Source organism: Ictidomys tridecemlineatus, chromosome X (assembly GCF_052094955.1).
Source record: "Ictidomys tridecemlineatus isolate mIctTri1 chromosome X, mIctTri1.hap1, whole genome shotgun sequence".
Taxonomy (NCBI): Eukaryota; Metazoa; Chordata; class Mammalia; order Rodentia; family Sciuridae; genus Ictidomys; species Ictidomys tridecemlineatus.
The window spans coordinates 21613971-21758149 of NC_135493.1; the positions used below are offsets into that span (position 1 = coordinate 21613971).

The following is a 144179-nucleotide window of genomic DNA, read 5'->3' on the forward strand; positions in this document are numbered from 1 at the left end:
TCTATGTAAAAATTAAATAGCACCAGAGGATGTATTTACAATGAAAAGCAACTACATCCTGCTTCATCTCTCTTTACCTGTAGTTCCATTCTTTAAGGGTTACTACTTTTGTCTTTCTGGTTTGGACTTTCCTAATGGTCCTTCCATAGCCATTCACCTGTGCTATGGTTTGAATGTGATTTTTCTTCCAAAGGTTCATGTGCTGGAAGCTTTGTTCCCATTTTGGTGGTATTGAGGTAGTGGAAACTTTAAAATGTAGGGCTTATTGGGAGATGATTAGGTCTCTGGGAATATCAACTTGGAATAGATTAATATAGTTCTCACAGGGCCCTACTTAGTTCCTCTGAGATCAGGTTATTGTGAAAAGAGTGAGCCTGGCACCTGAATTTCTTTGGATTCCTGTCTTGCCATGTGATCTTGCCCTCTCACTTGTGTTCCCACTATGATCCCATCTACCATGTTGTGATGAAACCAGAAGGCCCTTAGCAGAGCCAAGAAGATGCTGGTATGTGCTTTAGAAAATCCAGAAATGTAAGCTGAATTAACCTATTTTATTTATTTTTTAAGTATATTTTTAAATTGTAGATGTATACCATACCTTTATTTTTATTTATTTATTTTTATGTGGGGCTGAGGATCGAACTCAATGCCTCACCCTTGCTAGGCAGGCAGTCTACCACTGAGCTACAACCCCAGCCCAACCACTTTTTTTTTTAAATAAAAGCAACCAGCCTCACATTTTTTGTTATAGCAATAGAAAACTGACTCATACAACTTGTTTCTTCATTCATTTAAATGAACTGTTTATTGAGCACTGTATTCATTTGCTAGGGCTGCCACAATAAAATACTGCAGACTAGGTGGCTTAAATAATACAAATTTATTTTTTCACATTTCTGGAGGTTGAAGGTCAAAGATCAAGGTGTCAGAAATGGTGATTTCCTCTAAGGGACATAGGGAAGAAAATGTCCAGGTCTATCTCCTTGCTTTGAAGATGGCTGCTGTCTTGCTGTCTCTTCATATGCATCTTTGGTATCTCTTTCTCATTTTCTAAAGACAACAGTTATATCAGACTATGAATTTACCTCAATGGCCTTATTTTAATTTAATCAGATTAGTGAAGACATCTCCAAGTACGGTTATGTTCTGAGGTACTAAGGGTTGGAACTTCAATATATGAATTTTGGGAGGATACAATTTAGCCCATTAACAAATACCTACTGTGTGCCAGTCACTGTTCTAAGCACTGGGAACAGGGCAGCCAAACAGATGACTATCCCTGCTCTTACTGAGTTTACATTCTAGCCAGGAAGAGCAGCAATGAACAAGATAAATAACTGAAATATGTAGTACTTTGAAATATGGTAAATGCTATGGAGAAAGACAGAGCTAGGAAAGGAGATAGGGAGTTCTTGGGCAGGGGCTGCAATTTCAAATAGGGTAGCCAGGGAAAACCTGTCTGAGAAGTAGACATCTTGAGTAAGGACCTGAGGAGATAATAGAACAAGTCATGCAAATATCTGGAGAAAGATAATTCTAGGCAGAAAGAATAGCTTGTGGCAAGGTGGGTACATATCTAGTTTGTTCAAGGGATGGCAAAGAAGTCACTGGGGCTGGTGTGGAATGGTCAAGGGGAGTAGCAGGAGATGCACAGGGGATGGTGAGGCAGATGAATGTGTAAGGCTTAGTGAACCATTGCAATGACTTTAGCTTTTGTTCTGAGTGAAATGGGAAACTATTGGACAAACCATGGGTTACAAAGTCAGAATTAAGTTTTAAAAAATCTCTGGCTGCTGTGATAATAATAGACTGAAAGGGGGAAGGGTGAAAGCAGGGAGACCAATAAGGGGAATATTGAAATAATTCTTTCTTTGTACATCCTTCCTTGGTTTACCAGATCTAGACATCATTTATTGACTTCCTTCTCTGATAGTTGGAGATTTAACTCACTTAGACTATAGCACTACCTCTCTTCCTAATACATCACTATTTTTAGTTCCTCTGTTTAGCTCCTTTCCACACAAACATCCATTTTAATCTGCAGATTTATTTTTTTGTTACATCTTATTGGTTGTCTTTGTGCCTTTAAATAAGATACCAAAAAACCCTCTAATTTTTGTTCATCTATAGAAAGTATCTTTAAGATTCTATATTTACTAAAATTAGAATATTAGTGCTTCTATATATCCCTCCACCTCCTCTAATTCTATTTTCTAACTTCTGCAAGCTATGTTTTTACATTGTGTGTTAACATTTACTTTATACTTGTAATTAAGTTTCCTGTGATTTTTTCTCTAGGTTGGATCCCAAAAGTTGTAAATTAATAAATGTAGAGTTTACATTATTATGATTGTAGAAATATTTTTCAGTATAAAGATTGTGCCCCAATTACATTTTTTTCTTCTTTATAGTTCCAATGTCATAACCTCCAATCATTGCTCTATATCATTTATTATTGTCATTATTGGAAAATAACATTTGGGGACAATTTTGGATATTCTTTAAATCCCTGCTTTTTTTGTTTTTGTTTCTGCTGTAGACAGGCGAAATATATAGTTTCTTTATTATATCTCTGCTATCTTCCAGCTTTTTAAAATATTATTTATTGCTCAGAATAAATTTTATTCTCCTTAAAGCCCACTTCCCTATGTTAATTTTGTTGTTGGTAGAGGTGATTGAACCCAGCACCTTGCACATGGTAGGCAAGTGCTCTAACACTGAGTTACATCCCCAACCCTTTTTATTATTTATTGTGAGATGGTCTTGCTAAGTTTCCTAGGCTGGCCTTAAACTTGTGATCTTCTTGTCTCATTCTCTTGAGTAGTTACGATTGTAGGTATGTGCCTAGCTTATGATGTTAATTTGAACTGATTTCTTCACATTTGATCCATGAACTTCTTGTATAACTTTTGTTTTTCCTGGCATTTCTTTATTGTCTTCCTTTTTGTTTGTTTCTTGTGTTCTGTGTCTTTATTATATCCCCGATATCCCTGGCTCTTAATCATACCATTTCTTTTGCAGACTTCCATGGAGTCTTCCTTTTATGTTCTCTAAAGTCTCTTCTTAGACTGGTTAGCTTCATAATTGGCATTAATTCTTGTGTGTTCAGTTAATACCCTTACTTCCTATTTCTATCTTCCAGAAGTTTGTGGAATATATTATCATATGATGTCCCTCTTTTCTTTGTGATGGTCTTATAGCTTTTCAATCTCTATCTCATAATTCTAATGGTATCTCAGGAAGGAGAGGAGATAAATGCATATAGTTATTTTACCATATTGAGTGAGAGGTGTACAGCTTTATAATAACCCTTAAGTCTTAAAATTAACACATGCCCCTTGCAACTAATTCAGACATAAAGATGTGTATAATGAAAAACTTGAAGGTTTTCTCATCACTTCCATTCCTCAGAGGTAACCTTTTTTTCTATACATACTTCCAGACTCTTAAAGTAAGCATACATATATAAAATCACACACACACACACACACACACACACACACACACACACAGAGTTTTTTTCTATTTTAGAGAAGTTGGATTTTTAGATACCACTAGATGTTTAGATACTCATTTTTCAAATATAATGTATATTTGGGACACCTGGCATCTTACCACATAGATATTCAATTTTTAAGAAAATAGTTTTAATATAAAGTTGTTATTGAAAACTGGGCATGGTAGTACATGCCTGTAATCCCACTGACTGGGGAGACTGAGGCAGGAAGATCACAAGTTCAAAGCCAGCCTCAGCAACTTAGCAGAAACTTGTCTTGTAATAAAATAAAAATGGCTGAGGATGTGGCTCAGTAATAGATGGTCACTGGATTTAATCCCCAGTACCACAAAGAAGTTTTTTTTTTTAAATTAGAATATACACACAGACATAAAAGTGATGATCTACTCTTTTTATATTATTATTATTATTAATTTTTAATCATGTTCTCTTTCTATGTTGCCAGGCTGGCCTTGAACTCAGAATCCTCCTGCCTCAGTCTTCTGAGTAGCTGGGTAATATTATTTATAACAGCTACATAGTACTCCACAATGAATGTGTAATAGTTAATGGACTTTTTGTTTGCTGATTTTTACAATGACAAACAATGCTATAGTGACCAAATTTGAGTATACATTTTTGAACATTTGTGCCAGTATTTTTAAGGGATATAAAATTCTTAGGTCAACAGTTATATAATGTAAAAACATTAAGAGGTACTGCCAAATAGCCTTACTGAAATTTTTTTTATTAATTTACTCTTCTACCAACAGAGAAGAGTAAATTAATAAAAAGAGAGTGCAACCACTTTAAAAAAAATGCAGTTCTGGAGACTGAACCCAAGGCCTTGCACATGCAAGGTAAGTGCTCTATCACTGAACTACACTCCCAGCCCAAAAAGGTACAATCTTTTGAGGCAAGCTCTCCTTAAGAAGATAGAGACTCTGCTATGCATAGTTAAGAATTTTACTCTGAACTGTTTTGTATTTATCTTTATTGATAGCACATGTTCTTTTTTCCCTTAGAGTATTTTAATTTCCTCGGAGGCTAGGATCATGTCATATACTCCTTTGGTATTTCCCATAGTGCCTAGTACAGGCTGGGCAACTGTGGGTGCTCAATACGTACTTGATGATTGACTGATAAACCGGTTTATATTTTTGGACTACACAATGTTTTGAGGTCAGCTTCTGGAATGAGAGGGCTAGGCAGAGTCAGACGAGGGATGTGCCAAGAAAGTATCAAATGCTCTCACTTGGCCATCATGTTTACACCATAATCTGGGAACCTTATCTGTACCAACGAAGCACTTAGCACAATCCCTGGTTCAGAGAAGGTCCTGAATAAATGGCCTCTATTGCTGTTATGATTTTTGTTTAGTGGGAGGATTGTCTTAGGGCTAGTATTGAGGGTTTAAGCATAACACCTAAAACTCTTCTGAGTGGAGTTAGAAATCCACAGATAAATCCAAATTGGGCACAAGCAGGAGAAACCAGGAGTCAGAGAGAGAGAAACAGGGGCTTGGTTTCTGACACCTGAAACAGAGTCTCAGTTGGATTGTGATGGACATGTTCCCTGCCACCCCAGATAGTTTTTATTGGCTTTTTTTCTACATTTGGCTTTCATGTCCTGGCATCTTAAAGATACTACTTAGCCTCAGAGAAGAGCCAACAATCCCAGAATGGTGCTATGAACACAGGAAGTGCTTAATGAGAGCTGTTCTATTTATCTCTCACCTGTTGATACAGATAGTGTGGCAGCAGTGTGGAGGGTTCACTTGAGAAGATGGTGCTAAAGAACAGCCATTGCCTAGAAGTAGTTTAACTGCCCAAGCTTTTTCCAATCACAGGGTGAGGTGAGGGACTGGGAAACCAAGCAGTCAGTCAGAACATTTGATACTTTCTTGGCACATCTCTCGTCTGACTCTGCCCTCTAAATTCAGCGATGAATTTAAAGGCTTTGAAAACATGGTGGAATATGGACAGTACAGGTTCTATGAAATAAGTAATGGGTCTCATTCTTCTTACTTCTTTATCTCCATTTGGCAGTGTGGCTAAAGGAGGGAAATGAGAGATGGCCATTGCATAGATGCCATTATAATATTCATTGATTGTGTTTCTCCTACATGCCAGACATTTATCCCCTTTATAACTCTAACTCTATGTGGTAGGTACAATTGTCTCTTGGTATCTGCATGGGGTTGGTTCCAGGACCCCTATGAATTAAAAAATCCACCAATGCTCAAGTCTCTCATATAAAATGATGTAGTATTTTTATATAACCTACATACATCTTCCCATATACTTTAAATAATCTCCAGATTATGTATAATACCAAATACAATGCAAATGCTGTGTAAATAGGTGCTATGATGCATCATTTAAGGAATAATGATAAGAAAAGAAAGTCTGTACATGTCTAGTATAGGTGTAATTTTCTTCAAAATATTTTTGATCTGCAGTTGATTGATACAAAGGGCCATCTGTATTAGCTTTGTTTGACAGATGGAGAAATAGGCTCAGAATGGATAAATTGTTTGCTGAAGGTTACACAAGGTATTAAGTTGCAACTTAATCTAGGATTTGAAGCTAGGTCTGTATGGCCATAAGACTTGTGTTCTTCCTATGCTACATACCATCCTGCCTATTCTATGCCATCAATAATAGCTCAGGTCTCACAGAAAGAGATGTCGCTTAAGAATACTGGGCTGGTCATATATGGGCAGGGCATACTGTGGGTCTCTCTTTTGCTCATCAATTCATTCTACAAACATACTTTTTGTCTAGTTAGAAAGTAGGAAGAAGAGTATAATGCAGGTAGGTGGGATGGGAAGGGGCACGTGTGTGGAGATGAAGGCAAGGAGACATAGGAAATTTGGAGCTAAAGAAAATAGAGGAAAAGTCGCCATCAAGAACTCAAAATCAGGGTGGAGAATGATTTTGTGTGTCTCTCCAGGGCTGTAGCACTGAATGGTCTCTGGAGCAACACTTACAGGCAAGCTTCAGCCCATTAGTGGCACTCAGGATCTGAGGCCTTCAACAGCATTTTATACACACACACACACACACACACACACACACACACACACACACACAAATGAACCATAAATATGGAGCCAGATTTTTAAACAAGCACTCCAGAATATATACCGCCATACCATGAACAATCTTATAAAATGGAGGGTTATACCTTGATTTTAGAGGTGTTTCTAGTGCTCATTGTATGATTATAACTCCCCTTCAAAAGAACCAACACTGATTTGGATGTATATAATGGGAAGTTTGTTGAAAAGAGAAAAGAAACGAAAAAAAGAAATAAAAATCTCAGTTTATAGACGCAATTTAGTTATGTATATCTATTAAGACTTTAAGGATTACATAAAATGATGTAATTATATAGAAGGAAGTGCTATGGAATGTTTTCCACATAAAATTTCCTTAATTTTCTTTTAGTCGTGTGCATGATTAAAAATATTGTAATAAACCAAGCCTGATTTACATAGCCATTTAATCCCAGAGGGAATGTGACCTAGAGCAGGGAGGGGCAGAGCTCAGGAATGCGTTGCTGTGACACATAGATTCCAAGACTTCCCAGGCTTTGCTTGCACCTGAGCTATGGGCAAAGTATGTTTGGGTAGCTGCAGAGGCTTAGTTTTAACTGTTCCACAGTCAGAAGGATGGCAGCTGGGATGACCATGTTATTTCTAAGGGCATCTGATATACAGAGGCTTGGGAATCCAGAGAGCTGATGGGGCTGAGGGAAGTTCCTCTCTCTCCCATACCAAGTGTGTACAATCCCAGAACCCTCCAGAATTCAAAGGGGTGGAATGGGAAGCAATAATACTGATCATATGCTTCATAAGGATAAACCAATGATTATAATCAGCATGAGTACTCAGGAACAATAGAAGCTTTATAACGAAATAATTTCCTCTATAAATTAATTATAGCACATCTCTCATAAGAGAATTACCTAGTGATTTTTTGATCCTTTAAATTTTTTTATTGAAAGGTGTCACAAAAGTGTCAAATATAATTATTGTCATGTAGCTTTTTGCTTCATACTGTATGGGATCCAAATACTGTAAAGGAGAAATAGTTCTTGACCATGTATGTGGTCTTTCATTAAAATCAACAAAAAAAAAACAACTTCAATGGGAACAAGAGATTTGGCAGTATTTTCTGTACTAATTCCAAGTACTATCACTCTATAGAAACTTTTGTAAAGCTCAGGAAAACCTAGGCTGGTGATATAGGCACTCTCAACAGTGTGGCAGATAAGGAGAGGCCACCCTGGCTCTTATATTGCCTCTTACATTTGGAAGGCAAGAACCATCCTTGTGGAAAGAGACCTGATGTTTTGTAAAGTCTACACTATAAATATTGTGGTTCTTAACTCTTTTCCCCACTCCAATCTCAAACTTCTAAAGGATGTGACTCACTAGGATTGGTAGCAGTCACTCATGGTGGCAGTAACTGCAGATGGGGGTGGCAGAAGGAAAGGATCAATCTGGTTGGTTGGGTAGAAATTCTGCCTTGGATTCCACCTTAATTATCATAAGTTCTTCAAGTCTAATAGAAATTTACTACATTTTTGGCAACCTTCATTATTCACCTGGAAGAATTTGTCATCTTAGTGGAATTTCTCTTAAGTCCCTTAATGTCAGTGAATTGTTTTTTGGTATTTTCAAAATGATTCTGTGGTCTTGAGGACAGTTATCCCTTTCAACTTCATTTTTATATTTATTTGTTTTGTTCTGAAAGCCTTAGAAATGCAGGCCACGGTGCCTGAGACAGAGGTGGGGTCACTGACTACTGAATGGGACTTGGGAGGAAGAAGACTCATCTTTATGCTGAGGAAGAGTAAAACCCGGAGTTATGGTTGATTTTAATGTGAATAGAACTGGAGAGGCCCAGGGCGGACCTAGTTTGGGGTGAGCATCCGGATCTGTGAGCTAGTGTTGGCTTCAGTATCTCACCATGCGTATAAGTAGGGGGAGATTGGTACCCGCCTCTCTGTCCCATCAGCACTACCCTTCCCCTACGTCTTTGCGTAACTATATTAATAGAAGTCAACACTTCACGTACTGGCGCTCGGACCCCAAAGAAGCAGGCAGCGACTTGGCAGGTGGGCAAGTAGCAGGGAGATGGGTGGGGGAGTGGGCGGAGACACTGTCGAGTGGCGTCAGGAGTAGCCAATGGCAGTTCTGAGAAGGGGCGCCAGGGGCGGAGGCGCTGAGGCTGTTTAGCCAATGGAGAGCGAGCAACTACTGGAGCGACCTGGTGACGTGAGGAGCGTTCCATTCGGCCAGCGGTGGGCGGTTGCCACAGCTGGTTTAGGGCCCCGACTATTGGGGCCCCTTGTCAGGAGGAGGCAGCCTCCAGTCCGGGGAGAAAAACTCACTGCCACCTTTGGCGGCCGACGAGGTCCCTTGGGACAGTGCACTTCCTGCCCTCAGTAGCTGGCCGAGTTCGGTCTCTCTCGTTCAGGTAACAAGGGGTGGGGGTGGGGGTCTCTTGGACTCGGCTTGCGTGGTGGGCTGCCTCCCTTTCAGATGCACCCAGGAGCGGGGACATTGGCACCGCCCTTCTCAACTCGACAGCCACCAAGCCCCTAGCCCTGGTGACTACACGTGGCGGGGCGTGTGTGAGTGTGTACGAGTGTGTGGACGCGTGTGCGTGTGGATGTGGCGCGCGTCCCAACCTGCCTGGGGCGGTGGTCCGCTGCGTGGCAGAGGCAGGGCGGGCCTCTCGAGGCCGCGCCCGCGGCCCGGCCCAGGACTCGGGCCTCAGACGCTCGGCTAGTGGGTTGGTCGCTGCTTCCCGACGGATTTTGATCTTTGTTCTCCCAGGCCGGGTTCCCCTTCCTGGTCTCTCTCCTCCTGCTGGGCCAGTTTATCAGGAGGAGATTGTTTTCCAGGTTAGTTTTACACAAAGGAAGTGTTCTGTGCACCTCTGGTGCCCCCTCCCCTTTCTCAAGCCTTCACCTTCTCATTTCCTGGCTCAGCTCCTGGTCCCTCTTGGACCTTTGCCCTCTCCTGTCCGGGAATGATCTGGAGTTGGTTGTTTCTTTCAGTCAGTCAGACTGCAGGCTTCCACCTCATTCTTGCATGTTGTGTCAGTAAATAGAGGCCACAGCCCCACACCTGAGAGGGGGAGGATGGCAGTGGCTGAGCAAGGGTAGGCCTGGGAATTCAGGATGCTGAGCAGAGATTGTACTTAAGAAATGTCCCAGAAAGTGTCCTTATGACTTGTCTCAGCTGCCTGCCCCCACAACCACCCATCTCAGTTGCCAACCATTCTAGAATCTCTTCTGCTTAAGTCAGGCTTTCACCTATAGGTCTGTAATGTGGTTTCATTAAGATTCCCACAAATGTTAGGCTAGACCAGCAAGATTATTTCATTTCCCGGACTCAGGAAGTTGTAGAGGGTTTGATGAGGGGAAATCTGTTTTGTGTAAATACAATATGTTGTATGTGTACAGAGTGTCCAGAACCTCCTACCCCTGCCAGAGGGCGAGTTATTCCCTGGTGTGATTCATATTTGAGTGGCTAACTGAAGAAGGTGAAGAAGTGGAGGAGGGAAGGGAACAGCTCCTTAAGGACAGAAACTCTACTATCATTTTTAGAGTCCTCTTAATGAATATTAAAGAACACTGTGGTATGGTAGAAAGTGTCCTGGACTGGAAGTCATCGCCTTTTTTCTTTTTTGAGCTTTGCTTCTGTGATCCTGGATAAGTTGTTCCCTCTTTATGGTCTTCAGTTTACTCATTTACAAATAATGAGGATTATCACCTATAAAATCCATTTTGTTCCAAAGTTCTGTGATTGTCAATTCATCAATATTAGTTTGGAAGCATACAGTTTAAGAAATGGTGGCCCACTTCTTTTTTGGAGAACTTTTAGTTGTTTCTCCTTTTAGAGGACAAACAGACTGGAAATTAACTTCCCCCATTTCCCCATTCCCATTCCTTTGGGCAGTGATCTTTTCTGCCTCTGGGACAGGAAAGTTGATCTGCATTTTCTTATTCTTACCTCATTTTTTTTCCTTTTTGTGCTTTTCCTTAGGGCTAGAAATTGGACTTTTGATGATGTTTGACCCAGCAGCATCAATAGCAGGCAACGTGATTTTGAAGCTGGTCTCAGCCTCTGTTTCTTCTCTCGTGTAATCACAAAGCCCACTTTGGACCTGGAATTCCAATCATGTCTGTGATGGTGGTGAGAAAGAAGGTGACACGGAAATGGGAGAAACTCCCTGGCAGGAACACCTTTTGCTGTGATGGCCGTGTCATGATGGCCCGGCAAAAGGGGATCTTCTATTTGACTCTCTTCCTCATCCTGGGGACCTGCACACTCTTCTTTGCCTTCGAGTAAGTTTCCATTGAGTTGCCTAATTATGATTGCTTTGATCCAGGGGGAAGAGCCTTCTTTCTGGGGAGTTTGCTGCTAGTTCTCGGATGACTTAAACAATGTCTGTAGTTGATACTAACTGAATTCATTGCTTTGTGGTTATAGCAGAGTATGTGCTTCCTACAAAGACTAAGACCTTTGATACCAATTTTATAGCACTGATTTGGGGCTACCCCTGACAAATTTGGGAATAAGGGAGATTCCTCCCCCTTTCAGTGGCAAGAGATTAGGGACAAACGGCCTCCTTTCCACCCTTCCCAAGTCTAGGGGTACTCTTGTTATTATAATACCACCCAACAATACTTAATCTGTTATTCTAGTCCTATTTCCTAGTCTCTAGCTCTCAGATAGCTGGTAAATTGAAAAGCCAATGGAATTGGTATCTCCAATTCACTGCATATTGGTTTCAGGCTCAGTAGTACCACAAACAAGCAGAGGGCATGGCACATAGGTGCTTCTTAAAAGTGAGTTACTCTTTCTTTCCCTCAAAATCACTCAATGTGCACTCTCTATTCTTTGTATGCCTGACACCAGCCTTGGAGTTATTTTTTTTTCTGTGTTGTAATAGCTAGTACTAGAGCTACTGTTTGAAGTCTGTGTAGGTCACTTCTCTAGGGAGGTGGCCAGTTGGATTCTAGGGCACTGTGGCATGACTAGTGGGTGTGCTGAGAATGCTCTACACTCTAGGGATGAGAGCAGTGTTAATTGTTTTGGGATTACTGTAAGGAAGGCCTTGAGGAACTGGAGGTGTATGTATAGGCTGAGAGCCATACCTGATGGAAGCCTGCTGTGGTTCATTGTACATGGGTGACCTGGAAATGGAGCTCCCATGTTGGGGTGTGGTCAGGGTATATAGGAAGGGGGCTCCTTGGCCAGGCTTTGTGGGTAATTAAAATGAGTTCTGGTCCCTTGGGGCTCATTTTGTCCCTCTCTATGGGCTATAGGCTTTCCCAGTGCATGCAGAGTATTTGGGGACTGTTTTTCCAGACTTTTTAATGATTATATCTGGCTTGAGTAGTAGCAGGAGGGAGAGAGGCCCCAGTTTACACAGGGCTAGCAAAGTAAGGTCACAGGAGTTCTTTGTTAAAGGTCCTTCTGCTGTTGCTGCTGCTGGTATTGCTGCCGACTTTGTGGAGTATTTGGTGAAATCAGGCAGGTTGCTGAGGGCTTTTAGCTGCTTTCCAGTCTGAGTTTCATGGCTGAGTGTGTGTGCCCGTGTGCATGCACCATGTGCTTGTGTATGGTATAAGTGAGCATGTGCAGCTGGGCAGGCATATGCATGACACGAAACAATTTGTTTTCATTCTTCTCGTCATTCTCTCAAGTTTCTTTTGCTTATTCCTGCCTTGCTTCTTGTTGGAAGGGCAAAACTGAACTCTGTGGTCATTCTCTCTCTTTTTGTCCCCCCTACCTTTGTAGCTACATTTTTATGAGTGAAATCATTCATGAAATTGATGAGACCTGCTTCCAGGCTCTGAATGAATTGGTAGCCCTAGGTTTAGGAAAGCTCTGGTTTGACTGGCCAGGGGAACTTGGAATTTGAAGCCATTGCTCTTTGGCCCATTTTGTATCTTGGAGCCAGTGAGAGACTCTGACTTGCATCTCTTCCACTTAGGCCCCTGCAGGCCTCTGAAGAAAACTGCTGTGGGATGAAGCTTATAATTAGCCAAGTTACTGTTTGACAGAGGCTGGTTGAATTTTCTTCCAAAACAACTTTCATCTGCAAATTATTTCTTTCATTTTTTTGGGTACTGGGGATTGAACTCAAAAGTGCTTTACCACTGGGGCTGGGGCTGTTGCTCAGTGACAGAGTGCTTGCCTAGTATGTGAGAGTCACTGGGTTTGATCCTTAGCATCACAAAAAAATAAAAATAAACAAAAATAAAGGCATGCTGTCTACCTGCAACTTTAATTTTTTTTAAAAAGTACTTTACCACTGAATTAGATCCCCAGCCCTTTTTATTTTTTATTTTCAGTCAGGGTCTCACTAAGTTGCTGAGGATGGTTTTGAACTTATGATCCTCCTGTCAGCTACTTGAGTTGCTGGGGTTATAGACATGCACCACTGCACCTGACTGCTTGCAAGTTATTTCTTGTGTTTTTCCTATACATGTGAAGGGTGTGGTTTTTTGTAAGACTGTCCTGAGTTCCAGCTGTCTACATGAAAGAGTAAATATTTTGAAGGTAGGGCTGGGTGAGGGAGGAGAGAAGGAAGTTAATATGTTAGCTGAGAAGGGGAATGGGGAAGTATAAATATGACCAAATTTGAGAGGATCCTGATGATAAATTCTTTTAACTGAGAATGTAGAATCTGTGTGTGTGTGTGTGTGTGTGTGTGTGTGTTGTATCCTGACAAACAGATGTTTTAGTGACAGTGTACAGTGACAGGCTGTACAGGCACACTAGCATGCTTCTGAGAAATGAAGTGTCTCTTTCTGGTTGACCTTTTCCTTTGAGTTTATAATTTACTATTAACCACTTAGTAGAAGGTAGGGTTTTGGGGATAGAATATGGATTTCATTGTCAGTATTAGAACTCAGTGAGATCCCAGAAAATCAGCTGAATTAGTCTCCTGCTTTCAGGCAGGTGAGGGCATTTGAATAGATGAATGGCTGTCTGTTTTCATTCTTAAATTGTCCAGGAGCATAGACTCCATATCCTCTAGCTGCTGCATTCTTGCCTTGTGGGAAGATAGTCCAAGTCTTGAAACATATCTGAATGTGCATTTTAGTTACATGGTCCTGCTTATAGCAGGTGCTTAGGAAAAAGTGTGAGTTGATTTATGGCTGCCTGAGGTACAACTCTGGATCAGCCAGATGGCTTGAGAAGTCTGGTTATGCACCTAGGTGCCCTTCAATGAAAAAAGTACAGTATTGGTTAGTAGTTCCAGTAAATAGCCTCTAAGTTTTAGTTTAAAAAAATTTAGTTGTAAATGGACACATACTTTAATTTATTTATTTTTATGTGGTGCTGAGGATTGAACCCAGTGCCTCACATGTGGGAGCAAGTGCTCTACCATTGAGCTACAACCCCAGCCCTGTATTTTTAGGTTTTGCTTGTATGAATGTTGACTTTTCAAAGGAGAGAGCTGTAATATTCAATGGAAAGACAGAAGGTTGAATACATAAAACAAAACAAAACAAGAAAAAAAGGCTGGTCACCTGGGAGCCAGTGAGCTCTGTATTGTTAGAAGTATTTCTGAAGAAACTAGATGGCCATTCCTCAGGGAAATTGGGCTGCATAATCACTAACCCTCTTGCAACTCTGAGAACCTGAAATTGTGTATAACTTGGAGATTAGAAGATTCAAATACACACAAAGTAGAGTGTAGATTACCAGTAGGTAGCTGTATTTAAATGTAGTTGTATTCCTGGTAAATGTATTTAAATTTAAAAGCAGAGTGAAAATTGTACAATGCTTGAAGAAGATGGATTTGCTAATTAATTCTCAAGGGGTGAGGTATTGAGGAATTGTGAGTGTGTATTCCAGTTTCAGCTTTAAGCACAGGAACCATTTTTAGTTCTTTCTCTTCAAACCTTGTCTAACTTGTGTGGTGAACACATAGCCATTAATTTGGCCTAGAGTATCAGGACACTGTAGTGGAATGATACCAACAACTTGTGAGCTGTTCAGCTACTGAAAAATTATTGTAGTATTTGGTCATACTTTACTTTCTGATAAAGTATGATCCTTGGGCCAGGCATGGTGGTGCATGCCTGTAATCCTAGACTCCGGAGGCTGAGGTAGGAGGATCACAAGTTCAAGGCCAGCTCAGCAACTTAGTGAGGCCCTAAGCAACTTAGCAAGATCAGTCTCAAAAAAAAAAAAAAAAGAAAGAAATAAACAAGGACTGGAGATATAGCTCAGAGGTTAAGTGCCCCTGGGTTCAATCCCTGGTATTTAAAAAAAAAAAAAAGAAGTGTAATCCTAGGGAAAGTACCAAGCACAGTCTTCCAGAATTAGCTGCCTGGCTTTCTCTTTGAACTTTGTAACCTGACATCTAATATAGCCAGGGTCCCCAGAATTTTTTTATGGCAAGAATGACTATATGATTCTTGACCCCAGAACTAGAAGCAGTTGGCTGCTATGATCAGTGTTGATGCTCTCATATATGGAGGAAATCATAATAAGGTGCCATCAGACCAGTTTCTGTTGTACTGGTCCCCATTAATGCTTATGATGTGTACTTATTGGCAGAGGAGTCAATCACTGAGTTGGATGAACCGAAAAAAGCTTTGTAACACTGCTTAGTAATCATCCCACTTCTTCTAGCCCATTCAAATTCTACTCCTTTTTCAAACTCTTTTAATTATAACAAATAATCACATGGCATTTCTTATATTTCTGAATTCTGTGATGATTATACTTTTTCCTTGTCCCCCAGAGCTAGAGGGGATTTTTTTCAGGGTCAGGAACTATCTCCTATGTCTGTGTATCTCCCACAGTGTCCTCCACTAGGCTTTCCATAGAGTAGATGGTCAGTAAATGTTGCTGAATGTATACATTCTGGATGCACTTAGAATTTAACAAAATTAACAGAATTTAACAGAATTACAGGATGGTAGAGTTGGAAAGGGCTTTGGAGAGACTCTGCATTCTTTTGTGAGTGAGGAAACCAGGCCCACAAAAGTGAGGTTGCTTCATTAGGATCAGTTGACCAACCAGTGTCTCTGTAGGGTACCATCTTTCAACTTATGGCCCCCCTTTGGCTATGGGATGCTAAAGGTATTCACATTACTAAAGCTGTTCATGGTAGCAAATGTTAGATCAGCATATTCTGGGTTCTTGCTAGCTAGTGTGTGTGTTACCTAGGTTATTTGGGCCTCCCAAGCTTATGCTCCTAGAAAATGGAAGCATCTTTGTGGAAAACTGACAGCATTCCAGCATGGCCTTCTGGTAGTCTTGCAGGAGCCAGTGGCCCATCTCTAAATGGGAACTTAGAATATAAGGAGCTTTGTGAGTTAATGAAAGATCATCACCTCTGTGGCTGTTTCTAGGTCCTGCTGCTCCCTGAGGAAGGATTGGTTTAGATCTCCTGAGCAGTTTGCTTTCCTTTAACAATTCTTTATGGTTCCTTCATTCAAGAGTTCCTGTGTTAAAAAAAAAAAGAGTTCCTGTGTATATTTTCAGCCTCTTCTACCTTTGTGGTAATAAGTTTCATACTGTCAATCTCCATTGAATGCCTCTCTCATCTTTTGAGAATGAGTCTTAATTGAGTATAGTGAATCTCTATTTTGGGAAAAGGAAGCACAAAGAACAGGGATGTCCCCGAGCATGCTAACATCAGTTGAGATGTTTATTGAAGGAAGGAAGAGACATCCTAAATCTTCCTCCTCAGATATGCCAGAGCCAGCATTCTATTTAAGAACAAATGAGGCACCTCATGCCTCTTGCAATAGCAAGAAGCTAGCTGATTCAGGGTAATTAGTGGGATGTTTTTGGAATGGAGCAATGAGAAGATAGAGGTCTTATGATAATGATTAGAGAAGGCCAGTTAATAGATGACCTTAGAATACTGGCCTGTGGAGTTTGGGGCTTAATATTGTTGGCAGCAAGGAAGAAATTATTCTTAGTTCTTAAGCAGGGGTATAATATAATTAAAAATTGAAATTTGTTATTATAACTGAAATTTGGCAACTACTGAGTAGATTTGTTTGGATACAGATTTAAAACTTCCTCTGTGAAGAACATAGCTTGTCACCTCAAAAGTAAAAATGCCTGTTTGGTTAATTTTCTCCATTGCTACCAGAGCAAAAGAGGGTTATGCCTTTTCCTCTGGCCTTCACATAGCATTACATAATAAGGCTGATTTCAAGTTTTGTTTTTAGTGCTAAAGTAAACTTTTTCTTCTTAGTAGACTCTGTCATAAGAAGAACTTTGAAACTGTCTTCTAGGGGTTCTACATGTTTATTATGCTCTCGAGGTAGAGTCTTAATTTGTGTTGGGCCATTGTCACAAACTACCATAGATTGAATGGTTTGTAAGCAACAGAAAATTATGTCTCATAGTTCTGGAGGTTGCAGAGTTCTAAATCAAAATGCTGGTAGATTTGGTGTCTGGTGAGGGTCCGATTCCTGGTTCATAGATGGCTCTCCTCTTGTTGTATCCTCACATTGCAGAAAGGATAGAAGGGTCCTCCAGGGTCTCTTTATTTTTATAAAGGACACTGATCCCAGTTGTAAGGGTGGAGCCTTAGGTGACTGAATCATGTACCAAAGGCCCACCCCACCTCCAAATACTGTTACATTGGGAGTTAAGATTTCAACAGGAAATTTGTGGGGATATGAACATTCAGTCTAGAGCAGGTACATTGTAAGTAAGAAAACAGCCCTCTATTCATATCAGGGAGGACTTAAGCAAAGGCTTATCCCTATCTTGTTGGACCAAAGGGCATCATGGGGCTCTGATCTTGGGTCTTTCCTGATGTTCCAAACACAGCTCTTCTTTAAAGCAATCCTTAATAACAGCTATTGAAGCAGTTGTAGGCAGCCCCCAGCTCTCCAAGACAGCTCTTTTCTGACCACTTATAGTCCTTTGAGTTTGAATCAGTATTCTATCATTTGATTATTGGTCTTATTTTTTAGCTGTTTCATGTGTTTATGTTTTTCCCAACAAAATTAACTCCTATTTTACTTGTTCTTCATTTGTTGGACCAATAGATACTTGCTGGCTGATTGATTGCACTGATAAAAAAACAAACAAAACATAAAAATCATAGCAAGAAAGCTATTAGGGAGACTTAGAAGCAGAATATTTTATAGAACACCAATTCAGACTGCCAGTCTGTGAGGCATAGCCCTGCCATAGAATCTGTTTGGTCTCTTTACAAGCTCCACTCATGAATCTCTTTTGAGTTTTTTCATGTGAATTGAAGTCTGTGTCATTATCATCATCACTTCAATGAATTAGCATGCTAGGAGTGGGGGATGGGACAAGACGTACCAGCCCAGCCTGGCACTGCTGGTTACTGCTGATCAGTACCACCATGTAGCCCATAGGGACATATGGGAATCCAGTTGTCTAGCCCAGCTATGGAAGCTTGAGGCCAGTCAAGAAGTTGGTAGATGATGACTTAAAATGATGTTTTCTCTTTAGGTGGCAGAAATGAAGACTTAGTGGGAACGTGATTGCATTTATAAAATTCACAAGGGATAACTGGAACTTCTAATCCCCTGGAGGGAGAAAGGCCTCTTGGTACTTGGAAAACAAAGAAAATTTTGTTCCCAGAAGTATATGGATATCATTATCCCAAGAAGTGATATAGAAAGAAAGTACTAGGGGGTTTCAAAACCAATTAACTTAAATTCATTGGTGACAAATCTGGTCATTCTCTAAGACAAATTAGTGATGTTTGAAGATATACAAACATTACTTATTTTTGGGAATTACCACCAAATCTTCACATAGTTTATTCCTGCTGGAGGCTAACCTCCAGTTTACTGCAATCATGGGATTAACCTAGGGGGGGCATTGATTGACAAATACAAATTATGTATGTTCTTGGTGGATAACACAATGTTTTGATGTGCATGACTAACTCAAGCTATTTAACATATGCATTATTTCACGTACTTGTCTTTTTGTGATGAGAACATTTCAAATCTCTCTTAGCAATTTTAAAATATATAATAATTTTATTAACTATAGTTACTATGATGTGCATTGGATCTCTTAAACTTATTCTCCCTTACTGAAATTCTGTGTTTTTTGACCAACATGTCCCCTCAATCCTTTCACCATAGGTTTTTTTTTGTACCAAGAGTTGAACCCAAAGGAGCTTATCACTAAGCCACATCCCCAGCCCTTTTTATTTTTTATTTTGAGACAAGAGCTCTCCAAGTATAGGATCTCGCTAATTTGTTGAGGTTGACTTTGAACTTGTGATTCTTCTGCCTCAGCTTCCTGAGTCATTGGGATTATAGGTATGCACCACTACCCCTGGCCAGGCTGGTCTTGAACTCATGAGCTCAAGTGATCCTCCCACCTCAGCTTCCCAAATACCTGGGACTTCAGGTGCATGCTACCATGCCTGGCTTAGGGACTTAGGGAGGTGTTTTTTTTTTTTTTTTGTACCAGGGATTGAATTTGGGCACTTGACCACCAGCCACATCCCTAGCCCTATTTTGTATTTTTTATTTAGAGTCATAGTTTTACTGAGTTGCTTAGTCCTCGTGCTTGCTGAAGCTGGCTGTGAACTTGCAATCCTCCTGCCTCAGCCTCCTGAGCCACTGATTACAGTTGTGTATCACTGCATCCAGCTAGGGAAGAGTTTTTAAATAATAAATTTTTGAAAGCCAACACTATCGGTTGTAATTCACAATCACTGCTGATTTTCGAAGTTTCCTCTTACTTGGAAGTAGAAAGGCCTACTGGTCCCACATCTGCTTTCCCAGTCACACCCACTCACTAGAGACAACTGTCTGCCAGTAGCCTCATCTCTGGAGGAGAACAATACAATGAGCCTGTTGTATACTTGTTGACATACAGAGTGGATTGTTTTAGCAGGTGCAGAAGATAGTCTGTGTGGAGATTACAGAGACCTTTATCCTTGATAGCATAGCATAATTCAAAATCTAAGTTGTCCTTTGTCTGGTTTACAAGCAGGTGTTGGAACTGTACTTGGTTAAGCTTGGATCCTTCTGTGCAAGGGAGCAGCATTAATTTTGAAATTTTTTTGGTGGCTGTTCCACTTGTTCTATACCATTTTCCTTTAATAAAAAGAAATAAACTCCCTTTGGTAGCTGATCAGATAGCTCTGCTGTGTGTGTGTGTGTGTGTGTGTGTGTGTGTGTGTGTGAGAGAGAGAGAGAGAGAGAGAGAGAGAGAGATACTGGGGATTGAACCCAGGGGTGCTCTACCTCTGAGCTATATCCCTAGTACTTTTTATTTTTTATTTTGAGACAGGATCTCATTAAGTTGCTGAGTCTGGCCTCCATCTTAAAATCCTCCTGCCTTAGCCTCCTAAATTGCTGGGATTACAGCACCATGCCTGGTTTATAACAATACTTTTTTTTTTTTTTTTTACTGGATAGTAAGCCCAGGGGTGCTGAATCACTCAGCTAGATACCCAGCACTTTTTAGTTTTGATTTTGAGATAGGGTCTCACTAAGTTGTTGAGGCTGGTCTTGAACTTGCAATCCTCCTGCCTCAGTTTTTCAAGTTACTGGAATTACAGGTATGCACTAATGCTCCCAGCTTCTGCTTTTTTTTTTTTTTAAAGATTTTGATTGGAGACTATATACTCAGGGTAGTTTGAGTCCTGGAAATATTACTTCTTTGCTTTTTTGAAGTTTTCTTAGGGATGGGAAGTGACTAGGAAGATGGCTATTTTCTGTTAGTGTAGTGATTTCACTTGTCTTGTTCATGAAACAAAGCCTTATGCTTCTCCTGTATCCTTTGGTCTTGAATAAGTGGCAGTGATCTTCATTTCTGAATTCACTTTTTGACTATGTGTTTCTGTGAAGGGGAACAATAGAAAAGAGAGTAACCCACAAGCTAGTGATATGTATGAATTTAGTTACCCTGAATTCAGCTGCTAGATCCTTCAGTTCTCAATTTTCCCCCTACTCTTGGCTTTTAGGAGAAGGATATAAATGATTAAAAAGCAAGCTAAGGCTGGGCATGGTGGCACACGCCTGTAATCCCATGACTCAGGAGGCTGAGGCAGGAGGATCACAAGTTCAAGGCCAGCCTCAGCAACTAATCAAGGCCCTAAGACACTGTCTCAAAATAAAAAAGGTCTGAGGATGTAGCTCAATGGTAAAGTGCCCCTGGGTTCAATCCTTGGTACCAAGAAAAAAAAAAAAAGCAAGATAAGAGCAAGGATTGTGTTAAAAACAAACAAGCAAGCAAACAAACAAAAAAGCCACTAAAATCATCTTCCAGGTTCAATTTTCATTCACCTTCATCACAAACTGCCTCGCCTAATATAATAGTTGGTTTGCTCCCCCCCATGCAGTTGTGTGTGACAAGGAGGCAGGAGAAGGATCTCACGGGAGTTGTTCAGCAACTGCAGCAAATGTACAACCTGGGGTTAAATGTTTGCCTTGAATGGACTGCAGCTTGCTTACTCCCCATGCTGATGAGCTAAGCTTTTTCCTTAGCTTACTTTCTCTGCTCTCCTTCTGCTCCTTGCTCATCCACTTATAGTCTGCCTCTAGTCAAGATCTCTTTTTTTCAAGGAGAAATGTGCCTCAGGAGGAGGATAAAAATAGGCCAGTGATAACTCTCATTGGATATTCCCATTCATTTGGTTTGAAATTCTGTTCAGATCAACAAGTATTTATTGATAGCTTCTTTTTCCCTTACATTTATTGGAATGTGAGAAATATAGAATCACGATGATAATGTTAATGGCTGACATTTATTTAGCATTTACTATATGTCAAGTGCAGCTCTAAGCACTTTATGTGAGTACATTTGATCCACATGGTGACCCAGTAAAGTACTATTATTATCCTCCTTTTATTGAAAAGGAGACTGAAGTTAACTCACCCAAGTAGGAGCTGGTAGAGCCAGGATTCAAACCCAAGAGTTTCTGGTCCAGTAAGACCAGTTTCTTGCTCTTATGAAGTCTAGTTGGGAGAGATGTAATCAACATGCTGAGAAACAGCTAGGAAATAATACAGTGCTCTGGCAGTGAGGGTACAGGGAGTAGAGAAGGGAGAGATGAACTTAGCATAGGCCTTTTGGAGGAGGGAAGACTTCTCTAAGTTCCAAATTCTTCATCTATCACATAGGTTGTAAGGGAATCTACCTCATAGATTTAGGGTGAGAATTGGATGAGATATGTATTTTAAGAGCTTAATGGTAGTGCCTAGCATAGGTGAATACTCCATAAATTGTGATTGTGATGATGACAGGAATGTCTCTAGGACCTGAAAGGTTGAAATAGCCAGAGAGGAAGAGGTGTATTATGAGGAAAGAGAGGAATGAATATGTCTTTGTGAAGAGTTTCTAAGGACATATAGTTTTCTTTTTCACTTGCTGATGGTCATTAATCACCTACTAGTTGAGATAGTTGAGGGAATGAATATTTTCAGCTCATCAGCAGCCTTGAGTCATTTTTTAAAATGTGGTGCTGGGGATTGAACCCTTCACCCATGCTAGGCAAGCGCTCTACCACTGAGCCACAACCCCGGCTCCACCCTGAATCTTTTCACTGGTCTTGAAGCATGCTAAGATACCCTCTGACGCTGTGAACTTACTTCCTGATTGATCCTTTTCTCTCCCTCCTCATCAAGCTTAACCCTAATGCCAGATGAGTGGGCATTAAAAGCCCTGGACATTCCCAGAGTGGGATCAACTTTGGTGCTTTCAAATCCAGGCTCAGTTGTTTGCCTGTCCTTAGTGGTTGTGATCCTTTGCTGAGGCAGAGGAATTGTGGCTCTCAGTAGGTTGATAGAAGGCAGAGGTTAGCTTGGGGATAAGGGAGGTCCTTTGAGACCATAGGTAGCATCAATCAATTGAGTATTTGTTGAACTCATACTATGTGTTAGGTGCTTAGAGTAATTCAAGAGAAGTAAATAGCATGGTCCCTGCCCATGAGGTACTGCTGATTTTGTTGTGGATACCAGATTGACATACTTGTTACAATTGGAAATCACCTTAAGATAGGTATAATTAAATGTTGAATTGCTTGCTTTCTTCAGGTGTCGCTACCTGGCTGTCCAGCTGTCTCCTGCCATCCCTGTGTTTGCTGCTATGCTCTTCCTTTTCTCCATGGCCACACTGTTGAGGACCAGTTTCAGTGACCCTGGAGTGATTCCTCGGGCCCTACCAGATGAAGCAGCTTTCATAGAAATGGAGATAGGTGAGTCTCCCAACCAGCTGGCAAACTGCTATGCAGTGGGTGGCCCTATTCAGTAAGGGGTGGAATCATAATAGTGGTTGCAGATTCAGTCTGCTATTCTAGCCTTTTCTTTCTGAGATCCTGACCACCCTGAGAATTTGGTAAGGCAGGTATAGAAAGATTCTAAAGTCACATGCTTTGTCTTCCCTATGTTGGGTTGCATTGCAGGAAGGATTTATTAACAAAGTCTGGCTGCATTGTGCTGACGAGGATCATTTTTTACTTTTCTTTTTTTAATATTTATTTTTTAGTTGTACACAATACCTTTATTTTGTTTATTTATTTTTATGGGATGCTGAGGATCGAACCCAGGGCCTCACACGTGCTAGGTGAGCACTCTACTGCTGAGCCACAACCCCAGCCCTCATTTTTTACTTTTCTTGGGGAGGTCACCAGCATTATTTTTTTTTTAACAAATGCTGTAAACCGTCCTCCATTAGCTATTATTTTTTTTATGTTACTGAGTATTGTACCAGGGGTGCTTTACCACTGAGCCACATTCCCAGTCCTTTTTACTTTTTTATTTTGAGACAGGGTCTCACTAAGTTGCTTAGGACCTCACTGAGTTGCTGAAGCTGGCTTTGAACTCTTGATTCTTCTGCCTCAATCTCCTGAGTTGCTGGGATTACATGCAAACTATTTTTTATATGTGTGCACATACATATAATTTTGGATGTAATTTCGGGGATTCGTAGATCTTCCAAAGCATCCTGGATCAAGAATTCCTGTTTTAGGAATTCTTACAGAGACTTTAGGAATTCTTGCAGAGGTGAAAAGGGGCAGCTGTACTACCAGGAACCACTGAGAATTCCAGGGGAGGTAAGGGAAGCGATTGCAGGCTCAGTAGTGTGCAGTCTGCTGCTTAGATGAAGAATCTTTGGGAAAGAGATTAAAATGCTACACCATGAGGAGCCAGAATGGTTTTGTGAATTGAAGCAGAACATCCCAGGATTAGAGAGAGGATATCCTGGGAGCTCACAGTGGGAAAGGAGTCTGCAATACAAGTACTGGGAAGGTAATGGGAGTCCACGCAACCAGCAGCGATGACTATCTAAATGGTTCTCAAGTTTGGCACCTCAGTAGCTTGAGTCAGCATCTCAGCCAGATAGAGTAGAAGAAAGGGACCCATGATTTTAAGCCTAAGAAGCTATGCCATGCCAGTAGAGTGCCTACTTGTGGCTAGTCTTTAGTTCTTTGAGGCTGCTTTCCAGGCTTCCATTCTTTTGTGTAATGCAAAAGAATTTTATTTGTTTTATCTGTGTTTCCCCCCCAGCTTCTTAGTGGATTCCTTTTTGAAAAATCAAGTCTGCTTTTGTTGAGCTAAGGAGAAATTGATTTGTGTGCATGTGAGCTAGAACTACCTCGGGTTGGGATGAGGGTGGGAATAGTGGAAAGAAAGCAGAGATGAGGTGAGTTGGCATGGCTGCAGTTCTGGGGAGACCAGAGGGTAGAACTGGGATTAGTTAAGAGTAAGACAGTGAGGAGGAGTTATTAGTGCTGTCCCCACCCCCCCATCTTGTCATTCTTCTATATTTCCCCTTTCCATTTACATATGGAGAAACTTGTCTCTTAACATCTCACAGCAGGTCAGCAACAAGGATAGCTCTTTTCTGCCCCATCACTGGGCCTAGGGCCCAGATTCAAGCTGTCATGTTGTGACCTCTGTATTTAGCATGTTTCTCCAGATAGAAGAGTGCATTCTTTAGTTAATGTGTATGTTTATATTAGCAACTATTTGTCAGTTTACATTCAGCCCTGTACTGGGTATGCTGTGTGTGTGTGTGTGTGTGGGGGGGGAGAATTCATGTGACTCCTTTTCCTCATAGCGCCTCTTGGGGAGAGTGAACCATGAACTCTGTTTCCCAGGTGCCCTCATGTAAAGCATATGCAAGGGAATATTAAGGTGGCATGGTGGCACTTGTATCATCCCCTAATGAATAGCAGTCCCCATCCTTTTAAGACTTGTGACACACTGTTATTGTTTGATTTTACAGCACCTACCCCACTCTGCAGAAAAAGGAAAAATGTTCCATATGGTAGATATTTTTAAAATCAAAGTGAATTGAAAAATATTCTGTTTTTAGAATGATACTGCATGGCAAGGGCACAACGAGACAGGGACTCTCATATGCTGCGGAAGGACAGCATGAAAATTCATAAATCTGTCTGGGAAGCAGTTTGTCAATAAGTAACACAGGCTTTAAGAGTTTATACTCTTTGACCTGGTAATTAAGGGTTTGCTAAAGGTTTAGCTAGAAGAAATAATCAAATATTTTAAACAAATCACCTTAGAAGCACTTTTAGTGTATCGTTTTTCTTTTTAATATGAATATAGCTATTTTAATGCTAGAAACTTCATATGTTATTGCTCAGACATCTACATGCCTTTATGCTTTAGAAATTAATTTTTTTTAAAATTTTTAAATATTTATTTATTTTTAGTATTTGGCGGACACAACATCTTTGTTGGTATGTGGTGCTGAGGATCGAACCTGGGCCGCACGCATGCCAGGCGAGCGCGCTACCGCTTGAGCCACATCCCCAGCCCAGAAATTAATTTTAACACATGAATATATTCTTGGGGAAGGAAGAAGGGGACTAGGATTGAGTGATCAAAGAAAATTGAAGCTTTTATCTACAACGTTCTATGTTTTTGCCTGCAGTATCATTTAAATAGTAAAAACTCAGAGACAAATGCCTAACAATATGAAATTGGTAAATAAATCATAGTATATGCATATCATGGACTATTGTTAATAATGCTGTTTTAGAAAAAATTAACAACCCTGGGTAAGTGCTCCCAGTTTAATGTTAAGTAAGTAATTCATAGTACAAGATTGCATTTATATGATCTCAAATTGTTAAAAGTCATGAATGTTTATTTATCTGTTAAGAGAAGAAGATATGCCAAAAGGTGTGACTATTTCTGAGTTGAGAGACTGTCAGTAATTTTTATTTTTCCTTATATATATTTTTTTCAAAAACATATATTATTCTTATTTTACTAATTATTTTTTCTATTACCTATCTTTTTATGCATGTATTTTATTTTTGTAAGACAGTGTCTTTTTTGTAAGATAGTGTCTTAATCCTATAGATTTTTAGAATTTTGCAATATACTATATTTTCTTGTGCTACCATTCATCTACATTGTTTTAATTGGCTGCATAATGTACCATTCTGTGCATTTATTTATTTATTTAATCTACTTTCTTTTTTTTTTTTTAAAGATAGAGTGAGGGGGGGAGGGAGAGAGAGAGAGAGAGAGAGAGAGAGAGAGAGAGAGAGAGAGAGAGAATTTTTTAATATTTATTTTTTAGTTCTCGGTGGACACAACATCTTTGTTTGTATATGGTGCTGAGGATCGAACCCGGGCCGCACGCATGCCAGGCGAGCGCGCTACCGCTTGAGCCACATCCCCAGCCCCTAACCTACTTTCTATTAGGACACTGATGTTACTTAGTTTCTCACTATCAAAAAGGACTCAGAAAAATCTTTTTTTTTTTTTTTTTTTTTGTATCAGGGATTGAACCCAGGGGCACTTTACCACTGAACCACATACCCAGTCCTTTTTATTTTAAATTTTGAGATAGGGTCTTGCTAAGCTGCTTAGAGCCTTGCTGAGTTGCTGAGGCAAGCCTCAAACTTGTGAGCCTCCTGTCTCAACCTCCTGAGTTGCCAGAATTACAGGTGTGTGCCATCATGCCTGGCAAATCTTGTATGAACATCTTTTGCATTTGTCTTTGTAATTTTGACAAGCTCCTTGTAGTGGAATTGCTAGGTCAAAGATTATACATATTTAAAATTTGGTAGCTGCTTCTATGTTGCTCAATGGTAAGGTATGAAAATGACTTTTTCCCACTTTTGCCTATGTTAGGTATTTTTATTATTTTTGATATTTGTTAATATTACAGGTGGAAATGTTATCTTTGTGTTTTGATTTTTATTTATCTGATTATTAGTGAAGTTGGATGTTTTTGTATATTTTTTCATTTCCTTCCATGAATGTTTTTCTTTGTAATCAAACACACAAACAACAACAACAACAACAATAAAACTTGAGGAAATTCTTTTTTCACAAGTACATAACAAAATTTCATGGTGCTCAGTGAAGTTTGGTGGAGGGGGACACTGTGTGATGTTGAAATTCTGTCTAGAAATGGTCACCTGGAGAAGGTAGTAGACCTAGGGAACTTCTGATGATCCTCACTGTTTTTGGAGGGATGGTAAGATTTTGGTGCTTACGTAATGGCTAGTAGTAAAACTGTCTTTACTGATTTACAGAAGCTACCAATGGTGCAGTGCCCCAGGGCCAGCGACCACCCCCTCGTATCAAGAATTTTCAGATAAACAACCAGATTGTAAAACTGAAATACTGTTATACATGTAAGATCTTCCGGCCTCCTCGGGCCTCCCATTGCAGCATTTGTGACAACTGTGTGGGTGAGTAAAATGAACAGGATATTGCCTGGGGGGAAAACTGAATTGGATCAGGGGGTCAGGGTGATCACCAGTTCTTGGGAAAAGGCAGTGGAGGGCTGGGTTAATGGCTCAGTGTTAGAGCGCTTGCCTAGCATGTGTGAGGCCCTGAGATTGATTCTCAGAACCACATACCAATAAATAAATAAAATTTAAAAATTCATCAACAATTAATAAAAATATTTTTTAAAAAAAGTCAAAGGAGGTCAGAAGATAGATTTAGCTGGGAAACAAGGTAGATTTAGATAGGAAAGAAGCTACTGCACAATGGTAAATCGATTATACCCGTGTAGACCAAATCATAATTTAAAATCCTCTAGTCTAAAATGGAAACAATCGAAGAAAACCTCAAACTCTTTGGTAAATAGGAAAATAAGCTTTACCTGTTTCTGAAATCTAGATTTCCTCCACTGGATCCAGGTCATGTGGGGCCCTCCTTACATAGAGGGAGGAGCATCCTTGTCCACTGGAGGGCAGTATTGAGGAAGGGAGGCCTATGTCACAGTAGTATTCCCAAGAAGAAAGGTGGTAGCATTTATATAGTTCCTACTATGCACTAGGTACTGTACTTATAATACCCCCACCCCAAAGTTGGTATTATCCCCATTTAACAGATGAGGAAATAGTGAAGTACCTTTGTATAAGCTCATGTGATTAGTATGAGATGAAGCTGGAATAGATATTAAAAAAAGCCCTCATTTTTCTCTCTGTTTCTGCTGTAGTGCGGCCAGTGTAGGTGTACGTGATTCACCTATGCTTCCATCCATATGTATGTAGCTTCCTTGTAAACACTGCCTACTATGTGGTAAACCCTGGGAAGGATCAGAAACAAGCAATGTGCTAATAGATAGGCACATGTGTAACATTGCTTATATTATTATTATTATTGGGCATAATTCCAACATTCTACATGCCATGCAGCATGTCCATGGTCCTTGCTTTCTTCTGACTAGCCAAATTCATTAGCCAAAGTGTGGAGAAATGTATCTTGCTTTATTTGGTGGAAATCTATATATAGGATAGGATTCTATAAATCAAAACTCATTTTTTTATTTTTTTGGTACCAGGTATTGAACTCAGAGACATTAAACCACTGAGCCACATACCCAGCCCATTTTATTTTTTTTAAATTTTTGAGGCAGGAATTTTTGAGGCAGGGTCTCACTGAATTGCTTTAGGACCTCGCTAACTTGCTGAGGCTGGCTTTGAGCTCATGATATTCTTGCTTTATTCTCCTGAGGTGCTGGGATTACAGGCATGCACCACCATGTCTGGCTTTAATACATATTTTATTTTATTTATTTTTAAAAATATTTATTTTAAAGTTTTAGATGGATACAATATGTTTATTTTACATTTAGGTGGTGCTGAGGATCGAACCCAGCGCCCCACACATGCTAGGCAAGCACGTTACCGCTTGAGCCACCTCCCCAGCCCAGTAATGCAGTATTTATTACACAGTAAATCCCTTTAAAAATAATTTATTAATTTTAATTAGGTATATATGACAGCAGAATGCATTTTGATTCACTGTACACAATTGCAGCACAACTTTTCATTTCAGTGATTGCACACGATGTAGCATCCCATCATACGTGCAGTCATACATGTACCTAGGGTAATGATGTCCTTCTCATTCCACAGTCTTTCCTGCCCCCATGCACCCTCCCCACCCTCCCTCCCCTTAGACCAATCATAGTTTTTCCATTTTCCCCATGCCTCCCCCACATGGTAAATTCTTACAGGTTCTAGAATCTGTTTCTGGGCTTTTCCTATTCCACTGAGCTATGCCACACTATTTTAAGTATACTATAATTTTATATGTTTAATAAATGAAGATCAAGAAAAACTACACTACTAATTTTTCAAAATTTCCTTTAATATTTTCAACTATTTATTCTTCCTGAACTTAGGAGGCCCACCTGTTAAGGTTTTTAATTGGAAAAGCAATGTCTCAGCTCTTAACTGGCAGAGTGAGAGAGATCACTTATCCACTTAGAGCCCTAGTTTCTTCATCTGTAAAATGGGAACAGGAGTGTTCTTTTAACTTCCCATGTGATTATGGGGATCAAATGCAGTGACTGTGAAAATATTTTGAAAAAGTAAAGGCTGAAAATACATGTTTTTCACAATTGAAGGCAATGACTAGAGTCTTTGAATTAGGTGAACGGTGGGGTTGCTTTTGTTCTGGAGGCTTTGGTATTGGACTCTGTCTTTTTCCCACAGAGCGATTTGACCATCACTGCCCCTGGGTGGGGAACTGTGTTGGAAAGAGGAACTACCGTTACTTCTACCTCTTCATCCTTTCTCTCTCCCTCCTCACAATTTATGTCTTCGCCTTCAACATCGTCTATGTGGCCCTCAGTGAGTATGCAGGGCAGTTACTGGAGTGGGGGTGGGGAGGGAGAAGAGGTGAAGACAGCTTTGGGGGGTGGTTGGGTTTCTGGTGGGACTTTTGCCATTATGAAGCACCTCAGGTCTGATTAGAAATGAGCACTACTGTTTGCCCTGGAGTCAGGCTGCTGAATTCAGCGCACATCAATAATTATTTACCAAGTGTTTCAGCCTTCTCTCTGACCCTGTGTTGAAGACCAGGGCCATAATTACTGGTCTATATCCAGAGTACTGGACATTTCGGGAGTGATCTCAAAGTTTGGGGACGTATTTTGGCTCACTGCATCCTTTTTCCCCCTTGTGCTAGGCAGCAGAATGGATTCTACCCAAGAAATGTCTTTTAGTAACTTGGGTTTCACTTTGGAGATAGAAAATACACACCCACATCATATACACACACCAACAATCTAAGGGCAAGTGGGATGTGGAGTTAAGGGAGTAAACTTGATCAAAACAACTTTTTGGAAAGATAGGAGCTTTGAGATGGATTTTGCACAAGGGAGGGACCCTGATAGGTGAGGAGAGAGGATTTTTCTTTTTTAAAAAAATTTTTTTAGTTGCCAATGGACCTTTATGTTGGTGTTGAGGATCGAACCTGGTGCCTCATACATGCTGGGCAAGTGCTCTGTCACTGAGCCACCACCCCAGCCCGAGAGAGGATTTTTCTTGACTATTTCTGGTTTCTTTTATCTGTTAATATCTCCATACATGTCCATATTTGGGGGCTGGGAAAAGGGATGAAGCCTGATGGTTGGCTTCTGCCCAACTTTAGTCTGTGTCTGGCCCTGCATTGGAAATGTGAACTCCTCAGTCAAAAGAGTGCCAGCTTGGAAAGGAGACTCTTCACCCTTGCTTGAGTGTGAGCCACTCTTTTGCCAATGTGGAACATGGGATATGGAGGGAAGGAAATGAGTGGACACTAGGATACTTTGTCAGAATACTAAAGTCTCTAATTTTTCTGTCTACTCCTCCTCCCAATTTCACAGAATCCCTGAAAATTGGCTTCTTGGAGACGCTGAAAGAAACTCCTGGAACATATCCTCCCCTGGCAGTATGTCCCTGCGAAACCTTCTTAAACTACTTTCCAGCATGTCGTCTCCTGTCAGTTCTCCTACCATCTAGTTTTCAGACATTAGAGAGTGCCAAAGCCTAATTTTTTTTAAAATAGTGTAGTCTTAGTGGTAGCAACCAGAATGGAATATGGCCAGGGCTCAAAGGGAGGTCTTTCCCTTATCCCCTTGCCATCTGCCTCTTTCCCAACTCCTTTTCCCAGACATGACCTCTTTCCTTTAGTGGGTTGTACTTGCCTCAATATCTTATTGTAATTGCCTCAATATCTTACTGGAAGTCCCATCTTCCTGTTGTAATCAAAACTTCTTTTGTACAGTAACTATGTTTCTGAAAAGGAGATGTAGATTTCTATAAATCACATGTTGTTTCTTTCCCATTAATGTTTCACTTAAAAAGCTTATATTTTGATGAGATTTGCACTACCAGCGATGGCCAATATTGTTTTTTTTTTTTTAAAGAGAGAGTGAGAGAGGAGAGAGAGAGAGAGAGAGAGAGAGAGAGAGAGAGAGAGAATTTTTAATATTTACTTTTTTTTAGTTCTCGGTGGACACAACATCTTTGTTGGTATGTGGTGCTGAGGATCGAACCCGGGCCGCACGCATGCCAGGCGAGCGCGCTACCGCTTGAGCCACATCCCCAGCCCCGGCCAATATTGTTTAGCCTTGGCCCTCTCCAAAGAGTGAAAGACAAAAAAAACAGGCAAACACTTAAATACACTAGTGATGGTAGAGATTTGTTCAGTAGGGAATGAAGGGAAATCTTTTACCTTATAGAATTCATCTGGATATTTGGCTTTTTGTGACATTTGTTCTAAGAGGTAAAGATGGTGTGACTGGTACCATAAATATGACCTGGGATATCAACTTCCCTGGTGTGACTTCTTCAACATTCCTTAACCTAACATCACTGTTCTAGAAGTCCTCATTTGCTTCTTCACACTCTGGTCCGTCGTGGGACTGACTGGATTTCACACTTTCCTCGTGGCTCTCAATCAGACAACCAATGAAGACGTGAGTCAATTTTTTTTTTCTCCTCATCAGATATTCTCATTCTCCCAAAAGCCTATTCTCATTTTACTTGCTAGAGAACCAGTCTCTAGGGCCTAGAAGATTGAGGTGAGCGGAAATCTGGTGTAGAAGATCCTTAAATCAGATATGTGGAAGGCAGACTGCTTTCTTTGGCGCTGAATGCCTGTAGGGCATTAGGAAGAAGAGGTCAAAGAGTTGGGTGGGTGTAAGGTCTTTAACTATTCATAGGTCCTTAAAAGTTAGCCAGATGCCTCTGGATTTGGAGTGGAAAGGGGCAATACCACTGAATAAATTCTTGCTTTAAAAAAGGTGCCAGTTAGTCCACATTCATTGTAGAAAATCAGAAAATACAGATGAGCAGAAAGGAGAAAATGAATCCCTGTAATTTTACCTTCTGTCATTTTCCTAATGTCATGATTTATAGTCTTCCAAACTTGTCTGGACTTATTCTCATGTTTGTTTATGCATACATTATGTATTTTTCAATAAAATAATTTATCTGCTTTTTTCCTCTTTTATGAACATTTTCATGTCTCTATACAGTGTATTTCTTTTTTATTGTGATAAAATATACTCAAGATATGCCATCTTCACCATTTAAAAAATTTTTTTTAGTTGTAGATGGACATAATACCTTTATTTATTTTTATGTGGCACTGAGGATCAAACCCAGTGCCTTCCAAATTTGAGGTGAGTGCTCAACCACTGAACTACAACCCCAGCCCCATCTTCACCATTTTTAAATGTACAGTTCAGGGGCATTGAGTATATTCACATCCTTGTACAACTGCTGCCTCCATCCACCTCTTGAACTTTCTCATCATACCATGCCACATGTATTTCTTCAGCATAGTTTTTAATGAAAGCCTTGGCTTTTATTTTGTAGATCAAAGGATCATGGACAGGGAAGAATCGTGTCCAGAATCCCTACAGCCATGGCAACATTGTGAAGAACTGCTGTGAAGTCCTGTGTGGCCCCTTGCCTCCCAGGTACTCGAGACTAAAATGTCCTGAGATTCTTGGGATGAGCAATGTAACCTTATTCTGTTACCTGGTCCAGTGCATTCTTCTGCATGTGAACTCTCAGTGTCAAATAGGTCTGGTGCCATATCTACATGGAACATAGACCATGGGCTGGCTATTTTGAAGAGATCATATTTTATTGTCATTTCATTTGTTTGTTCCTTATTTATTATGGCATTCACTGGTTTGTGAAAAAAAAAAAACAAATGAATGGGAGATAGCAGGTGTGTTCTTGGATCAGGCTAAATTGCCAAAGGACAGATTTATATTTCCTATATACACAATGGGGTTCAGTGGCCTGGGTGGGTGGAGGAGAGAATGCCAAGTCCTTGATTAACTCTCGTCTCCTTCAGTGTGCTGGATCGAAGGGGTATTTTGCCACTGGAGGAAAGTGGAAGTCGACCTCCCAGTACTCAAGAGACCAATAGCAGCCTCTTGCCACAGAGCCCAGTAAGTGTTCCTGATTTATGGTTGAGTCTGTGATAGAAAGCATGTAGACTAACTTTATAGCTTAGAGATACAATTAGGCAATTTCATATCCGTATCTCTCCAGCAACCCTGTCTCTGCTTCTGCTTGACATTGCCTCTAGCTCTTTGTGCCCTTGAGGAAGATTAAGGTTTATTCATTTCTTTGACATATATTGAGCAACTAATGTGTGCCAGCTACTATGCTAGGTACTGGGGACACACCAGTAAACAAGGCAAATTATGTCCCTACTTTCAAGGAGCTCATTGTCTGTGGGGGCCAAGGGATAACAAAAAAGGTCATTGCTCAATGTTGTGAAACATACCTTAATGAAGGAAGCATAAAATGTTACAGAAGCAAAGGTGGGGTCAGGGGGCTATGTTAGAGTTGGTGATGTGCTTACCTTGGTAGGAGGGCACTTCATTGCTGGAATATGTAGATGTGGAAAGTGTCCCAGCAGTCCTGCTCAGTATATATTTCATAAAATATCCTAAAAAGTTATTATTTGAACTTTGTTTTTAATGTTTTATTAGTGCATTATAGTTATACAGTGGTGGGGCTCATTGTAACGTATTCATATATGCACATAACATAATTTGCTCCAATACATTCTCAGGTACTTCACTTTTCCCTCCCTTCTTCCTTCCTCCTGTTCCCTTTTTTTCCACTCTTCTGGTCTTCCTTCCATTTATTTATGTAATGTTTATATATATTTAAGAGCTTTATTGAGATATGATTGACCTACCATATAATCTCTATTTAAAATGTACAGTTCCCTGGTATTATATAATCAGAGTTGTGTGATCCTTGAAACAATTAATTTAAAAGCATTTTATTAAACTACCTGTCAAAAAACTTTGTATTATTAGCTGCCACTCTCTCTTTCCTCCCGACTCCTTTAGCCCCCTCCCAAGACAGCCACTGAAATCTACTTTCTTTTGCTTTAGATTTACCTATTCTGTACATTTTGCATAATTGGAATTCCACAATATATGGTACTTTGTGACTGGATTCTTTTACTTAATGCAGTATTTTTAAGATTCACTCATATTGCAGCAGAAAGCAGTACTTCATTCCTTTATATAGCTTAATAATATTTCATTATTTAGCTGTACCATATTTTATTTGTCCATTCATTAGTTGATGTACTTTTGGGCTGTTTCTACCATTTGTTTATTGTAAGTAATGCTGTTGTGAACATTTGTACAATTTTATACAATATTTTTGTATGAATGCAAACTTTCATTTCTTTTGATGGGGAATGAAATTACTGGTGAATATAGTAATTCTGTGTTTAACCTTTTGAGAAATTGCTGCATTGTTTTCCAAAGTGGGTATGCCATTTTACATCCCCACTAGCAGTGTATAAGTATTTCAGTTTTTCTATATCCTTGGTAACCTTTATTATCTGACGTTTGGATTTTAGTCATCTTAGTGGGTGTGGAGAGGTATCTCATTGTGGTTTTCATTTGTGTTTCCATAATGACTAATGATGTTGTGTGTCTTTCCATTGTAGGTATTGGCTATTTGTATATCTTTGGAGAAGAGTCTATTTTTAAGCTTTGTCCATTTTTAAAATTGAATTATTTGTGGTTTTTTTTATTGCGTTATAAGAGTTCTTTATATGATCTGTATACAAGTCCCTTTGAGATATATGATTTGCAAATATCTCCCATTCTGTGGGTTGTCTTTTCACTTGCTTGATGATGTGTCACCTTTAAAGCACAAAAGTTTTAACTTTTGATATAGTCCAGTTTATCTTTTCTGTTGTTGTTGCTTGTGTTTTTGGTGACATATCTAAGAAACCTTCGCCTAATCCAAGGTCATGAAGATTTATGCCTGATTTCCTGTAAGAGTTTTATAGTTTTTGGCTCTTAGCATTTTAGCTCTTTGATCCATTTTGAGTTAATTTTTATATATGGTGTGAGGTAGGGGTCTGCATTCTTTCTTTTGCCTATGGATATTCAGTTATCTTTGTATCAGTTGTTGGAAAGACTATTCTTTTTTCTATAGACTTATCGTTACCCTTGTTGAAAAGCATTTAACTTTAAATGTTAGAGTTTGTTTCTGAACTTTCAATTCTATTCTGTTGATCAATATGTCTTTTCTTATGCCTAAACCACACTGTCTTGGTTACTCTAGCATTGTAGTATGTTTTGAGATTAGGAAATATGAGTCCTTCAACTATATTATTCTTTTTCATGATGGCTTTGACTATTCTAGGTCCTTTGAATTTCCATATGAGTCATAGGATCAGCTTATCAATTTCTGCAAAGAAGTCAGTTGACATTTTAATAGGGATTGCATTGAATCTATAGGTCAATTTGGGGAATATTGCCATCTTAACAAGATTAAGTTTTCTGAGTTACTAACATGAGTTATCTTTTTGTTTGTTTAGGTTTTTTATTTCTTTCAATAATATTTCATAGTTTTCAGAGTTGAAAACTTATTCTTTTTTATATATATTTTTAGTTGTCAATAGACCTTTATTTTATTTACTTATATGTGGCACTGAGAATCAAACCCAGGGCCTCACACGTGCTAGGCAAGCACTGTACCACTGAGTCACAACTGCAGCCCCGAACACTTATTTTTTTTAAGATTTTTATTTTATTCTTTATTTTAATAATACTGGGGATTAAATAAAGGGGAACTATACTACTGAGCTACATCCCCAGTCCTTTTAATTATTTCTTTAAAATTTTCAGATAGAGCCTTCCTAAATTGTTGAGGCTAGCCTTGAAGTTATGATCTTCTTGCCTCAGCCTCCCTAGTTGCTGAGATTACAGGCTTATGCCACCATATTTGGCTAAATTTTACACTTCTTTTGCTACATTTGTTTATAAGTATTTTATTCCTTTTGATGTTACTATAAATTAAATTGTTTTCCTAATTTTCTTCCTGGAATTTTTCATTGGGAGTATATTGGGAGTACACAAATTGATCTTTGTATATTATTATTGTATCCTGAAATCTTGCTGAAATTATTTATTAGTTCTAATAGATTTCTAGTCAATTTAGACTTTATTTTAAAATAGCATCCTATTTTAATTTGAATAGATTTTGTAAAGTAAGTCATTGTTCTCTACTTTGTCTTTCATTTTAATGTACAGCATACTGATATTTATGTATTAGTGTCATCATTTTGAATATCATTTTTCTGATGAGTGTGGTCCCAAACCATAGCAATTTAAGTTGGTGACTTTCAGTTGAATGTGGGTGAAATGTAGTATTTTAGAATAATTAGGGGACATTTTTAAACCATATGTGATCATCTGAAACCCCACCTTCTTTGATTTGGAGTCAGTATTCTAGTGAGTTCTGTGTAAGGGCAGAAACAGGGTTGAGAACCATTGGGTCAGCACTTTTTGGTCAAGTACATTATAACGTTCTGTTGTGAAAGGGGCCATCTAATTATTTGTGGTCCTTATCATTATTATTATCACAAATATTAATGGAAGCATCTGTCCACAATAGCCAGTTGAGGAGAGAACTTAAGTAAGCTTCAGTTGAATCTGCTGAAAATGTGTAGCCTGTTCTTGGGCTGAGTTTAGTGATGGTGGCTGCATATCTGTAGCATCAGTGTGGTGGAGAGCTTTTGAGGAAGAGATCAGGGTCTGGATTATCTGCATTTGGATTTTGAGAGAGAGCCTTGTGTTGAATCTGATATCTTTTCCCTTTCAGGCCCCAACAGAACACCTGAACTCCAATGAGATGCCGGAGGACAACAGCACTCCGGAAGAGATGCCACCTCCAGAGCCCCCAGAGCCACCACAGGATGCAACTGAAGCTGAGAAGTAGCCTATCTGTGGAAGAGACTTTTGTTTGTGTTTAATTAGGGCTATGAGAGATTTCAGGGGAGAAGATATACCCGAGACAGAGAGCAAGTAAGCTGTCCCTTTTACTGTTTTCCTTTGGTCTTTAGATACCCAATTGCACACTGGCATTTTCTTGCTGCAAGCTTTTTTTTTTTTTTTATTTCTGGACTCAAGGCAGTGGCAGAAGATGTCAGTCACCTCTGGCAACTGGACAAATGGGTCTTTTGGACCTTGGCACTTATTTCCCATGGCCCTAGCCATGGGGTCTCCTTGGACTCCTCTCCCCACCAGATCCCAGCTCTCCTGCTTGGGGTCATTGGTCTCATTATGGGGCTAACGATTCTTGAGACTGGCTCAAGTCCTCAAGCTGCTGCATGTCCTGAGTCCAGAAGCAGACACAGAAACCTCTGGCCAGGGAATCCTAACTGGGTTCTTCTCCTTCAGAATTGATAAGGATGAAGAGTGAGGTTGGAGGATTCTCCTGGCTACAAAGTGCCAGCATTGCCAGCCAATCCTTTTAGGAATGGGGCAGGTACCTTCCTCTTGTATTTATTCATGTAGCTTTTCTCCTTTGTCCCCCATCCACTCTCTAACACCCATGTCCCACTCTTTCCCCATTAGATATATGTAAGTAGTTTTAGTAGAGCTAACAATTTACATTTCTCGTAGATTCTCCAGGAACTTTTAATACCTGTGCTATTCTCAATAAGAATTGACAAGATGCCAATGGCATAGCCCCTCACACTCTCTGCCTCATCTCTCCTCCTTTCTCATTAGCCCATTTAAATTTTTTTTTCTTTTTACTCTTGCTCCCAATAGGAGCAGGAACAGCAGTAATAAAAGTCTACACTTTGGTGATTCCTTTTCCTCAGAGGAAACCCAAGTGCTCACTTAAACACTACCCCCTCAGATTCCCTGTGTGAGGCCTACAGAGGCCCTGAATGCACAAATGGGGAAATCAAGGCACAGAGAGGCTCTCCTCTCCTCTCCTCTCCCTCTATGTCCCCTTAAAAAAAAAAGAAAAAAAAAAGGAAAAAGAAAAAAAAAAGAGAAAAAAAAAAGGCTAACCAGTACTTCCATTAAGCCTTGGCTGAGTGAGGGAAAGCCCAGAACTGCTGCCCTCCCGGGTAACCCACTCCAAGGCCTCAGCCCACCTTGGGCAATGGTAACCACACCAGGGGCTTCCTCCAAGCCCCACTCTTCCAGCACTTCCACTGGCAGAGTCCCAGAGCCACTTCACCCTGGGGGTGGGCTGTGGCCCCCAGTAAGCTCTGCTCAGGACCTGCACTATTTCAGGGAAGAAGATTTATGTATTATATGTGGCTATATTTCCTAAAGCACCTGTGTTTTTCTCTTTCTAAGCCAGGGTCCTGTCTGGATGATTTATGGGGATGGGGGGAGTGTAAACCAGAACTTTTAATCTATTTGAAGGCGATTAAACTGTGTCTAATGCAAACTGCCTGCCTCTTCCTTCCCCTTCCATTTCAAGAACCACCATGGGGATGTGAATGTGTTTGTGTGTTGGGTGGGGGGTGGGGGTTGGAAGGGTTGCTTGTTACTACCCATACTTCCATTTTCCAGGGTACCCTTGGGTTGGAGAGATAGCTCCCAAACTCAAACTCTCCATTGATCTCTACTACCTTCTGGGCCGAAGTTTATCTCACTCTGGACTATGACAAAAGGACTTCTAAGCAATATACAGTGTGAACAAGATTAGGATGGTTGAGAAATTATCCTTAAGAGAAAAAGTTCTTCATTAGGATATTGTTTGCAAGCATATGGGCACTATTTATTGCAAATGAGTCTTGGTTATTAAAACAGGCTCACCAGGGCCTTCCCTTGGAAATATTTCATTTTAGTGGTCTTTTACAAGTGATGGTATATATTTTTTTTCAAATAGTCTGTAATCAAGACTCCTTACTGATTTCTAGCTCACTCTTCCCAGTTAATCGGAATTAGTGAAATTTGGCTGCTCCCAGATTTTTCTCTGTGTCTCCCTATTTTCCTTGTAGCAAGATTTGAATTTAGCATGAGAGAGAGATGGGAGAGAGATTAATTCATATCCCTCTCCTATTTGCTTCTATTTTACCATTCTTTTTCTGGCTCTCTCAATTTTATTTTTTTCAGTTAGGTTTTAGTTATTTCAAAATAAGGCCAAGCTTGGAGAGTTTGGAAATTATCATTTTTTTTCCAGTCAAGCTGTCATTCATGTGAACTCTTTCTAGTCAGTACTCAGCCCATCCTGTCTCAGCCTGTCTCCTCTCTTGGGCCAGGATGGATCTCTCTCCTCCCTCAACTTACCTCAGCCACTTTCCTGCTGACCCTTAGGTCACTCAGAGAAGTTTTTCTTTCTGATGTGAAGGGTCAAGTGGAAATGTCTTATCTGTAGTGTGAAATGATTTTTAAAAATGTTTCTGTTTTTTCATATGCCCAGCTCACTTTCTTTTCCTTTATAAATCTATATTTAAGACCTTGGCCTCAAGATCTTTCCCATTTATACCATGCACCAGCCAAGACTGTCCCTAGTCTGAGCTCTGATCAGAGGAGAGATTGAAGGATTGATCTTACCCTGGAGAAAGGGGCCTTATATTATTTGATCTTTTCGATGGTTGACACTCTCTCCAACTCCCCCTTTCCTTCCCATTCCTCATGCTTCCTATGCACCCTACTTCCCCAGGCCAGGAGGGTTGGCACTGATCCAAAAACCTCTGGGGGTGGGGTGGAACTTATGTCCATTTGACTCTGGAGCCCTCCTGGCCCTGGCTGAGATCATCATCTCCCCGTTCACATTTTTCCCCAGGAGTGGGGTTGGGTTAGAGGTGGGTTCTAATTCTATAGCAGCTAGATTCCATTCTTCCCATCCTGACCATCCTGCCTTTACTCCTAATACCCCTTTCCTACTGACCAAATCTCTTTACTTTGTTGGGGAAAAGAAGTATTTTGTTTTTAAATCTATTTTCTAACTTAAATGCAATTTAATATGTAAATCTCTGCACTTTTGTGTGAGCCTACAAATGTGTATGTGTTGGGGGTTTTTCACTCTCTGGTATTTCTTAATAAAGAAATCTTTCTTTTGGGGGGAAGCCAATTAATGAAGGAGACTTGAATGGTCTTAGAAATACAGGGCTGTCTGTTTCTTTGTGCTTTTGCCTCATTTCTTTACTTGTGTCTAGTGTGAGTGATCGGGACCCTCTCCCCCACTTTTTGACCCCCTTCCTTTGAGAGGGCCCTCAACTTAGTGGGCCAGAGAGGAACCTGGCCTGTGTCTGATACCCCTCTGGGACCACTTGGATTGGTTCAAGTGGTAACCTAGCAACTGAGATCCCCCACTCCCCATGTTCTGGCCCTGTTAGTCCTTTTCTTCCAGCTCAGTTCATTTTATACTCCTGAGGCTGAGGCCAGCCTAGGGAAAATCACTCAGGGATCACAGTAAGTGGTTTTTAAAAAGTGATAATTTGTTCTCATGACTTGGTACTACTAAAGGAAAGTCTTATTCTCAATAATTCAAAAGGCATTTGTGTCACTTTTGAGAATACATTCTAGGAACTTCTTGCTGTTGTTAGGTGACAGGTTTTAGAAATAGTCTCAAAGGCTCAAACTTTGAATATCATTAGTTTTAAAGGATGCGAGCCCAACTCAGAGAGAGAGCGTATTTGACTCTTTGTGGGTTTCTTGTTTTGGATAAATATGAAAGGGGAATGGGAGATATAAATCTGCATCTGTAAAACTTTCAAATGTCCTACAAAGCATATAGGTGGAAAAAACTGGAATGACTACCTGAGCTTAATTATTTCACAAATAAACACAAAATTCATATATATAAGAATTTCCAGGAATGCAAACTTATAAATTGGGGGAAGATGGTATTTTACTTTGTTCAAAACTTTACTATGAGTTATTCATGACTTTCAAAAACCATGCCACTATAAGTAGTGCCATTCATGGGTATTTAAGTTGCCAGCACAGCCTATCTGAATGATCCTACATTTCTAGCACCTGTGTTCAACAGGGATTCTACAGATAGATGGGAGAATTTCACACTTTATTGTATGTTTTAGTGTAGTCTTGCCTAGGTATTTATATATTAAAATACATATAATCTTACTATAAATTACTTTCTTAGTACAGTCAACCCTGTATATCTGTGGGTTCTACATCCATAGATTAAATTAACTAACCTTGGATGGAAAATATTCAAACATTTTTTTTCATATCATTAGTCCCTAAACAATACAACAATGATTTGTGTAGCATTTACATTGTATTAGGTAACAGAAGTAATCTAGCTATGATTTAAAGCATACCAGGAGTATGTGGATAATTAATTCCTATACAAATACTATTCCATATGCCAGCATCTATAGATTTTGGTATTCTTGGGATGTGGAAGGAACAATGGGGCCAATTGTCCTAACTATACATTACATTGGTATTTTTTAAATTATAAGTATAATCAGATTATATTAACAATGAAGTTCATTTTGGGCTGGGGTAAAAGGTGCTTTAAAATACTATTAACTAGCAAGGAAGCATTGGACTGCTAGGATTGAGAACCATTGGACCAGATTATCTTTTTTTTTTTTAAGTGGTGCTGGAAATCAAACCCAGGGCATGGTGCATGCTAGGCAAGCAATCTACCAGTGACTTATGCTGCCAGCCCTCAGAGATTCCTTTCTCACTCAAAATATTTATAAAGACCAAGCAGAAAATAAATGAACATGTCTCTCACCTCACACCTTTAATATGCTTTAAAAATTTTTAAAGTAATATATGCTCATTGTTGAACATTGGAAAAGTACAGGAAAAGTAAGAATATATTTTTTAAAAATCATCTATAAACTTATCACCAAGATATAGTAATCACTGTTATGCTTTGGTTGTTTCTTTCTAGTCTTTTTGGCATGTAATCATTTAAACATAACTGGAATTCAACTATAAAATATAGTTTTATAAATCTGCTTTTTTTGCTTAGTATTTTCCATATCATTATTTGAAAATATTTCTTAATGACTCCACAAAACAGTCATAACCTTCCCCCTGGAATCTGATATTAAGGAGTTTCCAGTTTTTCATTATTATAAGTAATATTGTGAGAACTTCCTTAGATGTGGACATATCTGTGATTATTTCCTTAGGATAGATTACTAGAAGTGGAATTATTGTGTCAAAGAGAATGCTATTTTAAATAAATAAAAATGCTATTTTAATGCTCTTGGTAAATATGGTCAAATTGCTTTACAGAAAGGCTGTCGCAGTTTGTTCTGCCTGCAGTGTATCAGAGAACCTGCTTCAGTCCATCTCATGCAAATATTTGGTACAGTAATTTGATAGCTGTAAACATATCTTAGTGCCATGTAGTTTATATATCTTTGATTAATCATGAAATTACACATTTTCTGCCCCTCTTCTCTGCCCTATATTACAATTTTTATTTCTTCTATGAATTGTCTGTCCAAGACCTTTGAATATTTTTCTTCTGATATTAGGTGGTTTTTAATCCATTAATAAATTAGAACTTAGAGCTCACATTCCACCATGGGCCAGGAAATGAGGGGACCCTTAATTTAGAAGTGGTTTTACAACTTTATAACATGGAGTGGAATCATCTTCTTCACATTCCATTCCCCTTTGCTTTCTTTAAACCCTCATTTTCTACCGTCTTTTCAGCCAGTTATTGCCTATCTCTTTGGCTATATATCTACAGCTATTTGGCTGTTGTAACTTGGCTGAAAGAATTAGAGTTTTGTGTCCAAATAAGAGACATGATGGTTATTTGTCATAAAATATAGGTTATGTTGAACAACAAAGCTGAAGGGAATGTATCAATCATATAATCCATATAGCTCATTTGTGCTCACATGTCTGTGTTCTTTCCAAATTAAGTACAATGACTTATCCAAGGTCACATAAAGAATTACTGGTACAGCCAAGACCAAAATGAAGATGCACTTACTTCCAGTTTAGAGAGCTCTCCAGTATTACCCATTGCCCCTCTTCCAAGCAGGTATAGACAAAGGAAGGAGTTTGAATAACTGCAAATGTCATTTTTCATCTTAATGGAAGGATCCTTTTCTTTATTTCATATTCAATAAATACTTGTTGAATGTTGACCATGTGCTAGTATTAACTTTAGGAGAAATTGCATTGCTGACCATGCTATCTTGTAAGTAAGTTGAGGAACGACAATGATTTTAGGATTGTTTGCCATTTTAGATTAATATATCTGTTGATGTCCATTTTAGGCATGCAGAAGGCTGACTATATATAGTAGGGCTGACATGGGGGTGGTTGTTGGGTTTTTGTTTTAAATGTAAATCTCTTTCCAGAACCCTGCACTTGTATTGAACTGATGGTGGGATTTCTTTAGCACAGAAAGTCAGGAAGTTGCTTTGCCAGGTTCCCACAGTCAAGTTGGCTGTCCCTTTGTGAGGGCCATTGCCCTGGGCTCTTTTTAACTTTCTGACGCTATCCCAGGCAGGTCCCAGAGGCAATGGTATACAAATGCTATATTGGTCACTGTGAAGTTATAGGAAAAGGTGAAGCCTACATATCAAGTACTATAGAATTCCATTTATTTAGGTCCTTCCTGGAGGAGGAGTCTTGGCTGGGACTAGAGGGGAGGCAGTTCCTTCCCACTTGATTGTGTTGTTGGCTGAATAATATGTAAGGTGGCCACTGTTGTGTGAGAAGCAAAGGGAGCTTCTATTGTGAAGGAAGGAGGGCTGGGAGAGCCCTTCTTTTCCCAGCTGGGAAACCTCATACTTCATCCTGAATTTCCTGACTTGGAAGGGGGAAGGTGTTGGGCCCTTTTGGGACTATGAGGGTCAGTGTGGGTTTTTTTCCCCCTGACAAACAACAGTCGTTAGCTTTTGTTTTAATGCCTTTGGTCACCGATAGCCCAACTGTAGCCTCCACTTCTGTGAGAAGCCTGAGTAGGAAGCTCCATGAGTGAGAAGTTGGATGGCCACAGGCAGGGGCTGGAGCCTCAGTGCCATGTATCAGATCACATAGCCATGGCAGTGGGGGTATAAGGAGAGGGAAGGGGTGGAAGGAGAGGGAATGCGTGGAGGGAACCTGCCTGGGATGGTCTATGGTAATGTTATGGGAGGGGAGCGAGTTTGGCTGGGATACTCCAAGCTGCTTTCCCTGATGGGAAGGAGGGGGTGAAAATGGCTCTCACTCTGAACTGGGGATGAGCCGGTTGAATCCTAATTCTTCTTGAATCGAGCCTGTTTCCTCTTCCTTCTAGCAGAAAGAAGTCCAAGGGGAGTTGCCTAATGGGAGTCTAATGCCCATCCTACTAGGAACTGGGTAGAGCCAGGGCTGTCCCAGGTCTTTAGGTCAGCTTTCTCTCCATCACTAGCCTCTCTGAGCACCAGAGGTGGCACTCTCTATCAGCCCTTCAACAATTCCCACACCATCTAGGGGCTTGGATATTGGTTTGTCTTTGGGCTATGTCAGGTCCTAATGTCAGTCAGTATGCAGACAAGCACATATTGAGACCACCTGTGTGCCCAGCATTGAGCACAGTAGCCTGGAGGTTACAGAAAGGTCAAATAGCAGCTGCTTATTGCCACTGTATGCTAGAAACTTAATATACACTATCTCATTTATTTCTCTAACAACCCCAAGAGGTAGATATTGTTAGATCACAGTAGTTTACAGAAAAGAAATGTGTATGCATGTAACCTAGCCTGAAGTCATGTGATTAGTAAGTGGTGGAGCCAGAATTTGAAAACATTTCAACTCCAAAGCCTTTGTTCTTGGTCACTGTACTAACTAGTGATCAGAAGTGAGATGTTTTGAAGGGAGTGAAATGGAGGGTGGTGCAAATTGAAGTATAAGACATTGCCATTCATTGGGAATTTGTGCTGGACACTGTGCTAAGTATAGGCGTTAGTAATTCTTCATAATATCTCTGGGGACCAGTACTATTATCCCCTTTTAATTGATGTGGAAATTGAGATTTAAGGAGTTCAGTGACTTGTCCAAGGTGACTCAGCTAGAGGTGTTACAGTGAGGACTTGAACTCAGATTGTCCTGAGCTCCTGAATGCTATGCCTCACCTGCCCTAGAGGAGATTCTACTCACTAGAAGAAGAGTTTCAGGCTGATCTGTAGCCCTGCTCAGCAGTGCCTTTCTTGCCCCTGAGGTTCTGGCCTGGTGCCTGCATTTCCTTGAAGCCCCTCCTCACCTGCCCCTCTCAAACTCCTGTGAGCACTGGAGCCCTTGTATTGCTAACTACCTGAAGCCTGTAATTACCCTCTAGGCCAAATTGAGCCCTATAGCTAGAGACATCCTCCTACTTCCCAACCCCCTCCCTAGGACTTGGGAGGAGTTCAAAACACCATTTTCTCAGGCATTTCTCTTTTCCTAATATTTTACTTTCCTCAGTTTAGATAGACATTACCCACATATTTTTTTCCAGTGGTGTTGGGGACCAAATCCAGGGCCTTGTGCATGCTAGGCAAGTACTTTACTACCGAGTATACCCCTAGCCCTACTCAGGAGTTTTAAAAGGTCAAAGAATCTTCTCTAATAGGTGCCCTTTGAGGTGTATGGATTTTAAAGCACTTGGGCATTATTAAATCCTACTTCCCCATCTTTCCAGAATCCCTTGCTACAACCGTAGATTAGAGACCAGAGGTTTTGGCCCTATTTGTTTGTTAGCTTTAGTTTTTCAAAGATTGTTCCGTTTTTTCTGAACTGGGGATAGATAACAAAAGTAACAGATATTTTTGAATCAGATATTGTTTCATCCTAATGAAACATGAATGTAGAAAGTGAACACTTCTAGCTCTCACTGCCAAAGTCCTACCTACTCCCCTCAAAACACCACCACCTGGGGCTGGGGATGTGGCTCAAGTGGTAGTGCACTCGCCTGGCATGCGTGCAGACTGGGTTTGATCCTCAGCACTACATACAAACAAAGATGTTGTGTCTGCTGAAAACTAAAAAATAAATATTAAAAAAATTCTCTCTCTTAAAAAAAAAAACACCACCACCTATAACCATTTGGTGTGCATCTTTCCACTGTATTCTCCATGTACATTTTCCTTTTCTTGGATAGAAACAGAATCACCCTATAAAAATGCCTAAGTACTTGCTTTTCCTCTTGATATTATATGAACTTCTTTTATAACAAAATGTTTGTACATTATTTATATAATTTTAAAATTTAAGAGTAAAAATATCATGAAGACTTGTCCCCATCATTAGTTTTCCACAATATTGTGTTTAATGGTTGCCTCGTATTCCCGTGCACCATAATGTATCTACCTAATTCACCATTTATGTTGTTTCCAATTTCCTACTGTTACAGAGAGAGCTGTCATTAACATCTCTGTCCATATATCTTTGTAAACTTGTGTGGCTCTTGCTAACAGACAAATCTTGGAAGGGAAAAGGCTGTCAAAGGGTCAAATTGCCTTGAGAAGTGCCCACAGATTTTGAAAAGCTCATTGGATAAGGTCTTTCAGAAGCCATGTAGTATAGGGGTTAAGATTATGGGCTCTGGGGCTGAGGTTGTGGCTCAGCAGTAGAGCATTTGCCTAGCATGTGCAGGGCCCTGGGTTCGATCCTCAGCACTACATAAAAATAAATGAACAAAATAAAGGTATTTGTCCATCTACAACTAAAAAAAAAATAAAATAATATGGGCTGGGAAGTCAGGCAGACTCCTCGCTCTCATCACTTCCTAGTCTACCTCTTCAACTTCTCAGAGCCTCAGTTTCCTCCTATGTAAATTGGAATGAGGATGGTATCTAACTCAGAGGGACACTGAGGATTATATGAGATAATATATGTAAAGTGCTCAGTGCCAGCACTCACAAAAGTCAGCAATTATTCAGTCCCCTTGGGACTTTGAAGCAATTATCCAGTCCCCTTAGGGCTCTTGTTTCTTGAGTGAAAATAATGCTTGCAGTTTCCTGATGCTCACAGTCACTATCCACAGTGGGATGAGTGCTGCTGAGAACAGTCTGGAAGCAGCATGATCTTGTTCTAACTCTGGTGATGGTTTTCATTCTAGTGTATTCTTCCTAATGCAGTTAATGCTGCAGAAGCAGAGAGGAAGCCAGAGGTCTCTGATTCCATCCCACCTCCCAGGAGATGGTGTAGTGTAGTGGGCCCAGGTTAGGTCCCAGGAAGAGTGCTTCAAGAGGAAAGGTCCTGCTGATGTTACTCTCCCTAACTTGTACCCTGGACAGCCCCCCAATGTAGGCCCTTCTTCGCAGGGGTGAAGATCTTTAAGGGCTTTGTTTAAATGAGCTGTTATATGAAGAAGGAAATAATTTCCTCTCTGACTACTCTCAGACCCCAGTAAGGCCTGTGGCCATAGGATCCTGAGCCCTGTTCTGAGGAGGGAAGTACAGAGCCAGCTAGGCTTTGGATGGAGCTTTAGGTTAGCAGAGTCAAGGGCACTGGGCATCCTCATGGAGGGGAAAGATGACCCTGAAAGGACCACAGAGGTACACTTTGTTGAGACTAGCTTTGAAAGAGACTGGTCTACCCTCCCAACAATCCTCTCTCCATAAGAAAGACAAGAGGAGACAGTAATTTAGTTTGACCGACATTTATTGCTACCAAATTGCTTCTGTCTATCCCCTCAAATCTATACATAACCCCTTCCCCAAAGCTAACTTTTGCCAAAGTTCCTGGAAGTAGGTCAAGAAATGCGTCCACCAAGCAGGCAGTCCTAGATGTAATGGGCACCGTTTGACTTGCACCAGGAATGGGCTATTCTGTGAGACTCAAGGCATAGACTTGCTACTGGGGACAAGGGAGGTCCCCAACAACATACTTTTATCACTTTCTGGGGCTCAGAGAACACCAAAATCATTAGTGAAGCACTGTAGGGACAGTGGACTTCCTGGTGTCAAGCTTAGTGCTTTCTTTGCTTGGAAGGACCTATACAAGTGGCCAAGTCTGGACCCAGACCTGCACTGGCTGCTGCTTCTTTTTCTTTTTCTTTCTTTTTTTCTTGGTGCTGGAAAGTGAGCCCATGGGCTCTCTACCACTGAGCTACATTCTCAGCCCTTTTTATTTTTTATTTTGAGACAGGGTCTAGCTAAGTTTCCTAGACTGACCTCAAATTTGTGATCCTCCTGCCTCAGCCTCTTGAGTTGCTGGGACTACAGGTGTGTACACCCAGTTTTGCATCTGGCTTCTGAGGGGCAGTTTTGCCCTTGGAAGTCAGGTATGACCACCTGCCATCAGCCTTGTGGGAAATCTATTTGAGGAGGTCAGGAACAGAAGGGGGACACATACTGTATGAGGTATGGACTAAGCTGGAGGAAGTTGAAGCTTAGCCTGAGTCCCATGGGAAGGTATAAAGTGGATGAGTAGGAGATTTCATTTGAAAGCCCCAGGACCCCTCCAACCCCCTTGGTAAGCTCCACTGTGTCCTGGGCCACAGGTAGCAGGAGAGCAGATATTTAAAGTCACTGAATGTCAGAGTTTTTAAGGCCCTCAGTGACTACTCATTCTAACCCTGATCAATTCTAAGCTTGGAGAGAGGAGGCACTTGGTTCAAGACTCATAGTGATTTGGGTCTGCTTTTTCTTCTATAAGGCTCAGGGTCTCTGTTCTAATGTCTAAGTCCTTGATACACTTTTAGTTGAGTTTTGTGCAGGGTGAGAGATAGGGATTTAATTTCATTTTGCTACATATGGATTTCTAGTTTTCCCAGAACCATTGTTGAAGAGGCTATCTTTCCTCCAGTGTATGTTTGTGGTGCCTTTGTCTAGTAAGTGAAATAAGCCAATCCCCCCCCCAAAACAAAGGCCAAGTGTTTTCTCTGATATGTGATGCTAATTCACAATAAGGGGGTGGGGTGGGGAGGGGAAGAATACAAGTTCATTGGACTAGACAAAGGGGAAAGAAGGGAAAGGAGGGGAATGAGAATAGGAAAGACAGTGGAATGAACTGGACATTTCTATCCTATGTGCATATATGATTACACAATCAATGTAATTCTTCATCATGTACAACCAGAAGAATGAGAAGTTATACTCCATATATGTCCAAATACATTCTACTATCATGTAGATAGTAGAACAAATAAAAAAGACTCATACTGATTTAGCCGCCAAACCTCTATGAAGGTTAGGGAGAAGGGAAGTAGAAATGATACTTGCAGCTTTCTTGAAAACTTATTTAGGAACCTCTGGATTCATCTGTGATCAACTAGAATCCTTTGAAACAGTCAACTTCTCTAGGAGTTTGAGACTTCTGAAACTCTGACTTGGTGCCCTTTTTAGGAGCAGCGTAACAAAGATGGATGGTGTGCAGATGAGGCGGGTTTAGGGGCCTTGGTGGTTAGGGACATTGGCAGGTCCCTTAGTGCCCTGTTTGCTGTTGATGGTGGGTGGTACCAGGAGGGGCTGTGCTGTCAGTCGCTGGCGGAGGGAGGGAGGCTGGCAGAAGGGATTTGCCTCTAGGCAGCTCCATATCCACTCCAATTTATCCTGTAGCGTCCTGGCCAGGCCTTTGACTGGGGAAGCAGGTCCAGGCTGGGCACCAGTCCTCTGGGCCCAGGCCATATAGGAGGCTGGGTCCATCTCTGTGGCCTTTGCAGCTCAGGCCCAGCCTTGGCCTGTGCCACCTCCACTTCAAGGTGCCCCAGTGAGGGAGAGGCTGTGCAGCTGTTCCTCAGTGCCTGCCAGCTCTGCCTCATCGCGCCCACTCTCTGAGCCCTCAAAGCAGCCAGAGTCCCGTGGGATATCCACCTTGGGTTCTGACACTGTATGCACCCCTGGTTCCTGGCTGCTCTCAGCGCCCTCTTCTGCCTCCTCGCTGCCAGCTGCCAAGGATAAGGGAGGAAAACAGAATATGGGGGGGGGGGTTAGTCCTAAGGTGGGGAATCAGAGGCTGCAAGGAGACCCCCCCCATGGGGGTAGGGACCATGAGAACTCTCCTGTAGGCACTTAGTTCCTCTGCCCCCTCAACTACTCCTGCCCCTCTTCTCACCATTTCCAGTTTTTTTTTTTTTCAGGTCTGCTCTGCCCAGGAGATCAAGATCAAATGAGTCTTTTGCACTGAACTAGAGCCAGGCAACTTGGGCTTCAATCCTGGCTGTATTATTCAGCTTTAAGTCTTTGTATAAGTGCCCTACCTTCTCTGGCCTTAAGTCTTTCCTTTGATCCAAAAGGGAGCTGGGTCCAATCACTCCTAAAACCCCTTTCCCCACAAACTTTCCCTGAAACTCAAATTCAAGTGGGGAAAGTTTCTAGTGCAGGGAGCTCCAGGGCAGAGTATAGTCAGGGGCAGAACTAAGGCAAACATTTGCTCTCCGGAATGCCAACTGGCAACTGTGCCTATCACCCCATTCCTAAAGCCACTCACTGTCATAGTCCAACAGCAACTCTGCAGCTGTGAGCAGCTTGGCCCGGTGCTGTGGGTCCATGATGTTCAGCTCATTGAGGTGTGTCTCCCGCAGCTCCTTGAAGTCCTCCAGTGTCTGGTAGCCATTGAGCAGCAGGGTGGATGTGTGCTCCTGGGGGCAGAGGTAGGTCAGTGACATTGCTGCTTATAAGCCATCCCAGCCTAGAACCTCCCCTTTACACATGGCTGTCGATCTCCATCCCAGGGGCAACTGTGCCTCTCTTGCTCCTAGATACTAATGTAGGTCCAAGCTCAAACCTCCAGGCCAATGCGCTCCAGCAGCTCGTGCAGAGTCTTAGGCTTGGGCCTCTTGCCCTTGCTCTGTCGGCGGCTGGGGCGGGCAGGCCCCACAGCCTCCTCTGGCAGTACATCCACGTAGATGAATTTGAAAGAGCCCAGCTTGCCATTGAGCAGGCCCAGCCATGTGCCCACAGGTGGTTTTTCAATGATCTGGATCACATCTCCTTTCTGTGGGGGGAGAGGAGAAAGGAGGACAGGAGAGAGGAGTGCAGGAAAGAGGAGAGGGAGTCTTTTGGCCTCTGCTGATACTGTCCTGCCATGACTCAGTCCAGCCTCCTTTATGGCTGCAGTCTGTTAGGCTCTGAAGGGGCCCGGATGCCAACCTTACCTGCAGTTTCAGTGAGTCGTGGTCATAGGGGCTGGGAGTGAAGTCGGTGTGGACTCGTGCCCGACCACAGAAGGGCCCTGTGTACTGGGAAGCAGATGGTTCCTCCCCGAAGCTGCCAGAGCCAGGGCTGGGGCTGTAGAGCTCACTGCCTGTAGGAGATGGGGTAGGGAGGAGGCTCACCTTTGTCCCAGGAGAGCTGGGGCAGTGCCCAGCAGGTACCTCCCAGAGATCCTGCCTAGAAATCTCAAGGGTACATGCTGAGCAATCCTCAAACTGTAGGAGTAATTTGGAACTCATCACCTTGGCCACTCTGGAAAAGCACAGCTTTACCTCTGGGGCCTCAGATAATGAAGAGTTGACAATAGGAATAGAAATGACTCACAGACCAAAGAATGGGTAAATTGGGAGGGCCTCTGAAGCCCAATTGGGCCAACACCTCAAGGAATAGATGAAGAAACCAGAGGCCAGATGGGCTAAGCGACCTGCCCAATGCCTCTCACCTTATACTTGATAGCACTGGGTCTATTATACACCAGATCTCACTCCATTCCATCGCTTCTTACACCCAGGAAGCCACACCTTATGTTAATAATTTACTTTCTTTATTTAATAAGATTAAATATTTAGTTACAATATCCCATGGAAACTCAGATGGGCACTTTCTTCCTGGAAGAGTAAAATGATGGGCATTTTAGATGGCTTTCAATTGGAGGGGGTGACAGGGAGGTGTCTGTGGAGGCACAGAAAGAATAGAAAACTTGGAATGGGACTAAGGGGCAAAAAAAGGAGTCTCTTGAGAGCTGCAGTCCAGAACTCATAGCCCTCCTCCAGGCAGGGCATCTTCTCTGGGTCAGATCCAAATTCGGTACTGGGTTACCTTGAGTGAGTCACTTAACCTCCCTGAGCCTCAGTTTCCACATCAATAAAGTGGCAGATAATAGTAGTGATCCTATGAGGTTGTGAAGATTTAATATGAAGAGTGCTGAGGAAGTTCCCAACAGGCAGACAGTAAATATTCATCTCTCTTACCTCCCCTTCCCAGAGACCCATCTGCCTGGCCCTAACCCAGTTTTCTTCCAAGTTGGGCAGGTGTCCTCCCTCCTCCCCTACTCACTCGTTGATGTCTGGCGGCTGAGCACTGGGAGTTCACGTTCTTCCTGCTCAGAAAAGGCCAGAGCCATCTTCTCAGGGCCAGGACTGTCCAGGATGCAGTCTGGAGATGTAGGGGAGGCTGAGCCCTCTTCCAGCGTGTCTCCCTGCAGGGATGTTAGGCAGAAAGCCCTCAGTGACCTGGCTGTGGTGCACACAGGTCCGACCTAAGTGCAGAGGAACTGGACCTGGGCTTGGCTCAAACTCCAGCTATGTTACCTATAGGCTCAGTGACACTCTCCAGCCCTAGTTTCCTCTTTGGTAAAAATGGGAATGACAATCTTTATCCTGCCTACCTCACAGGACGAGGCTCACAGGTGTGCCCAGTGAACATGCTTTATCAGCTTCAAGTGCTCATGTAATGCTGAAAAGGCCAAGGGTGAACAAACTTGGACTCAGGACTATTGTTATGGCCCAGTCAAGCAAACAGTGGTGCTGGAGAGCAAACCTTTTGCCTGTGCTTCTAAGAGCCAGGCCTGCCTGCCATTTCATTTTATCCTCACAGTGCCTCTAGAAGATAATTGATATAGTTGGCTTGAGTTCACAGATGAAGAGTGACCTTGCCAAGATCCATGGGAACCCACAAGTATGTTGGCCTGACTCCAGAGCTCCTCCCATCTCACCACATCTCTGTGGTGCTGTTTAACAGCTGGCTCTCTGGGAATAAAAGCCCCAAGATTTGTCTATTCCCATACTGTAAATTCTCCCTACCATGGCCAACATCAAGCCACCATTGTGATGCCACTGGATGTGTTGCTTGAAGAAATAGTTACGTTACTTCCACTACACAGATAACCATAGACACAAATATGAATAACACTGAGAGAGTAACAGGTAGTGTTACGATTAGGAAGTGCTGAATTTTGAAGATTTATGGTATTGTTCTTGCTTTTTAAAATTTTTTTTTTAGTTGTTGATGGACCTTTATTTTATTTATTTCTATGTGGTGCTGAGAATCGAACCCTGTGCCTCACACATGTGAGGCAAGCACTCTACCACTGAGCCACGACCCCAGCCCTTGTTCTTGCCTTTAATATAATTTATTTAATTGTAAATTTATATAATATTATTTTTCATAATGATCTAATTTAACAACTGGCTTGCAAAATTCCTCACAATTTGAACAACTGCTCTCACAAGCCAATCTGAGCCAACTCTAGCACACCACTGCTTGGTGCCTTTGGTAATAGCCACAAGCTTTTACAAGTTCCTTGGACTGTGCTGCCCCACCATTGTGTCACCTTCCTCCCTGGGCTGAATCCAACCTTCTCAATTTTCTCTATGAATGGTCTCAAACTTCATGATTGTTTGACTTACAATCTTTTGACTTTACAATGGCACCAATGCACTATGCATTCAGTGGAAACTGCACTTTGAATCTTGAATTTGGATCTTTTCCCAGGCTGGCACTATGCAGTATGAGCCTCTCTGGTGATGCGAAGCAGTGGCAGTGAGCCACAGTTCCCGGTCAGCCATGAGATCATGAAGGGAAACAACTGACACTTGACTGTGTACTGTGTCGCTAAGCTCTGATTTTTTTTTTTAATTCCAGGGATTGAACTCAGGGGTATTCGACCACTGATCCACATCCCCAAACCTTTTTAATATATTCTATTTAGAGACACGGCCTCATTGAGTTGCTTAGCACCTTGCCATTGTGAGGCTGGCTTTGAACTCGTGATCCTCCTGCCTCATTCTCCCAAGCCACTGAGATTACAGATGTGCACCACGGACCTAGTTTTCAATGCATTTTTGACTTAATGATATTTTCAACTCACGGTTTATTAGGATGTAACTCCATCAAAAATTAAGTAGATCTGTATTTTTCTCTATATCCTCCTATAATCAGGTCTTTCCAATCCCAGGGACTAATTCCAAGCAAAGCTTTGAGGTAGATGGATTTGCCTCCAGTCATCTCATGCCCCTTTCAGCTGCCCCTCCCCACAGGCCTACCTTTGCAGGAAGCTTCTATGCCTAGCCTAGCCTTTCATCCCTCCACAAACCTCAGCCCTTTCCTAGCCAGCCTCTTAGCCCCGAGGACTGCATTGCTACACTGTTCATGGCTGATTGTGAGATCTCCCTCCCATGTGCCCTTCCACCAGGCCTGAATAGTTGCTGTCACCCCCTGCCAGAGCCAGCCTCTTTGGCTCCCCTCTCTTGGATCCCCAGGGCTCACCATCTCCTCTGACAAGGCCTTCACCATCATCTTGCCCATCTTCCTGTTCATGGTTCGGGAAATCACTGCCCTCCACTTCTTCCCCAGCTTTTTGCCACTCTTCCCAGCATCCTCTGGGATGGGGACACCGGAGTCATCTTCTGGAATCTGTGACAATAAAAGAGGAGGTGACCTCTTTGGGTCCTAGTCTTGGAGTACAAAGAGATACTTTGGGTCACTGTAAAGGTGGGAAGGAGATAGGGTTCTCCCATCTTTTTCCCCCTTAGCCCCAGCCCTGTCCTCAGTCCTACTAATTTGCAATTAATTTGCTACTTAATTTCTTATAGAAAAGAATACAGGCAGGTACTTGGAGCTCATAAGTTTGGTGTTGGGCAGGTAGGTCTTCTGTGTCAAAGGATGTTTTGCAGGGCTGGGGTTGTAGCTCAGTGGTAGAGCACTTGCCTAGCATGTGTGAGGCATTGGGTTTGATCCTCAGCACCACATAAAAAGATAAATAAAATAAAGGCATTGTGTCCATCTTCAACTAAACTTTTTTTTTAAAGGAGGCTTTGCCTGGACAATCCTATTATCTCCTTTTCCCTCTCCTCCCTCTCACCCCTATTTCTCCACCCAGGGGTTTTAGACAGATCCCACAAGGAAGTTCTGAAACTCACATTATCTTCCAGATTAAATTCCTTCTCGCTCACCACAGGGGAGCTGGGCTTGGATTTGGCAAAATCCTTGAAGCTGCTGGAGCGCTGAAGGGAAAGCTGGAAAAAACAGACATTTTGCAATCATTGGCACTAAAATGGCTGCCCCAGGACTGATGTCTTCTCTCTCTCTCTCTCTCTCTCTCTCTCTCTCTCTCTCTCTCTCTCTCTCTCTCTCTCTCTCTCTCGATTGGTCAGAGCCACCTGTGCCCTAAAAGCCCAGGGCTAATGAGGTGAAGGGCCAAGCTTCCTTTGAGCTATGTGACTTCATCCTATTCTTCACCTTATCCCTGGCCACTGATCAAGTTCCTGACTCAGAAGCCTCAGATCTCAGTAAAGCCCCAGACTAAGCTCAACTTTCCACCAATAACTGAGTGAAAGAATGAATGGGTTTGAGTAAATGTGTACCTCAGCACATATGAAAACCTTACCACAAGTTAACTGAGAGCAAATTCCTCCCACACTCATTGGCTCTGGCCTTCATGCCCTGGGCCCACGCTGAGCCAGCTCTGCAACCCTAGTGATTGGGGTAAACATATTGGCCTCCTGCTCGATGAACTTGTCTCAGACCATCCCACTAGAAGCCAGAAAGACCTATTATTAGACTTTCTGGAAAAACTACAGTAGAAGCTCACTCATAGAAGGTGCCTATAAATTTAGAACACAAATGATTGGGGCTAATTTAGTTAAAGCAAGCTGCCATTTTTCTCTTTATTCATTTCAGCTTTTAAACTTAGCCACTCATGTGATGAGCTGGCAACTCTTGACTTTTGCCAAACACTTTTGTATTTGGAATTTAAGGCATGCCCTATTGTGTTGATGAGACTATTTTCAGGAAATGAGCTTTCTTCACTGTATGTACATGAATATGCTAAGATAGCAGCCAGAAACCAAGGCAATACAGGTAAGGGGGGGCAGGCCATAGACACAAGAAGTTGAGGCTGAGTCTGTATCAAGATAAACAGTCAAGACCAGAAGATATACACAGGAACCGGGGTTCACAGATGGCCAGACAGATAGCGCGGGATAGACTGCAGACAACCAAGATAAGGACTTGAGGAACCAAAGCCCCAAACCCACACAAAACTAAAGGTTTCACATCCTCTTTCCTAGTAAATGAGGGTATATGTGTCCAGTGGTAAGCCCCTAGGGCAGAGGCAATATCACCTGCCCCCCAACACATCCACAATTTGTCCCAACTCCTGGGGACAAGAATATAGCTGTCTAGTATTTTGCTAGTCTTGACCAAAGCTGCCAACAATCCAGCATCAGGAACCAGACATTCCTAGAGGTAACTGACCAGAAACTAGGTCAATGGTCAGGTCAAGCAGACTCTAGAAGGATCAGGACCTCATGGGTAGGGCATCTGCAGCCTCAGTCAGAAAGCCTCCTCTGTACTACCTTGGGGACCCAGAAAAGGGGACTGTGAGTAGATATAGAGAGGGGGAAACATGACCATGGGGTGACTGCTGTGGTTCTCATACATTAACTCCATTCTCCTTCCTAGGTTTTCCCCTGCCATTATTCATTCCTCCTTTTCTCCCTTTCTTTCCCCTCTCTCCTCCACCTTCCATTTATTTCCTCCTCTTGTATGGTAGGATGCAGCTGCCTGGATAACTTCCTCCTCTTAGTGCATGGAAAAGAGGGAACAGAGAGAGGGGTGGGCACTAGACTGGCCTGGGCCCAAGGAGGGCAGGCTGGCCTGCTATTTATAGGCAGATGGGGCCTATTGTGACCTTCCCTTCACCACCCTTTAGCCTGATCTGCAGATCAGGAGGCTGAGAGTCGCCCCTTAAGCCCCAGGGACTGGTGAGGCTGGAAAGCAAGCAGGAGGGCAGGCCTGGGGCCAGAAGTAGGCTTTGTTAGGGAAGAGTAAACTCATGGCTCGGCTGCCCTCTAATCGCAGCTCTTTCCCCAGGCCTTTTCCTGTCATTAATCTGCGGTCTGGGGGCTGGGAGAAGGTACCTTTGGCTCATGGGCTCCTCTGTCCCAGATTTAGCCCAAAGCAGGAGGAGATAATCCAAAAGGGCCATGAAGTTGTTGCTGGTGCTTGGGCCCAGCTGGCCACTTTTCAGTCTGGTGAGATGGAAAGGACTAGCACATGTTCTTTGGGTGATCAAAAGTGAGGACCAATCAGGGTAGCCTTTTTCTAGGACTACTTCTAACCTCAAGGGCAGCTCCGATATCCCGACTACCTTTCAGTGACCCCAGGGTGTATCTCACCCCACCCTGGGATGACTTGAAATCCCTGAGCCCATTTGAGTTTTCTGCCTGGCCTTCCTTTGGGGCAAGACTTGCTGGGAGTCATGGATATAGGAGAGGTGGTACCACCTTTTCAAGTCCAAGGGGAGCATGTTGGGACTCTTGGAAAGAGCTATATTTCTGGCATCAGATATTGATGAGTTCAATTTTGGGATGTGTGACCTTAGGCAACTTCTTTAACCTTTCAGAACCTCAGTTTCTTCATTTGGTGTCAGATGGCAAGGCTTCACATCTGACCAGCTGTGTAAAGCTGGATAAGTTACTTAACTTCTCTAGGCTGCTGTTTCCTCATCAGTTATATGAAGCCCAAAGCATCTACCTTAGCTTAGCCTTTTGTGTGAGTCACCTCTAGACTCTTACCCTGGGCATTTCTTCACCTGGAATACTCAGCCTTTCTTTCTGCCAACCATAGTTTCTCTCCTCCTTCAAATTCCAGTTTAACTGGAAACAATCCAGATGCCCATCAAATGCTGATAAGATAGATTGATTGCAGCAGACTCACTGAAGAGAATAGCACCCAGCAATGAGACAATACAACTATCCCCAACACAGGGATGAGTCTCACCAATACACTCTTGAACAAAAGAGGCCACCCCCCAAAGAGTATATATGCAAATATTTCAGTGGCTACACAAAGTTCAAAACCCAGGAGAACATACTTATGCTGTTGGAAGTCAGGGAAATAGTTACCCTTGGGGAAAGGGGTCATTTAGCAACAGGCAGAGCATGGGAGAAGTTTCTGGACTTTTGGAAATGTTTTGTTTCTTGATCTGGGTGCTGACTACATGGGAATGATCACTTTATGGACAATCATTGAGTGATGCATTTATGATTTATGCACTTCTCTGTATGGCAGAGAAGTGTTTTAAAAAAAGGATTTTCCACTCCACTTTATTTTTATTTATTTGTTTTGCAGTGATGGGGATGAAATCCAGGGCCTTGAATATGCTAGGCAAGAGTTCTACCACTGAGTTACATCCCCATCACACAATCACTGTCTTGGGATCACTCCAACCCAAAGACAGAAGCGACTGAGTGCAATGCTGACAGTAGGTGGTATTTGAACAGAGTCACCAGGGGAGCCAATAGCAGCATGGCAGTGGAAAGGCTCAGGATGGCTTCATGGAGGAGTTGTATTTGAGCTGGGCCAGTGGGGGTAGGATGTCTCTAGGTGGAGCTAGGAAGGGTTTGAACAAGAGTCAGAGACAGAGGGACATTCCAAGCATGGTGATGGAAAGGTGGGTATGCCAGTGTCTGTGGTGGGAGGTGGAACAGAAAGGTTTACAGAAGGCCTTTGCAGCCATGCCCAGGAACTTGGGGTGTTAGTTATCCTGTGGGCAATGAGAAGCTATTGCTTGAATATCCTTTATTGAAAATGTTTGGGATCAGAAGTATTTCATTTTTTTTCATATCTTGTAATATTCACATGTACATAATATATCTTTGGGATGGGACATAATATACAAAGTTCATTTATGTTTCACATACAACTTATACATTTAGCCTGAAGGTAATTTTAGACAATCCTTTTAGTGTGCTTGCGTTTTGACTGTAACCTATCACATGAAGTCGGGTGTGGAATTTTCCATTTGTGGTATCATGTAAGCATTCAAAAAGTTTCAGATTTTGGAACATTTCAGATTTCCCGATTAGGGATGCTCAACTTGTACTGAAAATATGAAGCACATGCTGGTGTGGATGTCATGTTAAGGGTGTGCTGTGGCAAGGGAGCCACTGTGGAATAGTATGCTGAGGTTGGGGGATATGGGGGCAGAAAGAGACTGGAAGGAAGAACCAGCTAAATACTCAAACAGGAGTCCAAATTCCTCTCCATTTTCCTGGTGGTAAGTCTGGGAGTTGGTGAAAATTGAAGGTATGTTGCGGACGGGCCATTCTTAGGGGAAGCTAGTCCAGGATAAATCCCTTTCTGCTTCCTATACCCTAATACTGGCCTTTGAATGAAGTTAGATCAAAGAACCAGAAAGAAGTGAAAGTCTCCTAAGGGCAGCTAAATGATATGTCCTTTGACCCTTGGGCCTCCCCAGTCCTTCATAATTAATAGTGGGTGCCATGTCCTTGCCCTCACATCCAGGAGGGCCTATTCTTGCCTCTGCTCTGTAGGTTGGAAGGCCACTCCTACTGGTGTTCTGGAACTTTTATGTCCCTCAGACTCCCTTAGTGCTTTTGAGATCAGTAGGTGGGAAAAAGCATGGAGAGAGAAAAGGGCTCAGACTCTGGAGTCAGACAAATTTTGACTTAAATCCCTGATCTACCATTTACTGGTAGTGTAGCCTTCAGCAAGTTCTTCCATCTCTTTGAGTTTTGGTATGAAATAAGGATAATGACAATATCTGCCCCTCCTCACAAAGTTGTAGTGAGGAGTCAGCACAGTTCTTTGCATCTATGGAACCTTCCCCCAGTGGTGGCTCTTTGTGTTATTAAGTCTTGTTTCTACCACTTCAGAGTTGGGACCACGGCCTGTTCTTTGCAGTGTGCTTCCTACCTCTGCCCATGCCAAAACATGCACCCCCTCCTGGGCATTGAACACATGTGACAGAGTATTCTCACAGCTATTGTTCTAGCTGACTTATTCCACCTCGTGAGGTAGGCAGACCAGAAGTTATCCTCCTTTTCAAAGATGAGAAACTGAAGCCCCAAAGAAATCAATGAACTGTCCAAGGTCCTCCAGCTAAAGAGTGGCAAGATTCTAACTCTACTTTCTTGTCCCCTGCTGGGCACAATCTCCATTTTGTAGGCCCAAGAAACAGGAGAGGGGTAGGGAGAAAGGGGGAATGGAGGTGGGGAGGGAGGAAGGGAGGGAGGTGGAGAGGGAGGTAGAGAGACCTTCCTTGCCTTTAAGTCTTCCCTCTACCATATCACCTCAGTCTCCAGAGAGAAGAGGCTTGACTACAGTCATCATGCATGCATGATGGAACCAGTTCACTGCTTCCAGGCCTGTGGAAGATGCTGTATCTTCATTCTGGAAGTTTGGCTTTTCTAAGGCCATTTTCACAGTATGGGCTTGGAGCATGTGCAGGCAAGCTCATCTTGTCTCTGGAAGCTGGCACAGGATATGGCAGGGTTAGGGTAGGGTTTGCCTATACTCCCCTAAAGGATATCAACCACAGAGTGCCACATGGGCCTTACTTCCCCTGGAAGTGGCCTGTGAGCAATTTCAGAGGCTCACCTGTCAAACACAGAAAATTGATAATTAAAGCTGAAAAAAAGGGGGGATTTCTAGTTTCCGTGTGTCACTAGGTACCTTTGCCTGATGTGGCACAGGGTCCCAGTGTTAAAGTGTCAGCTCTTTCTCAGACTCTTTCCTCCAGTTCACTGTGGTTTGGGGCCTAGCAGTGTCTATAGTGCAGTCTTTGCTTCCCATCCCCATCAGCCAGAGAACAAGGGGAAGTGGCCCCGCTTGCTAAGGAGTGGCAGCCAATGGCAGGCCTGCTGGGACTAGCACTGTGTGAGGTTGGGGGGGGTGACAGGTCCCGTGTGAAAATTCAAGAATCTCCCCTCCCCCGCCTACCACCACTGCAACCTTAGAGAAGCAGCTGGGGTGGGGAGAATACAGCCGGAAGTGGCAGCCACCCAGGACCTGAGAGATGGAACAGGATGCACACCCCAGTGCCCTGAGGCTCAGTCTCAGCTGTCTCAGCCTCTGACTGGGAACTGTTTCCCTGAAAAAGGGGCTCCCCCATAGTGCACCTGGGCTGAGCTCCAGGGAAAATTGGCAGGGTACAATGAGGACATGCAGGACTCACACCTGGGCCTGGAAGCCTCTTGGACCTGATTCAGACCTACTTTGGAAGGGTCCAACAGTCCCATTGGAATGTACAGTATGTACTTTCTGATTGCCTGGGAGAATCCTACAATCAAATCCATTCTCAGATCCAACCAGAGAAACCTAGATCTGGCAGAGCCTTCAAGGAATCTTCCAGTTGGGCATCTGCCCCAGAAGACCATGAACACTCAGTCATCCATGAAACTGCTTTCCTTCCTAGCCTTTGAAACCCTCCCCCCACCTAATTTTTCTTCTTCAACTATCACCATCTCACTAGCTCCATTTCTCATTCCTCACATTTTTCCCCATGTGGGAAGAACCTGTTTAGTGCCCCATATCCCATTTGCAGTTTGGGAGGCCCTTTTCCTGAGTCCGGGTCATCTCAGGCCCCTCTCCAGTGGCCTGGGGAGCTGCAACAAAGCTGAGTCCAGTGGTCAGGTTCTGGGCCTTGGCCAAATGGAGGGACCCTGGGGGCATTTTGGCTGTGTGGCCCAGTGGGGTCCATCTTGGCTTTGAGATGGCTCCTGAAAGGCCACACTTGGGCGGAAGAGGTAGCAGGACCAGTACAGGGGATCGACAATTAAGTACAATCTTAGGAATCAACTTGAGCATTGTACTTTGTAATTCTTGAATTCTAGTCTAGGATTCTGGTCTCCAATATTAATTCATTATCCATCTTGCTAGGGTTGAATTCTATCTCTATTCTAAGAGTCTATCCTGTGGCTTTGTCTCTCTAGGATTTTGAAAATCTCTCTTGTACTTCTGTTACTCCAGTAACTTTTGGGCCCCTAGGAGAATGGGCCTCACCTATGAGCTCAACATATGGCCTTTTTGGCTCTTCTCACTTCTACAAGTCTTGGAAGGGACAGGAGAGAGCAGAGGAGGGAAGGAAAAAGTGAGTTTCCAAAGATGTTCCTTACCTTTTTCTTCTGAGTGGGTTCCTTCTCGCTGGCATTAGAGGGCTTGCGGCGCAACATGGTCCTCCCCGAGGTGAGACTCCTTCCCTGATCTCCTAGGTGTCAAGATGCAGAGGTCTCTTGCTCTGCCTCACCAACACTGTCCAGAAGGCACTGCATGGACCGAGCCTCCGGCTGCCACTCCGACTGCAGCAGTGGCAGCTTGGGGGTGCGGGCCATGGACACCCAGCAGCACAGCATACAGGAAGCCCTGCCACGTGACCTGCTCTTACAGCAATCGCAGCCCCTGCTGGCCCCTAGGGAGGAAGGAAGTCCCAACTTCAGTCTCCAGAGATTCTGATGCAGACAGCTCTTGGGCCGAACAATTGGAAAAAAGCCCCTACTCTGTTGTCTCATGTCAATCATTACCAGTCCTTCTGCTCTATCTCCCAAGAAGTGACAATCAACTTGAGATATGCGGCCTACTCAAGCCCTATACTCACTGATCAGAATCCAGCAAGTGGAAGGTGGACTCACTCTCTGCTTGTTGGGTCAATGATCCTGGTCAATTGCATCTCCTAGGCCATCACTATTACTACCACCACAGTCACCCCAATGGCTATGATCACTGCTATCTACTCCTATCAACATCCATCACCAGAGTCATCAACCCAACAACCATCACCCTCACAACCATGATCCCTGCAGTCATCCCCACTGCCATCAGCACACCTACGGCCATCATCACTACAGCAATCATCTCCACAAGTCAACATCCCTCAGCTTTCATCTCTACAGTCATCGCTGTTGCCTCTATCACATTTACAGCTGTCACCCTTACAGATATTATAGTCAGTCAACCCCATGATGCTCTCACCCCTACAACCATCATCACCTCCCTCAGCCATCACCCCCACAGTCATCATCACTAGAGCAGTTGTGCCTACAGTCAACACCCCTCACATTACATGCATGTTTATCACTACCACAGCTAAAAGGCATTTGTAAATACCACCACACCACCAGCAAATGTCCCATTTAACAGATATTTATTGGATGCCTATGCATGATGCTTATGTTTTGGATTATCTGTGGCACATATTTTAATAATCTCAATGACATTATTAATATTATTGGTACTGGGGATTAAACTCAGGAGTTTCTACCACTATAGAAACTATAGATGTAACTATACATCCCTAGTTCTTTTTATTTTTTATTCTGAGACAGGGTTATATTTGAGATAACAACACTAAATTGCTGAGGATGTCTTTGAACTTGCAATCCTCTTGCGTTAGCCTCCCAAGTTGCTGGAATTACACACATACACCGCTGTGCCCTGTGACTTATTCTTACTACAAAAGCAATTGGTATTCATCACATACAATGTAGCAAACAGAAAAAAAAAGTAATTTCAAAAAATTCTTCATAATTGTTTTCTACACTGTTTGGGTGAATATCCTTTTCTGTTTTAAGCATTTACTTCTTTGCTGATTAATCTTTTTTTTCTTCTTACAAAAATCATACTGCACAGAAAAGAAGATCATTGCTTTCATTACATGGGGAGGGGAGGGAAAGGAGAGAGTACAAGGGACACTGGGAATCTTTTGCAGGTGATGGATATGTTCACCATCTTGATCATGATAATGGTTTTATGGGTGTGTATATATGTCAAAACTTATCAAATTATACACTTTAATAATATACAGCTTAGCCTGGCATGGTGTGATTACAGAACATGCCTGTAATCCCAGCGACTCAGGGGGCTGAGGCAGGAGGATTATAAGTTGAAGGCTATCTTCAGCTACTTAGTGAGACCCAAAGCAACTAAGCAAGACGCTGTTTCAAATTTAAAAATAAAAAGATCTGGGAATGTGGCTCAGTTGTAAAGCACCTCTGGGTTCAACCATACCAAAAAAAAGTACAGTTTATTGAAAGTCAATTATACCTCTATAAAGCTGTTTTTAAATAAAAAAGACTACAAAAACTGTGTTGATAATTGCTTTTCATGTGGAACATAATATTTTCTCATGCTATGAAATGTTCTTCAACTATGTGATTTATAATAGCTGCTGAGCATCATATTGTGTGGCTATACCATGATTATTTTACCAGGCTCCTACTGATGAACTTGGGTTGGTTTAACTTTTTAAAAACTTTTCGTTGATCATCCTTAAGGTAAATATTCATTCACATCCACAATTTTATTTATAGGATAAATGTCCAGAAGGAGAATTGCTGGAGCACAGGTATGCACTTTTTAAGATTAAAAAAAACTGTAGGACAGAATGCCTTTATTTTTATATGGTGCTAAGAATTGAATCCAGCTCTTCACATGTGCTAAGGCAAGTACTCTACCACTGAGCTACAACACCAGCTCTTTTAATTTTTTTAACATTCAAAGAAAACAATTCAACTTAGAAGATAACAAAAGGGAAATAAACTCATGGAGTAACATGAAGTCGAATATTCATCTTCAATGAGGAGTATAGTAATACAGGGACATCTTCCTCCCTGGTTCAAGACCTGTTTCCAAGTGACATGCATCATCTTTGATCCCTAACCTCTTGGAACATCATAAAGAATTCAAAGGATGAACCTTTTTAAGGCTTTTGATTCTGTGGCACTTGTGAATTCCTGGCTGGCCTGCCTCTGTTGTTCCCAAGATGTTCTTCTAACTTCCTCCCCCAATCCTGCCCCGTGCCCTTGGACCTTCCCTCCGTTGGGGGTGAGCTCAGGGAAACCGAGGTCCTTCTTCACCAGGCTGAAACCCTGTTTCCTTTAGCTCTGACCTATTCGGCTTGCTAAACAGATTCATAAAAAAGGTTTTGTGCCCCAGGTCGCTTCTGAAAGACCCTCCCAGGTCACCCAGGAAGCGCCTGGAAACCACACAGGGACCGACTCATAGGAACCGGCTCATAGGGCCTTTGGGGGCTCTGCATGATCAGGAACGGGAGAGTAGCCCCATCACGGTCTAGGATACAGGACAGGATTACATGGGTTCAGGGCACCTGGTGCTCCGAAGGCCGGGGAATGCAAGGGAGGAAGCAGCTCACAGAACCTTCCCGGCCTGCACGGCCTGCGCAGCGGTGGCGCGTCCTTGGCTGGCGCGCAGGATGTGCCCGCTTCCTGTTTGCTCAGCCCCGGTAGCCAGCCTAGCTCGCACACTAACCGCAGAGCCTTCAAAGGCAGCCAGCAAACCGGGGAGCTGGACTGCCCACCGAGGCCTGGGGGGAAGAGAAGGTACCTGGGAGAGGTACAGAAAGGTGACAGGCTCTAGGACAGAGGGAGCAAACCTTTTCTTTCCCACCCTTCTTTCCCCTCAGATCTGCACCCTCTGGACAACTCTAGAATTCTAGAGTCTGCCCCATGTAGACTTGCCTTCCCCTGGGCATTCTCTTCCAACAGAAGACCCTGGCTGGAATCCCAGGGGGTCAAGTCCCAGCAGGCTAATGGGCCCTAAGCACTTATTTAATAGACATTCCCTCTTCTGGGAAATATATTTGCATTTAATAAGCTCCATTTGAAGTATACAGAGCCTTCAGTTAAAGAAGTGATCTGTGTCAGTAGTTCAGTGAACAAGGCCACATTCAACTTGATCATGGGTTGGCAAGCAAGATCTAGGAGTCTGTGCTAGGCACAGCCTTGTGCTAGGCACCTTGAGGGACAAAATAAATAGCTGCCAAGGTTGCATGCATCAGGAGCTGACATCCTAGGTAGGAGGCAAGCTTACTTTTGCCTAACACTTGTTCTTTGCCATTAGATTTCAGAAACATTCTTTAATCCTGCTACAACCCTCTGTGGTAGGTAGTTTAAGCTGGGATAAAGATGGTAAAGATGTGCCCAAAAGTATAAGTGTTGGGCAGGAGAACCTTGATTTAGCAGTAGCATTGCAGGGTGTGTGTGTGTGTGTGTGTGTGTGTGTGTGTGTGTGTGTGTGGAAGGGGGTTTCCCACTGATAGCCAGATCACTGTGAACCCTCAGAGGGCAGAGATGGGCTGCCATAGATAGTCATGAGTGAGATATCTGGGGCAGGTGGGATCCAGGCTTGTATAAGCATCCCTCACACCTGGAATGAGTACATCCCTGCTTTGAAATAGTGAGTTTGAATATTGAGGTCTACCTATATTTGGAAAGACTTCCTAAAAAATTCTTACTCTCACTTCCTCTCCACAAACTCTCCATATATTCCAGCTGAAAATTCTAATAGTGCATGGCAGGCCATGGGCTTTACAACAACTTGCTAAGGCAGGTACTATTGTTATCCCCATTTCCCAGGGAAGAAACAGAGACACAAAAGGGTTAATTGAATCGCCCAAGACTGCACAGCTAGTAAGTTCTGGGAGCTGAGTTTTAAATACAGGTCAGGTCTTGGTCCAGGGACCATGCTATTAACCACTAGGCTAAAGTGGATCTGATGCAGAGTTCCTGAATAAGGAGATAAGAGAATTGTAACAAGACCCCCTGTCACAGCCCTAAGAATGGTGCCCTGTTTTGGATTGGGTGTTGCACTAGGTGCCACAGGACCACTTTAAAGCAGAGGGGAGAGAACAGGATGGCAGGCTTCTGGAAGTCGCATCATGTGCACAACAGTTGCAGTAGGTAGGGCTGATTAAGTGGAGACGAGGTATGGAAAGGTCCTTGTCAACATGTGAAGTACTAAACACCTGTCATATTTAGCCTAGAGAGTTGGGTGGGGAATTTGAAGCAAGCTGATTTCCAACAGCTGTCACGTAGAGAAGGGAGACTTATCTACGGAGCTAGGAATGAAGAGGAACAGATAACTGGAAGGCCTGGGTTCATTCTCAAGGAAGAAATTTTGGCTATTTAGATGGTCTTATTCAGCCCTGGTAAGTGATAGTCTTCCTGTCTCTAGAAATATCCAAGCAGAGACCACATAGTTCCTTGAAACTATTTCCAAGGCAAAGCCCACCTTGACAGCCCAGCTCATTAGCAAATTTCATGGTGGTCATCTCAGGCAAAGAGGGTGGAAAGGGAAAATTACAGGGGGAGGAGGGCAGAGGACGGCAATAAGACAAGGGATAGGAGACTCATCCATTCTTCAGGCACCGGCACAATGCACACAGAGCTTTCAGCTTGGAAACGCTGGAGAGCCCCTGGGAAGGAAAGAGTCATCTCTGGAGCTCTGAACTCTGGTTTTGTTTAAAAACAAAAAACACCTGCAGGCAGCTGTGGTAATTACCCTCAGAAGAGGGGGCTGGACTTTGTTGCTCAGAGCAAAACAGGCTCATGACTCACTGGAGGGCCTTTCTATGGGGAAGCAGGCAGGGCTGGGTTGGGTGGCTTGCCTAGGACTCTGTCTTAAGGTTATGAGGAGAAAAGTCTCTAAGCAGTGGGCCCATGACCCCATGTGGACAGTTGGGGACAGTGGAGCTTTAGAGAAGAGCAGAAGCAGAAGAATACTTCCCAGAAATGGAGGCTGGTAGACATAGATTCAACTGTCCTATGATCTCCTATTGGCTACATGACCTGGAGTAAGTGACATCACCTATGATGAGCCTTAATGAAAACAGTAACAGTGATAATGTGTTCCTCATTTATGGGTGTGTGTGTGTGTGTGTGTGTGTGTGTGTGTGTGACACCAGGGTTACTACTCAGATGATATATGCATAGTCCAGAGCCCAGTTCATGTAAACTGCTGGATGCTCCAGGCTCCCACCATGAGTTTCCTGTCTTTCCAGAGCCAGGAAGCCCTTGGTGACCATTTGTAGCTGCCTTCTCTCTGCAGCATCCCCTTGATGACTTCCATGTTTTCTGGGTCTCATCTGAATCTCTGCCACATGACCCTGTGGCCCATATCCTGTGTGTCTCTACCTTGTCAAGGGCAAGGTCCCTTAGCCCAAACTAGAACACAGGAGGCGTGGCAAGCAGGAGAGTCTAAAGCTGCCTGAGACCTGCTAGGAGGGAAAGTAGATTTTCAGCTTCAAGGCCTTGCCATGGTCCACTGGGGCTTTCTCAACCCACCCCCCCATCCTACCTCACTTGAGCTGCTTGCCAAGTTCCTGTTTCACAAAGAAACAAGGAAGTAAAGAGGCCGGCCTCAGTCAAGGGCTTGCGGGGTGGGGGTTTGGGGAGCACCTCCCACTCCCAGCTGTGATGAGCCTTGAGGGGGGGGGCAGGAATGGACAGGGAAGAAACAGTTGCTACTGAATCTTTCACATTTCTATTTTTTCTGGCACCAAGAGTGCCCAACTATTGATTTGAGGAAGTTGGTGAGTTGGTAAAATTCACTGCTGACGTGGGTTCTGGGTTCTCTGGGTGAAGAGGAGCCAGCCCAGCCCCTTCTGAGGCTCCACCTTATGAACAGTTGGAGCCAGCTGGGTGGCAAAGAAGCGGGATCCAATTTAGTTATCATTTAAAAAATGAACTATTTGTGGGCTGGGGCTGTGGCTCAGTGGTAGAGCACTTGCCTAGCATGTGTGAGGCACTGGGTTTGATTCTCAGCACTACATATAAACAAATAAAGGTCCATCAGTAACTAATAAAAAATACTTTAAAAAATGAACTATTTAAACTATTTTTATGTGTATGCATGAATCATCTTACTCATGCCCTTTTCTTTCCAAAAAGGACTCAAAGCATCAAGAAATGTTGCTCTATACCACCATCACCATTGTCACAGATACATAACTTCAAACGGATCTTCTTGAGCCTTAGTTTGTTCATTAGAGGCTATATGGGGCTGACAGAGTTGCACACTGAAATCGAGAGAGGAGCCATCACAGAGCTGAATCAGTATGTTTAGGATTTAACCCTTGCCTTAGCCCAACAGGCTGTGTGACCCTAGGCAAGTCCCTTCCTCTTTCTGGGTTGCTGTAGAGGATTTCTCGTCTGTACACTGAAGGGGTTGAACCAGATGTTTGTTTGGTCATGTAGCTCCTATTCAGGACTGGATATGGACTTTGAAGGCCCTGGTGCAAAATGAAATCATCGGGTTCTTTAAGAAAAAAGTATTAAGAATTAGAAGACAGGTGACATGAGAGAGCATTAAATCCAGTTTAGAGGCTCTCTAACTACAAGTCCCTGAGTGACTGCATAGGTTACATGCCCATGAAATTGGCCCTGCAACCACCTCCAGCACAATTTTGTTGGAAGCCTAATTCTTTTTAAAAATATTTTTATTTGTCAATGGACCTTTATTTTATTTATATTCAGTGCTGAGGATCGAACCCAGTGCCTCACACATGCTAGGCAAGTGCTCTACCACTGAGCCACAACCCCAGCCCCACCTAATTCTTTTTTTCTGGAGCTCTGCTTTCTTTGACAACCCTTGTGAAGTTTCTCAGGAACCAGTAGACTTCAGGGAACATAGTTGAAAAAACAGAAATTAGATGCTTGCTTCCAGGCTTTTTCAGTTCAGTTTTGGCTATGTATTTTTAAATTGGAGTTCCAAACCTTTTTCTTATCTACTTTCAAAGGTGAAGCAAAAATTGACCTCATGCTTGGAAAATAACAGCATTATCATCTCTTGTCTGTGTAGTTTCCTGGTTTACAGAATGCTGCCACATCCGGGTTTTATGGGTCTCTATAACCTCATCAGGAAGGCAGTATGGGTAGTTTATGGAAGGAATAACTGAAGACCAGAGAGGTGAAGGGTCTTGCCCAAGGTCACACAGTTGATAGAACTGGTACTAGATGGAGTTCTATCTCCTAGGAAAGGGGGCTTTCTACATGGCCTGCTTCATAGCTACAGGCAGCAGGTGAGGAGAGGTTTTGGTAAGCTCCATCCCCGAGCATAAATACAAAAGACCAGAGCCCAAGAGGCAGTTACTTATCTTCAATTCCTTATGATGTCACAAGAGGCCCCATGTATGTCAGACCTGCTGTGTATGCCCTGAATCTCTCCCTGCCTAACCCAGAAGGAAGCTTTTAAAGCATGAACACTCAGTGCTGGTCATTTGGGTCCCAGGGAAGGGAGGAGGTAAACTGGCTGTGGGCCCTTCCACTGCTATGCTTCCGGGGCCAGGGTTCTCAGTTTCAAGACAGTGGGCTGGAGGGGCCATAAGTGTGAGAAGGAGATGAGCTAAAATCCTGGCTGAAGAGAGTCTCAGGCTGAAGAGAGGGAACCAGAGCACAGGGCTGCCTTGAGTATGAAAGGCCCACAAATGGATCTTGGCCAGTAACCATGACCTGAAAGAACCCTAGGAGCAAATGGCAGGGCACAGGTGCAGGTCTGGGCAGGCAGGCCCTGAGGAAGCTGTACGGTATAGACTCTGCTTCTCAGCTGTGTTCCTGGTCGAGCTCATTTTCTCTTCTGGAAAATGGTAAGCAAGAGCCATACCTCTTGACAATTTCTGAGATAGTAGGTACTGGAGACAGTTGACTAGTTTGAATCCTGCCTTACCAAACCGCCCACCATTTACTTAGCAAAAAAAAAAAAAAAAGTAAACTTGAGAAAGTGGGTTAATCTCTTAAGGGCCTCACTCAGTTCCCTTACTTATAAAATGCAAATAATCCAAGCACCTCTTCACAGGTTGTGAGGATAAAGTGAGAAATTGCCCATAAAACTTTCTGTATGTAACATAACACTTTCTGTACATTGCACTCAGTAGTGGTAACAGTGATGCTGCTGCTGCTGCTGATGGAAATGACTTTAATTTTATTAATAGTAGCTGTCTGTGTGGTGAGCAGGCAAGAGAGCAAAGGACCCAGCAAACAGAGGCCCACCACTGGGTGCTACAGGTTCTCAGTGAGGGTGGTCTGAGCTCTGACATTAGGATGCAAGATTTGGTGATGACTGTCATAGTCATCCTCATGTTCAGCAAACTAGGCCTTGTGCTGCCAGGCTGGGCAACTTCTTAGCCTGGTTCCTTTGCCTAGCACCCTGTCCCCAGAGCCTTGGTTCTCACCTCCCCACCACCCCAGAACACAGTGTCTGTTCTGGCCCCAAATTTCTGGCCCACATTTGGCAAGTTCCCAGCATGAGGCTTCTCTCTGTCCCCTCCACACCTCTAGCACAGGCTGGAGGCAGCTGGCTAGGCAGAGAGAGCATGCGCATACATGTTCAGGAGCACACTCACACACAGGCTCATGTGCACATTCTCAAGCCCATGTGCTCCCCCACTGAGCTTCTGGAGCCTCAAGTCCCCACCCCCACCTCAACCTCTCCTCTTCCTCCTCCACCACAAAAGCCACAGGTAACAGCAGCCTCCAGCAACAGAGCAGACACAATACAAAACCAGAGGCAGGCATCTTTGCAAGGCTGTTTTAAGCATCTAGCAGGATGTGAGCCCAGGTGGCTAACGGCTGACTGAGGCCCGAGAAAGCTGGGCTCAACCAATGAGGAGGGGGCTGGGAGGTGGGTTAAGAGTTGCTGCATGGTGCTGAAGGGCAACAGAGCTGGATTGCAGGCCATCTCCCCATGCGTGTTGCGTGTCCTCAGGCAGGGACCACCTTCTTCCTGAAGCTCAGTTTTACTGTCCGTGAAATGTGGAACCTAGACTCTACCCACCTGAGGTTAAGGGTCATCCAAGGATGTGGGAGGATTTAATAGTATTGCCAATGTGGCTGCATTTTAGAAAGTTAAAAGGGCTCCTTGAATGCCAGGGAAACCTGGGATAGTGACATCATTCTCTAACCTCTGGTAGCACCATATTCTAGAGTACCTTGCCACAGTCCCTCCTACTCCATAGCCAAAGTCCTACACTTTCACCTTCCCTGCTGTCATTGGAACAGAGTGCACTTGGGGTTTGGGAGCAGTGGGCTTCCATGTGTGTGGATGGCGCTGGCGTGTGCTCCTGGCTGGCCTCTGGCTCCAGGCTTACCCTGCCCCCCCACTAGATTTGTTGTTCTCCTCAATCCTAAGTAGCTCTCTCCAAACAGATGACACAGTCACCCTTCCTTTGTCTTCCTCTAAGGTACAGCAATTAGCCTGGGGGAGTCCTGCTCCTTCAGCTCTATGGGCTGTAGCCAGGAGGCCAAAGTGGAGCTGGGGACAGGTGGGTGGCCAAAGGCAGCCTTAAGGGTTGGAAAGGCCACAAATTCAGGAGCCAGTGTGGGTGGAAGCAGCTCTGACAATCTCCACTAGGTGGTAATAGGGCGGAGTTCTCCCCAGGACATGGAGCCCTAGGAGTAGGGGCACTGCCTGATTGGTTTTTTATTTGGGGGGAGAGGAAGTAGCTCTAGCAGTCTGGGCTCACAGAAGGGAAGGCATAATTGGCTCTGTTTTCCCAAACTAGGGGCTCAGGGTGAGGTGCACAGGCCTGGGGAGGGGTGTGTGAGCTGCCTGTGCTGCCTGGGATCTGCCTGGAATCTGCCTGGGATCTGTCCTTCCAGAGGGGGCCAAGGGCAACAGTTTCTAGGTAATGGGCCAGCAAGTGCTCTTGGGGCTTGTGTGGTACAGGGGGAGGGGAACTCAGCAAGTCTCACATCTAGGTGGAGGTCAGCAGGGGAGTCAGGAGCCTCTAGCTATTCTGGATGAGGAAGGCAAGAGTGGTGGCTAGCAAAGCAGAGGCCAAGGAGGTGGAGTGGGGGGCACTGGCAGACAGGGGCTCTGTGTGCTTCTGCAGCCAGGCCAACTCTTCCAATAGCTGGCGATTCTGTAGCTCTGGGGCCACCTTCTCCCGGATGGTCTGGTAGTAGCGATTCAGGTACTGGAGCTACAAAAGATAGGTTTGATCTGAGCTACCAAGAAGTGAGGTCTTGACGCCACCCAAACCCTGCTGTGGTATTCCAGATATCCACCTTGGTCCAGGAACCCAGCGACTATCAGGCCTTAGGTATTCTCTGGGGTGTTCCACAGGCAGTTCCCCATGGTGGCTGCTTAATGCCATAGTAATGTTCATGAGGAATGAGGTGGATGAATTTCAGGCCCAAGAATGAGAATAAACAGGGCTGGCATCCCCATTTTACAAAAGAAGAGATTGAGGCCCAGAGAGGGGGTAGGGAATGCTTATTTTTCCAGACCTTGTAGTAAGAGAACTCACGAGTCCCAGTCTCAGCCTTTCCAAGAGTTAACTACCTAAGATTGGGCAGGCTGGCCTGATTGGAAAATTCTAGAAGTTTGGGGGTCTCTGGTGAGCTGGGAAGGTATGCCCCAGTGTCTGTCTACAGTGCTACCAGTGTGGACTCTCCTGGGGAGGGGCAGGGACAGAGTGTCTTGGAGTTAGAGGCATGAAAGTCCCAGAGTGGGGAAGAAGGCAGTCATTCACAGGCTGAAGGCCTGGCAGTGCTGACGGATACTCACCTGCTCAGGGGACAGCAGGCTGACATCAATGAGGTTTCGGTCATAGGGCACGAAGGACACCACTTCAAAGGTCAGGTAGCTCCCTGGGTACTGAGAGCCCACAGAAAAGGTGGAAAAGCAGGAAAATGAAGGAGGAGGAGTAACTATGTTTAAGGGAACATGGGAGCACTCCACACAGAAGCTGCAGGCACAGGAAACTGATCCTTGTCAACCCAAAACAGTGGTTAGATCTGAGCTTTCCAGAATCTCTTCCCTTGGCCAACCATCATCTTCTCTAACACTTAGCCCCTAGGTGCTTTCCTCTTTATTCCTGAAATTTAAACTTAGATCTGTGTTTCTCAAAATGTGGGTATCAACAGCACCTGAGGAGTACATTAAATGTGTAGATTCCAGGATCCACCCCCTAGGCCTACTGGGGCACAATCTCTAGGGCAGGGTCTGGGAGCTTACATGCAAATCAAATGATTTACAAATAAGTTATTAGGGGAGAATCAAAGCCTCTGGGACAGGAGTCCCCTGTGTTTCTCCCTTGCTAGCAAAGTAATAAAACTTCATTTTCCTTTTTCTCAAAAATAGTTATTAGGGTTTTCTACCCATCCATTCATCCATCCATCTATATATCTACTTATTGATTCATCTATCTATAAAGACAAGTAAAAAGAAAGGGGTAAAAGCCTATAATTTCCATCTCTCAGAGAGCTTATGTGCTTAGGAAACTCAAACTACACAGATACATAATAAAAATAGAAAGTCTCTTCTCTGGCCAGTTTCCTTTCTGAAAACATTTCTGGCATATGCAATATATATATTTGAAAAAAATATATGTATATATTTGAAAAGCCATTCAACATGGATCCTACCATACATGCTTCTCTTTACCTTTATTCCCACCTTACTTCATGGTAAACCCAGGAAAGTGCTCTGAATTAGCACAAGGAGATCTACCTCATTCTTTTAAGGGTCGCAGAAGATGTACCATGATTTATTTCAGCAGTTATAGATTTTTAGGCTGTTTCCATTTTTTTTTTACTATGACTGTCAATGTTATAAACCAACAGCACTGTATAAACATCTTGATGAACTTTGGGACTATATCCAGAAGGTATATATTTGGTGAAGGAATTGCAGAGACAAAAGGTACAGGGATTTTTAATAGGCACTTCTATAGATATTGTCAAACTGCCCTACAGAAGTTTGCACCAATTTGTACTTCTCTTAATAGTGAACTGAGAGTGTCTATTTCACCACATACCCATCAACACTGAGTATCATTGAAGCCTCTAATTTTTGCCAATCTGATAGATGAAACATGATATTCTGTTGTTGTTTTGATTTGCATTCCTTTAAGGATGGAGTTGAGCATCTTTTTACATGTGTGAACCATCTGTGTTCATTTTAGTGAATTATCTCTTCATGTCCTTTGCCCACTTTTTTCTTTTTTGCTTTTCCTATTTTTATCCTATTTCTTTGTAAAAGCTATGGTAAAATTAAGGAAATTCACACTTTATTTGTGATGTAACACATTGTCACAGATCTCTCTCCCTCCCTCCCTCCATTCTTGCCTTCCTTCCTTCATTCCTTTGCTGTGCTGGGGCTGGGACCCAGGTCCTTGTGCATGCTAGGCAATTGCTCTACAACATAGCTACATCCCCAGACCACAGACTGCATCCCAAGTCCACTTTGTCATAGTATCTTTTGATATTTTTGGTATTATTTCCATATACACATTTTCTATATAATTTAGTCAGAGTTTCAATATTTTCCTTCATGACTCTGGGTTCTATACAGAAAGGCCCTTTTACACCCTGAGATTATAAATTAATTCATATAAGTTTTCTTCTAGATCTTTTGTGGTTCCATTGTTCACCTTAAAACTTTGGTCCATCTGGAATTTTATTTTGATATAACAGTGATGTTATTCATTTTATTCCCACCAATGATTGGTCATTGGTTCCCCCCACCCATTAGTTGAACAATTTCTTTCCTCTTTACTGTTTTCAAACATCAGCTTTACTGAAAACTAAATTCCCTGAGACTGGGGTTGTGGCTCAGTGGTAGAGTGTTTGCCTAATATGTGTGAGGCACTGGGTTCAATCCTTAGCACCACATAAAAATAAATAAATAAACAAAACAAAAGTATTGTGTCCATCTACAACTAAAAAAAAAAAAAAGAAAAAAAAAAAAAAGAAAACTAAATTCCCCATGTTGTTTATGGGAATTAGAAGGTTTACTTTGGGAATTATTGTTTTGTTGTTCCCAATGTCTGTTTCATCTCCAGTTTCATTCTCTTTTATTTTGTGTTAATTTTTTTAAATATTTTTTTTAGTTAGACACAATACTTTTAGTTATTTTTTATGTGATGCTGAGGATTGAGCCCAGGGCCCTGCACGTGCTAGGCAAGCACACTACTGCTGAAACACAACTCTAGCCCTTGTGTTAAATTTTGACAGGGCTAGTTTTCTTTATTGCTCTTCTTTTTCAGAATTTCCTACTTACCTAGCTATCTTTCCATGTTTATTTTTACAAACAAACTTTACTGTCATTTTGTGAAGTTACAAAAGTATCTAGTTAACATTGAAATTGTGATTGTCTTGAATTTATAGATTAATTTAGGGAGAAATGACATCTTCATAATATGGCGGCTTCTTTTCAGAGAGCACCATTTACTTAAATCTTTTTTATGTTCCTTTAGCAGAGAGTTTTCTCTGTAAGTCTTTTAAAGTTTATATCTAGGTATTTCATCTTGTTGGTTGTTAAAATATCAAATCCTTATCTAATGAGCTCCCTTGGTGATTATTAATGTGCACTGAGAACCAATGATTTAGAGCAGGGATACTGATTCTCTTGTCCTGAAGTGGGACCTGGCATTGGCATTTATGAAACAAACAAGCTTTACAGATGATTCTAACTTGCAGCTTGAGAAACTGATTTATGGAATTCCTACAGAGTCATGGAAGATTCCAAATAAATTCATGCTCACACATTAAATGCCCTTCTCCTTCAGCTTCCATCACCTCCCATGAAGCCCAAAGTCACTACCATTCTGTCCACACTTCCAGCCCATTTCAGTGGTACGTTACCTTGGTCTTTGCTTCCACTACGAGGGCTACATCTTCAAGACGGATCCCAAATTCTCCTTCCTGATAGTAACCAGGTTCTGGGAGACACAGAAAATGCTGATAGCATTAAGCCAGGGTGGGTGGGGACACCCAAACTCAGGCTTTATGTGCCAATCAAGTGGCTGGAGTGCCCCACTGCCTGTCTGGCTCCTCCCTGGCTGTTGGCTCTGGTGGCCCAACAAATTGGCTAAGCAGAGGCAACATGTTAGGCCTCAGATTCCTTCTAAGCCAAACTCTGACTCACCATCCCTCCCTTCTCCCTGTGTGCCACTGTCCTGTTACCCCAGCATTTGGTTGGAAACTCCATAATCTGGACGTACAGCTGAAAATCAGCTCCCAAGAATAATAAGGATGATAAGGGCCGAGAGGGCTGGGTAAGAGTGGGCCAAAACATTTGGGATACAGGAATGAGAGTGGGGAGGTAAGGGAGGGGAGCAGTGGATCCAGGGCTGTGCCCATGCCTGGCTGCTTCCTGAAGGTGAGTGCCTGATTCCCCAGCTAGCCCTGCTCTGGGATTGGACGGTGCGGTGGAGAGGTCTGAGAGCTGTACCTATGGAAGTGAACATGCCCTTGGCCATCTTAATGTTGTTGGACTGGAATCCCACTGGCCCTAGAAAGAAAGATACAGGCAGGTATCAGCTCTCCTATCCTTACCAGCTTGGAGGTGAGCAGGTTCTGGAGAAGAGCAGGTAATTGGGGTCCCTGGGCATCTGTAGCAGTACTTATCTGTCACATCATTGTCTACCTGGAGCTGGCACATACCAGAATAGCCCTGGTGTTTATTTCTCTGGGGTCTATGCCAATTACCACTAGGCTGTGGTCCTCTCTCTGGTGCTCTCTTAGATGCCAAGAAGGCTGTGGGATTGGCCAGCTGCCAGCATGCCTCACTTATCCTGTGGTGCATCACCTCCCCCTAGCAGGGTGACCATGGGTGGGTCATGGCATCTCTGTGGGTCTTGGCAATTTCCATACATGTGAAATACTTTCTTTCATAGGGGGTGTCACACAAGGGGGGATGCTGGAGCAGGGGTTGAGAAGGTACCTACATTCATGCACACACAGGAAGTTGCCAATGCCATGGCCTGTCCCATGACCATAATTGAGGCCAATGTCCCACAAGGCCTTACGGGCAAAGGCTTCCACCATTCGCCCTAGAAGGGAAAAGAGAGTGCCCTCGGTCAGTTGGCTGGATCCCAGACTGTCCACCTTGCCCCTTCCTGATCAACTACCAGGGTAGTGCCTGAGGAGAGGGGCTCCTGAGAAGCAGGAAAGCAAGAAATGACATGGTGACATTGGGCAGGAATGGAGAGAGGCTAATGAATGAAGCCAGTGACATCATGGCTAGCCCAGACCCTCACTGTTTTCAGCACAATGTACATTGTACCTGTTACCTGGGCAGACAATTTTACCACAATTTCTCCCCACCCATTAAGCCTTAGCACTTTGACATCTATTTCCTCTAGGAGTCTTCCAATGACTGCTGCAGCCCACAATGATTTTCCCTACCTCTGAGCAACAGCATTGAATTAGGAGGCAGCAGACCCGGATTTGAGGCCTGGCAATCCTACCAACCCTCTGTATGAACTTGGGAAAGTCTTTCTTAAAAAAAAATTATTTTTTCAGTTGTAGTTGGACACAATACCTTTATTTCATTTATTTATTTTTGAGAGAGAGAGAGAATATTTTAATATTTATTTTTTAGTTCTCGGTGGACACAACATCTTTGTTTGTATGTGGTGCTGAGGATTGAACCCGGGCCGCACGCATGCCAGGCGAGCGCGCTACCGCTTGAGCCACATCCCCAGCCCCTCATTCATTTATTTTTATGTGGTGCTGAGGATCGAACCCAGGGCCCTGGCACATGCTAGGTGAGCGCTCTACCACTGAGCCACAATCACAGCCCCACGAAAGTCTTTCTCTCTCTCTCTCTCTCTCTCTCTCTAGGCTAGATTTTCTCATCTATACAAGGGATAGGATGATGATATAATCCCTGACCCACTAGCTTCCCAGGGTGGCAGTCTAAATTCCATGAAATCAGGGCCTGAGGCTCTGTGTCCAGCCTGGTCTCCAAAACCTACCTGATGTAGCAGCAGGAAAGATAAGTCTGGACAGATCAATGTTTCCCATCAACACACGGGTATATGCCTCCTGATAGGGAGAGGAAAAGGCGATGGGACAGGCAGTAGGAGGAGCCAAGGGAGCTTCCAATGGCTTGGCCTAGGGATGTGTGGGGGTGGGGCCCAGGCCTATGTGTGTTAGCAGAGTGGGGGCGACATCCTCATATATGGGTCACCCAGGTGATAGAAGATGGCCTAAGGAGGCTGAGGAGGACATTTCTGAATCTGGGGCTCAGTTCATGTAACTCTCTTTGGCTGGCCCACAGAGGTCATTATAATGTGTTGAGGACATGCTTATTTTTTAAAAAAAGAATTTAACCTTATTTTTTAAATGTATGTATTTATATGTGATGCTGAGGATTGAACCCAGTGCCTCACCCATGCCAGGCAAGCACTCTACCACTGAGCCACAACCCCAGCCATAGGACATGGTTATGGAAGGTGGTTATAGTGGGGGTGGGGGCAGGAAGACTGTGGGCTGGAATCCTGGATTGGCCATTCAAACTCTGAGGTCTTAGGTCAGTGAATTTCACTTTTCTGTGCCTCAATTTCCTCATCTGTAATGGGATGACAGTGGTATCTAGTTCCTAAGCTTGTTGGGAAGAGGATGTGGACCAATGATGAATGTAACACAGTAAATAAATGCTCAACTCAGCGCTGGCACACTCCTTGAGGGCTTGTAATCATTCTTTAAGTTTTCCTAAGGCCAAGATTGGGTTGGGCCTGATCATTTGGCAGATCAGCCTTCCTGTCAGGGGAGTGGGGGTGGGCTGACCGTGGCATGGCCTCTTCTGGTCACTGCAGTGGTGATGTGGGCTATCCTCTTCACTACCCACCCACATAGGCTTGTCGTCTCGTGCAAGGCAGCCAGAGGCGACAGACCCAACTGGCTAAATTGTGAGCTCTTGGAGTTCTGCAGAGCACTTCCCCTCTCTGTTTTAAGCACAATGTCTGACTTGTGATCTGTTTGCTGAATGCATGAATACAGCTCCCTGTCCCAACCTCTGCCCTAGTTGACCAGACCTCACTGTCCTGAACACCTCCAGCTCCTTTCTGCCTCTGAGGTTTCACTTGTGCCATTTTCCTCTATTTAGAATGCCTTTCTTCCCCCTTTCAGTTGAGTGCAGGGTCAGACACGCAGACAGCACTAAAGAAGTAATTGTGCATTGATATACTGAAATGGAACAAGGTGACCTTGGACCAAAGCCTTGGTGGCCTGCAATCTCTGTGAGGGAGCACTGTGTTTTCTGGCATTAACTTGCTACATGAACTTGGGCAAACTACTTAACCTCTCTGGGCCTCAGTTTTGTTCTCCCAGGCAAAAGGACTCTTGGTGGAGTCTTTTCCCAGGAGGGGAATCCTGGTCCCAACACTTACCTTTTGGAAGGCAGAGGGGGTGCCCCAGTGGACTGTTCTGGTGATATCTGTGGTCCCATCCCTGTGGAGAAGGGAAAACCAATATGATCAGCTCCACTGAGTGCTTATGGGTAGGGGCTGGGCCCTGTGCTTTTCCCACTGGTGTGTGAGCAACAGGGCTGGGATAAGGCCAAATAATGAAGCAAAAGGAAGATAGCCACCATCATCAAAATCCTGCCTTCAGGACTGCGAATTGGTGCAACCACTCTGGAAAGCAATATGGAGATTCCTCAGAAAATATAGAATGGAACCACCATTTAACCCAGCCATCCCACTCCTTGGCATTTACCAAAAGGACTTAAAGTCAGCATATTACAGTGACATAAATGTTTATGGCAGTTCAATTCACAATAGCTAAACTATGTAGCCAACCTAGGTGCCCTTCAACAGGTGAATGAATGAAGAAAATGTGGTACATATACACAGTGGAATATTATTTAGCGAAAAAGAAGAATAAAATAATGGCATTTGTCTGTAAATGGTTGGAGCCAGAGAGTATCATAGTATGTGAAATAAGCCAATACCAAAGAACCAAAGCTGAATGTGTTTTCTGATATGTGGATGCTAATTCACAATAAGGGGGTGGGGAAGAATTGAGGTATTTTGGACTAGACAGAGGGGAATGAAAGGAGGGGAGGGAGTATGGAGGCAGGAATGATAGTAGAGTGAATCGGACATTATTAACCTATGTGCATATATGATTATAGGACTGGCATGATTCTATATCATGTACAACCAGACAAATGAGAAGTTGTACTCCATTTATATATAATGTGTCAAAATGCATTCTGCCAGGTGCCATGGTGCACGCCTGTAATCCTAGAAGTTTGGGAGGCTGAGGCAGGAGGATTGCTAGTTCAAAGCCAGCCTCAGCAACAGTGAGGTACTAAGCAACTTAGTGAGACCTTGTCTCTAAATAAAATACAAAATAGGGCCAGGGATGTGGCTCAGTGGCCGAGAGCCCCTGAGTTCAATTCCTGGTACCCACCCGAATGCACTATACTGTCATGTATAACTAATTACAACAACTAAAAATATTTTTAAAATTTCTTTTATATTTTTAAATACATGACAGTGGAATGCATCACAATTCTTATTACACATATAGAACACAATTTTTTTGTTCACACCAACTCATGTCTTCATACATATATTTTGGATAATGATGCCCATCACATTCAACTATCATTTATTACCCCATGTCCCCTCCCTTTCTCTGCTACCCCTCTGCCCTATCTAGAGTTCATCTATTCCTCCCATTCTCCCTCTCCATAACCCACCATGAGTCAGTCACCTTATATCAGAGAAAACATTCAGCATTAGAACAACTAAAAATATTATTAAAAAAAGATCTATAACACAAATTTCCACTTTAGCATGTATGCATGAAGGGGCTCTGCATAGCTCTCAAGGTGAAATTCACTATATTCTCTGAAAATCACAATGCCCCATATATACTCCTTCCCGATACTACCCATTTGGGCTGGTTTACAACTCTCTGGGTGTCAGGTTAGTTCTAAATGCAAGGCTTCTTCTGGGCTTCCTGGGAGGTAGCCCAGGGTTGTTTCCTTTTTATAGATAGGGAAACTGAAGTTTGGAGAGATGACATTACCATAACATTCCCAGGTTCAGATGTTTCCCATTTATAGGACACTTTTTCAGCTCCTTGAGAAGGATGGCAGAGTCGGCCTTATTATCCTCATTTCACAGGTGGAATGGAAAAGGCAATTGAAGCCTTGAGGCTGTGAGGTGGTCTCACTCCCCAAGCCTCAGCAAAGCCAGGACCAGGGCAAGCACTAACTTTCCACGAAGTTCTCTTCATTATGAATATGAATCTGACTCAGTGATCCAGCGAAGTGAAGCCAGAGCCAGAAGATCTGACTCCCAACCACCAGCTGCAGCATTTCCCCAAGGACAGTCCCTGGGCCAGCACACCCGCCCACCTTGGGAAAGGGGAGGGGAGAAACCATCCCAGGGCCCCAAGGGTTCCTCCTGGGGAGTAGGTCATGGGGCGTGGTAAACTACTTCTTCAGAAGGAGAGAAGAGGAAGTGAGGTGACCATTTCCTCAACCTCACCCTCCTCTGAGCATGCCCCAATCCAAAAAACACCCCCACAAATTTACTTCCCCTTTGCAAGTCGGCCATCTCAAGTATGCACAGCATGGAATTGGGGATTAGCAAACGCTGCTAAACTGAGCCCCTGCCCCACTGCCTGTGAAAGCTATGCTAAGAGCCAGTGAAGGAGTTTTTAACATTAGCACATTCACCATTTCCACCCAAGACAGGTTGGGGGACCCTTAGAAACTACTCTGTGCTCCTACTTCAGTTCAGCACACGCTTTCTTTTGCCTCACCCAATCTTTCCACAGCCCACTTGCTCTCTAGATGAAAAGGGAAAATCTTTGAGGTCAGGTCAGCTCAGATCAGCTCCAGTACATATAATTGGCCACATATTTGGAAGGAATATGCTTAGCCTATTCTTCATGGCTGTCATGTCTTATTCCAGTTGTGCACTGGACAAAAAAAAATACATCTAAAGAGTTGCTTCTTACTTGCCCCTACTTCCAGCCTGACCTGGTCACCTTACCTGTTCCATAGGAGGAGGGGGAGCTTAGGAATATGCATAGTGGTCTTTGGTATGTGGGCTGTGGCCAGAGTCTGCACAAGTGGGTTAGAATATGGGTATGTGTGTGCAATCGGGCAAGGATGTATAATAATGTGCAGACTTAAAAAAACATTTTGCTTGAGAGGAGTCTTCCTAACACTCACAGAAGTGCTGCATATCTAGCTACCTAGCCTACATGTGTATCCCCATTATCCTCGTCTCTGTGTGGTTGCCACTGTGCAGGAAGCCCAAATGTGAAAATGAGAAGGATGTTCAGTGCAGGGTTGGGGGTACATACCAGTACTGTCCCCCAGAATCCACCAGGTACATCTCATCTGAGGACAGCTTGCGATGCATCTCCTTGGTTGGGCTGAGAAGGGGAGAGAACACTGAGAGGGGAGCAGCTTAACCCTGCACTGAGCAATGTGGAGTTCTGAGTGAAAGCAGAGACACTAGCCAGGCATGGTGGTGCATACCTGTAATCCAGCAGCTGGGGAGGCTGAGGCAGAAGGATTGCAAGTTCAAAGCCAGCCTCAGCAACTTAGCAAGACCTTAAGCAACTCAGTGAGACCCTGTCTCTAAATAAAATATAAAAAGGCCTGGGCATGTGGCTTAGTGGTTAAGTGCCCCTGGGTTCAATCTCTGGTACCAAAAAAAAAAAAAAAAAAAAATCGGAGGAACTCCCCCTTCCCTGCAGACCAGGCTCATGCTCTGGGGATATCATTATCTCCCAAAGGCCCTGGGAAAGTATTTGATATCTGTTGCTGCTGTCCTCAGCACACTTCATCCTGCACTGGCCCAAGCAAACCTTTGGGCCCCAGGGAGGGGAGGAAGAAAAGAACCCAGAACGTGGGAATGAGGAGAGCCTCAGAGACCACCCAGTCCAGCTATCTCCTTTTACATAAGGAGAGACAGGTCTACAAAATGACTTGCAAGAGGTCACACAGGAAAGCAAGAAGAAGTTGACCGTGGACTAGGATGCTCCATCCAGTATTCTCTCTCTCTGCCTGCTGCCTCAGAGGGTGGGAGGGCCCCAGGAAGCAGGGCACAGGAAGGGAGGAGACCTTGTGGGTGGGGCTGTAGAACAAGAGTCCTGAGGGTTGAAGAGTACCTACTCTGTCACTATCTAGCTCTACTAGGGAGAAGTAGAGAGAAGGGGCTGGACCAAGGCAGCTGAAACTTGGGAGACACCAGGGGGTGCCACAGGAGGAAGTTCTGGGATACTCCTGGCCTTCCTTCAGAATGATGTCCAACCTCTTCCTGCCATATCTATGCCAGGCTGAGGTGTCTGGTTACCTCCAAATATCGTTAGGCAGGCATACAGTGTTTTCCATGGGGCCAAATATCTAGCCTACAACTTGGGCCCACCGTGGTTGTTTCAGACTGAGTGAAATAGGTTTTTCTTCAGAATGCTCCTGAACTTTGAGAATTAGATAACATAAATAACTCACAGGAAACCAAGGAAAAGCATCTAACAGCAGCCATGCCTCTCTCTTAGAACCCTCAGTCCTGAGTACTCAAAAAGTGCTGGCTTCTTGGGGGAAAAGTCATTCAATTGAGCCTTTTAATTTCAAGGGGACTCCCAACCCCATCCCCCACAGTGCTCAGAGCCTCAAACCTCAAATGTGGACTTTGGGCCCAGAGCATTCCCTCCTCTACCCCAGTCCTTCTTCACCCACAAGATCCAACCCTTGCCACCAGAATCCTAGAAAATTCTTTCTTCTGAAGTACCTGTAGTGGGCCAGGGCAGCATTCAGGCCACTAGCAGAGATGGTTTGGAAACTGGGTCCAGAGGAGAAGTTTTCTTCTCTGGATAGTGCAAAGCAAGAAACAGTCAATGAATGGGCGCTCAGTCTGACTCCATTTAGCTCTCTCAGCCCCATTTCCTGGTTCCATCTCCCCAGGGCCAGTCCTGTCATTTATAGAGCACTTGAGAATGGAAAAGGCCAGACTATAAAGAACTATAGAGAACTCCCCCTCCACCTTCATTTTACAAATGGGAGTGAAGAAAGTTAGCTTCTTGTATCTGAAAACGACCCCAGCCCCGGATCAATATGTTTCTCCTCAACAGTACAGAATGTCCTTGGTGTGGCCCAAGAACCCCCCCTCCCTATTGGGAGCTCTCAAGTGGTGCAGTAGCAAATTGGCCTGAGCCAGCCTCCGGGAGTGTGTGTGTGGGGGGAGCCCGTGTCTGAAGTAGACACTAGAGGGCGCTGTTGGTCATCCCACTTTCAGCGGGGCTGGAGCTTGTCCTCCAACACCCCCTGCCCAGCTCCCAGACCACCCAAGATCCTGTCTCTCCTATTTCCAAATACAAGGAAGATCTTCCTTCCCTCTAAGTAAGTGGACTAATTATCCCTCCCTGCCCCCACCCCCACACTGGAAGATAGTCTTTCACCCTCGGAACTTGTCCACGAGCTCTGCCCCTGAGAACTCATCCACCGTGCCTTTGGGCACATTCTTCTCCAGCCAGACCAAGTACCGGATCACAGCCACAGCGTCCCGCACCTGGAGATTGGGAAGCAGAGAAGCAGGCTGAGGTATGGTCAGAGTGGCAGCCACAGGCTCTGGGACAAAGATCAGCCACTTTGAGTTCTGGAGCTTTGAAAACATGAGGATCTGACTTGCTATTTGATATCAAAGGATTCTACTTAATGTTTATATCTGATCGTAGTGTGCTCATGTTTTCAAAAGCATTCTTATCTTTACAGATGCTTACTGAAGTGTTGACAGTAGAAATGATTTGATATCTGGGATTTGTTTTAAAATAATCTAGCAGCAGAGGATGGGAGTGGAGGTCATGAATGTGGGGTTATAGACAAAATGAGACTGGCTATGAGTTGATGATTGTTGAAGTCAGGTGATGGGGACACAGGGAATCATTATGCTACCTTCTCTCCCATAGCATACATTTAAAGTTTTCCCTTAGAAAAAGTTTTTTTTTTAAAATGAGGTAGCTTAACCTAATTTTAACAAGAATATTCCAGAAAAGTGGGCTGCTGTCTTGCCAGGATGAAGAAATCATTACAATACATAGTTAATATTTAGGGAGTGTTCAAAGAACTGCACACATGTGTGCCCCCCCCCACATATTCTTCATTAAATATCCACTATAATTGTGTGCTATAAGATTATTATTTGATCCTCCTTTTTCTGATAAGGTAACAGGCCTAGAGAAGTTAAATGACTTGCCCAAGGTTACCCAGCTAGGAAGTGGGTGGAGCTGGAGTTTGAACTCAAACACTGTACCTTCCAGCTGCCTCCTGCCTCCACGTGCCCATGCTCTAAACCATGGCACTATCCTGGGAGTGAGGGGGCAAAGGGCAGGTGGGTGCTCAGGAGTTTGGTGTCTGCTCCTTTGTTTCATTGAGGGTCTTTGAAGTCTTTCCTCTCCAACCCATCAGACTGGTAGCTCCCCCAAAGCCCACCTTCCTGCACATGTGACTTACATGGCTGGCCTTGAGGAGTGCCTGCTCCTTGCTATTCTTCACTGCCTTGGTCACCATCACTGGGGAGTAGGTGTCTGCCAAGAGTTTCTCCTGTTGGGGACAGGGAGGGAGAAGAGATCTGGAAGCACCCTCCAAGGCACAGTAGTGTTTGCAAAGGACTGGCAGGAAGTCCCAGCTGAGGTCAGACGTGCTGCTCCCTGGCATGGTGATGCCCTCTCCTTCAGGAGCTCTCTGGCTACACAGATCTTTCCTAATCTTCCTTGTCCAGTTTGACCCTCCCTCCAGAAGGCTTCCTTGATTAACACTGCCTTAGCAGTTCATTTCCACCTGCACTCTAGAATGGTTCAGGAAATGGGCTGTTCTGACAGTGTAAGTTTCCTGTACATATCATAGTGGCTACCATTTATTGAGTGCCTACTGTGTGTCAAACAGTGGGCTTTACATATAATATCTCCATTAAATCTCCAGGGCAACTCCTGTGAGGTCAGGATTCATTTTACAGGTGAGGAAACCGAAACCCAGATTGGCTTAATTACTTGTCCAAGGTCATTGTAGAGCCAGTTAGGAGCACACCTGGGGTTCACTGTCAGGTTTGCTGACTCTAAGGACTGCTAGACCAGGCTGTATTCTCTCTAGCCTCTTCATGGTATGAATGCTCTGTCTCTGTGGACAGACATCCCAGCTTCCTCTTCTTTTGTCTCTTCCCAGTGAGGTCTACAAGGGACACACAGTACACTCGACTGATCAGCTGACTGAATGGCTAAGGGGCTTTGACCCCACTTTTAGTTGACACTTATCAGGCCTGGAGTGGGGGTTAGGTTTCTGTCATGAGCTGGAGCCTGCCAAACCCACCTTGGGTATTACTTCATAGAGCCCATACATGGTATAGCTGGTCCCAATCCAGATCCTCACATCTTCCAAGGCATAGGCCTGGACGCTGTCACGGACTTGGCTGTAGTCCTCAAGTTGCACGCACATGGGGCCCGTGCAGCTGGAATTCAGGTACTGTAGAGTCTCAGGGCTAAAGCGACTCTTGTTTACAAATAACCTGAGTGGGGAAGGAAGACCAGGAGTGTCTGCTAAGGACAAAGCAAAGAACCAGAGACATACACAGTTTCTTTGTTCCTAATAGTAAGAGAAAGCCAGCACAGGAAGCCAAGATTTGGGGTTCATTGGGAATAGAGGTCAAGTGGTCAGGAAAAGCCAACATGAGGTTTCCCAAAGGGTCTTGCTGGAGCAGGTGCCAAGCTAATGGGCAGTCTGAAGGCTATATATTGGGGTGGGGTCAGTGGTGGGGCAATGAGGACAGAAGTTGGAGGAAGTTCATGATAGCAAGCCAAGGAAAAGCCTTACCTGATGGAGGAGTTCGTGAGCAGCGTGTAGGAATAGAAGAAGGGGTTATAGGGGATGTCATTGCTGCGAAGGTTGAAGAGCCCTTGAAAAGAATCAGTGGGGACTGTTTGAGGCTGATCTGCTTGGGGGTGAGCATTTCAGACACCTTTGCCTGTTTGCTTTGTTCCCCCCAATTTGCTGGGTGTACACTTTTATCATCTGGCTCTGAATGGTTCTAAGTCCTTTTGGGTGGGTGGGTGGGGAATTCAAGATACTGATGGGAGCTATAGACCTATCTCCCACCCTTCCCTGTGCAGGTATCCAGCATGAAGCACCCAGTTTTAGTGGGTCTTTAGAATGTCTGAAGCCCAGCTATATGGATTGGGCAAGAAGCCCTGAGCCATGTTGGAATGGAGTAGAGTTACTCTGGGTGTTAAAGTGGGGTCTGTGAGTGCCCTGGGATAGTGGCCAGGCTGGTGAGAGGAGTTTGTTGGTCCTCTTCTCATTAAGGAGACATATGCACTCTGCTGCCATGGTCAGTTCATTCCTTTGGTGGCCTGTGGGCTGGCCCCACCTTGCCTAAGGCCTCCTGGTTTCCTTATTCTGCAGACATGAGCTACTGTTCCCTTATGCCTTTTAGGTCTCACAGGTCATGGCCACAGAGCTCTTAGCAGCTGGTGGGTACATGGTTGTTTGGGGAACAGCTCTGTGTTGTAGGGTCCAGGAGGCTTGTGGGAGAACTCCTGCACCATTTGTGTCCATAAATCCACACTCACAGGCCGTCTCATCAAGTGCCGACAGAAGAACAGCAGTTGGGGCCTTGCTATGCGCCTGCATCTGGCTTCGGATGCCAGATACTTTCTCCTGCCAAGTGCTCCCTAGAAGCAAAGAAGCCCAAAGAAAGTGTAAACGACATATCTTATCTTTGACATTTGGTTCCTGGGAGGGCTCCTTGGACTAGTAGTTTTCCATTTTTTTTTAAACAAAGCAGTAGAATCCTTTCTTCAAACAAACTTTTTTTAATAGTGTAGTCACTAATGACATGGGCTCAGGATCTAGACTGGGCTCAAATGACCTGGTTTTGTCATTATTAGCTTGGAGACCTTGGGCAAATTATTAACCCTAGTGTGTCTTATTTTGTGCATCTTTAAAATAGGGATAGGATATAATAATAGGATCTACCTCAATAGGGTTGCTACGAGGCTCAAATATTTATAAAGGATGTAGAAAGTTGTTTTGGCACATAATGGGTCTAGTATAGTTTTCTGGTGGATATACAAGTATGCAGAAAGAGGTCAGGAGAGCTGCTCTAGTTGAAGGGCAAAGGGAGAAGGCTGTTGCCATGTTCAACTCTCCCCCATAATAACCCCAATATTTAATAAGCCCAGGGGTTTGGGGCTAAACACTCTGTGACTATCATTTTAATTCTTCCTTGCCCCGTTTTATAGATAAGGAAACTGAGATTCAGAGAGGTAAAGTGACTTATCTAGGATTTCCTAGTAGCAGGAGGTGGGACTTGGATTTGAACTCAGGTCTGTCTGACAGCATGACCCACACTCCTAATCTGTACAGACATGTAATATCTTGCTAACATTGTCAGTCTCTGGACCTGTCATTAGACTGCGTGCCACAGTGCCATCCTTTCTAGTACGCCTGCATCTAGATTCTAGGACTTTAGTTTTTGTCTTCTATCCCTGCCTCATGCAAGGCATATGGAATCTGCCCCTAGACAGGACTAGGAATTTTTTGGAAGAAGGTTGTAGGCATTAAGGGTCCTGTTTGGGTCTAGATATGAACATAAATGATAACTTAATGCCATTTAAAAATGTTATGCAAACAGATAAAAACTATTCAATAAGAACTAAATCTTTGGGTATGATGTACTTTTTAGTTTTATTTTGTTGCAGTGAAAATAGACATAGCATAAAATTTATCATTTTAACCTTTTTAAAGTGCACAATTCAGTTGACTTTAAGTACATTCACAGTATTGTGCAACCATTCTGCTATCTAATTCTAGAACATTTTCATCATCCTAAAAGGAAACCTTGAACACATTAAGGAATCACGTCCCATTTTCCCCTCCTTTCAGGCCCAGGAAACCACTAATCTGTTTTCTGTCTCTATGGATTTTCCAGTGCTGGGTGTTTCATGTAAATGGAATCACACAATATGTGGCTTTCTTTGAATGGCTTCTTTCACTTAGAATTACGTTGTTGATATTCATGAATATGATACATCTTTGAGAAAACAAATGAAATCAAATTTCAATGGTCTTACATGTTCAGCTATCTTTGTGTAGCTAACTTTTCATGTTCTGCTCTGCGCTTTTCATCGTTCCACCCCTTCACCTGCCTTTAAAATCTGCAAGTGACTGGAGAGAAAATCTCTTTTGTCTAAACTTCTTAAAGCTGAACTCTACTCTTTCACTTTCAGGCCCACTTCTGGCTCCTGATGGCTTATTCCTTGAAGAGTAGCAGCCTGAGATGTCTCAGCTTCTCCCTTGCCTTTGGAAAGTGACAAAAATCATGCAAATCTGACCCCAATCTCTGCTCTTTTTATCCTCACCTCTTCCTGGTATAACCATGACCTTCTTTATCTAAACAAGATGAGTTTTATTTATGACAAACAGTCTTGGATAGCCAGTTTCTTTAAAAATGGTGTCAGGATGAAGAAAGTATGATTCTTCAAGTTTAACATTGGAACAGATAAAGAAAATTGGGCACAATTTTCATTCATTTCATCATAGCCACAATTTTGAAATTAGCCTTCTGCTTTTTAAAAAACTCCTTTCTAAAGCATAAATGCACATGGACTTGTGTGTGGAAAGGAAACTCTCAGATTGTGTAATGTGATTAGGAGTACTAATCCATTGGCTCATTCAGAATTCCAAGGGAGGGTAGGGGTGGTTGGTGGCCCAAACTGATTTACAATCAGTCCTGGTCAGCATTTTAGTTATTACTTAAAAGAATCATAGAGCATACTGATGATCTCGTATGAAGTATTTAGATAGTATTGACAAGGTCAAGGTTATGAATGATAGATTTTTTTTCTGGGTCAGTTAACTTTCCTTTGTGATCTAGCTAAAACCTGAACCCTCATCTATGTTGTCGACTGACCCTAAACTTGGTTATTTACTTAATCTCCACCCCAGCCATCTCTCAAATCTAAATTCTTCACTACAGGAGGGCCAGAAATAAAAGGTTGAATGATTCAATATGAACCAGCCTCCACTACTGGAGAAGCAACTCAGACCATGTACTTTCTCTCTTCAGAGGGTTTTTCATTTTCTCTGACTCTCCTGTTTCCTCCCTTCCTGCTCACTCTTGCTTCAAATCCCAACATCCTTTCTTGATTGTAGCATTTTCTAAATATTGGACTAAGGACTCTCTGTGGGGAGAGGGCCCAAAAAGCTGCATTTTAACCAAGCATCCTGGGCAACCTGGGTGTATGCTAAGGCTTGCAAATCATTGCTTTGGTATTTTTTCAGCAAAAAACAAAACAAAACAAAAACAAAAACAACAAAAAACTCTAGGGATCCTTGTGTTTATACAAGTTGGGAAAGAGAATGGGCTTATGGAATCACCTGTGAATGCCTCCTGCAGGGCATAAATAGGTTGGCTTGGCACTGGGGGCCTTTCTGATCCCCACACCATATCCACAAGATTGGATGTAATGGACACCAGCTGTCTGTTGGAGCCCTGGAGGGCCAGGTCATAACTCTTCCAGGAGTCTGCAAGATAGGAAGGAGTCACTTTCGCCTTGCCCATTTACAACTCAGGAAAAACTGTGATTTGAAGCAAATTAGTCCTGATTCCCTTTGCCTGCTGTTCCACTCCCATAGCCCAAAGTGTTATGAGCCTGCCCCAGCATTCTGGCCCTTCTGGTATTCATGCCCCACCCTGAGCTTTGCCTCACATCCTACTTCTTCTGTTTTCCAAGCTTAACTTCTCCTGAACATACCTCAATCCTGTCCACTGCCAATTGGCTAATCTTGTCTTATAAAGTACCAATGGTTGGGGGCAGTCCCTCCTTTGAGACTTCAATGCCACTGTTTAAATGAATGGTGATGTTCAAGTCATTGGATAGGCTGGCAAAGAAGTCAGTTTGGAAGTAGGAGTCATTCAGTGTGTATTCATGAAAATTCCACCATTGAGGACATAATCTGGCCAACTGCCTGGGGCCCTGGAACTCAGGAATCTATATTCCCAGGAGTCCTGTTTGACTTAAAGTCCATCCCAACTCCATTTATCCTTCTAAGCTACATTCCAGAAGGGGGTTTCTGGGTGATGCTAAGTACCATAACTGGTAGAGTTCCCAGCCACAGAAGATAGTTGTGGGTTTAAGGACATCCAGGCAGGCCTATTTACTCACTAGATCTTAATAATTCCCTGAGTCTCCTAGGTTGATTTTCTGTACTCATGACTTTTAACAAATTCCATATTCATTTTTTTGTGGTGCTGGGGGATTGAACTCAGGGCCTTGTGTATGCAAGGCAGGCACTCTATCAACTGAGCTGTATCCCCAGCCCCCTCCATATGCATTTTAACATATTTAATTACACAATTCATGAATACATCTTTGTTGCAAAATATTCTGCAACCATAGCTTCAAAACACTCTATCTCTATGGCTACATCACTACCGCCTTTCTAAAAAGGTATGTTTCTTTACTTCTCAGGAAATCTGAGCCCTACCCTGCTGGTTTGGACAAATCTAGGGACTTAGGGAAGAACATACCAATAGAGAAGAGGAAAGGGTCAAAGCCCACACTCCCTCCAGAAGGAATCTCAGCCAGCAGCCAGGTGACAATGGGAGTGGTACCAACTGAAAGACAAGAAGGAATGTAGAGGTCACCTCCAGGGTCAGCCTCAGGCTTTCTAGCCAGGTTTCTGATTATGATAGTCCTACCATGTGTGTCCTTGGGATCAGCCTCAAAGGTCAGGGATGGCCTCAAATCTCCTGAGCTTTCCACAGAGGCTCAGCATGGCCCTGAAAGACCCCCTTACCTATACTTTCCAAAACCTAGTCTGGGATGCCGGGCTATGGGGACAGATCCATGTGGGCCTTCTACCTTCTTTATGGAGCTCCCAGTTGCAGTCCATCTGTCGCTCAGCCTGAGTCCAATAGCGACTGTCGGTCCAGAGAGCTGCTTTCCTCAGGGTCACCACTGCAACACCTGGGGTAGAACAGAGAAACTTGGAGGTGAGGGTGAAGGCGAAAGTGAGGAGTATGGTTTCAGAGGATGGATATGCAATACAGTGCTGGTTCTGAGATGTCACAAGGGACCTCTTAGAAAGAGTCTGCCTCTGCCTCCTTTGGAAGGAGAGGCAGGAAATGTTAAAGAGAGCTTCAGGGAAAGCTGACAGAAAAAATATACTGGATCAGGCATCTCCATGTTGAGGATACACACACACACACACACACACACACACACACACACATATATATATTAGTTATATATGGACACAATATCTTTGTTTATTTTTTATGTGGTGCTGAGGATCAAACCTAGTGCCTCACACGTGTGAGGCAAGTGCTTTGCCACTGAGCTATTGCACTCTACCACTGAGTGGTAACCCTAGCCCTGTTGAAGATTTCTTCATTGAAAGGGTCATTAAGACTTTTACCAGGAGAAGTGGGATCTGTTTTTGCCAGTCCAAATGATCTGATCCTGGCCAGATATGGTGGCCCAGGACTATAATCCCAGTGACTCCAGAGGTGAGGCAGGAGGATCACAAGTTTGAGGCTATCCTGGGCAATTTAGTGAGACCCTGTCTCAAAATAAAAAAGAAATCAAAAGGACTGGAGATGGGGGCTGGGATTGTTGCTCAGTGGTAGAGTGCTTGCCTGGCACATGTGAGGCCCTGGGGTCAATCCCTAGCACCACATAAAAAGATAAATAAATAAAGTAAAAAATCAATTGACAACTACAAAATATTTAAAAACAAAAGGGCTGGAGATGTAGCTCACTGGTAATGCACTACTGGGTTCAATCTCCAATACTAAATAAATGTATAAATAAGAGAGAAAGAAAAGAATTCATATTGCATGTAGGTGCTCTCAGTGTCAAGACTTGGTTCTGATAGGGACACTAAGTCAGAGGCTTACTTGAAGATTGATGGGGAAGACAAATCTAGCAAATCTGGCAAAGAGAGTTAGGGCTCATGGTGGGCAAAGGCAAGGCAGCTTGGAGTGCAGGGAAGAAATGTTGAGGATCAGCAAAGGAAATCTGGATTTCATTTAAGGGGCCAGGATTGGGGATGGGGTGTGTTTTAGAAACTGGGACATCATTAAGGGCTTCTATATTTGTGTCTTATTTGGCCATGTGAAGTGGTATTGTCTGTAAAAAGATTTGCAGAGTACAAGTTTATCCCCAAATGAGTCTTCTGAAGGGAAAAGTGGGGCCCTAGTGGCTAGATGTGGAAGTAGCAAGTGTCTCAGAAATGGAGTCCAGGGAGTGCTGGGCTGGCGTAACTTCAGCAGAGGTAATGATTATGGGAAGGAAGCCAGGAGGTCATCTGCTGTCTTTCTGCACAGAAATGTGGCCAGTGGACCATGAGATGTGTGCCCTGGAGAACCTGGTAGCTTCAAGGGTGGTGGAGGACAGGCAGAAATGGAGAGAGAGGAGTGGGGAAAAAGAGAGGAAGAGGACTTTGGATAATAGGCCCAGGGGTCCTGGCTCTTGAGGCACTAGCCATGCCAGGCCCCCCTCTTAACACCTCTAGTCTACCAAAAGAAGCAATGAGGGTAGGCAATGGCCATTACCTGCAGTCCCTGTGAAGCCTGTAATCCACGCACGCCTCTCATCATGTCTGCCAATGTACTCACTCTAGGAAATTCACAACACCATCATTAGCCTTTTCCATGGGATCAGATACCCATGTGGAAGACCCCCAACCACATCCCAGGTTTTTTTAATGTATGGTAAACTCCAATCAGTCCCAAAAGGCTAAGCATACTGTGCACCTCTTCCAGGAAGCCTTCTGTAACTCCCCCAACCTTCTATCTTTCCTTTCTTTGACCAATTTTATATCTCAGAGTCTCAAACCTTTTGGCCTAGCACTAGACTCAGGGTTGCCTTGGATTGTTTTGCAAGGGAGTTTGTCACTCTGACCAGAAAACAAGTCCTGTGTAGTCCAGGATCATGTCCTTTGGTTCCCCTTTCCAGATATCCCCTCCTCCCCAGTCTAGCTCTACCCTGGGTACATCATAAATAACTTCTGCATATGGCTTTACATGTTCTTGTTGTGTTGGACCTCTATATCCATGGATTCCACATTTGTAGCTTCAATCAATCACAGGCCAAAAGTATTTGTAAAAATTGTGCCTGTACTGAACATGTAGACTTTTTTCCTTGTCATAACAGTATGACTACCATTTGTATATTTGTATTGTATTAGGCATTATAAATAATTTAGAGATGATTTGAAGTACATGGAAGGATGTGCACAGATTATGTACAAAAATACTATGCCTTTTAATGGATTTGAACATCCACTTATTGGGGTATCTGTGGGGTCCCTGGAACCAATCTCTTGCAGATACTGAGGGATGACTATATCCTGGTGCTCAGAATCCTTGGAAACAAGATATCATTATTCTCATTTTGCAAAAGAGAAAACTCAGGCTCAGAGAAGTTCAGATCCTTATCCAAAGTTCTTAGCCTTCCCCAATAGGTGGGAAAACTAATTTAAGCAAGGCTGTTGACACTGAAAGTGCCTTCTCTTCTAACTTGGCTGATCTTGGGTAGGTGGGAGGGTGGAGATGGAGCCAGTGGTGGGAAAAAGTAGGGTGGCTAGGCAGGTTTGCTGCTATGGGAATAGTTGTCCTTGTTCTGACCATCTTGCTTCCTGTGTGTCCTCCCTCACAGCCTATCCACCATACTTGCATGGTCCAGGACTCTGGATCATCTCACTGCTCCATTTATCAGGCTATGGGATGGCCTGGGCTGAAAGGGAGCTTAGATTTCTTCCAGTCCAATTTCCAGCCTCCATTCTAACCTCCTAGGGCAGGGATGCCTTAAACATTCTCTCTGGATCTGCCACCTGGGAATTGATCAAAATTCATTTTGAAGTTGTTTTATCATTTTACTTCTTGTGGTTAATAGGATTTAGCTATACCTTCCTTCTGATGTAAAAGAATATGTTCTTTCAGTTGCCCTAAAAGTACCGTGTGCAAGCTTTCCACTTCCACCCCTTTGCCTTTCAAATCCCTTCTCTGCCTTCCTCTTTGGAGTCTTAGTCTCCTGTGTGTGGCCAGTGCTCACAGGCTAAGCCAGGGTAGCTGAGGGGAGAAACGGAAGAGGAACAGTCCCTTACCATGTGGGCATCTGTGTCTGGGATGATGTAGGCGGAGAGATTCCAGGCCTGTATCTTCTGGCGGAGGGCTGTCAGCCTCAGTGTAGTATTGACTGCAGTAACTGGAAGGTGCTAACAGGAACACATCCAAACACATACAGACACAGGCACGTACTGCTTAGAGAAAATGATGACTCCTTCCACCCTGCCACCTCCAGAGGAGTCACAAGCCTCTCCTGAGGCTGGGGTTGGGGGTGGTTTGGCTGACCTGGCCTGGGGAGGGGTGGGGTAGCAGTTAATTTACTAGTTAGAGTTGATTAAGATGCCTGGGCTGAGAGAAGATGGAGGTGTTTTAGGAAGAGAAGGACCCTTTGTGACAGTAATGGGACCCGAGTCTAGGATAGGGTATTGAATGAGAACAGAGGGACCTGAGCTCTGGTCCTGAGCCAGGTTGCCAGGACAGTGCCTCTTCGGATACCTTGGGGTAGAGTAGCCAGATTTAGCCAATGAAAATACAGGATGTCCACCCAGTCACATTTGACTTTCAAATCAACAATGAGTAATGTTTTAATTTAAGTATGTGGCATGTACTATTTGGAGCATACTTATACTAAAATATTATTTGTTATCTGAATTTCAAATGTAACTCAGTGTCTTGTATCTTATTTTACAATGTACCTTGTGGCTTTTGCAACTTGTCACCCACTGGTCCCAAATGGCAAAGGATAGTGAATGAGTACCCCCAGCAGTTTGAGATATTGCCCAGAAAGATCCACTCCAAGTCAGACGTATCCTTAAAGCCCATTTTATCTATCCAATGAAAAATCATGTGGTTTTTTTTTTTTTGCTTATTTTGTTTTGCTTTCTACCCAAAACATATCCATGTTTGATTTAATATAAAAGTAATGTGGTTTGCCTCACCTGTCTGTCTGCCCTAGTGGTTCTATAAAGTTGATACTGCATGCAGATGTTTATTTTGTGGCTTAGGGTACTATGCACTTGTTCACCTCTTCACACCTTCTGGCCCACCCCTGCCTGGAGAAGATCTTTAGCCCAACTCTGGTCATGCAAAGAATCATTCTGATCCCCAGCTGGGAAGCTGACCACCTGATCTCCTTTGGCTCTGATCTGCTGGGCCTTCTGGTTTTCACACCCTAGGTCTCATTCTCTTTGACTTTTCGTTCCATTGGCTCTTCTAGTCTCCTGACTTCCTCCCTCCCCCCTTCTCTGCTACTCTCTTCTCTGTTCTAGAATGTTTTCTTATTTCCCATCCTCCTCTTTGCCTCTGCCCATCCTCAAAGGCCAGCTAGAGTCTCTCTCCCTTCCTTCTTTCCTCCCTTCCTCCTCCTTCCCCCTGGGGGTTTCCCAGGGTCAGGCCAGGGCAGAAATAGAGAACACACTATGGGAATGAGTGGGGAGGGGAAGGGCACCACACAGGGTCGGAGGCTGTGTTGGAAACCTGAGACCCTACTTCCGGTCCTGATGGATGTTAATAAAAAACAGGGGCCCCGGGGTTGGGAAATCAGGAAAAAGCCTGTAGGGGAAGAAGCTCGAAATTGAGCCCTTGGGAAAAGGTGAGGACGACAAGGCGGGAGGTGTAGGGCGGAGCCACCTGCGGGGCGGGGCTGCGTGTAGGTGGAGCCAAGTCCTTACCGGAGGGCTAGTAGAACAGTTTCTCACATCCTCTCTTGCAAGGTCTGCTGGCGTTGGGTGGCTCCAGGCATAAGCTAGAAACCAGGAGAAAAATCCCAGGTCATTTGGGGACCAGAGAGTTCTCAGAAAGGACAGGGACACCCTCTCTCAGCCCTGTTTTCCGCCCCGATCCTCCACCCTTTGAAGCCCACCATGCTGTCTGTCTCTACTTGAAAATAATAACAATCATGTTTCATGGTAAATCAGACTGAATTGGATGGCACCCTGGGTCACAATCAAAGAAAATAGTTTCATCAACAAGTGAATGCCCCTTTGGATGGGTTTTAGTGCTCATTACATCAATTTTTTTCTTCTAACCTAATTGAGTCTTTTCAGGGCCTATTGAAGTGGAAAAGTTGTGTGTAAATTAAATTTTGTAATCAAATTTTCTTTGAAATGCTCTAGAGGATCTCTCTAAATAATCATCCCCATCTTTATTCTAGCCTTTTATAAATCTAATTTCACATATTAGGTTTACTTAAATTCAAGACCCACTTGTACTATTTCTTACAACCTGAATCTCTGATTATCATTTTAGTCTTATTTTAAATATATAAGATAGCAATCCCATTCCAAAATCAGAACCTCCTGGGGAAAGATGGATTAGTATTTTAAAGAGTTCCAACTATGGGCCAATACTGAATTTATCAATTTATCTATTGAAGTCATGTGCCACACAACAACCTTATGGTCAATAAATAGCTCAAAAGATTTTATTGTTTGATGATGTCATAGCCATCTTAATTTGTGTAAGTATATTCCATGATGTTTCCAGAACTTCAAAATTGGCTAATAGCATATTTCTCACAACATGTCCCCATTGTTAAGCAACCCATGACTGTATCTTATTTGATACTTGCAACAACCTTGTGAGGTGGGTATTATTATTCATTTTCTACAGAGCATGAAGCCAAGGCCCAGGTAAGTTTGGTAAGTTGACCAAGTTTTGCCATACTGAGTCAGTGGTTTCTTGGGGATTTGAAACTAGGATATCTGAATTCAAAACAGGGGGTGGGGCCGGGGAGGTAGCTCAGTAGTAGAGTGCTTGCTTACCATGTGTTAGGCCCTTGGTTCAATACTCAGCATTGCACTCCCCCCCAAAGTGGGGGTGCCCTTTCTATCCTCCCACTCTTCCAACCATGGGGGCGTGGGCCTGGAATGTGGGGGTCCATAGAAGGGACAGAGTGTATGGAGATATAGTTTACAATTTGGGCTGTGTCCCAAATTTGATGTGACCCTAGGAGAGTGACCCAATATTCATTCCTAAATGTCTCTATAAAACCAGGCCTGGGCTAAGTACTCTCAAGTTCTGGGTCTCTGTAAAAAATGAAGACTGGATTACAGTTCCTTCCTGTCAGAAAAGTCCAAGACTATCTCTGATACTCTTTTCCTCTATCCTCTATCTTTACAGAGGATCATGGGGGCCTGAGTATAGGGAGACACTATACTTTTACCTTCTGAGTGGGTTGAACTACAGATGGAAGGGGGTTGGCTAGTGTCTAACATCATGAATGCTCTGCCTGTATGCCTTGGCCTCATAAACTCAAGTGAGAGATGAGATCCTTATTGTTCATTTAAGAAAATGAACACCCATTTCTGTAGGAAGAAATCTCTATTAAAATGGTAGTGCTAAGATGCCAACATAAGAAGCAGGACCATCCAACCCATGTCCCTGTTCTCTGAGGCCAGAAAGAACAGGCTCTGAAGCCAAATCACTCTATAACCCCTGGCACAGGGCCTGCCACTTAGGGAGGGGTTCCTTAGGAACTGGATGCTATATTAATGAGAAGGGTCCTGCTGACAAAGAGCAAAGGGAAGGGAGGGGAAGCCAGGGGTGAGGGAGGTGCTGAACTGGACACTTAGTTGAGGACAAACAGGGCATTGTAGGGGTGACCAAGATTCTCTCCTTGAGCAGTTTAGATAGATCCTCTGAGCCCTTTTCTTGACAAGTCCCAAAGTTTGGCCTTCTGTGTCAGTCCTGTCCTTTCCTGGCCTGCATTGACCCATCTTAGCAGGAATCCTGCCAATTAAGTTTAGAGAGACCCCCTCCTTGATATCTGATCACCCTCAATATCCGATCAGATTCCTCTTCCTTTGCCCTTGATATCTGTTCACCCTAGCCTATCTTTAACAAGAAACCTAAGTCAGTTTAGCAAGAATCCCCCTACCCTCAATGATTCTTCTTAGTAACTTTCCACGCACCGACCCCCTCCCTCTGTTTATTGGCTGTAAATTTCCAGTGGTCTCTGTTCTCTGCAGCATTGAGCCACTCCTATCTCCCCTGCTGCAGGGCCACTATTGCAGTAGTCTTGAATAAAGCCTTCCTTACAATCCTAATAAATGCCACAATCATTTTGTCATTAATGGGTGAATGGAAAGGTGCCCAAACAGATTAATTAGGCCCAAGTCACAAGCCCCTGAAGATCACCCTTGAAGGGGCCTCTTCTTGAAGACAGAGAGGGTGACCAAGAAAGAAGAAACAATCAGGGCCCCACCCCTCAATCCAACCCCTTCTGAGCCCAGAGGGGAGAGGCCAGAGCTGCTCTCTAGGAGAGGCCCAGAAGCACATACCACAGAAGAGGATAAGCCAAGGGCAGCAGCCCCAGTGAGCCCAGGCCATGGGGTTTCCAGATGCCGATGCTGAGTAGATGGAGGAACTGGGGAGAGGGGCAGGGCTGTTTCTCTGGCCTCTTCGTCCGACCCTTTCCTGGACTGGAACAGACAGGGGTGGGGACTGGCAATGGGAAGGAGGAGTCCAGCTGGTGGATGGAGAGTCCCCCTCTGATCTTTTGTTTCAGAGGGCTCTGGGAGCCACAGTGGAAAGGGGAGACTTGGGCTGCCCCAGACAACCTGTGTTGATTGCTTGTGGCTTGAAGTAGGGTGTAAGCCGGCCCCAGGGCATAGTCCAAAGATCTCTGAGACTGAGGAGCAACAGCTGGTCTCAATCAGCCTTCTTCTCCCAACCCCCTCTTCAGCAGCCCTGCCCTGGCCATTCCAGACTTCTGTCCCCACTCCCTCCAGCAAGCTGATTCCCATTAGTTTCCCCACTCCAGACTTTGGCTACAGCCTTGCTTTTTGCTTTGGGATGGATATTTGCTCCTCCTTCTGCTCCTCCTCCTCTGAGCTGGCCTGTCCCAGAAAAAAAGCCAGTGTCCTCTCTCTCCATAGTGCCTGGGAAGCCCCAAGGCACCCTTTGGGGAAGTCGGTTGCAGCTAGATGGTTACTTTCTGGAGCTGGCATGATTTCCCTCAGGAGAGTCCACTTTGCAAAGATGCCCCCAGCCCTTCCCTTGGGCTCTTATTCAGCAGTTCCATTCAGCAGCACATTCTGGCTCTGCTAAATCCCAGCTGCTTAGGGATTGTTCACACTGTGAGGGAATGAAGGACCAAAGGCATCTTGGTTTGGAGGGATCAGGTGGTGCTACTGAAGAGAAAATAAGACCCAGACAGAGCAGTTTGGGGGCTCTGAGAAGACAAATTTGGTTAAATGGAAATGCCATTTCTGCCATAACTTCTGGAACAGGGATTTGGTTGTCCTGTATGCAGGTCACTCCTAAATAGCACAATTCCCTGTGAAGGTAGTGGAGCAGCTGAGGTCAGCCTTGTCCCTGTACCCAGGCATGTCAGAGACTAGCATGTGGCACCAGTGCCAAGGGCAGCTCCTAGTAAATGCTCTCTAAGATCTCTGTCTTCAGGCAAGTTGAGCCCAGAGAGGAATGCTTCAGGGAGAGACAGACCCAGCAGATGGTATTCCCTTAGCCTACAGGGCAAAAAGCATTCTGCCCCCCTCTTTCTTTCTTGTACTGGGAATTGAACTCAGGGACACTTTAACCACTGAGCCACATCCTCAGTCCTTTTTATTTTTTTTAAATTTTGAGACAGGGTCTCACAAAGTTGTTTAGGGTCTTGCTGAATTGCATAGACTGGCCTAGAACTTGATATCCCCCTGCCTCAGCCTCATGAGTTGCTGAGATTACAGGTGTGTACCGTTGCACCTAACATCATTTCTTTGATTTTTTAAAAAATATCTACAACAAATTTAAGGCAGTTTTCAATAATCCATTCAAGAGCAAAATAGGCCATTTTGTAGAAGGAAAGGGTGTTGGTAAAGATGGCGCCCGGAGTGCTTCTCTTCTGGGAGTTCTGTGAATGGTGCGAACTTTGAATGGCGGCACTTCCAATCCCTGAAGTGGTGCGAACTCTCGGCCAATAAAAAAGTAACAGCCCACTCTTCCCGCATCCCCCTTACCCTGCGCTGAGCCCATAAATATCAGCACCCTGTTCGGGCTCACTGTCTTGCTTGACCCCCTTCTCTTCTGCGACTGGCCCCTGCGGTCCCGCTAATAAAATCTCGGACAGGTAAACAGTTGTTTTGGCTTGTTGAATTTACAGAGCTTTTCCGCCGCTCCTTGCAAAGGGAACCTTCATGAACTCCTTGGTGGGGTAGAGTCAAAATGAATGAGGAAGCTCTATGAACCCTACCTTCAGCCCCAGAGGACAGATCACAGAGAAAGACTGAGAAGAACTCTGTCATTCTGTGACTACTGAAACTCTTGTTGTCTTTTTCCTGTCCCTTCTTTCCTACCCTTCCAGAACTGGTGGTGAAGTTAGTCTCTGAGACCAGAGGACAAGAGAAATGCCCTCTCAAAGGTTCTTGCCTCCTCTGTGCCATGTTTAGCCATCCTAGAGGGAAAACATGTAGAGTTGATGGGGTCATACAGAGGAAGGACTCTGAAGACAGCCTTCAATGACATGCACAGTCCTACCACTTCATCAGTGAACCTAGGAACACTGACACAGGAGCCAGACCGCCTGGATTTCAGTCCCAGCTCTGTCACAGACCAGCTGCATGGCCTTCATCTCTGAAACCTCAGTTTCTCTACCTGTGAAGGGATTATAAAAACAATAAATTGTTAAGGCTGTGATGAGATTTAAATGGGTTAATGTTTGTGACGCTCCTAGAACATGCCTGGCAGAGGATAAAAAGTAAATGCCATATGAGTGTTTGTTAATACAAATACATAACTGAAGTGAGTCTTGTCTGTACCTTGTTCTTTCTCTTTGGCCTCCAACACTGCTGAAATAGCAGTTACTGTTATAGCAAAGATCAGCTGGGCCCAAAGGCCCTGAAAGCAAACAAATGGTACAGACACCCCTCCCCCATCTTCTGGACTTTGCCTGGAATGGTCTCCACACAGTACTCAGCCCTCCAGTTCTGTCCCCTGAGTCCTTGCCTTGGCCCTGGTAGTGATGATGACCTCACCTGCCTTTACCCTCAGCTTCTCCCTATCTCCTTATCTCAAAACCACTATCTGTACTCTCATCAATTTGGGGACTTGAACCCAACTTGGCAACAGGCCTGAAGTAAAAAAGAATGATTCAGAATAGGGAGGGTGAAAGACTGAGGGTCCTTGTATCAAAGTTGTTTGGAAGACCCATGAATCACTGCAGTCTTACTGTGTCTTGCACAAGTGTTTATTTCACTTTTTGGTCCAAGGCTATCCAAATTCTGAAATTTGAGTAATTGTTTTCTAGGGTTACTGTCTCTATCCTCGTTTTTTTGTACCCTGAGCCAACCCCAGGCTTGCCACCCAGATCTGTTTTCTGACTTGGGCTTGCCCTTTCTGGGCACTGGTACCTGCCAAACTTCCATCAGAATGCACCAACTTGACTTCCATGTTCTTCTGCTTGAGGATGATCCATACGTATCCTGAGTCACAGCTCAGCTTACATTCACAGTGTATTTGATATATTTGAAGAAGAAAATATAGGTAATGGGACCAGCATGCAAAAACCCTAGCACCAGGGCCATAAGCAACTCTGCCGTGGGAACCTCTGGGAAAGTAGAACCAGGAGAAAGACCAAGAGGAGGGAGGTGAGGCCCAGCAGGTCAGAGAAGCAGGGGGCATCCTTCAGCATTAGAGGAGCAGTGGGAACAGTGGTGGGGTGAATGTTGGCAGTAGAGGTACAGAAATGGCACTACGGGCAGTGGTGATGGGGAGCACTGGCAATCTGGGGACAGACTGGTGGCAACATACCTGAGGGAGCACAGATGGGCAGCTCCAAGGCTTGAATAGCCCGTGGCAGTGGGAAAGTCAGATAACCAAATGGGACTCTGGGCACTGCAATGCCCCTATCTCAGGGATACTGAGGGTGAAATGATGAAAGGAGCCCTGAGGTATTAACAGTTTTGCAGTTGGGAAAGACTTGCTAGTGCACTTCAGGTCTAACTGCTGATATGACTTCAGAGGCTGACAGATTGGAAACTTCACTTTGTGAGCACAACATGTGACAGCTGCTTCCAAACCCCTTCATTTCTGCCCTCAAGGTTTCTCAACAATGCTGGGAGGTAAGTGGGGTCCTACCAGCATAAGGAGAGACAGACTTGGACAAGAACGGTGGCTTTGCCCAGGTCTGAGCTGACCTCTTGTCAGAGCTGGGACTCAAACTTTGGTTGGGGTGACTTTGAGGCTCCTGTTGCTTCCATTGGACCTCACTACTACCCCATCTGAAATTCCTCCCTGGCTTCCATTGCCCTCAGGATAGAATTCAATTTCTGCAGCCCAGGAACCAAAGACTTCCTCCCTGATATATCCCACTACCCATATCTTGTCTATATTCTCTTCATTCATCAAAGTCTAGTTCAGAAGTCACCTTGTCCACCAAGTTCTGACCACCTTGAGTTGATGCCTCCATCCCAGGTTCTTCTGTAACATTTTGTTTGAGCATCTACTTTAAACTTCTTACATTAACTCCTGTGCTTTCTTGACTCTTTTCCTCTAGGTCACCCATCTCTGAAGACAGGAGCTTGCTCTTATAAATATTTGTATCTACAAAGGCATCTAGGACAGAGCCCAGCAAAAATTGAGATCAACAAAAGTTTGTTGAGTTGACACTAAATCCCAACAATGTGTAGTCCAGCCTGCCATCTTGCTCCTGCAAGGAATGTGTTGAGTGGGGGGCAATTTTCCATCCTTAAAAGGTTGCTGTGGTGTTATTGGTGGTGTTATATATTGTCCATTATATCACACCTGCCACCTTTTGACAAATAACCACACTGCCTGTGTGTGTGTGTGTGTGTGTGTGTGTGTGTGTGTGTGTGTGTGCGTGCACATGTGCATTCATGCTCATATACGTATGTGGTCAGAGGGTAGGGGGCAAGTGTTTGTTTCATGGAAGCTGATTTTTGGTGTTATGTCACCCACAGATTCTCCACCCAGACAGCCAAGCAGCAGGGAATGGGGTTGATCCCCTTAGAACAAGGATTGGCCATCCATTTTCTGTGGTTGGTAGATCCCAGGAGCAGCTTCTGTCCAGCAGCTCCCATGAATCCTCCTCTTACTCCTTCTTTTTCTCCTTCTCCTCTTTTAAGTTGATGATTATGGTCCAGGAAGTATTTTAGTGAATTTCAGTGGGCCTGGCTGGAGACCTGTGTGGGCCAGTTAGCTTGGTTCACTTCTGTGATCACAGACTAAATCAGATCTTTAGCCCTAGCTGAGTCCTATGCTCAGCCATATGTGTGATACAAACCTGTGTTTTGTCCTCAGGGGTCTTGTACTGCAACAGGACACATGGTTAGAGCACCACTGGGGCTTGCTGAGGTTCCAGTCCATTCTACTCATGTCTCTATTTGATGGTCTTTTGACATTCTCCCAGACATTTCTCCTCTTTAGTAGCCAGATCTCTACTGCTCAGCCATTTTGGGACCCTCTCTCTACCATCTTCTCTCCATCCACACTACCTTTTCTTTCTGTCCCTTGTCCTATCTTTCCTCTAGCATCAGACAGTTGTCTGTTCTTTTCTCTCCACCTGAAATGTTCCACTCCTTCCTTCCTCTCTTGGCCCTATGGACTCCTCTTCTTTCCAGTCTCACCTCAAGTGTCACTTAGTCTCAAAGATCTCTCTGACCTCCTGGCTAGGTGGACTTCTTCTGGTATTCCCCTTATTGCCTTTCTCACAGTTTCTGTCATCTGTCTCTTAACATTTCCCCAATCTTGAGGGTGACCATGACAATAAGCTCATGGTTGCCTCTCTCCCACATGTCTTCCATTATCTTGGGAGACATCAAGTTTCCTGTCAATGACTCATCTAATATCTAAGTTCTCTTGAGTCCAAAGCTCCTCAATTGAAAACCCTTTCTCCTCTACTCCTCCTTAGCCCTCCACACCCAGAGCAACATTTGAGGCCTCATCATTGCCTGGGATTACTGTCCTCTGTCATACTGAACTTCAACCTCCCATTCCTCTGCTACACCCTCCTGCTCTGGCAACAGACCTTTCTTCCTCACTCTTATTACATCTGACTTTTTGCTTCACCAAATCTTCCTATCCATTATCCTGTGCTCTTCATCTCCACTTATCAGCATCCCCTGGTCTCATTTCCCTCATTTATTCTAAACTACATTAACCATCACCCCAACTTACTAACACACATTTAGCTCTCCTATTGCTGTGACCTCCCACTACATCCATCCTGTCAATCTTTACCTCTGTGTGTATCATTCTTATTAATAGGAGTGTTTCTTTCTCTAGAAATAAACATGGTTCACACCTTCATTTCTTTCAGACTTCTGAAATGCCACCTCTGCAGAGAGACCTTCCCTGATCTCATTGTTTGAACAATGCTTCTGCCACTCCTTATACTCTATTCTGTTTTATTTATTCTTCATATCATTTACCTGGCATTATATTATGTATCTGCTTATTTTTGACCACTGCTATAACTTGGGATCTAGAACACTGTCTGACACTTAGTAGGCATTTGTAAATATTTGTTGAATGAATGAGCAAATCCCAGGACATTTTAACCATCTGTCTTCTTCATGGTAGAAAACATCCCAACTTTGTGGATTGAGATCACTCCAAATTTTCAATGACCAACCTTGGCAGGCCTCTTGATGCTACTTGGCGATCATTTTATTTGTCCTGGGTTGGCACCATTTCCCATTGCCCTCATTGACAATTCTAGGCATTTACCCTTGTCCTCAAAAGCTTTTTCTGCTTGCATTCTGTGACTGAGGGACATTTGAGTCATTCCTGACTTTGCATTATACATACAAACACAATAGAAATCTGTGGACAGGTAAGAGGATTTCTCTGGGGTCCATATTAGTGGGAAATTATATATTTTTCACTACAATATGTATGTATGTGGTCAGAGGGCAGGGGGCAAGTGTTTGTATCATGGAAGCTGAATGCCTTACATGCCAAATTGCCTTACAAGAAACCATTTCACACCCCTACCAATAACAGGGGGAAATTAGCTGTTTTCCACAGCCTCACCAATACTGGATATCATCAATGTTTTAAAATTTTATCAATCTGATGGGTGAAAATTTGTCTCTTGCTTTTTCATTTGTGTTTTTTCTATTGCTAGTTTAGATTGTGTGTGTGTGTGTGAAGTTGTGATCCTCCTGCCTCAGCCTCCCAAATAGCTGGGATTATAAATACATGCCACTGTGCTTTGTCTGAGTATGTTTTTACATATTTTATTTGCCTTTTATTTTTCTTCATTGTTGAGTACCTGTTCCTTTCCTTAGCCCATTTCCTAGTAGATTATTTGTCTTTTCTTTATTGACTTAAAAAGGAGATCTTTTGTATATTCTTCATTTTTCTCCACATTTTTATTGGTGCATTGTAGTTGTACATAATGGTTGGATTCATTATTATATACTAGTATATGCACACAATACAATGATATAATTTGGCCAATATCCCAGTACTCCCCCCTTACCCCTCCTCCCACCCCCTTGTCTTCTTCCTTTTCCTACTTGATGTGTTACAAACGTTTATACACCACTAGCATTTTTATCCTTTTTAACTTTGTCTGTTTTTAATTTTAGAGACTTAATTTTTTATGTAGCCCCAAATCTATCAAGATAAAGAACTCAAAAACTTTACACCAAAAAAATCAAATAACCCAATTAATAAATGGGCAAATGAATTAAACAGGCACTTCTCGAAAGAAGATATACAAATGGCTGACAAATAGATTAAAAAAAGTTCAATATCCTTAGTATTTAGGGAAATGCAAATCAAAACTACATTGAGATTTCATCTCACACCAGTCAGAATGGCAGTCATAAAGAATACAAATAACAATAAATGTTGGAGGGAATGTGGAGAAAAGGAACATTTTTGCACTCTTGGTGGGACTGTAAATTAGTATAACTGCTATGGAAATCAGTATAGAGGTTTCTCAAAAGACTAGGCATGGAACTGCTATATGACCCAGCTATACCACTCCTCAGTATTTATTCTGAAGAATTAGTCTTACTACAGTGATACATGCATACCCATGTTTATAGCAGCACAATTTGCAATAATCAAACTATGGAATCAGCTTTAGGTATTCATTATGGATAAATGTATAAAAATGTGATATATATACACAATGGAGTTAAATTCAGTCATAAAGAAAAATGAATTTATGTAATTTTCAGGAAAATAGATAGAACTTGAGACCATTATGTTAAGTGAAATAAGCCAAACTCAGAAGGTTACAGTTCATATATTTTCTCTCATATGTGGAAGCTAGAAAGGAAAAAAAGAAAAAGGTTGTGGCAGGGAATATCAAATAATAACAACATATTTCCAGGGGACAAATTTGTGACATATGCAGTCAAGAGGAGAAATAAAGAATGTCCATGTGCAAAAAAAAAAAAAAAAGTAGAAAGGAGATCAACAGAATGGAGGAAAGGGACCATGGGGGAGGAAGGAGGGAAGAGAAAGAGGAAATACTGAGGAATGATATTGCCCAAAATATATTGTTATATTGTGTGCGTATGAAGAGCTATCAACAAATTCCGCCATTATATACCACTATAACACCAGTAAAAATGTGGGGGAAAAAAGAAGTAAAAAATCAAATAAAGAAAACATCTCTGTTATGATTGGAATTGAGATTGCTTTAGATGTTTAGATGGGTCTGGAGAAAATGTCTACCTTTATAAAACTGATATTTTGTTTTTTTTAAATCCTGGAACATACTAATTCTTTTCACTGATTCAGGTATTTTATGTCTTTCTGTGAAATTTTGCATACTTTTCTGCACCCTCTGTGGTCTGGTGTTACCCTAGCTACTCTACTAAAGGTGCTCTTGCTAACATCACCAATGACATTTGTGGTACTCTCTCATTGGTGTGTGTGGTGGGTCTGTGTCCACTCCTCTTGAAACTAGGCAGGGTTTTTGTAACTGTTTTGATAAATAGCAGATATTTAAAGTGATTTTCCACTTATTTAGGTCTTACTTAACTTCTATAAACAATGTTTATAGTTTTCAGTATATAAGCCTTCTCCTGCCTTAATTAAATTTATTGGTAGATATTTTATCATTTTACATGCTATTTTAAGTAGAATTGTTTCTTAATTTCTTTTTGGATTGCTCATTGCTTGTGCATGGAAACGTGTCTAAATTGGTTTGGGCTGCTATAACAAATTACCATAAACAGAGTGACTTAAAAAAAAATTTATTTCTCATATTTCTGGAGGCTGGGGAGTCCATGATCCAGGTGTGAAAAGATTCAGTGTTTGGTGAGGGTACTCCTTCCTGGTTTATAGATGAAAGTCTTTTTCTGATGTCCTGACATGGAGGGGGACATGGTGCGTGAGAGAGAGCTCGAACTCATGTCTCTTTTTAAAAGGGTACTAATTTCATTATAAGGGCCCCACTCTTATGACCTTATCTAACCCTAATTACCTCCCAGAGGTTCATCTCCAAATACCATCACACAGGAGATTAGAGTTTCAACATATAAATTTTTAGGGACACAATATTCAATCCATAGCACATGTGATCCTTATTCCAGAAAACTTAAGCTGCCATGGAAATGCACCAAGTACCCTGAGACTTCCAGGCTCTGAGGAAGCTTAAAGTAGCCCCTGAGATACCACTGAGATATCTCAGGCTTGGAGATATCTTGAAACTATGGGAAGACAGATAGAAATGCAGATCCAGCATCCAGCTACTTTGGCCACCTCCCCCAGTCATGTTCCTGCTTGAAGTATTTTCTGAGTGCAACCATATAAGAGACTCTGAGCCAGAGAGATGTTTCCCCAATTCCCAATCCATAGAAACCATGAGAGGTAATAAGATAATACAATATCTTTTTTGTTATTTAAATCATTAAATTCTCCTTATACAGGAAATAAATAACCAGAATAACTTTCTAATTACAAATTCTAAGGATCATTTTAATGATATTGACCTCTCTGTGGTAGCCAACCTAGTAGAACTATTTATTCCCTTCTTTAAACTCTCCCCTTCTTTCACTTCCTTCATGATTGTTCTTATATCCATGGCTGTTTCTTCTTAGTCCTTTTTCTAAACTCCCTTTATTCTATGTTCCCCTTAAATGTTCATGTTCCTGCCTCAGCCCCTTTTTGATAAATTACACTCTCCCTGGAAAATCTCACCTATCTCTAAGTTGACATCTATGAGGTGATTCATGAAACCAACTGCCTACTGATAATTTCTACCTGCATGTCACTCAGCATGTCCAAAATAGATCTCTTCCTTTTCCCCACACTCCAACATGTCCTTATCCACCCAGTTGCTCAAGTCAATCTTTTTTTTTTTTTTACAAGTCAATCTTGAGGGCAATTTCAGATCCCTCTTTCTTCCCTGCCTTCACATTCAGTCACCATGTCTCGTCAAACTTACCTCCTAAATACATCTAAAGATCATCACTTCTGCTTTTTGCCCTGGACTATGGCCACAGACACCATATTTGCTTCTACTCTTTCCCTCCAATGTATACTCCACACCATTATCAATGGTTTAAAAATATAGGCATTGGTGTTAGGTACATAGATTTGTTTTTTGTGTCCCAGCTCTGTCCTTCACTGGCTCTCTGAACTTGGGCATGACATTTCCCTTGCTGAGTGTCAGTTTCTTCATCTGTGAAATGGTGAAATAATTTACCTTTTTGCAAAGTTCGTGCCAGGAATCAGATAATGCACTTGCAGTATTTAGCACAATGCCAGACACACAGTAAACATTTAATAAATAATTGTGGAATGTTTGAAAGAGGACTTAGATGAAAAGCTCATGGACCATACCAGATATAGCCTGGCTGGGCCAGGAATGATTAGGAAAGGTAACATTCAAGAAGACTAGGGGAGAGCATAGATATTAAAGACAACATATAGAATGTATTACTGAGATCAGAGTAGCAACTAGGGCCTGGAAAAACTGATAGATAGGTAGTTGGAAGTTAAGGTTACTGGGCCCAACTGGAGCCAGCACATCTGGAGCCAGACAGCAGAGGGCAGCAGAGGTTGATATGATTATAGTTCTCTGGGTGGAAGTGGGGAGTGGGGAAGAGAAACGCAAAGGAAGAACTTGGGGGTCATAATTGTAAGTAGAGGGTTGGCTAGGAGAGCTGTCCAGAGGATAGTAGTACTTTCAGGTTCACTGTCCATTACAGCCTGGGATGATGATGATTTAGGAGGTAGGGTGTCTTGGGAGTGAGGGAGGGGGCTAGAGTTTAGAGGTGGAAGCTAAGTGGGTCGGCTAGTTTGTGAAGCACACTAAGGAAAATGCATCTATCCTGGTTGTGTGTCTATTAGTGCTTTCTTTCTTTTATAGGAATCTCAATGGTATTTCTAAGGACAGAGTTATCAACTGGGGACCCCAAACGGTAGACATGCTTTTATTTGTGGGAGCTGCTAAGTTTATAATACAGGTAGGGACCACATCCCAAGGTGTGGACTAAAAAGGCCTCAGAATCACGAGGAAACCAAGGCCCAGAGAGGGGAAGTAGCTTGCCTGAGGTCATATAGTTAGGATTAAGAGTGAAAGTTAACACATACTGAGAACTTACAAGTGTTGCTGAACACATTCTTTGCATTACTCCAGTTAATCCTTAAAATAAATTTCTGAGCTTAGTGAGACTGTCTCCAAAAAAAAAAAAAATGGATGTAGCTCAGTTGTAGAGTGCCCCTGGGCTCAATCCCTAGAACCATACACACAAAAAATTCAGATGTTGTATTTTATAAATGAGGACACTGAAGCTCAGAAAGGCTAAATTATTTGCCCAAGGCCACACAGTGAGTGTTGTTTCCAGGATGTAAACCCCAGGTAACCCCAGGGGCCTGAGCTCTTAACCACATTTTATTCTTTGCCTAGGCCAAGGGTTAGAATTCTGTACTCCCAAATCCAGGCTTTTAACATTACTCTATATTGTCTTGGAGTGGAATCCAATTTTAGTAAATCAAATCTTAGTCTCAAATTAAGTGTAATAGAAAGGCAGTTTGCTACTTTAAGTGGATCCTCAGTTAATCCTTTTGTGGGATAAATACTACCATTTTTCTTCTCCTTCCATCTTCAGTTTATCTGCATTGGATGTTCCTACATTGTGTGAACTGTTCAGGGGATATATGGTTGGTATGCTTCCTACAGAGAATTACCACTGGTACATGTTCTTCTTTAGGTGGCTTCCTTACCATCCAGCTCTGGCACTCCCTGGGACTGCCTTCCTATACTAGATTGTCAGTATAGGTCTAGGGATAGAGAAAGTCAGTTATAGTGACGAGATTCTTTTAGACAATACTCTATTTTGCTTTCTGTGTAATATTGCTTTTTGATAAGCAACCATTCTTATTCTTATTCAGTATCTGTATGGAGGTCTTCATTCATTCATTTGTGAAACTCTTGTTGAGTGCCAAACATTATGCTAGTTCCTAGGGGAGTGTGCAATTATGAATCAGGTATGCATGGTCTCTGCCCTTGTGAGGTTTCACATCTGGAAGGAAAGCATGTTGAATTATTCCCCATCATTTGCCTGTGACTGGAATTGAGAGTTAGCCATCTTATTCATACCCATCACCTTAACTTGAGCTCTTGCCATTCATCTCTTCCTTGGGTCACTGCAGCTGGTCTGACAGGCTCTGCTTCCTCCTCCCAACCCCCACCCCAGCCTGCACAGAGCAGACGGCAACAGACAGACCCCACCTTTGAAAACATCCCTTCTGACATGTCACATCCTTCCCCTGCTTAACCTGCTCAAAATCCTTCAGTAACTCCCCATTTCCTGTCAAATGGAGTCCAAATTCCTTCACCATCTGGCCAGATTCAAGCAAATCTATGAGCTGATCCTGCCCTCTCCTCACCTCTCTACACCTATTTCCTACCTGTCACTGTGCTCCTTCCAGTAGAAGAGGTCTACATACTGTCCCCATACAATGATGGTGCATTCCTTACCTTTAGTTCTGCTTCAAACTCGACCTGGCCTTCAGAAGCTCCAACTGTAGTACTACCTGCTGTAGGACTGCTCCCTCCTCTGCTCTCCCTTCTCTGTGATCCTGGGCTCAAGGCCTGGCTGGTCTGAGGATCAATGAGATGCTCTCATGGGCAAATGCTTTGCATTTCATAACAGGAGGCTGTCTTCATATCTGCTCTGTGGTTTACAGATATCATCTTATTGAATCCTCATAACACTCTATGAAATAGATCATATGTACTAGGCCCATCATTCAGATGAGGAAACAGGCTCAGAGAAGTGAGGTGTCTGGCCCTAGCTCACACTCATAGAGAGGCCCATCTGGGGAGCCTGTGCTCTCTCAGGAGGTAGTTCATTAGACTGATGATTTGAACCCCAGCTCTGCCTCTTTTTATCAACCTGTAGTGCCACTCTAGATGGCCTTTAAGTTCTTTTTAAAATAAGAAATGTATTTTTTGTTGTTGTTTTAAAGTCTTTTGTACTTGATTTTTAAAAATATTCTATTGATGTTTTCCTGGTCCTAATTCTGTTTGTATTTTGTCATTGTTTTGTGGTTGTAAACTACCTCAGAGTCTTTGGGAAACAAGGTAAGGGTAATGAAGCATATGCAAATAAAACATGCTCCTCTTGTCTCCACTCACAGTGCCCAGGAGAGAAGAGGACACCCGTGCTGGACAAGCATAGTCAATCTGTGAGGCCTTGAAGAAAAAGCAATACAAATCAGAATCCAAAGGTCAGTTCCTTTTGTGAAATAAAATGGCACAGAGTCTGTGCCAGGTCGTCTATCCATTATGCCAAACTGTGGCATGGACTTGATTTCCTTCCATGGCTTTATTTTTATTTTTCAGGGGCCATCAGGTGGTAAGGATGATTCATGCTTTACTTACTCTTCTTGTTTATTTCCTTTCCTCGACCTTCAGATATTTTTCCTCTTAATGTTTGTTCCGGGTTTTGACAAAGCACTGAGGTACTTGACTTGCATTGGTAGCTTTTTTTCCTAATGTCTTCTTAGGGAAAAAAATGAAAGGAAGTGACAGTATTCCCAAACCATCTTTTATTCCATCAGTGGATGGATTGCACCTGCTACTCTTAAGGTCACTCTCCAATTGTTTCCTTTTACAGTAAAACCTCATTAGAAGACAATCCATGAGTACCAAATGTGGATGATTTGGGTTCTACCACGACTCAGTTTGCTCACTATTAGCAAATAAATGGATTGGATAAATGGAGTGTGAGTATTGGGATTCCAAGCTTCAAGGCAACAAACTTTGTCATTCCTTGGGCAGGGTCATTTGCATAGCAATGATTGATGCTGGAGATTCTTTCCATTTCATTAAGACAAGTCTCCTAAGACCTTGATTAGGCTACCATTTGTTAGCCTACTTGGAATCACTGTGAATTATTCAAAGCAATAAAGCTTCATTTCTTTATAAGTAACCTATAATACAGATGGTTCACTAATTTGAAAGGCTACCTCCAATTAGTTTGAGTAAGTGAGGTTGGATTGCATTCAATAGCAATTTATTGATTTCTTTCATCAGACAAATCACTCTCCCTAGGCAAGAATTCTCCTTAATAGCCTCTGTACTTCAGGCAGGCTGGAACAGTGGGCTCTCCTTTGCAACAAAGATTTGGGGTCCACTCACCTGTCTTTGAATTGGAACCTTAGTCATGGGGATTCCTTTGTACTGATGCTCATGGTTTTGTCCTTTGTGGCTAAAAAGCACGAGCTGAAGTTTAAGGTCAATATATGGCTGGGATGGAGGAGTGGTTGTGTGTGGTGATGGTCAAGTTGCTGTCTAGGTTTGAATTTCCTCATTCTGCAATTATATACTCAGCCTTTGAGTGAGATGAAGGGCGGCTAGGTACTGGGTTCATTCTATGAATAGGGCTCAGAAACATTCTAGGCTAGAGGTAGAATTGGTCAGTTAACAGCACTAGAGACTGTGGATGAAGAAGTAAGCAAAAGGGGTCTTCCTTTCTAATCCTGACTGCATGCTTATAGGTAGTCCTATATTCTACCATACTAAGCTTAAAACACAAGACCTCAGTGGCAACTAGAAGAAACTGGTATTATAGGACAAAGACAATTAGGAAGATGAGGGAAAATACATGTATATTTCTTGCCCAGTATGACAGCTTTTTTAAAGAGAGAGAGTGAGAAAGAGTGTGTGTGTGGGGAGAGAGAGAGAGAGAGAGAGAGAGAGAGAGAGAGAGAGAGAGAGAGAGAGAGAGAGAGAATTTTAATATTTATTTTTTAGTTTTTGGTGGACACAACATCTTTGTTGGTATGTGATGCTGAGGATCGAACCCAGGCCTCAAGCATGCCAGGCGAGCGTGCTACCGCTTGAGCCACATCCCCAGCCCCTCAGCTTTTTTATATAGAAAGCAAAAGGAAGCTGGTGCAAGGGCACACACCTGTAATCCTAGCTACTCAGGAGACTGGGGCAGGAGGATTACAAGTTTCAGACCAGCCTTAGCAATTTAGTGAGACTCTGTCAAAATAAAATAAAAAGGGCTGGGGATGTAATTCAGTAGTGGAGTACCTACTTAGCATGCACAAGATCCTGGGTTCCATTCCCAGTACTGGGGAAAAAATACAGCAAGAGGGAGAGGCTCATTTTCACAGCCACTAGTGTAGCAAGGAATTATCAATATAAATATTTGAAATGAATGCCTTTCTTTGCTGTGAATTTCTCAGGGATCCTAGCTATGGAATGTTCTTGGGATGTATTTCAGGCAAATCGTCTATTTTCTGCTTCTACTAAGGGTGGAGAAGAAAAGAGATGGGCTGGGCCACCTTGGGCATGCTTGAATTATGAAATGACAATAGAATTCCTGCTTCAAATGCTAGGGAAATGGGTTTCTCTAATCTCCTGGGAGGAATTGTAATTACCAAGTTTTGAAAAGCCTAGGGAATGTGTAACTGAGGGCTGCTTTTCATTTGGTACAGGAAGAGACAGACACGGAAGGTGAGACTGATAAGTGAAAGGGCGTGAAGCACTGTTTCCCCCTGCAGGATGCTGGAGCTGGTCTGTAGAAGATGCAGCAAGAGGTGGTGGTGGTGATGGGGGAATCCATCCTACCTGACCTAAATGCTCACAACTATGTTATGTGAGCTCATTATCTATCATCTTCACTGTACAGCTCAGGAAACCAAGTAACAAAAAGATGTAGAGGTTGCGTGGCTGGTGAGTTGTTCATCTGTCACTTGAACTCCAGAGCCTCTGTGAGTTATGGTTATTGAGAAGATCAAATCCATCAGGAACAGCAGACACATAAGGAGAAGAGGGAGGTAGAGGGTGTTATGGTACCATGACACACCTCAAGTACCGTGAGGTGGCCTCAAAGCCAAGAAGTAGCCCAGTGTAATAGTTAAGAGTGCACACTGGGAATCCAATCATCTAAACCAATGGTCTAAGCCATCAGTCTGTGTTCAAATCCCAGATCTTCCACTTGCTGGCCATGTAACTTTGGGCAAGTTACTTGGTGTCTCCATGCTTCAGTTTCTTCATTTGTCCAAGGAGATATAGGGATATTAATAGCACCTACTTTACAGGGGTACTGTGAAGATTGGATGAATTGATACAGGAAAGTGCTTCGCCCATGCCTGACATGCAGTGAGGACTCCTTAGCTATCTAACACTTAGCACAGCAATGAAATTCACGAGCATTAGGTCTGTGGTTGGCTGGGAGCTCTGTGAGCCTCAGTTCCTTCCTACAACCTACTTTAGGGTCAATGTGAGACCCAAGTAAAGCAATGTATGAAGAGAAGAGCACTCAGTGAGTACTAGATTCCCAGCAGCTCTTTTGCGTTATTACATCAGCCTGGGGATGACTAACCCAAGGAGAGCGTCCATATTCTCCTGTTGGCCTAGGATCTGTGAGTTCAAACATTTCATCAAATGAATTTGTGGCAAAGGATGGAGAAAACCTGTTGCTCTGTAAGGAATTCTGCTTTAAATCTAATGACCTTCCATCTTACTGATAGACTGTGAAAAGGGGAAGGGCTATGGCCTCAGAAGCTACTGGGTTCAGATCTAGAGCTTCAATTTAAATGGATTTGTTGGTGACTGTGGGCAGGTAGTGCATGGCTGGAGAAGATAGGTCACTGGAGACATTCCCTGGAAGGATTCATCTTCCCTGTGTTCCCTTCCCCTTTCTGTCTCTCTGCTTCCTGGCCATCCTGAGCTGAGGTCTTGCAAGGTGTAGGTAGAGCCAATGGTAAGAACTGATCCTCCAGAACCAGATCTTTCTGGGTTCAAATCTCAGCTCTATCACATATTATATGATCTTAGACAAGTCACTTTACCTTTCTGCCTCAGGTTCTCCTCCTGGAAAATGGGGAGAATATTTGTACCTTCCTCATGGAGCTGTTATAGGGATTAACTACAGAGACATATGTAGAGAACTAAGAGCAGTGACTGGCATGTAGTCTGATATTTGTTGATTTCTTTCTGGAGAAACCAGGGAAATGAGTGAGAAATGAAGGAAGGCTGTGGCTAGCAGTCCTCTCCACCCTCTCCCCTTCCTCACCGGCTGGAAGATGCTCCTGTCCAAATGGGAAATTGAAGCCAAAATAGCACAATAAAGGAAAGGAAGCGCTCCGGGAGCAGATGGGCTCCCACTTGCAGTCCTGAGGAATGTGCTGACTCTTCAGGAACAGGACTTTGGCAGTCACTTAACACAATCACGAAGCCAAGGGAAATGATCAAGTCTGTCACCAGGGTCAGTGCCAATTTGTTTAAGAAAGTGGTGAGGCTGAAAAGGAGGATGTGGGGAACGAGGGGCCCTGAACATTCCTGGAGCCAGTTTGCAAAATCTCCTGGGCAGCAATCCCAGGTGAACGTGCTGGAGACCTACCCTCTCCACATGCCCTTCCAGAGTTCCAAAGTAAGCAGCCTTAACCTCCATGGGGGGGCTGGTAGTTCACATGGGCTTGGTCAATTTGAGGCTCATATGCTTCCTTTATTCTATTTCATGAACTTGTATTGAATGCCCATTCTGTGCCAGGCACTGGGCCAGGTCCCAAGGGGGATTCTGGGAAGGATGATACAGGTAAGGTTCTTGTCCTGGAAGATCTCATAGAGGGATGAGGCTTACTGCCTACACATGGGAAAAACATCTGAGAAACACTGAAGGGTCAGGGACAAACAGTTACCCGCTTCCAAGGGAGTTTATCTGGAAAAAAAGAGAATGTCTGGAAAGGATAATGCTTAACATTAGCGGGGGTGTTATTTCCTGGGGGGTGTAGGGGGGCCATGGCAGACTGTAAACTCATTATAGGAAAGACTTCTGCCTTTGTCAATTCCTTGACCAGTAGCTTTACACGTAAAGAGACTTATAGGCAGGACATTTAGAATTAGATCCTGCCAGATTTGATTGTATGCCTACTATGTGCCATACACAATGCCAGATACTCGCCCATGCTTTAATATCTTAGAAAATCTAGCTGAGGTGGATTTCATGTAAATGATGAATGTTAGGCATGAATATAGAAAGGCCTATGGTTATAATATAACTCAGAGGTTCTCAAAATGGGGTCCCTGGACCAGCACTATCAGTTTCACCTTGGAATGTGTTAGAAATGAAAATTATCAGTCCCATCCCATAGACACTGAATCAGAAGCATAAGGGTTGTGTCCAACCATCTGTTTTAATAGCACACCAGGTGATATTGATGTATGTGCAAATTTGAAGCACCACTATTCTAACCTAGTGATCTTTAGAACCTGGGGTGCCATGGAGGCTCTGGGGGAGAGCAGCTTTGTTTTCATATACCTTGGATGTTGAGCTGCCACTTCACATTTTGTTTAAAAAAAAACAATAAAAAATGTTTGAAAACCATGACTCTAGTCTAACCAACCACCTTCTCTACTCTTCTCACTATGCCTCATCTTCTGTACACATGGGGAACACCAAGGCCGTGAGAGGGAAGTTTCTGGGAGGAAGGGATGGGTCAATCACCCAGGCCTCCTTATTTCTAGCCCAGTGCTTTGAGGCATTTCATGAGAGAGGAAACAGGAAGCAAACCTGTGAGCTATCTTCAAAGATGCTGGGGCTGTCTGTTTCTGTTTCTTGTCATGGCCGGAAAGGCCAGAGTCTTCTCATGTTCTTGGAGGAAGCCCTTCCGCTTCCTCTTTCCTCCTGTATCCCAGGGCTTGTAGCTCCAAGCCAATACCCAACCACCCCGCAGCCCTCATCTCAAGGTGGAACCTCAGGGAGTATCTACATGAACTTCCAGCCTCTCTCTCCATTCCTCAGTCAGAGTTCTCAGGCCTATCTGATGTCTGAGATTTTGTTCACACCAATCCAAGCAATGCTCTGTTATTACCCTTACACTATGATCTACAGTCAGTGAAATCCTCTACTGAGGAGTCACTGTATCTTGTAACATGTCTCTCCATCCCCAGCCTTTGACACTACTGGACTTATTGCCCAGCAGGTGGGGCTGGGGTCTGCCCCAGCTGCAGTCAAGGCTCAAAGACCTAGATGGAAGGGCTTTACCACTACTGTCTGTGCCCTTTCAGATGTCAGGCATCACCTCTGACTACAGACTTGAGCCTCTGCCAATCTCTGATGGCTATCTTCCCCAGGGCAAGAACACTTACTCCAGCCATGCCTATGGTGAGGGGAGAATACAGTGACTCCTCTAGGTGCCAACTAAGGACACCACTAAGGCTGGGCAGGAGCCTACGTGAACACAGTCAAGGCTACTGCATTGTGGTGTGTGAGTCAGCTGCTTGGCTCTTCCCTTCTCTGTGTGTGTGTGTGCGCGCACGCATGATGGGGGAAGTAGATTCTGGAGGAATAAGAGACTAAAAAGAGATTGGAAACATGACCACTAAAAGACTAACTTTTGCAGGCCATGTCAGCTCATCCTCCAATCTCCCTGTCAAAAGAGCATTTGAAATCTAGCCTGGCCCAACCTTGTTCCACCTCTTAGCCTCTGTGGACAGGCTTATAACAGGAATTTCACAGTTGATGTGAAGCTGGCAGTGTGGAGAAGATAGCAAAAGGGCTCAGGAATCAGATGGATGAACATTCAGATGTAAACAAAGGGCTTACAGTATTCTCAGCTCTAAAAAGGAGATGGTATTATTAGGTTGAGCCACATGAAAATGCTATTTTATAGGTCAAAAAAATTGAATACTGCTGGTTTCATACAATTCCACCCAATAGTATTTTCCTCTCAGGGTCACTGTGCAGATCAAGTGAATTAATACATAAAAATGTTTATACCAGCTACTGACATACAGTAAGTGCCCAATAAAGACTAGTGATGACAGCTGGGCATGGTGGTACATGCCTATAATTGCAATGGCTTGGGAGGCGGAGGCAGGAGGATCATAGCAAGCTCATAGCCAGCCTCAGAAATTTAGCAAGACCCTAAGCAACTCAGTGAGACCATGTCTCTAAATAAAATATTTTAAAAAGGGTCAGTGATGTGGCTCAGTGGTTTAGTGCCTCTGGGTTAAATCACTGGTACCAAAAAAAAAAAAAAACAAAAAAAACTCATCATCATGGTGATAACAATGGGTATACAACACCTATCTGGCCACAGAATAAGCCCTGACTCAGGCCATCTCACAAATCCAAGTTCTGAATACAATGAAATACACATTTAAAAATCTGTGGTGTTAAAATGAACCCCTGACCAATACTCCTCCTCTTGGGGCTATTCTACTCTTAAATTTTTTTTTTTTGCATGTGTGTGCTTATCAGTCACTCTTTGGGTTGAAATCATTCTACAGTGAAGGCTCCCATGATTATCTCAATAGATGCAGAAAAAGCATGTTACAAAATACAGCATCCATTCATGTTCAAAACGCTAGAAAAACGGGGGATACTAGGAACATATCTCAACATTGTAAAAGCTATCTATGCTAAGCCCCAAGCCAACATCATTCTAAATGGAGAAAAACCAAAAGCATTCCCACTAAAAACTGGAACAAGACAAGGATGCCCACTTTCATTACTTCTATTCAACATAGTCCTTAAAACTCTAACCAAAGAATTTAGGCAAAAGAATGAAATAAAAGAGATACAAATAGGAAAAGAAGAACTCAAATTATCTTTGATGATGGTATGATCCAATATTTTTAAGGCCCAAAAGACTCTACCAGAAAACTTCTAGAACTTATAAATGAATTGAGCAAAGTAGAAGAATACAAAATTAACACCCATAAATCAATTGTGTTTCTATATACCAATAATGAATCAGCTGAAAGAGAAATTAAGAAAACTATCCCATTCATAATAGCCTCAAAAAATGCTTGGGAATCAATCTAACAAAAGAGGTGAAGGGCCTCTACAATGAAAATTACAGAACACTGAAGAAAGAAATTAAGAAAGACCTTAGAAGATGGAAAGATCTCCTTTGCTCTTGGATAGGCAGAATTAATATTGTCAAAATGGCACAGAGACAAACCCACATAAATATAGTTATGTCACACTAGACAAAGGTACCATAAACATACATTGGAGGAAAAATAGCCTCGTCAATAAATGGTGCTGGAAAACTGGAAATCCATATGTAGCAGAATGAAATTGAACCCCTATCTCTCGCCCTGCACAAAACTCAAAGTGGATCAAAGACCTAGGAATTAGACCAGAAACACTGCACCTTCTAGAAAAAAATGTAGGCCTAACACTGCAACATATCAGCTCAGGAACTAACTTCCTTAACAAGACTCCTAAAGCACAAGAATCAATAAATCAAGAATCAATAAATGGGACAATATCAAATGAAGAAACTTCTTCACAGCCAAGGAAACAATTAAGAACCTGAAGAGAAATCCTACAGAATGGGAGAAAATCTTTGCTATCTGCACCTCAGATAGAGCATTAATCTCTACGACATACAAAGAACTGAAAAAAACCTAACACCAAACAAACAACACACACACACACACACACACACACACACACACACACACAGCCTAATCAATAAATGGAACAAGGAACTGAACAGATATTTCTCAGAAGAGGATATATGATCAATCAACAAATGTATGAAAAAATATTCAATTAGAGAAATGCAAATCAAAACTACTCTAAGTGGGGATAGGAAGGGTGGCAGAATAGAGTAGACATAATGATTGATGTATGTATATAGGTGACTCTATGATTGTGTGATTCTGCAATCTGTACTATTAGAAAAATGAGAAATTATACCCCAATAATACAAATGTATGAATTGCCAAGATCATTGTAATGTCATATGTAGATAATTAAAAAAAAACTACTCCAAGATTTCATCTCACTCCAGTCAGAATGGCAATTATCAAAAATACTAGAATAATTATAATATTATTATAATTATGCAAGAATATTAGTAACAATAAATGTTGGTGAAGATGTGGGGGAAAAGGTATACTCATACATTCTTGGTGGGAATGCAAATTGGTGCAAGCACTCTGGAAAGCAGTATGAAGATTCCTCAAAAAACTAGGAATGGAACCACCATTTGACCCAGTTATGCCACTGCTCAGTATATATCCAAATGATTTAAAAGTAGCCTATACAGTTACACAGTCACATCAATATTTATAGCAGATGAATGGATAAAAAGAATGTGGTATTTATACACAATGGAGTATTACTCATCCACAAAGAAGAATGACTATGTTATTTTCCAGTAAATGGATGGATCTGGAGTCTATCATGCTAAGTGAAATAAGCCAGTCCCCAAAAGTCAAAGGTCAAATGTTTTCACTGATCTGTAAAAGTTAACCCACAATAAGGATGGAGGAGAGGGGCAGAATAGAAACTCAGTTGATTAGACAATGGGAAATGGAAGGAAGGAGGAGGGACAGGAAAAAGAAAGACAGTGAACTGAATCTGAAATAATTTTTCTATTACATATATGAATACACCATAGTGAATCCCACCATTGTGTACATTCACAAGAACAGGGTCCTAATTAGAATAAGATATATCCCATGCTTATATAAGTATATCAAAATTAGTTCTACTATATGTATAACTAAAAAGAAACAATAAAAAAAATCTTAGGCCAGGTGCAACACCACTCTGTAAATGTAATTGGGTAAAATGGGCATAGTAATAATATCTATCGCATAAAACTATTTGTTAATTGAAACTTGTAAAAGATAAAACAAATAAAAATAAAAATTCTCCAAGGGAGAATAGTTTTCATTGATTAATTGATTTCATTGATTCATTTATTCATTCATTCATTTATTCATGTTCAGGCACTAGGCTAGGTGATGGGTTGCTCTTAGCTTAGAATGGATCCCACCTAGACAGAGCATCCAGTCGATGATTTTCCCCTTCGAGGCACTCTTTTAGTTTTATATCCCCACCCATGCTTGGGACCTACCAGATGTTCTAAGGAACTCCTGGATTCTCACTTACGAAATCATCTATGTGGCTTGTGGTTGGGATTCAGTTTCAGGAGGTCAGCATGGCTAGTTCATTGCTCCACTAGTCAGAGCAATATTTCTTTGACAGCAATGCATGCAGTTGGGCCACCAGAATGGTATTAATAAACTGGTTTTGGATGATTCAGATAGTGTGCATACTCAGGCTATACAAAATATATTTTCCAGGGCTCTCAGCCCCCTAGGACTGGCCTGTGTGTATGACCACACTGTGATCAAGATTTACACCATTTTCATCAAGGAAAAAAGTTTTCTGGAAGCCAGGTGTGGTGGCCCACACCTGTAATTCCAGTGACTCTGGAGGCTTAGGAAATAGGATCACAAATTCAAGGCCAGCCTCAGGAAATAAGATGCTAAGCAGCTTAATGAGACCCTGTCTCAAAAAAATAATAATAAAATAAAAAGGGCTAAAGATGTGGCTCAGTGGTTAAGCACCCCTGGTTCAATCCTTGGTATCAAAACTTTTTTTTTTTCCTTGAAGAACTTTGCAGTTGATCTCATTTCCACTGCCAGCTTTCACTACCATCATCTTGCTTTCTGTCATTATAGGTTATTTTTACCTATTCTATAATTTCAAGTAAATGAAACCATATAGTATCTATCTAATCTTTATATATGCCTTCTTTCCACTAGCATAATACTTTTGAGATTCTCCACATTGTAGCATGTATGAGTAGTTTATTTTTATTGCTGAATATCCATTGCATATATACCATTGTATATGCTGTATATCAATACAAATTATAGTATATATTGATAAGGCAACTATGAACATTCTTGTATAGCTCTTGTTGTGAGCATTTGTTTTCATCTTTCTGGGATAATTATCTAGGAGAGGAGTTACTGGGCCAAAGCATTGGTTTATACTTAATTTTATGAGAAATTTAACAAATTGATCTCTACAAGGGTTATACCATTTTACACTTCAACCATTGTTTATATCCACTGGGTATTGTTATCTTTCAGCCATTCTAGTGGGTATGTCCTAGTATCTCATGATGGTTTTAATTTGGACTTCACTGATGACTAATGATTTTAAGATTTTTTTCATGTGTTATTTGTATGTCTTCCTTTATGAAGTGTCAGTTCAAATGTTTTGTGCATTCAGGGGTATAATTTACAGACAATAAAATGCACTCACTGAAAGTATATAATTCAAAGAATTTTGACCAATGAATGCAACCATGTAAACAGTACTCACTGAGAGTTTATCAATGTTATTGATGTTTTCATAGCGCCAGCTTTTGGTTTCATTGATTTTTTTCTCTATTTGTTTGCTAGTTCATTGATTTCTGCTCTTACCTTTATTATTTCCTCTCTTCCATTTGCTTCAGGCTTAATTTGCTCTTCTTTTTCTAGCTTTTTTAAATTTGAAGCTGAAGCCATTGATCTAAGACGTTTCTTCTTTTCTAACATATATATTGAGTGCTCTAAAATTCTAAGTACTGATTTAGTGACAGTCTTCAAATTTTTACATATTTTCTTCATTTAAAAATACAATTTCCCTTTTGATTTATTCTTTTGCCCATGGATTATTTACAAGTATGTCGCTTTCTTTTCCAAATATGTTAAGATTTTCCAAACATCTTTTTGTTATTGATTTCTAATTGCATTATGTTGAGGTGAGGAATACATACTATACACAATTTAGATTTATTAAGACTTGTTTTATAGCCGGGCATGGTGGCACACACCTGTAATTCCAGCAGCTTGGGAGGCTGAGACAGGAGGATTGTGAGTTCAAAGCCAGCCTCAGCAATGGGGAAGCCCTAAGCAACTCAGTGAGATCCTGTCTCTAATAAAATACAAAATTGGGTTGGGGATGTGGCTCAGTGGTTGAGTGCCCCTGATTTCAATCCCTGGTACCCCCTGCTAAAAAAGACTTGTTTTATGGCCCCTAGTCCATGATAGTCTATCTTAGAGAATGTTCCAAGTGTGCTTGAGAAGAATGTGTATACTCATGTCAATTAGGTCAAGTTTACTGATGGTGTTGTTAAGGTTCTCTATATTTTTACCAGCTTTCTGTTTACTTGTTTGTATCAGTTATTGAGAGATAAATGCCAGACTCTTCAACCATAATTGTGGATTTGTCTATTTCTGGTTTAATTTCTTTCATTTTTGGCTTCAAGTATTTTGAAACTTGCTAGGTACCTACACATTTAAGATTGTACACTCAGAAAAATGAGAAATTATACCCCATTTGATTCAAATGTAAAATAAATAAATAAATAAGGATGGAAAAAAAGATTGTAATATTGTCCTGATGTCCTTTTATCATTATAAATGTGTTCACTATGTCTAATATTCCATGGCTCAAAGCTTACCTTGAAATTCATATAACTGTCTGTGGTGTATCTTTACACAGCATTTTGATTTTAACCTATCTGTATCTTAAAATATATATTAAGATATCTTGCTTAAAAATACCTAAAAGATATTTTTTATAGACAGCAAAAAAACTTGAGTCTAATTTTGTTTTTTGATAAAACAGGATAATATATTTTAATTATACTACTTAGAGTCCATTTATATTTAACATAGTTATTGATATAGTTGGATTTAGGCCATACATTTGCTCTATTTGTCTTCTGTTCTTCTCATCTGTTCTTTGTCAACATTTCCCTCTTTTTCTGCCCTCTTTTGGATTAAAAAAAATTTTGTAGTTGTAGATGGATAGCATGCCTTTATTTTATTTCTTTATTTTTATGTGGTGCTAAGGATCAAACCCAATGTCTCACATATGCTAGGTTAGTGCTCTGCCACTAAGCTACAGCCCCAGTCCCCCTCTTTCAGATTGAGTGTTGATATGGCTTAAGTGTGTCCCCCTGCCAAGGGTTCTTGTGTAGAAACTTGGTCCTCAGTATGGAGATGGTGGGATCTTTAAAAGGCAGGGCATAGTGGGAGGAGGTCATTAAGTCTTGCTGGGAGTGCTGCTCTGAAAAGAGAGTTGGTTGTTTTGAGAAAGTTAGGAAAGAACAGGTCTGTCCTCTCCTCCCCAACCTCTTTTTTTTTTTTTTTTTTGGTTTCCCGTCTGGTATTGTGATCTGTCTACCTGCACTCCCACCATGGAAATGCCATTCACCTTGAGGTCCAGTGACAAGCCCTCAAACCTGTCAGCTAAATAAGCCTCTTTTCCTTAACAGTACCTAACTTCAGGTATTTGGTTAAAGTAATGAAAAATAGAGAAAAATGAGTGTTTTCTTAAAACAGATTTTTATTTTGAAATAATTTTAGATTAACAGAAGTGCTGTAAATATAGTGCAGAGAGTTCCGAAGATCTTTCATCCTACCTTCTCTAATATCAGCATCTTACATAAACATGGTATGTTTATCAAAACAGCTATTTTTAGATATTGTACAATAAGAAGAACAGAGCTATGATCTTGGAGAGAAGAGTTGTGAATGAGGGGAGGCCTATGATGGTCCTCGATTTTTGTTTGGAGTCACTTTCCGGACCATGGTGTGGGAAGGAGAAACTCCAGAAAAGCATAGAGGTCTCTCAGGGTTAATGAAAAAGATATTGGAGTTTGGGAAAATTAGGTGGCTGGAATTTGTAGGGCAGAGTTCTGAAAGGAGGAACAAAGCAGAAAAGGTGGTCCAGGTATCTGAATAAGGATCCGATTGATCGGTGGTCTCCTGGATGGACAACAGGCAATAAAAGAGACAAAGACAAACTGGGAGGTTAGTTATGTCATCTATGAATGAACTAAAGGAGTAGTAGTGTCGTTAGAAAGATGTGAAAATATTTGGGAGCTATCTAGGAGGTGAGACTGACAAGACTTGCTCATACATTCGATGCAGGTGGTAGGTGAAATGAAGGGCAGAATTCAGGATAACACCCAGTTTTATGGCTTGAACAACTAGGAGGATGGTAGTACCATTCACTAAGATAAAGAAAATTGAGGAAGATGAAGATCTTCGTTATTTTTTTTTCAAGGTTTATTTGGTACATGAGTGGAACAGAGATGATGTGGTCACTTGTAGACATGTGAAGTTGGAAGTGCCTGTGAGGCTTCCAGGTAGAAAAGGGAATTGGACATGTAGGTGGGGGTTCAGATGAGAGGTAGGGGTTGGAGAATTAAATATGGAGTTTATGGCATAAAAATGGCAACTGAGGTCATATGTGTGGTTGAGATTGTCCAGGGAGAGGATGTTCAATGAGTAGAGAAGGCAGCCCAGAGCAGAGTGGATGTCTTCACTTATCAGCAAAGAGCTAAATGTTTGGAGAATGGGCCATAGTATAGGGAAGTTGTGATGAGTGGAGCCCTGCTTGTCTGTCTTTGAAGAACAGGCCCTAAAAGGCACAGTTCCCAAGGATGGGAGTGAACAGTGCTAGAAGTAAAGCCAAAGGGCAAAACTAGGGCATGATCTGCTGCCTTCACTGTTCCCTTGGCCCTTGCCTTCTCCACCCCCACCCCATCTCATCTCCAGGTGCAAACACAAATATTATTAAAAAGAAAAGGAGGGGCTGGGGTTGTGGCTCAGCAGTAGAGTGCTCACTTCGCACGTGCGAGACCATGGGTTCGATCCTCAGCACCACATAAAAATAAATAAGTGGAATAAAAAAATTTAAAAAAAGAAAAGGAAAAATAGGGCAAAACAAAAGCATAATAGAAATGGAAATAGTTTCCAAACCCCAAAGTAGGAGAAAACCTCAACTGGTATTTTGGAGGAGATGGCAGCAGTTGCCAGCCTGTCTCCAGTGCCTGGCATGGTCAATTTGGCACTGAGCCCTGCAGCTGGCCCTGAGGGATGGCCACATTCCAATCAGCCCACACATCTTCACTCCACCTCTGGCTTTGGGATCCATGCCAGGACCTCCCCAGGCAGACAACTATGTGGCTAGCTCAGGCAGCAGAGTAAGGAGGATCCCAGAACAACTGGGACAATCAAGGAAAGGCAGGAAGGGGATAGCTCTGTGCAGTTGCAGTAGGAGAACCGGGAGCCCAGTCCCAGGTACCCACTCTCAGTGGCCTCCCTGACAATACTTGCCTAAACTCTCCTGCCTCTCAGAACTAGTAAATTCGCAATGGTGTCATCACCCAGTGTTACCCAAATTCATTCTCCATCGTCTTTTGTTCAAGTGGATCCTGCCTAGCTCTCCAGAGGGTTGGGAGCCCCCAAGGCCAGGGACTCAACTGAAATTGCTGTTGCTTGACTTCTCTACAGTATACCCACAGTCATCAATCAATTTTACTGTCAACTTTGCTGTCAACTCATAAGTGGCATGCTGACTGACTTTGAATGTACTGCAGTTCCCTTTAATTGTGAAACCCCTGGGGCATGTACAATGGGATGGATTTCCCCAAATTCAATTCACATTCAACTTCTAAAGTGAGGTACCTTGTCTGGATCTGTTAACTGAAATGAATTAATTGTTGAATATATTGGGGGAGAATTTTCCTAGACTTCTGCTTAAGGTAAATGGATACTACTCAATCGAGAGGGCAGTTGGCAAAGGTTGTGCTCAGTAGGAAGGGAACTACATAAGGCAAAGGCTCCATCTAGGCCCATGCTCAGCCCCTCCTGCAGATCTGGAAAACAATTCTGGTGGCCAGAGCATATGGCTCTTCAAAGCTGCAAGAGGGTGTATGTATCCATTAAATTGCTTATCCTGACCCATGGGATCTTTGCCTTCTAGCTCAGCTCAAGTCCTCTGAAAAGCAAACATCCAAATGGGATTAAATATATAGAAGGTCTATGGAGGGAGGAAAAGACCTGTGAAGGATACAGGGATGTAAACAGCAGTAGGCAGAAAGAGACTTCAGACCACTATGCAGGACTGACACCTGAGAAAGGAGAGAGGTAAAGGATCAGGTGTGGTTAGGAAGAGTCTCAAGTCATAACATTGAGAAAGTCTTGGCCAGATTGATGGGGGATCTCCAAACAACACTTGCCTATTGGAGGAGTCCCATGTTGGGCAGGAATGGGGTGGGACTAGTACCCTTGCCAGACTTAGTTGCTGGCTGGGAGCAGCCCAGGAGAAACATGGCCTTGGAGAGAGCAGCAGCCTAATTCTTGTACCTGGATCAGCCTGGGCACCCTGCAGACTCATCTTTACTATGGCATCAGGCCTTTGCAGGTCTTTTAGTCTTGGTCCAACCAGACCATCTTATCCTTTCATGGATTGTGTTTGCCCTCCCTTAGCTCTTGTCACTACCAGCTTAGGATAGTAGGAGCTTAAGCGGGTGGGTTTCAAGAGTCTGTCAATCCATGCGGGAGACTATTTTGTGAAACTTCAGATTTAGTGTGTGCTTATAATGAAGATAGAAGGAATAAATAAACCAGTGTTATTCCCATGAGATATCTCTAGTTTATTTTCCCTGCAGTGGAGATGAGTTTGCCTGCACCTTTCACATTTTGCCAGAAGCAGGCAGATTAAGTAGGGTTGGGGGCTCAGGCTGAGAACAGGGTTAGGTTTCACTAGTGTTTTAAGCCATAGCCAGGGCTAGGATGAAGGAAAGTGGTCCACACTGGGATGGAATCCACAGTGTTGGCTTCAGAGGGCTATAACAACCCAAGTTAAGCAGCTCCAGCATTTAGCTATATCAGGAGGTTACTTGTTACTTACAAATAACACATTAAGACTTGTTTTGTAATTCTTTGAGGAAAAACTCAAGAGTTTGAAATTTTCATTTTAGCTAAAGGTATTGCAATCTCCATTCATGTAGGAGTTATGGATGCAGTAAGAGATTCAATACTGACCATTAATAACTAGTCATTAACATGGAAGTTCTTTTAGTTACTGAGATTGGCAGAAAACAGATTTTGGGGCCCAATATTTTCTAGTTAAGCATGGAATATGTTGGTTTATAACCCCAATGAGTATAGGCTCTGAAGGGAAGGGATGCAGAAGGACATATGGTGAGGGTTCCAGCAACACACTCATTGGTTTCCTCTTCCCTCTCCTCCTCTTCTTGGCTGATGCTATGTAAAACAACAATAACAATAACAACAACATAATCAATAACAACAACAACAAAAATTGTGCTTATTGCTTCACAGGGATTATCTTATTTTGTCCTCAGGACACCCTAAGAGGAAGGTCTATATCCTATCTTCCTGGCAGGAGTTCATACCTTTTGCTGGAGGCAACTAAAGCTGGGAAAGTTAGTCTAAAGTTTCAGAACAGAGCTAGGAGACTGACCCAGGTCTTTGCGACTCTAGAGACTTTGTCACCACCATTTTTTTTTGCTAACAGATTATTCCTGGGATCTAAGCCTGGTGTTGGGTTCTCACCAGGGGACAGTTAGGCATCAGAGAATTTGTTATCCCCAACACCAAATTATTCCAAGCATGACTCAGGCAGAATACCATTCCTGTCCAGTACACCTAAAGTTCTGCTTCCCCTGGAACTCCTCAGTCCTGCCAGTTTCCCTGGTAATTTCTCTGAGCCCTCATACGTAGGAGTGAGTCCACAGACTATGTGCTGGTCTTCATAGACTTACCTCCAAATGACTGGGTCAGGGCCACATGCCTGAAGGCCCTACCACATCCCTTTCCTCTGCCTCCCTTAGTCCAGCTGCTCTCCACAGAACTTCCCACCTCCTGATAATGGTGGGGAGAATTTGGCAGCATACACATGAGGTTACCTGGCCTCTGTCCAGGCTGAATTTCACATGGTTATTTCCTCACCATATTTCTAGCCTCCCAGGCCCCCTAGAGACTCAAGCTCAGTCTTAACTGATTCGGAACAGTCTGGTTTAACTCATCTGTGGATTCCATTAGTGTGCTGTTTACTGGCATGTTATAAAATTTCAAATTAAGCTGTTCCTGTAGACTAAAGCCTGGGGTTGGTCACTTGGATTGCTCAGAGCTTTTATCAATGGAGCCCAGCATGTGGAGCCAGATTGCAATGGGGCCAGTGTCCACTGAAGGTGAGCTCAGACCCTCTTTCAGATTGAGCCTGAGTCTTATGCATAGGCTGACTTGGGCCTAAACTCTGGGGCAGCATTGGGCATGAAATGTCATACTAATATATAGATCAGGGTACTTGCAAAAATATCAACTAAGAAGTATCCACCCATCATTTAGTTTCCTAACCATTCTCATCACAGGTTTAACTCAGACCTCAACCTTCCTGTGTTAGAAAGATGGTGCTATGGATTATGCCCCCCAAGAGTTCATGTATTGGAAACCTAATCCACAAATTCATATTTTAATAATATTTGGAGGTGGGGCTTTGGGGAGGTAATTAGGGCTAGATAAGATCATGAAGATGGAACTCCCATGAGTGCATTACTGGATTTATAGGAAGAGAAAGAGGCCTGAGCCAGTAACCTGGCACTGTCTTGCCATGTGAGGTCCTCTGCTATGCTATGATGCCGCATGAGGTCTCACAAGATGCCAAGCAGATGTCAGCACCAGTTTCTTAGACTTCCTAGTCTCCAGAACCATGAGCTAAATAAAACTCTATTCTTTAATTACTCAGTCTATGACATTCAGTTATAGTAACAGAAAATAGATTAAGATGATGGAATAGTAACAGCATGCAGAAGGGAGTTGCTCTGGCCCCCTCTCCCTTCTGTTGCCCTCTGGCTGTGGCCACAGTGTGATGATGTTTTATAGGGGGAAGTCTCTGACACCCTCCAATGAGGCTCTCTCCTTTGCTCCTCCTCCTTATCACACTTATACTGATCCCAACTGGCTCCTGGAGGAATACAGGCTTATTTTTGGTGTTTATGAATCCTCTACTTGTAAAGGGTCACCTTCACCTCATTTTCAAGAAAACACTGTAAAGTAGGACCAAAATATGGAGCCTGTGTTGCTCTCTGTATCCATGATATTGATTGTCCCAACTCTATCTGCTCCAGTGGTAAAAAAGGCTTGGCGGGTACATGCTCTTTTCTGGGTCTTATGTGATAATTTATAAGTTCTGTAATGGTAAAGATGGCTGCAAAACAGTGGACACAAACTGGATGGTTGAGGTATGAGCCCACATTATTGACTTCATTAGCTCACAGTTATCCCTTAACAAATCATATTATATGTGGCAGCCTCTGCAAGTGTGTAGACTATATCTTCTATTGTTTTCCTTACCTTTTCCCTCTGCCCATAGTAGAGACTGAGTATAAGGGAGACAGGCAGTGCAGGTCAAGGGTCATTCCAACATGGACAGGTCAGCCTTGTTCCTCTGTGGTACAAGACTGCTGAATTGCACAATTCTGGGGAATTGAAGGGTACATCCATGTGGAGCATGATGGGTGTCCTCATTGCATTGGGCCTTTGATGCTAGCAGATTGTGCCTGATTCCAGTTTATTAAATGGGATTTTCTGGAATTTGGCTTGTCATTTGGACCTTGAGGTAGGGTTGGCAGCATAGTATTAGTCTCCACTTATCAACTCTTTTTTAATGTGCCATTTGTCACAAAAGGCTCCCAGCAACCAGTCTGTCACAGTCAGCAAAGCCCATAAATTGATCATGCTCCCAAGTTCTGTCTCTACCAAAGCAATTGTGAAGCAAATGAAATGGAAATATGATAGAACTGAAGACCCCGTATCTCAGTTTGATTTAGTTGTGTGTGATTCAACTAACATTTACTGAAGGAGCCACTGCTCTGGACCAGGCCTTATACTAGCACTAGATACTAAGATATTGTCTTGCTTCCTGTCCTCAGAGCCTTGCAGTTGAGTGTAGGAGATACAAAGACCATATAAGCCCAACACAGGGAGGGCACTGATGAAGCCTATTGATAGGAGCACAGTGGAGGAAGTAACTCTGCTAGGTGGGCAGGTAAAAAGAGGGCTCAAAGAAGTTGAAGTTGCTATGATCAGAATATTTATGTTCCTTCAAAATTCATATGTTTAAATCATAACCCTAGAGGTGATGGTTTTAGGAAGTGGAGCCTCTGGGAAGTGATTGAGTCATTAGAGTAGAGCCCTGGTGATGGGATAAGTCCCACTACAAGAAAAATTGGGATCTCTCTCTCTCTCCTATGAGAGGATACAAGAAGAAAATGGCCAGTTGTAAACAAGGGAAAAGATCTTCACCAAAAACTGGACCATGATGGTACCCTTCATTGGATTTCCTACCTCCAGAAATTTGAGAAATAAATATTTGCTTAAGCTACTGAATCTATGGTATTCTGTTATAGCAGCCTGAACAGACCAAAACTGAAGTCTTCACAGAGTGATTCCTGGCCAGGAGTTTTGAAAGGTCAATAGTTTTCCCAGATGGACAAGAAAATGAGGAGGGTAATGAGGTGAAACGGAACACCACCACAAGCAAAGGTGGAAAGGCAAGGGGAGCAAGGCGTGTTTTGGGAGCTGCATCTCTTTCAGCATGGCTGTTGGATTTTTGCCTCCTGGTGCCTGGCATGGCTTCTGGTAAACAGCTTGTGCTTGTGCTGGCTGTGTGTGTCCTGCAAGATAGAAAGCTAATTGAGGGTTGGTCTGCAAGAGATGAGTGAACACATAAAATGACACAAAGGGTCTGGCAAAGGACTGGTCTAGAACCCAGGTCTCCTGACTCCCAACCTAGTGCTCTTTTCACCTCACCTACTTTCCTCTTGGTCTACATTGTTCTCTCCCTGACTGGACCCCCCTTGAACACTTAGTCAGAGCCATGTGCTGTCATGCTCATTCTCTAGCTTACTGGTATAAAAATGCTCAGGTTGTTTCTAGTGTGTTCTGCTTTGTTTCTCCAACTGGACTGTCAGCTTTTTCAAGGCAGAGACTGGGGCCTCTTCTGCATTCTCTATAATGAGCAATAAATGTGAAAAAAAAGAAGGAAGAATTAAAAGACTATAGAAAAGCTCTTTCCCTCCTTCTTCAAGAGCTTAATGGACTCATTTTTCAAGAGCTGTCTTCCTTGAACTTATGGGTTCCAAAGTACAATGTGCAAGGAAATCAATGTGACAAAGAACTTACACCATCCCTTATATTGGGGAGTTTACTGCCTGGAAAGGGAAGAAAAATAGCCCCCAATATAGCAGAAGGGTGTATCTGTTATTTTGTGATTAAATATGTTACTGAAATGTGTGTGGGAATGAAATCTTGTATTTGATGAACTGAGGGAAATCATTAGTTGAGGAAAACACTTTTAAAACTAATGAAATAAAGTAATTTAATAAATCTATTTTATTTATTAATGAATCTTTTGCCCCTTAAAATTGGGGTCTATTCATTTATGTATTATCTAAAAACAATTCATTCCAATGAATCTATCCATCCCAGTAAATACCAATGCAAGGCAAAATAAACATATACTGACTTTTAAAAAGGAATACATTTGTTTTACTTGTAGTAAATTCCTTTTTAAAGTGAAGAATCACTCCCTAAAGGACCCATTGAGTTATAATAGGAAGAGAAGCGATGTATGAATGAAAATAGTTTTTCTTACTGTTCTCATCCATCAGAGGTGTAGTTTAGATTTGTATTTAAATCTAATGGGACCTAATACCTACTTCCTCCTATGGAATCTAGAGTCTTACCAGAATTCTTGGCCAGGGGACCTGTCTCTGGGGAGTCCCAACAGATCAGGTCTAGCTGTTCAGTACCACAATCCAATAAGAGGAGAGAGTGAATGGTGGTGAAGCAGGAAAGGAATTTATTTCCATGTGGCCACACTGAGAAGGAGCAGGGGGACCAATGTCCTAAGCCCTAGGATTTTATATAGGGGTAGCACTACAGTGGGGGCAAGAGATTTACAGAGTCAAGCAGTTTTGATTGAACTGTGATCTGATTGATTATCATCTCAGGTCTGTCTCTGTGGGTCCTCTTTGCACCACAGAAATCATTATTGCTTAAGGTTTGGTGCAAATCATTTCCTGTCATAAGGTGATCTGCCTGAAAGACTTGTTATTTCTGGAACTCAAGATAAGCTGGGGAGAGAAATAAGTCAAAGAAAGAATAGAACAAAAGAGCAAAATGGAGTCAGGACAATGACTGAGTCCTCCTTTAACCCCCAATTTTAAAGGTGCCCCTGTAACAATTCTAGCAAATCAGACTCTATTTGAATTCCACTTCTGCATCTTACTGAGTTTTGGGCAAGTTATTTTACTTCTCTGGCCCTCAGTTTCCTTAACTATAAAATGGGGACAGTCATAGCTACTACCTCATAGGATTGTTATGTGGGTGAAATGTGACACTGAATGTCAAGAGTAAGTATAGACTGAACTAGGTGAATTAGGCACTGTGAGATGGAAGAATCCTCATCTTAAAGTGACCTTGAAGCCCAAACCACATTACTCTATGGGCAAGTTCTCCCTACCATACACCCTCAGTGTAAACTGTTTTCCCAAAGGGAAGGCAAGTCTGAGAGTCTGGAGGCAGGGCAGGCCACCGATAGATTCTTCTTTGACACCCCTATGGGCAAGGTGTCCATTGTGGCTGGATTACAAGTTACAATCATAACTGAAAGTGAGAGCTCATTTGGATAGCTCATGCACTCAAAATAGAATCTGAATGACATGCAAATCCTGGAAGCTTTATCTGTAGCTGATGAAGACTATCTCCCTCCTTCCCCCATCTCCTCAGCCTAGCTGAGGTCACCTGCAGCTGCAGGAGGCTATTTCCAGCATGCTGACTGCTTCCAACCTCCAGCGCCTACAGCTTCTCTGCCGGGGACATAGGAACCCTAAGGGTAAGCTTCAAGTGATGGAAGATCCAATTCTGAGGAGTGTCCCTGAAGTTTCTCAGTAAGGGACCCCAGTGGGATGGAGTCCTAATTACCTCAGAAGTGACAATCTGCTCTGTAAGCCATTTCCATTGCTTTCTGCCCCTTTTGTCACTTTGCCTACTTATGCATGCGTGCTTCATGTGATCACCTCCCCAATAAACTACCTAAACTCAAGTCCTGTCTCTGGGTCTGCTTTTGGGGAGGGATCTAAACAAAACCACTTTTTCTTTCTTCTATAGTTCACAGGTGTGAGAAAACAGGATCGTGAGAAAAGCTCATCACAAAAGAAAAGTAATAACCCTGTCTGACATCTGTTTTCAAAGCTCTTTCTTTCACCTATGTCTTTGTTATTCAAAGTAAGACCAGCAGGCAGGCCATCACCTGGGAGCTTGTGAGAAATGCAGACCCACCGCAGGCTGGCTGGACCTGAATCTGCATTTGAAAGAGATCCTCAGGTGCTTTGTGGGTACAACACAGTTGAGGAGCCCTGCCTTACAGTATCTTCCTGGCCCTCAAGAAAGTCCTGTGAGGGGCTGGGGATGTGGCGCAGTGGTAGAGTGCTTGCCTAGCATGCGCTTGCACAAGGTATCAAGTTTACTCCCTAGCACTGGAGGGGGGAAAAACACTGAGAAAGTCCTGTGAGGAAAGCAGCATCACTTTTTGTAGTAGGTTGAATAGTGTCTCCTTCAAATTCACATCCACCCAGAACTTTAGAATGTGTCCTTATTTGAACATAGGTCTTTGCAGATGTAATTAGTTAAGATAAATTCATGCTGGAGTAGGGTGGGCCCTAAATTCAATGGCCAATATTCTTCCAAGAAAAGAAGAGAACACATAAGGGCATAGTCGGAGAGATTGGAGCTCTGCCACAAGCCAAGGAATATCAGGAACCCCTAGAAGATGGAGGAGACCAGCAGGAATCCTACATTAGAGGGAGTGTGGCCTTTCTGACACTTTGAGTTGCACTTTTGGTCTCCAGAACTGAGAGAATATATTTCTATTGTTTTAAGCTACTCAATCAGCAGTGCACGTTGTTATAATAGTTCCAGGAAACTAACAGGCTATTATTCCCAATTTTGCTGCTATGAAAGTGGTAAAGCCAGAACTGGGCCTATTGCAATCTGTATTGGTAATTTGTCGCCTCATGATGGATGCCCAGTCTCAGGTGGTCACTGGCAGCATTTACCAGAACACTTCTTGGTCCATACTGTTATCAAGGATTTGAAGGCAGGTGCAGGGACACAGGTGTGTCAAGTGTGTAGAGGACATGAGGCTGGGAGAGTTGGTTAATATGATGGATGGCTGCAGAGGGACTCAGGAAGATTTGGACAGGTTAGAACAATGGTCTATCCAAATGATGGAACCCCCTACAGGAAGGAGAATCAAACTCAACACTTAAGTTATCATGTGGAAAAGAATGGGGGAGAGTTGGCTTGACAGATGTCCTGATTGGGAAAAAAAAGGAATTGCAGCAGGTGGTAGGTAGGTTTAAGTGACCTTCAGCTCAGTTAAAGTCAAGGTTGTGATAGAGTTGGTGATGCAGAAACATAGCCTTAAGCTGCATTAAAAGAAATGGCGTCTTCAATCAGTAGGGACAGCATTGCCAGTTTCTACTTTGTGTTGTTTATACCCCCCCTGGAGGACCAGGCCAACCTAGGGGTACTACTTTTTTTTTGGTACAGGGATTGAACCAGGGGTGCTTTACCACTGAGCTACATCCCCAGCCCTTTTCATTTTTATTTTGAGTCAGGGTGTCACTAAGTTGCTGAGGCTGGCCTTAAACTTGCCATCCTCCTGCCTCAACCTCCCTAGTCACTGGAATTACAGGCATGCACCACTGTGCCTGGCAGGTGTACCACCTGGCAAAGAGGACATTGAAAACTACAGTATTTTGGGGAGTGACCAGAATGGTGAAGATTCAGAAATAAAATAAAGATAATAGTTATCATTTATTGAGTGCTTCCTATGTGCCAGAGACTGGACTAAGGGGGATAAGTAAAATGGACACTGTCTTTGTCCTTGGGAAGCTTACAGCTCTGCTGGGCAAAGGCAGATGATAAGCTTGGAAACAGATAAATGCCTGTACTTAGGTAGAAATTTATAAGAACTGCAGAGAAGTGCAGGGTGCTATTGGTTACTCAGAGAACCTGACCCAGAACCTGACCCAGGGGTTCAGGACGGGCTTCCTGGAGGAAGCACCATTTTCATCTTTGAGCTAATTTGCAAAGACTGACTAAGGGTTAGCGGGAGACCATGGCATCTTTTAAACAAAGAAAACAGCAGGTTCAAAGGCCCTAAGGTACATTTGAGGAACAGGGAGTATTTAGGTATGTGGCTTGTTTAGATAAGGATCTTGGAAACATGGCTTTGACTGTGTTTTAAGAGATGGATTGGAGAGGGGCAAGAGAGGATGGAGAGAGACCAGTCAGGAGGGGCTTGCAGCTGACCTATGTTACATTCCTACTTCCACTATAACAAATTGCCACAAATTTAGTGGCTTAAACAACACAAATATATTATCTTACAGTTCTGGAGGGCAGGAGTCCAAAATGGGTCTTGCTAGGCTAAAATCAGGGTGTCAGCAGGGCTGTGTTCCTTCTGGAGGAACTAGGGGAGAATCGGTTTCCTTGCCTCTTCCAACTTCTAGAGGCTGCCCACATTCCTTGGCTCTCAATGCCTTTCTTTCCATGTTCAAAGCTGGCAATGGCCAATGAAGTCTTTCTCACATTACATCACTGTGAATCTGACCCTCCTGCCTCCCTCTTTCATTTCTAAAGACTTTTGTGATTATATTGGGCCTATCCAGATAATCCAGGATAGCTCCCTAATCTCCCTATTTTAAAGTCAGCTGCTTACAGCCTTAATTTTCCCTTGCCGCATATAACATCTTCACAGGTTCTGGGGATTACGATGTGCACATACTTAGAGAGCCATTATTCTGCCTAAGGCACATCCTAGTTTATACACATTACCTCAGTTAATCTCCACACCCTCTCCCCAGGGTAGGATATTCCCTTTTTATAGATAGGACACTGAGGCTCACAGAGGTAACCTGCCTAAGGTCACACACAGATGGGAAATGACAGAGACAAGACTGCAGGCTGCTTAACTCCAGATCCTGTAACTCCACATTCTGTCAGGACAATGTGAAAGACCAGGTAGGTGACTTCCAGTGTATGGTGGTCTGGATGTCACCATCATACAGGACTGAGTTCTTTGTGACTCCAGAAGGGAGAGCCAGATCAAAAGTCACAAGGCAGTGACTGGGGTTGTAGCTCAGCAATATGGAGCTTGCCTAGCATGTGTGAGGCACTGGGTTCCATCCTCAGCACTAAAGAAAAATAAATAAATAAAATAAAGATATTGTATCCATCTACAACTAAAACAATTTTTTTAAAAGTTACAAGGCAGTAAATTCTGAGTTTTAGAGCCTCAGAATGTTAGAGCCAGAAGAGACCTTACAGGCCATCTTTTCTTCTAAGGAAACTAAGACCCATAGAGGGGAAATAATCCACTCAAGGCTACACAGTGAATTAGTAGCCTAGTAGAGAACTTTTAATTAGTTATTCCAACAATAGCATGGACTATGTATTAAGGGGCTCTTTGTCACTGGAGAAGGATGAACATCTATCAGAGTTCCTGTACCAGGCACAGATGTAGCTGCTCATTGTGAAATGCATTGTGTGATATATTTTATTAATGACAAGCTACAAAAGTTTTTGAATGATTTATTGTCTTAATAAATTAGAGACGACCTTCCACAACAGAATCACTCTTACAAATTTGTCCTCTGGCATAAGTTTATATTCTTTTTTTTATTTTATTTTATTTTTTATTGTTGGTCGTTCAAAACATTACACAGTTCTTAATACATCATCTTTCACAGTTTGATTCAAGTGGGTTATGAACTCCCAACTTTACCCCGTATACAGATTGCTGTTTCACATCAGTTACCCTTCCATTGATTGACATATTGCCTTTCTAGTGTCTGATGTATTCTGCTGTCTGTCCTATTATCTACTATCCCCCCTCCCCTCCCCTCCCCTCCCCTTTTCTCATCCCTGTTTAATGTAAATCTTCTTCTCAAGCTCTTCGTCCTTACCCTGTCCTTGTTTACTCCCCTTATATCAAAGGGGTCATTTGGTATTTGTTTTTTAACGATTGACTAGCTTCACTTAGCATAATCTGCTCTAATGCCATCCATTTCCCTCCAAATTCTATGATTTTGTCATTTTTTAATGCAGAGTAATACTCCATTGTGTATAAATGCCACATTTTTTTTTATCCATTCATCTATTGAAGGGCATCTAGGCTGATTCCATAATCTTGCTATAGTGAATTGTGCTGCTATGAACATCGATGTAGCAGTGTCTCTGTAACATGCTCTTATTAGGTCTTTAGGGAATAGACCGAGAAGGGGAATAGCTGGGTCAAATGGTGGTTCCATTCCCAGCTTTCCAAGAAATCTCCATACTGCTTTCCAAATTGGCTGTACCAATTTGCAGTCCCACCAGCAATGAACAAGAGTGCCCTTTTCCCCGCATCCTCTCCAGCACTTATTGTTGTTTGACTTCCTAATGGCTGCCAATCTTACTGGAGTGAGGTGGTATCTTAGGGTAGTTTTGATTTGCATTTCTCTAACTGCTAGCGATGGTGAGCATTTTTTCATGTATTTATTGATTGATTGTATGTCCTCCTCTGAGAACTGTCTGTTCAGGTCCTTGGCCCATTTATTGATTGGGTTATTTGTTATCTTATTGTCTAATTTTTTGAGTTCTTTGTATATTCTGGTTATTAGGGCTCTATCTGAAGTGTGTGGATTAAAGATTTGTTCCCAGGATGTAGGCTCCCTGTTTATCTCTCTTATTGTTTCTTTTGATGAGAAAAAACTTTTTAGTTTGAGTAAGTCCCATTTGTTGATTCTAGTTGTTAACTCTTGCACTATGGGTGTCCTATTGAGGAATTTGGGGCCCGATCCCACAGTATGTAGATCATAACCAACTTTTTCTTCTATCAGATGCCGTGTCTCTGATTTAATATCAAGCTCCTTAATCCATTTTGAGTTAACTTTTGTGCATGGTGAGAGATAGGGGTTCAGATTCATTTTGATGCAAATGGATTTCCAGTTTTCCCAGCACCATTTGTTGAAGATGCTATCCTTCCTCCATTGCATGCTTTTAGCCCCTTTATCAAATATAAGATAGTTGTAGTTTTGTGGATTGGTTTCTGTGTCCTCTATTCTGTACCATTGGTCCACCCGCCTGTTTTGGTACCAGTACCATGCTGTTTTTGTTACTATTGCTCTGTAGTATAGTTTGAAGTCTGGTATCGCTATACCGCCTGATTCACACTTCCTGCTTAGCATTGTTTTTGCTATTCTGGGTCTTTTATTATTCCATATGAATTTCATGATTCTTTTATCTATTTCTACAAGAAATTCCATTGGGATTTTGATTGGCATTGCATTGAACTTATAGAGAACTTTTGGTAATATCACCATTTTGATGATGTTAGTTCTACCTATCCATGAGCAGGGTATATTTTTCCATCTTCTAAGGTCTTCTTCTATATCTTTCTTTAGGGTTCTATAATTTTCATTATATAAATCTTTCACCTCTTTTGTTAGGTTGATTCCCAAGTATTTTATTTTTGGGGGGGATATTGTGAATGGAGTAGTTGTCCTCATTTCCGTTTCAGAGGATTTGTCACTGATATACAGGAATGCCTTTGATTTATGCGTGTTGATCTTATATCCTGCCACTTTGCTGAATTCATTTATTAGCTCTAATAGCTTCTTTGTAGACCCTTTTGGGTCTGCTAGGTATAGGATCATATCATCTGCAAATAGTGATAATTTAAGTTCTTCTTTTCCTATTTTTATGCCTTTAATTTCTTTCATCTGTCTAATTGCTCTGGCCAGTGTTTCGAGGACTATGTTGAACAGAAGTGGTGAGAGAGGGCATCCCTGTCTTGTACCAGATCTTAGAGGGAATGCCTTCAATTTTTCTCCATTCAGAATGATGCTGGCCTGTGGCTTATCGTAGATTGCTTTTACAATGTTGAGGTATGTTCCAGTTATCCCTAATTTTTCTAGAGTTTTGAACATAAAGGGATGCTGTACTTTGTCGAATGCTTTTTCTGCATCTATCGAGATGATCATATGGTTCTTATTTTTAAGACTATTGATGTGGTGAATAACATTTATTGATTTCCGTATATTGAACCAGCCTTGCATCCCAGGGATGAATCCTACTTGATCATAATGTATAATTTTTTTGACATGTATTTGAATCCGATTCGCCAGAATTTTATTGAGGATTTTTGCGTCAAGGTTCGTTAGAGATATTGGTCTGTAGTTTTATTTCTTTGAAGTGTCTTTGTCTGGTTTCGGAATCAGGGTGATGTTGGCCTCGTAGAATGAATTTGGAAGTTCTCCCTCTTTTTCTATTTCCTGAAATAGCTTGAAAAGTATTGGTGTTAGTTCCTCTTTAAAGGTTTTGTAAAACTCTGCTGTATACCCATCCGGTCCTGGGCTTTTCTTAGTTGGTAATCTTTTGATGGTTTCTTCTATTTCCTCTATTGTTATTGGTCTGTTTAGGTTGTCTATATCCTCCTGACTCAATCTGGGCAGGTCATAAGACTTAAGGAATTTATCTATGCCTTCACTATCTTCTATTTTATTGGAGTATAAGGATTCAAAATAATTTCTGATTATCTTCTGTATTTCTGACGTGTCTGTTGTGATATTACCTTTTTCATCCCGTATGTTAGTAATTTGAGTTCTCTCTCTTCTTCTCTTCGTTAGCATGGCTAAGGGTCTGTCAATTTTATTTATTTTTTCAAAGAACCAACTTTTAGTCTTGTCAATTTTTTCAATTGTTTCTTTTGTTTCAATTTCATTTATTTCAGCTCTGATTTTAATTATTTCTTGCCTTCTACTTCTTTTGCTGTTGTTTTGCTCTTCTTTTTCTAGGATTTTGAGATGAAGTATGAGATCATTTATTTGTTGGTTTTTTCTTTTTTTGAGGAATGAACTCCAAGCAATGAATTTTCCTCTTAGAACTGCTTTCAATGTGTCCCATAGATTCCGATATGTTGTGTCTGTGTTTTCATTTAACTCTAGGAATTTTTTAATTTCCTCCTTGATGTCTTCTAAAACCCATTGATCATTCAGCAACCTATTGTTCATTCTCCAAGTGATGCTTGATTTTTCCTTCATTCTTTTATCATTGATTTTCAGTTTTATTCCATTATGATCAGATAAGATGTATGGTATTATCTCTACCCCTTTATATTGTCTAAGAGTTGCCCTGTGACATAATATATGGTCTATTTTTGAGAAGGTTCCATGTGCTGCTGAGAAAAAAGTGTAACTACTTGATTTTGGGTGGTATAGTCTATATATGTCAATTAAGTCTAGGTTGTTAATTGTGTTACTGAGTTCTATAGTTTCTTTATTTAACTTTTGTTTGTAAGATCTGTCCAGTGGTGAGAGAGGTGTGTTGAAGTCTCCCATGATTATTGTTTGGTGGTCTATTAGACTCTTGAACTTGAGGAGAGTTTGCTTGATGAACACAGCCGCACCATTATTTGGGGCATATATATTTATGATTGTTATGTCTTGTTGGTGTATGGTTCCCTTGAGCAGTATGAAGTGTCCTTCTTTATCCCTTTTGATTAACTTTGGCTTGAAATCTATTTTATTAGATATGAGTATGGACACTCCTGCTTGTTTCCGCATTCCATATGAGTGGTATGATTTTTCCCAACCTTTCACCTTCAGTCTATGAATATCTTTTTCTATCAGATGCGTCTCCTGTAGGCAGCATATTGTTGGGTCTTCTTTTGTGATCCATTCTACTAGCCTGTGTCTCTTAATTGGTGAATTTAAGCCATTAACATTTAGGGTTATTATTGAGATATGATTTGTTCTTCTAGCCATATTTGTTTATTGATGTTTCTAAACCTGATTTGTTATCCTCTTTGACTATTTTTCCCCCTTTACTGTCCTATCTCCCATTGTTGGTTTTCAGTGTTATTTTCCATTTCCTCTTCCTGTAATGTTTTGCCAAGGATTTTTTGAAGAGATGGTTTTCTAGCTGCGAATTCTTTTAACTTTTGTTTATCATGGAAGGTTTTAATTTCATCTTCTATCCTGAAGCTTAATTTCGCCGGATACATGATTCTTGGTTGGAACCCATTTTCTTTCAGTGTTTGAAATATGTTATTCCAGGATCTTCTAGCTTTCAGGGTCTGTGTTGAGAGATCAGCTGTTATCCTGATTGGTTTGCCCCTAAATGTAATCTGCTTTCTTTCTCTTGCAGCTTTTAAAATTCTCTCCTTATTCTGTATGTTGGACATCTTCATTATAATGTGTCTAGGTGTGGATCTCTTATGATTTTGCACATTCGGCGTCCTGTAGGCTTCTAGGATTTGTGATTCTGTCTCATTCTTCAAGTCTGGGAAGTTTTCTTGTATAATCTCACTGAATAGTCTGTTTATTCCTTTAGTTTGGAGCTCTGTGCCTTCCTGTATCCCAATGACTCTTAAATTTGGTCTTTTGATATTGTCCCATAATTCTTGGATGTTCTGCTCATGGTTTCTTAGCAGACTTGCTGAGCTGTCTATGTTCTTTTCCAGTTGAAATACTTTGTCTTCATTGTCTGATGTTCTCTCTTCTAAGTGATCTAATCTGCTGGTA

At 42.7% G+C, this 144179-nt stretch overlaps 3 protein-coding genes across 4 annotated transcripts; 1 reads left to right on the forward strand and 2 right to left on the reverse strand.

Moving 5' to 3' along the window:
• The first annotated feature begins 8762 nt into the window (after nt 1-8762).
• Nucleotides 8763-38490, forward strand: Zdhhc9 (zDHHC palmitoyltransferase 9). 2 transcript variants are annotated; one of them, XM_078034293.1, is made up of 10 exons: nt 8763-8985; nt 10563-10864; nt 22556-22716; nt 27040-27198; nt 29461-29598; nt 30615-30661; nt 31605-31709; nt 32614-32717; nt 33104-33200; nt 36901-38490. In XM_078034293.1, the coding sequence occupies exons 2-10, from the start codon at nt 10698-10700 to the stop codon at nt 37015-37017; spliced, it is 1095 nt and encodes a 364-aa protein (XP_077890419.1). In that variant the 5' UTR covers nt 8763-8985; nt 10563-10697; the 3' UTR covers nt 37018-38490. The 2 variants fall into 2 exon arrangements, with proteins under 2 accessions (XP_077890419.1, XP_077890420.1); XM_078034294.1 differs by lacking the exon at nt 8763-8985 and adding an exon at nt 9279-9415.
• A 9101-nt stretch (nt 38491-47591) lies between these two features.
• Nucleotides 47592-62246, reverse strand: Sash3 (SAM and SH3 domain containing 3). The gene is made up of 8 exons (XM_005319319.5): nt 62026-62246; nt 55024-55119; nt 54371-54517; nt 52160-52301; nt 51046-51194; nt 50676-50885; nt 50379-50529; nt 47592-49836 (listed from the first exon to the last, which is right to left on the reverse strand). The coding sequence occupies exons 1-8, from the start codon at nt 62080-62082 to the stop codon at nt 49646-49648; spliced, it is 1143 nt and encodes a 380-aa protein (XP_005319376.1). The 5' UTR covers nt 62083-62246; the 3' UTR covers nt 47592-49645.
• Nucleotides 62247-70598: 8352 nt separating this feature from the next.
• On the reverse strand, nt 70599-100157 carry Xpnpep2 (X-prolyl aminopeptidase 2). The gene is made up of 21 exons (XM_040285231.2): nt 99806-100157; nt 97196-97269; nt 95564-95674; nt 94011-94074; nt 92317-92421; nt 91983-92069; nt 90830-90976; nt 88021-88122; nt 87266-87347; nt 86765-86960; nt 85913-86002; nt 84862-84971; nt 84195-84272; nt 82762-82833; nt 79821-79881; nt 78405-78474; nt 77373-77477; nt 76877-76936; nt 76288-76364; nt 73208-73297; nt 70599-72620 (listed from the first exon to the last, which is right to left on the reverse strand). The coding sequence occupies exons 1-21, from the start codon at nt 99852-99854 to the stop codon at nt 72426-72428; spliced, it is 2025 nt and encodes a 674-aa protein (XP_040141165.1). The 5' UTR covers nt 99855-100157; the 3' UTR covers nt 70599-72425.
• Nucleotides 100158-144179: the final 44022 nt, after the last annotated feature.

What these genes read in the sequence shown, in the direction of transcription:
- Zdhhc9 (XM_078034293.1), top strand. Translation starts at nt 10,698, where the DNA reads ATGTCTGTGATGGTGGTGAGAAAGAAGGTGACACGGAAATGGGAGAAA. An exon ending in CGCTGAAAGAAACTCCTGGA is followed by an intron (nt 30,662 to 31,604) that starts ACATATCCTCCC and finishes TAACCTAACATC; the next exon opens with ACTGTTCTAGAAGTCCTCAT. An exon ending in TGTGGCCCCTTGCCTCCCAG is followed by an intron (nt 32,718 to 33,103) that starts GTACTCGAGACT and finishes CGTCTCCTTCAG; the next exon opens with TGTGCTGGATCGAAGGGGTA.
- Sash3 (XM_005319319.5), bottom strand. Translation starts at nt 62,082, where the DNA reads ATGTTGCGCCGCAAGCCCTCTAATGCCAGCGAGAAGGAACCCACTCAG. An exon ending in AACCCACTCAGAAGAAAAAG is followed by an intron (nt 55,120 to 62,025) that starts GTAAGGAACATC and finishes TGTTTTTTCCAG; the next exon opens with CTTTCCCTTCAGCGCTCCAG. An exon ending in AGGCCTTGTCAGAGGAGATG is followed by an intron (nt 52,302 to 54,370) that starts GTGAGCCCTGGG and finishes ACATCCCTGCAG; the next exon opens with GGAGACACGCTGGAAGAGGG.
- Xpnpep2 (XM_040285231.2), bottom strand. Translation starts at nt 99,854, where the DNA reads ATGGCCTGGGCTCACTGGGGCTGCTGCCCTTGGCTTATCCTCTTCTGT. An exon ending in CCCCCTCTGCCTTCCAAAAG is followed by an intron (nt 78,475 to 79,820) that starts GTAAGTGTTGGG and finishes TCTCCCTATCAG; the next exon opens with GAGGCATATACCCGTGTGTT. An exon ending in CTTTCCTGCTGCTACATCAG is followed by an intron (nt 77,478 to 78,404) that starts GTAGGTTTTGGA and finishes TTTCCCTTCTAG; the next exon opens with GGCGAATGGTGGAAGCCTTT.